Genomic DNA, 144,179 nt, shown 5'->3' on the forward strand with positions numbered 1-144,179 from the left:
ATGAATGACCTGATCTGTCGAGCCAGATAAGAGAGGGAGCAGTGGGAAAATGAATGACCTGATCTGTCGAGCCAGATAAGAGAGGGAGCAGTGGGAAAATGAATGACCTGATCTGTCGAGCCAGATAAGAGAGGGAGCAGTGGGAAAATGAATGACCTGATCTGTCGAGCCAGATAAGAGAGGGAGCAGTGGGAAAATGAATGACCTGATCTGTCGAGCCAGATAAGAGAGGGAGCAGTGGGAAAATGAATGACCTGATCTGTCGAGCCAGATAAGAGAGGGAGCAGTGGGAAAATGAATGACCTGATCTGTCGAACCAGATAAGAGAGGGAGCAGTGGGAAAATGAATGACCTGATCTGTCGAGCCAGATAAGAGAGGGAGCAGTGGGAAAATGAATGACCTGATCTGTCGACCAGATAAGAGAGGGAGCAGTGGGAAAATGAATGACCTGATCTGTCGAGCCAGATAAGAGAGGGAGCAGTGGGAAAATGAATGACCTGATCTGTCGAGCCAGATAAGAGAGGGAGCAGTGGGAAAATGAATGACCTGATCTGTCGAGCCAGATAAGAGAGGGAGCAGTGGGAAAATGAATGACCTGATCTGTCGAGCCAGATAAGAGAGGGAGCAGTGGGAAAATGAATGACCTGATCTGTCGAGCCAGATAAGAGAGGGAGCAGTGGGAAAATGAATGACCTGATCTGTCGAGCCAGATAAGAGAGGGAGCAGTGGGAAAATGAATGTCCTGATCTGTCGAGCCAGATAAGAGAGGGAGCAGTGGGAAAATGAATGTCCTGATCTGTCGAGCCAGATAAGAGAGGGAGCAGTGGGAAAACAAAAAGCTGCCAAACAAGACTTTTTTGGAGCGTCCTTTGTATGTTCAGCTTCAACAGTCTTATCACACAATCGTCAGAAACAGTCAAAAGATTTACCCTATGGTGTATTCTACAACCTGTAGTTAATATACTATATGCAAACTACAGAGCATTATTTGTAATGACATTGCAACTGGACTTTCAGGGTCGCAGTCTAATTAATCTCAACTCAAGATACACAATACATTTCTATCTTAATCCTAGCCTTGTACCCTTCTGAACCGACCCCTGCTTTTCAGGACATAGCAATTCAGAAGGTCCAATGACAGCAGTTACAGTAGACATCGGAAGTAACCAACCAGAGGCCATGGAACACCAGCTCTGTCCAATAAGAGTCTTAAAAAATTAAATGTCTCCCTGATGGGAAGAGTGGTGCCTCAGTGTCTTTGCCTCCACTGATGGGAAATCAACCCTCCCATCATTGGGTTGTTATATGATACCAGGTGATCGATGCGTCTCTCTCTTGGGTGGAAGTGGCAGCAGACAGACTTGGTTAAAAAAAAAACATTTAAAAAACAACAACATTATCACTGTAATGTGCCATTATCAATGTACCATATGTTTGTTTGTCTGGGCTTAGCTTTAGCCAATTAAGAATTACAAGCCAGGAAAGAGAGAGAGAGAATGAGCATATGTGAGAGAGAGAGAGAGAGAGAGAGAGAGAGAGAGAGAGAGAGAGAGAGAGAGAGAGAGAGAGAGAGAGAGAGAGAATGAGTTGTGTGTGTGTGTGTGTGTGTGTGTGTGTATGAGCGTGCGTGCGTGCGTGCGTGTGAGAGAAAGAGAATGAGCCGTGAGTGTGCGTGTCAGAGAGAGAGAATGAGCCGTGAGTGTGAGAGAAAGAGAAATAATGAGTTGTGTGTATGTATGAGAGAGAATGAGAGAGAGAGAATGAGCCGTGTGTGTGTGAGAGAGAGAAAGAGAGAGAATGAGTCATATGTGCGTGTGTGTGTGTGTGTGAGAGAGAGAGCGAGAGAGAGAGAGAGAGAGAGAGAGAGAGAGAGAGAGAGAGAGAGAATGAGCCGTATGGTGTGTGAGAGAGAAGGGAGAGAATGAGTCGTGTGTGTGCGTGTCTGTCTGTCTGCCTGTGTGCGTGTGTGTGTGTGTGTGTGTGTGTGTGAGACAGAGAAAAAGTGAAGAAAAGGGGGCGATAAAAAGACAATAAGTTGAGAGAGAAGAGCAGATGCTGTAGCTAAGAGGGTGAGTGTAATAGCAGAATAGTAACAGCAGAAACACACCTGTGGAATGCACCAATATGTGACCTTGGTTGGGAGGTGGAGGGGATTCTGGACCATCATTAAACCAAAGCCCTATCAACCTTGTTTTCCCATAGCAGCTTCAGTAGCTCCTCTGTTAACACACACACACACACACACACACACACACACACACACACACACACACACACACACACACACACACACACACACACACACACACACACACACACACACACACACACACACACACACACACACACACACACACACACACACACACACACACACACACAAAAACAGCTGCTTGTGGATTAACAGTCTTTTCTCTATGGAGCATCCAATGGGAGAAAGGCCTTTCCCAGGTGGGTCAGCGAAAGTCATGATGCTCCACATGACGCTTATCTAGGTTCTCTCAACACCCTCTGCTCACACAGAAACAGGATGCACGGCCCATTGAAGGGTTTGGGTCAAGGGGTAGGGACCGGCTAAATTACATTCAGGCGTGCTTGAAAAGGGCTTCCTACCCTCAGAACATAAGTGAGAGAAACTCTGGAAGAATATTCCTTCATTCCTTGTCAACATTAGTTCCACAAAGAGAGAAACAGGGAGGATGAATCAGCGCTTTAATAAGGAATTCATCTGTTGATTGAAGTTTCCTTGTGGGGTTTGTGTACAGTGAGCTTTCACCAACCAAACACAGAGAAAAACACCTAGGCTGTGTTTAATAGGCCGAAAAACAAAAAGGAGCATTTCTTATTGGACAAGTTTGGATTGTAACTCCTGGTTTTGGGCCGTTCTCTTCCATTTCGGGCCCACTGAACACAACCCTGACTTTGTCCAAACCAATCACTCTGCCAAACGTGCTCCATGTCATCAAAAGTCATCATGCATACATGGACACTGGCAAAAATGGCCACCTTCACCACACATGCTGGCGATAGAAGCTGGGTGTGAACTGTACATTTGGGATGTTTTTTGTTTGTTTTTGTTTTACCTTTCGGTCAGTGTCAATGTTACAATGTTACATGTACCACAGAATCATGCTGAAAACAGTTATCTAAAAAAAAAAACAGTTTGTTTTTCAGTTTATGGATAAACAATCACTTGTTGTGTTATGTTCATTAACCATATATCATACAAGTAATTTGGTTGTGAGAACGCACGCTTGAGTTTGTGTGAATATGTTTATCTCCAAAATGCAATATTCATTGGTGTCTGTTGGTGTGTGTCTATGTATGAGTGTATAATTATCAAACAAGTATGTATGCAATCTTTCCATAGATATTCCTTGTTGTTAAGCTCCTACAGTAGTATTGAATATGCATGGGTGCATCTACCTGTGTGTGTGTGCATATACAAGGCTGTACTTTTCATTTCGCAGGAGGATGGGTCATAGAGTATGAAAGAACTGTTCCGTTGGCAGTTGGGGAGTAACAGAGTTGTGCAGTTTCATTTGAAGAGCTGGGAGCTCTGGGATAGAACCAGGCTACAGGCCCAGGCTGGGCAGTGCTAAGCTGTGAGTTGCTTTCGAAGATACATGAGGAAAAAAGGTGATGGGAACGAGAGACGAAATATTGTAGTCTGTGCACAGCAAAGTTATAGGCTGCAAGTTTTTTGGAAAGAAAACTTGCTGTGGGCCTTTGGGGGGGGGGGGGCTACTGGGTAAGGAGCCTTCATCTGGTAGCAGGTGATTGACGAGGGGGGGGGGGGGGGGTGTCTTCTGGGGCCTTTTGGATCACTTCTGGGTGAACAAGGCTCCGATGGTGACTCCGGCGGCTCCCAGGGCTGCCAGGCCGAACACTGTCTTTAAGTACGGCCAGGAGTGAGAGATCCTCTGCTGCTCATAGATCTCCACAAAGGCGTCCTGAGAGAGAGAGAGAGAGACGGGGAGAGAGATTGGGAGAGAGAGAGGTTAGTATCACCATCATCAAAGCCACCCTTTAACATTACATCTGTTCTTTTTTTCTGGTTACTGAACATTCACCTGCTGTATATGTGTCTTTGTTACATTATCAGTTTGTCCCATCAAGCCCCGAGTGTACAAGACATTAGGAACACCTTCCTAATATTGTGTTGCAACCCATTTTGCCCTCAGAATAGCCTCAATTCATCTCCAATGCTCCCCACAGTTGTGTCAAGTTGGCTGAATGTCCTTTGGGTGGTGGATAATTCTTGATACACACGGGAAACTGTTGAGCGTGAAAAACCCAGCAGCATTGCAGTTCTTGACACAAACCGGTGCGCCCGGCAACTTCTACTATACCCCATTTAAATGCACTTAAATATTTTGTTTTGCCCATTCACCCTCTGAATGGCACACATACACAATCCATGTCTCAATTGTCTCAAGGCTTAAAAATCCTTCTTTAACCTGTCTCCTTCCCTTCATCTACACCGATTGAAGTGGATTTCACAAGTGACATCAATAAGGGATCATAGCTTTCACCTGATTCACCTGGTCAGTCTATGTCATGGAAATGTTTTGTCCACTCAGTGTATGTATAGGCACTAGGCATCAGGAAACCTAAACCCCCCTGGGCCTTGGTCCAGCAAGGTCTCAATGACAATGGCTGCATGTGGCCCAGATCTCTGTGGCTCTACTCCTGAGCCTCCTCTGTCTGTGGTACACATAGGGACAAAAGACAGGAACAGATGACCATGTCTCACAGCCAACCTCTCAGTAAGAAAGAGACTCAGTTTAATGCCCCCCCCCCCTCCCTCCCACACACACACACACACACACACACACACACACACACACACACACACACACACACACACACACACACACACACACACACACACACACACACACACATTTACACTCCTTCTTTGCATACCAGGCATAGTAAGACCAAAACATCAAATTCCACAAGACTATGAACCACATGTAAATGTATCTCAGCATTTCTTGGTTTGCAACAGGTTCTTCCCCAAATGTGTCCACTAGACCGGTTACAAGGAAATGTTCAGGTTCTTCCCCCTGCTTGTTCAGTGTAATTGTAATATGATAAGCAAGGGGAGATGAATCTCTGTTCCTGGTAATACTTAGCTTTTTATAACTAGTTGGAAAAAATGTAATCTGATGCAATATAATCCCACTGCAGCTCCTCTAGATGGAATCTTTCCAAAGTTAGTTTAAGAGGATGTAATACTGCCTCAGGTGCTGGACTGCCTCCAGTGTTTGAGGTATTTTGGTCGACATCGAAGGCTGTTTTATCACTGTAAACACTGTTACTGTGCGTGGTTGTGACCTGTGACCTGTGACCCCAGGCTGTGCAGTAAGTGCTGGGTATGTCACACTGTATTCACAAATGTGTGTGTTTCTTTTTTACAGCCAGAACTCTATGGCCAGAACCCTAGATCCTAGTGTGTGTGTGCGTGCGTGTGTGTGTGTGTGCGTGTGTGTGTGGTTGGTTGGTAGATTGTAAGGCATTTCACTGTACTTGTGCATGTGACATTCAAACTTGAAACTAGATTGAATACTAGTATGCCTTCGATTTCTTCCCCACCTCCCCACCTTCCCCACCTCCCCATACGCAGAGGAGTAGTCTGCTTAATAAGTAAAGCCACATTGTTTTTATTGCAGCGTACTTGAACCATATTACACTTGGCACAGACTCTCATCTGCAGCTCAAACCCGTCATCTGAGTTCAGCATTCCACAACGTGCTGCCTGCGAGGAGGGTAACAGACTGCAAAAAGGAAGCTTCCCCAACGTGCTGCATGGGAGAAGGTTAACCCACAACCACCGCACATCAAAACCAGTTAGAGCAGATGACGAGACGTGAAGGGGAGGAAAGAGAGAGAAGGGGGGGGTGCTCTGGTGCTGGGAAAGAGAGAGAGGGGGGGGGGGGGGGCGTGCTCTGGTGCAGGGATGTTAACCCACAGCTGCACATCAAAACCAGTCAGAGTAGACGAGACGTGAAGGGAGGAGGAGAGACAGAGAGCAAAGAAGAGCTAGCTTAAGTCAGAGCGCTGATGCAATATTCAGTACCATTTATCCAGAGGTGTAGCTCACACAAGTCGTTCTTCATAGTCCAGAATCATCCTCCAGTTAGAATGGATAGGCCAACGAAGTTGGATTTAAATCTTGGAGTAATCACAATTCCCCATACACACATACCTTCCCTCATTCTACACTAAATGGCACTGAGGAAAAAGTACATCATGGATATTTTCTCTGGCAGCCACGGGTCAATATCCTGTGTCTTGTATTTTTTTATTTACCTTTATTTTACTAGGCAAGTCAGTTAAGAACAAATTCTTATTTTCAATGACGGCCTAGGAACAGTGGGTTAACTGCCTGTTCAGGGGCAGAATGACAGATTTTGTACCTTGTCAGCTCAGGGATTTGAACTTGCAACCTTTCGGTTACTAGTCCAATGCTCTAACCACTAGGCTAACCTGCCGCCCCATGATGAGCACTGCATCATATCATGTACTTAATCCCCTCTCTTCCAGAAATATCATGTTTATAGCCATCCTTCCCACTTCCAATATTCACCCTCGGTGCTTACTGTAGTAAAGGTGATCAATCGAAAAGTGCATCATTCAAAGTGTTCAATTACGAGAACAAATTCTCTACATTTCCACCACTCAGCAAAAAAAGAGATTGATGACATCATGGGAAATTCCTTGATTGCTCAGTCTGGTCATACAGAGGCATGACAGCATCCCAATAGGAACTGCCTCTACTTGTCTCATTAGCTTATTCCTAAACGTTGTCCTATCACGGCTAATTACATGAATCGATTCCAGCTGGGGGAACAGTTGTCCAGATGAGTACAGTTGATCATGCATATCCAGTGTTAACGAAGCAACCTTGTGCATGTACTGTAAAGAGTAGATGTCACACTGGTTCCCTGTTTTCACAGTTGTTTCCACTGTCGTGCTTCCACAGTATGGGGATATACACTGGCACTGACAAGAGAGCTGTACAAAACATAGACATACGTCAGTCCAAAGATACCAACGCTGGTTTGATGTCATGGTTTATTCCATTCTCTCGACTCGTTTCCCCCTCTGGCCAGATAGAGCAGACGTGCAGTGTGTATTTCATTATGACACACAAGCAAGGGCTATTAGGTGTTTACACCTGCAACAACAGCTGCTTTGTTGATCACCTGATATACACACACTCTGTCCCCTCTCTCTCCTCCTCTCTCTCTCTCTTTCCCTTCAGGTTACTTTATGGTGATGTCCTCTCCAATGGCTTCCATTCCTCCTCATCTAATGTTTTGCTCTCACAAATACAAGAGCAGGTCCCCAAGGAATGCAATGACTTTAATTTGGAGTAAACCTTTCTTAGCAGCTATCCTGTTTGCTAGCCAGAGGGTCGGTGACAGACAGGGCCCCTTGGATTTCCAACATGTTGACAGGTTGGCTACCTCCATCCCTGTTTGCTTTACGTTTTTCCCCCCACCTCAGCAAACATTGTCACTCGGCAAGCTTCCGGCGTGTGTTTGAACAGACCGGCTCTGTTTGCCCAAGGCCAGTACTAATAGCCTCTGAACGCAGCTCTGACTTTTAGATGGAGCAGCTGAGCTAGCTAGCTGAGTCAAAGATGATCTGTTATATTGACAAGATGGACCAGTGACCGGTCTAAACAATGGAAATACATGTCCTCAAAGATGGAACACGAGAGCAGGCGAAATCAGGTGGGACCATTCTAGCCAATGAAAGGGCAGATACGCATGTGAACATTTTTGCAAAAATGCCACATGTCCACTTATTATCAGTGCATAGCCATTACAAAACTTCTATTCAATCAAATAAGCCTAATGTAGCAAATTAATAATTACATTTTATGTTGACCAAATTCAACATTCTCTCATTGACCTCCATACAAAAATTCCTCACTTCCTGGTCTTATTTTGTGGACAGATTTTTGGGCAGAGTAAACCCACTTGCTTCACCAGTGCTGTCATGGCCAAAAGGATATACTAGCCTACTTGTTTGGGCTTACGTAATGTTAATGCTAACAGCGAGGTGAATGAAAAAAGTGTCCACTATGTAAAGATGTCAGTAAATATTAGTAAAGGGTAAGTTGTGAATCTTCTGAATGTCACATCTGACCATTGCTAAATAAACAGATGTCATTCTTTGTTATGCAGACTTTGCAGAAGCTTTATATGTATTCTAAGAAGTAGTCTTACTGACATCTCTTTACAAACAAAACAATGACATTTACTCAACCTGAAAATGGTGCCAACAGGGAGGGCTGCCTCGCTTCTTGCTCTTAGGAAACTTTGCATTATTTTGTTTTTTTAATGTATTATTTCTTACATTGTTAGCCCAGAACTCGGGAAGAATTATTGGATATCAGAGAGGCAGTAACTCACCAGCACTACCAGCATCACAACCAGGAATAAAACTTTTCCGAAGCAAATTATTTTTTCACACCCCCCAGGTCAATTGAACTGATTCCAGAAGCCGACCCAAAACAATGGCGGTGAAGGAAAGGTACTCGGAGTGGTCTTCTAGTCTGATTTAGGAGACGCGCACAGCACCCACCGCTTCCGAGTATATTACTCGCTAATGTTCAGTCTCTGGATAATAAAGTTGATATGGGATATGTTCCGGGTAGCTTCTGAGAATAACATTGACGAATACACTGCAACTCCTCCCTGTAGGCCGTCTCGGCGTTGTTGGTAAACAAGCCTACCACTGTAGTGTCGTCTGCAAACTTGATGATTGAGTTGGGGGTGTGCATGGCCACACAGTCGTGGGTGAACAGGGAGTACAGGCTCAGAACGCACCCTTGTGGGACCCCAGTGTTGAGGATCAGCGGGGTGTAGATGTTGTTATCTACCCTCACCACCCGAGCCACTGCCTGTTATCATCCAGAAGGCGAGGTCAGTACAAGAACATCAAACCTGGGACCGAGAGACTGAAAAACAGCTTTATCTCAAGGCCATCAGACTGTTAAATAGCCATCACAAGCACAGATGCTGCTGCCGAGACATGAAATCACTGGCCACTTTAATAAATGGAACACTAGTCACTTTAATAAGGTCTACATATCATGCATTACCCATCTCATATGTATAAACTGTTTCCTATACTATTCTACTGTATCTTATTCTATGCTGCTCTGACATTGCTCGTCCATATATTTTTATATTTTTAATTCCATTCAGTTACTAGATTTGTGTTTTTTGGGTATATGTTGAGTAATTGTTAGATATTACTTGTTAGATGTTACTGCACTGTCAGAGCTAGAAGCACAAGTATTTTGCTACACCCACAATAACATCTGCCAAACACCTGTATGTGACCAATAATTATTTTGATTTGACCCATCAGTGTACCTATTCTTCAACAAACTGATTAGCGCAATGATAACTGACTTCCTTGGAATATCAATAGCAATACTACCTAAAAACAGCCAACCAAGCCCTTTCCCAGAGTTTTCCCTAATGGATTGGATCAGAGCCCAGGTAATGTAACAAAGCCAGCCAAATGTGACAGGCTCTCACTGTACCCACACATGGGTTATTAGGGTTTGAGGTCGTTTAATCCAGAGGGATTAGCCAAATGGATGGGATTTAGACGGGTTTGCATGAGATGCTGATGAGGGCATCCGACTGGGTAATGGAGGAATGCTTCATGTGGGGAGTTTCCCCTGCTGGTTCACTGGGGGGTTCAGCATGATGGGATGGCTCACTGTGGAGAGACGATCAAACTCATGTGCTCTCTTTCTCTCTTATCCCTGGGATCCTCTCTCTCATTTCCTCTCTCTCATTTCATTTCCTTATTCCCCGGGTCTCATTTCCTTATCCCTGGGTCTCTTTTCCTTATTTCCTTATCCCTGGGTCTCTTTCTCTCTCTCATTTCCTTATCCCTCTCATTTCCTTATCCCTGGGTCTCTTTCCTCTCTCTCATTTCCTTATCCCTGGGTCTCTATCCTCTCTCTCATTTCCTTATCCCTGGGTCTCTATCCTCTCTCTCATTTCCTTATCCCTGGGTCTCTTTCCTCTCTCTCTCTTATCCCTGGGACTCTATCTCTCTCTTATTTCCTTATCCCTGGTCTCTTTCCTCTCTCATTTCCTTATCCCTCTCTCATTTCCTTATCCCTGGGACTCTATCCTCTCTCTCATTTCTCTTTCCTCTCTCTCATTTCCTTATCCCTGGGTCTCTTTCCTCTCTCTCATTTCCTTATCCCTGGGTCTCTATCCTCTCTCTCATTTCCTTATCCCTGGGTCTCTATCCTCTCTCTCATTTCCTTATCCCTGGGTCTCTTTCCTCTCTCTCATTTCCTTATCCCTGGGTCTCTTTCCTCTCTCTCATTTCTTATTCCTCATTTCCTCTCTCATTTCCTTATCCCTGGGTCTCTTTCCTCTCTCTCATTTCCTTATCCCTGGGTCTCTTTCCTCTCTCTCATTTCCTTATCCCTGGGACTCTATCCTTATTTCCTTATCCCTCTCTCATTTCCTTATCCCTGGGTCTCATTTCCTTATTCTCTCATTTCCTTATCCCTCTCATTTCCTTATCCCTGGGTCTCTTTCCTTATTCCCGGGTTTCTCTCTCTCATTTCCTTATCCCTGGGTCTCTATCCTCTCTCTCATTTCCTTATCCCTGGGTCTCTATTTCCTCATTTCCTTATCCCTCATTTCCTTATCCCTGGGTCTCTATCCTCTCTCTCATTTCCTTATCCCTGGGTCTCTATCCTCTCTCTCATTTCCTTATCCCTGGTCTCTATCCTTCTCATTTCCTTATCCCTCTCTATCCTCTATCCATATCCCTGGGGGTCTCTATCCTCTCTCTCATTTCCTTATCCCTGTCATATCCATATCCCATCCCTCTGTCATACACATCCTCTCTGTTTGTTCTTTATCTCTGTCTCTGAGCTTGATTCAATCTGAAGTTCTGCGCTGCAGCACGGTTTAAATTTAAAGTGAATTTCCAATTGAGCCAACATACGCAGCGTTTAGTGTGAATGCAGTCTCCGCGGGAACATTGCTTTCAAATTTATTGCGTTGTAGTACAGGTCTTCAGCGCTATGGATTTAATCGAGCCCTCTGTCTCTCACTCCACCTCTCCCTACTTACATACACTAACTAGGACATATAAATATACATATACATATATTTACAGTGCATTCGGAAAGTATTCAGACCCCTTAACTTTTACCACATTTTGTTACGTTACATCCTTATTCCAAATAGGGCTATCTTCTTTATTCCACCCCTACCTTGTCACAACACAACTGATTGGCTCTAACTCATTAAGAAGGAAAGAAATTCCACAAATTAACTTTTAACAAAGAACACCTGTTAATTGAAATGCATTCCAGGTGACTAGCTCATGAAGCTGGTTGAGAGAATAGCAAGAGTGTGCAAAGCTGTCAAGGCAAATTATTTAGACTTGTTTTGGTTACCACGATTCCATATGTTTTATTTCATAGTTTTGATGTCTTCACTATTATTCTGTAATGTATAAAATAGTCAAAATAAAGAAAAACCCTTGAATGAGTAGGTGTTCTAAAACTTTTGACCGGTAGTGTATAACCAGAGAGTCTATACCAGGTAATCGTCTTTGATCAAATGACGTAGGTGCTCCAATTCCAGGTGAGGTAGTCTTCTTAATGTGGAAGGACTGAGAAAAATCCCTTGTTGTTCTTAGTGTAAAACAAAAAGAGATTGGTTATTCCCAAAGCTCCAACAAAGGACTACCTCTTGGATTCTTGTCAGGCAGGGAGTTGAGAATGAGGATAGGAACGTTGAAGGCTTTGCCCTGTTCAGGCACCTGTCACATGCTGGCAACAACATATCCCCCCTGCCCCTCATTTGTGCTGAAAAACCTCCACTGACCCCAACCTCCTCCCCTCAACCCCTCACACAGATTTTATTAAGAGGGCCTCTTTTATGGCAGGCATAAAAAAAAATAGTTTAACGGTTTTAGATTGCCAGAAGGATGTCGCAATAGAGGACAAAGGAAGCAAAACTCTCTGAAAATGGGGAGGCTTCCGATTCAGTCCTACCCACTGTGTCAGATGACAGTTGACCTGTTATTTGCGTCAAAAGCCAGACCCTTTGATTCATTGTTGTAAGTTCAAGGAAAGAATGTAAATCGTATTGCCTTGGAGCTTTTGGTTGTGGCCTCAATTGACAATGCTGGGATTGTACACATAATAACATTGACTGTGTGTGTGTGTTTCTGTTCATTTGAGTCTCTTTCAGAGAAAAACAAGGCCTTAGTTCATGTCATGGCCTCCAGGTCTTTGGCTTTGTAACGTCACATGTCAAGTGTAGTCAGTCCTGGACAATTATGAGCTCAGACAATCACCCACTCCTGAATTCAAGAATGCAATTATTTGCTGATCTACTTGCTGCCTATCCCATGATGCACTGTGTGTTTGGCTCACAGGCCTCCTATGAACCTTACCCTAACACATTCTGACATCCTTTCACACAGCCATTTAACCTGAGTCAATCCGTCCCAACTGACAACTGTACCATACAGCTAAGAAGGCTTCAGGTCTCACATAACCCCAGAGCTGAACACGAATGTCTCCATCCATCCAATCACGTGGAAGCATGACTCTGGGTAAGGTTTTTCCCCCGTCGTGTTTTCAGCCATCACAGCGGATTAATTAGCTGGCCACAGATATAAATGCACCATGGGAAAGGGAACAAGGCACGATTAACACTGCACTGCCTAAGAAGAGGAGTGTGTAGAGCTGTGGCGGTGATCGTCATGCAAACATCTGCCAGTCTCACTTTAATTGACCATTAATTGACATAAAACACATTTAGCATCTCGTGGCTTCCAGTGGCCTACAAGCCACTGATGCGGACCCTTGGAACATCTACATTCTAAAAAGGTTGAATAAATCAACGTAATAGCCTACACCATCACAATAACTCCATTATTTATTTTAGACGGGTCTAAAGAAACATGATATGAAGAAAATGTTGCCTAAAGAAACATGATATGAAGAAAATGTTGCCTAAAGAAACATGATATGAAGAAAATGCTGCCTATTTCAGAAGTACAGAATAGCATACTCTGGGTTGTCCTTATGTTAGGCCCTGATCTGGCTATGCCAAATGTCTGTGTCTTTTAGTCATCCAAATTCTAAACTTTATTGAGCGGACAACAGTAGGCCTATAACCTATTTTATTGGCACCAGCGGAGAGCATCGGCAATATCTCCGGTGAGTGCGCACTTTGCATATTCACTATTTATCATTGTTGGGTCAGTACCACTTAAAAGTGTTTTGGAGACTCTACGTTATATGCGCTCAGCCATTGAACAGCCATTTTGCAGTTATATTATCAGCCAAAATTACGACTATCCAATCATCACATAAGGTATAGTATGGTATTTTACATGTCTGTAAATGCAATGATGCATGGAATTCTTTATTGTATATTGTCAGATGCCAGTTGACCTGTTATTTGCATCAAAAGCCAGGCCCTTTGATTCGTTATTGTAAATTCAAGGAAAGATAGTAAATCGTATTGCCTTGGAGCTTTTGGTTGTGACCTCAATTGACGAAACTGGGATTGTACACAGAACAAAATTGACTGTGTGTGTTTCTGTAAATAAGAATTTGTTCTTAACTGACTTCCCTAGTTAAAAAAAATAAAAATAAAATTTTTATAAAGGTGTATTTTTATGGAGAAAATTATCTTCCACAAACTTGAAACACACGTGCCACCTAGGTATGCTACACTGGTTGTAAAGCGTATTCATGTGCTTAATTTTAGGAAATATCGTAGCACGAAACAAACTAGGCCAGTCAAAACTCTGTTTTCATACATGATTGCGCAATGACTGGGCTTATAAGAACACGTTTCACTAGGCTCTGTAGGCTCTGTAGGCTCTGTAGGCTATGTAGGCTCTGTATGCTCTGTAGGCTATGTGCTCTCCAACTATGTTCCAGGGGTCCGAGGATTATAGGCTCCGTTTGGAGTTATTTGGACACTTTAGTTGTGATCCAAACCTTATCAAAACATATAGGCCTATGGATAAGGCTACATGATGTGTGTGACTATGATTTGAAAAAGTCCAAAAAAGGCATGTGCTGTTTCTTGCCTTAGACTGCACACGCTGGACATCATTCACAAGTGGTAATAATGCATCAGTCACATGTGACAATATTGTCACCCATGAGACTATTCTCAATTCTCAATCTTGTTTTTACATATACTAAATAATATACGTGTGAAATTAGTTTTGATTGAGAATGGACCATTATCATAAACCTGTCAGTACAGGGGTATATTTGCATTGATGTCAGAGTGATTAGAGGGACAATAGAGCGCTGAGGACCAAGCCATTAGTGACTGGCAGTTAGCCACTTTCATAGGCTACTAATGACCATCAGTGGCATCAGAGTACAGTCTTGGAGAAGACTAGTTATCATGACTAAACGGTCAAGTGGAATTTGATCGCAATCATGACTCGGTAACTAGGTCATGGTGTGTTACTGTTGGAACAGATGCATGCTGGGATTTACAAACAACAACGTTTCAATGTTTTAGAACGATTCATACACATCAAACACAGAAATAACTACACCGGTGTTGTGTTATACATGTACTGTTCAGTGTATCACGTCGACTTTAAATTAAAACAACGTAGAGTGACTACCGGGGAAAATTGATATCTGACACAAAAAAACTATGCCCCTAGTGCCCCAGACCACGACACTAAAACGAAATGTGTTTATTTCTCAGAACTTTCCTTTTAGCTGTTACCCTAGCAACACTTCCTTTTCTTACAGCTCACTATCATGGACCCGCTGGGGACTAATGAGGTCTTACAAGCATTTTTTTCCCTTGAGATAACGAGATTCCAGTCATTAAGGCAATGCAGTGGAGGTGAAGACAGACCCCCTACTGTGCACAGGTTGACACACCCCTGACTTCAGGGGCCCCTGTGGCCCTTCCCAGGGTACCTTCCATCAGGGGGTCAGCATCACAGATAAAAACGGAAATGAAAAAGCACACATCCTCCCAGTTCTATCCAATCAGTGTGTAGACCAGGGTGTGCGCATGTTGTGAGCATGTGAATGTGTGTGTGGTAGAGAGAGGGAGTAGTGGTGGGGAAAGGGGATTGTGTCCGCTTTGATGTAGTAACCACAGGGCCTGAACGTTAGCTCTAGATGCACCTTCCACTGTACGCCCCCCACGGCCGGGCAAGCGTAACGCAGGAAGCAGGAAATCATTTTGTTTAGATGAAGTAGCTTGGGGCAGATGTTGTCCCTTTGTGATGTTTTTTATTTTCCATAGAGGAAACATTAACTTGTCTAGAAAATGTCTTTGCTCTTAGCGTCTTGTCGACCCAGTTTCATATATTTTATTTTGTTATGTGTTTAATACAAAAAACATATGGTGACATTCTCATGGAGCGTTAACTAACTTGCGGTAGCACATAGAAATCTGCAGCTTAGTCAAGACCTAATATCATTATTTTCTCACACTTTATACCTCTGAGAATATCCTTAATTGAATGATGAAACACAATTTCAGTGTTGTGCTTTAAGGCCTAACAATACTTTTGGCAAGAGTAAGAGGCATGAGACATGAATAATGTTGTTAAATGTACGAAGCCTGGAGAGAGATTTATATTTTGTCTGTTACTCTGTACCAGAGTCAGGAGTTTAAACTGAAAACAATTAGCTTTTTTTAGGATGTATTGGATTACGAGGTCAAGGTTCAATCCCCCCCTTCTGTGCTTCCACACTCTGCTTCTATTTCTTCTTTTATGGCATTGACCCCTGTGACCCATGGCGGGCAGCCCCACACTGACATGAGAGGATTGAGGTTTAGGAGGGTTCGAAGTGTGCAACATGGCACCAGAAACTGAACCAAGAGGAGGGTCACACTGTTGCTCTTTCAGGGGAGCCTTATGGGTAATGAGATTGGCCACCTTGGAAAGTCCTCTTTCCTGGAGGTTGGGGTTGGGGCATGTCCCCCCAGCCCATCTCCACTTTACTTGATGGGGTTTTATTTAGTCCCTTTGTCCTCTCCTCCCCTTGACCGTGTTTTGGTTTGGTATAATTCTCTAGGGGACAGTAGGGTAAGTTGAGCCATTTTTTACATTCAATATCACTCCTTCAAGGGAAATGTAGTATTCTTTCTAACAAAGATATCTACATATACACTGAGTGAAAAAAAAAAACACCTGTTCTTTCCATGACAAAACTGACCAGGTAAAAACTATGATCACTTATTGACATCACTTGTTAAATCCACTTCAATCAGTGTAGTTGAAGGGGAGGAGACAGGTTAAAGAAGGATTTTTAAGCCTTGAGTCAAAGATTGTGTATGTGTGCCATTCAGAGAGGAATGGGCTAGACAAAAAAATGTGAGTGCCTTTGAACAGGTTATGGTAGTAGTTGCCAGTTTGTGTCAAGAACTGCAATGCTGCTGCGTTTTTCACAATCAACAGTTCATCCAGCCAACTTGACACTACTGTGGGAAGCATTGGAGTCAACATGGGCAGCATCCCTGTGGAATGCCTTCGACACCTTGTAGTCCATGCCCCGATGAACTGAGTCTGTTCTGAAGGCAAAAAGGGGGGTGCAACTCAATATTAGGAAGGTATTCCTAATGATTGGTATACTTAGTGTATTTCAGAATGTTGTGTATCCCTGAAAATAATCATAATTGGCACAACTTACCGGGAATGGGGTAAGTTGAGCCACGGGACATGGTGAGTTTAGCCACCTAAAATGTCTGTACTGAATGAAATATCACCACTACCTTTTCAAAACCATGTATCTTCATTTCCCAAACACAATTCAACACAATCACAATCGCTTTTTTGTCCTTTAATCATTTGAATCATATTTTAACACAGGCTTAACACCTAACAAACACTTTGTACTGTTTTAATAGAATTTGATTTGATTTTAAATTCTTTAACATAGGTCAAGCCCTGTTGTTACCTCATATCCCAGCGATAATGCCTTGCATTATGTCTGGGAAGAAAACACTTCATTGTGCTCAACTTGCCATTGGCTCAACTATTAGCTTAACTTATGCTAGGTTTCAGACTTCATATTGAAGCTTATAGAGACCCCAACTGATGTATATAACAATCTTTAAATTATCTACTTTGGTTTAGATACAAGCATCATGAAACCTCAAACACAATAAACAAATTTGACCTGATGAAAGGATCTAACTTGCTTTCCATTTTTTCTTCCTTCACAGACTCCATGAAATGATGACCTCTACCTAAATATTTGGTCAAATTATCAATTTTGTGCATGGTTTCCTAGAAACAAGGGTGGCTCAATTTACCCCACTCTCCCCCATTGTATGTTGTTGTAATAGGGAATAAAGCTTAGATCTGCTTAGAATGGCATCTTAGGGGAGATTGACAGTGCATGATCATGCTATCACACACATCCCTAGTAACCTATGTCCTCATTTGTAAGGAAGACAAAGAGATACTGTATCTTTCTATCTCCCATCTGTCACTATGCATGTTTGTTTGTTTCTGCTAAAAACAGCCATGTTGAATGTGTTATTCCTCAACGCATGCTTTTGGGTTTGGTATAAATTAACCGTCACAATGGTCATTTGAGTGTGCTTTTTATCTTTACAATACAAAAACGTGACCCACGAAAGCCAGATGGAGATGGGTAAATTTAACACGCATTCGGTCTTTATATTACTGTAGCATTTGCTATGCTGCAGCAAGTGAAGACCTACCTGTCACAAGAAAAAAAGTTACCATGATGAGATGATATGTCTAGAATGCATTGTGAACTGCACTCCATATTGTGATGGGCAGTCTGTCCCCACCCTGAGTGTTGATTCATCATGCAGAGGGTGTAGAGAAGCCAGATTTCGCCAGATTTAATCACCTATAATTTAACAGTTCCATTTCACGCCATGTTATTCATATAAATAATTATTATAATTTACATTTTCCTCAGTTATTTTTCCCGGGAAAGGGGAGTGTTTTTGGTTGGCAAATCCCGGCCAATCTTGGTAACCGGGTTCCCGCCATTCAACCCTAGTGCATGTCCTGTTCATGGCTGAGCATAGCTATCTTCAACAGATGCACTGGACAGAAAGTGGAAATAGAGGGAGGGGGGTGAAACTACTCCCAGCCAATGGGGTCCACCGATCTGGTTTCATTCACCATTCTGCCAAAGGATCCTAGAGAGCCAATTAGGGTACAAGAAGAGTGGGGGAAACGAAATAGAATTACCCCCCGTCCCCCCTGTCCAGCTGTCTCCCCTTCCCCTTGTCTCTCTGTCCCCATATCCAATGCCAAAAAAATCCCTCCCAGGAAGAGTATAAATTGTGTCACATGCAGAAAATTATATTAGCTAATGAAAAAAAAACAAGAGTTTATTATTTAGTGACGAAATGCTTGTTCTTGAACAGAGGCAGATGAAGTGAGAATGAACACATTGAATAATAGTTAAAAGCTGTAAGAACCTTAAGTAACCTTTAGTTTGTAAAATGCTCACCATTGTTGGAACATTACTGTATGGTAATGAGTGGGCGTGGGTGTGTTCTGTGTGTACGCTAGTCAAAGTGAATGATGTATGAGGGAGGAAGCAAAGACAGAGGGGGTTGGGGGCACATCTAAAATGTATGAAACAAGGCGTTGATTAAGATCAGAGAAAGCATGTCACCGGTGTACTTTGATGAAACAAATCAACACATATTAAAAATGAACCTTTAGCGTGAACAGACATGTCCCATGCTCAACATCAACCCCGTTCTCTTTTAGACAAAGATTTTAAATATGACTAAGGACGAAGAGTGTCTCAGTTTCTAGTCTAGAGTTGCTGTGTCCATACTGTTAACTCTGAGGGGGAGGTTAGGTGAGGTCATCTCTTGGCTTAGCGCCAAGCAAGGCCGCCCAGGACATCTGAGGAAACGATGAATCTGTCACTCTGAAATCCAACCCTCTGTCACTGACAACTGTCACCGTCCTTATTAGGATGGAACACACTGACCACAACCGAGTCAGGAGGCCATTCAGTCTGTGGAGGCATTGAGTCTCCCCCTTCACCAGGACTCTTTCTTTCTCTAAAAGGTGCTGGAGGTTATTTATAATCTGATGTATTAATGGCTGAAGGAACCGTTGGCCCCTTCCACCACAGAGCCATCCCAGGTTTACAGGCTGTTCTGTATGTTTGACACCACTACACCAGAGAGCAGTGAAGACCTGCTTGGCCTTTAGCGTCTGTGGTAAGTGCAGTTAGCTGTTGTTAATGTGGCCTGATAATTAATCTGCTCTGACTGTTTAAAACATGTCAGGGGAAAGAAACTGATCTAGAGGCATGTTTCCTCATGATTGGGATGGAAAAGCCTTGCGAAACAGTCCATGGGCTTGGATACAGACTTGAGGCTGCCTTGGCTTGGTAACTTAGGCATTATATTTTTCAGAATGAACAGTTGCAGTTTACAAAATCACAGGAAGTCATAAGAAGCTGACTATGATTAGGAAGCTTTAGTATTTAGGAAACCCATTTTTTTTTAAATGTTCCTGTATATGTGTGTGTGTATGTGTTTGTTTGTGTGTGTAAAGGGCCACAGCAGTAGAGAATCTGACTCACATTTAAAACTCGCTATTCATTAGCATGAGGTGAAATCCCTACAGTGTCTACAAGTGGGACAGACTCTACCGCCCGCCCAGTACCTGCAAACCTGTGAAAAAACACGGCGTTCCAAGAAGAATCTATCGATGGGATGGCAAAAGTTGACGCACCCATTGTCTTTGTCATGGGGCGAGGTGTAAAGTGCTGACTGATGCACACTGCCAAGGTCATGTCCCAATAGGATAACCCTTTTTGGTTCCAGGTAGAACCCTTTGGTGGTGAAAAAGGTGCTACTTAAAACCTTATTGGTGAAAGGGTTCCAAATACAGGATAAATACAATAAAATTGATTTTCATAACTCAGCTGCTAACTTTCAGTTGGGTCTTTGGAAGGCGACATTCTCAACCTCACCATCCTCCTCCCGTACCGTATTCCTCAACCTGCCCTTTCTGTTCCCCTGATGATGTGGGGTACGTACCGTATCACTCAACCTGCCCTTTCTGTTCCCCTGATGATGTGGGGTACGTACCGTATCACTCAACCTGCCCTTTCTGTTCCCCTGATGATGTGGGGTACGTACCGTATCACTCAACCTGCCCTTTCTGTTCCCCTGATGATGTGGGGTCAACCTGCCCTTTCTGTTCCCCGTATCACTCAACCTGCCCTTTCTGTTCCCCTGATGATGTGGGGTCAACCTGCCCTTTCTGTTCCCCTGATGATGTATCACTCAACCTGCCCTTTCTGTTCCCCTGATGATGTGGGGTACGTACCGTATGCCTCAACCTGCCCTTTCTGTTCCCCTGATGATGTGGGGTACGTACCGTATCCCTCAACCTGCCCTTTCTGTTCCCCTGATGATGTGGGGTACCGTATCCCTCAACCTGCCCTTTCTGTTCCCTGATGATCACTCAACCTGCCCTTTCTGTTCCCCTGATGATGATGTGGGGCCCTTTCTACGCACCGTATCCCTCAACCTGCCCTTTCTGTTCCCCTGATGATGTGGGGTACGTACCGTATCACTCAACCTGCCCTTTCTGTTCCCCTGATGATGTGGGGTACGTACCGTATCACTCAACCTGCCCTTTCTGTTCCCCTGATTATATATCCCTTTCTGTTCCCCTGATGATGTGGGGTACGTACCGTATCACTCAACCTGCCCTTTCTGTTCCCCTGATGATGTGGGGTACATTATATATCCCTTCCTCAGTCCATTCTCTCTTCAACCTCTCCTTCACATTTCAACCACACACATCCAGCTTGCTGACTTTAAACAGGGGTAGGATTTTGTATCAGCTTTCAGAACAGCAAGACATGATCACAGGGGGGAATGTGTGTGTGTGTGCGTGTGGCTGGTCATACAATGGCACTGAGGTTGTTTGATGTTGGAGCCACAGAATCTAGTCCCCCCACCAGTGCCCTGTGTTCCCATGGCAGCTCAAGTTCGCTGTGAGAGCAGCAACTCGATCTCTACCCAAAAGTAGAGGCGAAAAAGAGATTAAAAGAACCTAAAACTAAACCCCAAACTATTTGGTGAGGTATAATGTACATATTGACACTGCCTTATTGCATGACAGAGACTATAGCATTACGTCACATGACATCATAGTGGTGCTCGATGAGGCATCTACAGATTGATTGTAGTGGTTGGATTGTTGAAGCACTGATATCATGTAAATCCTTCGGATTCATAGGTCAATGTCAGAGGATGTTCAAGGTTCTTCCGAAATGTTGTTAGAAGCAACAATAAATATTTTCTTCAGCAAGACTGCCTTAACTGAAGAATAACCCTGCTGCACACTTAAGTATCTTAACAAGAAAAGTGCCAACAAACACTTAGTATTAGCATCGAAATGACAAAGCGACAAAATGGGCAAAGAGAAAGCACAACATTTAATTTCACTTAACACTGTCATGTTTCGATGAATTTCAAGATATCTTTATATATATTTTCTGTTTAGTCCAAGCCTGGTTTCAGCCAACTTTTCTCTTTGTATGGCTGGCTCCATATCACGTTGAGGCCTTTCATATAGGCTCCTCTATCAGCCTTTTAAACTGGTAGAGGAGCAATTAACCAAAATGTTGGTTATTTTTCGATTAGTTACAAAACAAAAAATTGATCTACACTACCGGTCAAAAGTTTGGACACTGCTACTCATTCAAGGGATTTTCTTTATTTTTACTATTTTCTGCATTGTAGAATAATAGTGAAGACATCAAAACTATGAAATAACAAATATGGAATCCTGAGATTCTTCAAATAGCCACCCTTTACCATGATGACAGCTTTGCACACTCTTGGCATTCTCTCAACCAGCTTCACCTGGAATGCTTTCCCAACAGTCTTGATGGAGTTTCCACATATGCTGAGCACTTGTTGGCTGCTTTTCCTTCAATCTGTGGTCCGACTCATCCCATACCATCTCAGTTTGGTTGAAGTCGGGGGATTGTGGAGTCCAGGTCATCTGATGCAACACTCCATCACACTCCTTCTTGGTAAAATAGCCCTTACACAGCCTGGAGGTGTGTTGAGTCATTGTCCTGTTGAAAAACAAATGATAGTCCCACTAAGCACAAACCAGATGGGATGGCATATCGCTGCAGAATGCTGTGGTAGCCATGCTGATTAAGTGTGCCTTGAATTCTAAATAAATCACAGACAGTCTCACCAGCAAAGCACCCCTACACCATAACACCACCTCCTCCATGCTTTACGCTGAGACATATACTTTCAGAGATCATCCATTCACCCACACTGTCTCACAAAGACACCGCGGTTGGAGTCAAAATCTCCAATTTGGACTCTAGACCAAAGGATACATTTCCACCGGTCTAATGTTCATTGCTCATGTTTCTTGGCCCAAGAAGGTCTCTTCTTATTATTGGTGTCCTTAAGCAGTGGTTTCTTTGCAGCAATTCGACCATGAAGGCCTGATCCACACAGTCTCCTCTGAACAGTTGTTTTGAGATGTGTCTTTGACTTGAACTCTGTGAAGCATTTATTTGGGCTGCAATCTCTGAGGCTGGTAACTAATGAACTTATCCTCTGCAGCAGTGGTAACTCTGGGTCTTCCATTCCTGTGGTTGTCCTCAAGAGAGTCAGTTTCATTATAGCGCTTGATGGTTTTTGCGACTGCACTTGAAGAAACTTTCAATGTTCTTGAAATGTTCTGTATTGACTAACCTTCATGTCTTAAAGTGATGATGGACTGTCATTTCTCTTTGATTATTTGAGCTGTTCTTGCCATAATATTTACTTGTTTTTTTACCAGATAGGGCTATCTTCTACATACCCCCCCTCCCCCAACCGTGTCACAGCACAACTGATTGGCTCAAACACATTAAGAAAATACATTCCAGAAATGTACTTTTAAGAAGGCAGACCTGTTAATTAAAATGCATTCCAGGTGACTACCTCATGAAGCTGGTTGAGAGAATGCCAAGACTGTGCAAAGCTGTCATCAAAGCAAATGGTGGCTATTTGAAGAAACTCAAATATAAAATATATTTTGATTTGTTTAACACTTTTTTGGTTACTACATGATTACATGTGTTATTTCATAGTTTTGATATCATCACTACTGTTCTACAATGTAGAAAATAGTAAAAATAATGAAAAACTCTTGAATGAGTAGGTGTTCTAAAACTTTTGACCGGTAGTGTATGTTTGTTCAAATATTTTAATTTCATTTTTTTTTGTGAGCTTGATGCTCAATGCAGTTTTTCTAGAGAACTGTGCAATGCAGTAAGGAGTTATAGCTTCCAACTATTCAGCATATTTTAGCGCAGCAAACGTGATAATTAACTACAATGACCATAATCCATTGTGTGCCTACTTGTCCGGTCTGTGTGTTTCTTACGCCTGCTATATTAGGTTAGTGTGAGGCAGACTTGTCTAGGGGAAAAAGAGACAAAAATGTGTAATCAAGAGGGATAGAGAGAAGTTTATTCCTAAGGTATCACTACCTGAAAATACCTGATCTAAGTGATTGATCGTTGGTATTCAGCAGTCATAAAAGTATGCCTTATTTACTTTGAAGAACTACTAAAATAGTGATTTTGTCAGAACACATAGGCAGCAGTTGTATAGAGATGAGGTGATGACTTGGAATTAAATAATTTAGTCATCAAATAAAGCAAATGTAATACACACAACTGAAATATTTTAGTAAAGTAATGTGTATAAATGATGGTTAATAAGTGATAAGCAGTAATGGGCAGTCACGACCATCATGTGACTTTTATTAATTGTTATATTCTGTGTTGTTACAGCATTCCACTCACATAATGCATATTGCATTTAATGTTTACAAAAATTCTCAAAATCAAAAACCGTGATTATTTTTGAATAATCTAACCAGAACTGAACCGACCTCAAAAATCACTAATCGCTCAGTACTCCAAACCAGGACTTGATTAAATGATTAAATATCAGGATTTTTATCTCCTTGGTTTCTGTTATCCCATTATAAACAACAGTTTATTACCATCTGTTAACATGAGCATTACTGGTATTAGTAGTTTATTACAGAGAGTGAAACTAGGTAAATTGGGATAGAGAGGTGGGCCTATCAGGTATGAGGAGACATTCACCCAGAAGACTTTATTTAAGGCTTTTAAACTTTTTGTCTCATCGCTCTTCATAATTACAATTTGAGATTATCCAAGGGAACATTATCCCGAACACACACACACACACACACACACACACACACACACACACACACACACACACACACACACACACACACACACACACACACACACACACACACACACACACACAAAATGAGACTTACACATTGATTCTGTTTCCACATTAGGATAGACATAGCAGTATCCTCGCTCACTCTTTCCAGATGCTCAACGGTACCATAACCTTGATGGTTTGGGAGGAATAATCAAAGCATCCAATTCAATAATCTGCCATAAAGTAACTTCCATCCTGCTGAGAAAGAATCATCCTCTAAAGTTTTCCCTGGAAGATTATTGGTCTCACTAAAAGCCCTGACTGTCCATTCATGAAACCATACCTGATGTCTATCAACTCAATGTTCATGCATAATTTAGCAGCTTGATGCCTGTTGTAAATACATAGTCCTTTATTATGACTGGGGCATGAAATATTCATCCAACAAGGGATTAAGATGGTGTTACATGCAATACATCATATGTTTCAGGCAGAACCCACTCAAGGCTTGTCTTCCGGTAAGGCAGAATGCACACTTACTGAATTAATGATACTCCTGGACATAACAAAAATGACTCTTCTTCCAGACAGTGATCCATAATGTGGAAATTGCACATCTATGCATAGATAATGACTCTCTGATTTTGGGAGAAGAAGTAGGTGGGAGAGGGAGAATGCTTCTTTCAGATTTTGCAGGTATGATATACAAAGTGTACAAAACATTAGGAACACCTTAATATTGAGTTGCACCCCCTTGTGCGCGAAGAAGAGCCTCAATGGTCGAAAGCGTTCCACAGGGATGCTGGCCAATGTTGACTCCAATGCTTCTCACAGTTGTGTCAAATTGGCGGGATGTCCTTTGGTTGGGGGACCATTGTTCATACACACGGGAAACTGTTGAGCGTGAAAAACCCAGCAGTGTTGCAGTTCTTGACACAAACCGGCACTTCAATCTTTTGTCTTGCCCATTCACCCTCTGAATGACACACACATAATCCATGTCTCAATTGTCTCAAGGCTTAAAATGTCTTATTTAACCTGTCTCCTCCCCTTCATCTACACAGTCAATTGTGTTTTTGGTTTGTTTCTTTGCGTTGTTTGTAACTTATTTTTGTACTTATTTTGTACATAATGTTGCCGCTATTGTCTCTTGTGACCAAAAAATAACTTCTAGACATCGGGACTGCGAGTACTCACCACGGACTAGCAGAATCCTCTTTATCCTTTCACGAGTCTGATGGGCCGAAGGATATACTGCTTCCTTGGGAACAGGCCCTGATCCCCATAATCTGCGTGAAGAGGCGGTGGAGAAAGAGGGGCCGAAGGGCGGGCTGCCTTTTGAGAATTGGTAGGCGATCAAATAAACCCCCACTTCCCTCCATTCTGCTAGCAAACATGCAATATCAACATACACCTTGCTGGTTATACAATGTACCGGCAGGTAAGACAATGGGCAGCGGACTATGTATTTTTGTAAATAACAGCTGATGCACGATATCTAAGGAAATCTCGAGCTATTGCTCGCCTGGTAGAGTATCTCATGATAAGCTGTAGACCACTCTACCTACGAGAGAGTTTTAATTTCTATTCTTCGTAGTTGTTTACATACCAGCACAGTCAGAAGCTGGCACTAAGACAGCATTGAATAAGCTGTATTCTGCCATAAGCAAACAAGAAAATGCTCACCCAGAGGAGGCACTCCTAGTAGCCAGGGACTTTAATGCAGTGAAACTTACATCTGTTTTACCAATTTTCTATCAGCATGTTAAATGTGCAACCAGAGGATAAAGAACTCTGGACCACCTATACTCCACACACAGAGACGCATACAAAGCTCCCCCTCGCCCCCCATTTGGCAAATCTGACCATAATTCTATCTTCCCGATTCCTGCTTACAAGCTAAAATAAAAGCAGGAAGCACCTGTGACTAGATCAAAAATTGGTCAGATGAAACAGATGCTAAGCTAGAGGACTATTTTGCTAGCACAGACTGGAATATGTTCCGGGATTCCTCCGATGGAATTGAGGAGTACACCACATACGTCATTGGCTTCATCAATAAGTGCATTGATGACATCATCTCCACAGTGACCGTACAGGCAAAGTTTCAAACAGGCAAAGCTTCAATACAGGACTAAGATCGAATCGTACTACACCGGCTCTGACGCTCGTCAGATGTGGCAGGGCTTGCAAACCATTACAGACTACAAAGGGAAGCACAGGCGAGAGCTGCCCAGTGACAAGCCTACCAGATGAGCTAAACAACTTTTATACTCACTTCGAGGAATATAACACTGAAACATGCATGAGACAACCAGCTGTTCCAGGAAGACTGTGATCACGCTCTCCGCAGCCGATATGAGTAAGACCTTTAAACAGGTCAATATTCACAAGGACATAGGGCCAGACGTATTACCAGGATGTGTACTGCCATCATGTGCTGACCAGCTAGCAAGTGACTTTACTGACATTTTCAACCTCTCCCTGTCTGAGTCTGTAATACCAACATGTTTTAAACAGACCACCATAGTGCATGTACCCAAGAACACTAAGGTAACATGCCTAAATTACTACCGACCCGTAGCACTCAAGTCTGCAGCCATGAAGTGCTTTGAAAGGCATCAACACCATCATCCCAGAAACACTAGACCCACTCTAATTTGCATACCGCCCCAACAGATCCACAAATGATGCAATCCCTATTGCACTCCACACTGCCCTTTCCCACATGGACAAAAGGAACACCTATGTATGAATGCTATTCATTGACTACAGCTCAGCATTCAACATCATAATGCCCTCAAAATTCATCAATAATCTAAGGACCCTGGATCTAAACACCTCCCTCTGCAACTGGATCCTGGACTTTCTGACGGGCCGCCCCCAGGTGGTAAGTGTAGGTAACAACACATCCGCCACGCTGATCCTCAACACAGGGGCCCCTCAGGTGTGCGTGCTCAGTCCCCTCCTGTACTCCCTGTTCACTCATGACTGCACGACCAGGCACGACTCCAACACCATCATTAAATTTGCTGATGACACAACAGTGGCAGACCTGATCACAGAGAACAACGAGACAGCCTATAGGGAGGATGTCAGAAACCTGGCCATGTGGTGCCAGGACAAGAACCTCTCCCTCAACGTGATCAAGACAAAGGAGATCATTGTGGACTACAGTAAAAAGAGGACCGAGTAAGGTCACATTCTCATTGACGTGGCTGCAGTAGAGCAGGTTGAGAGCTTCAAGTTCCTTGGTGTGCTGGTCATTAAAAAAAGCTAGCTAGCTCATGGATGCAAACATTGTTCTTCCCCAAAAACATAGCAAAACAACATAACCTGTTTCAGTAGCTATAGTTAGCTAGCTAACTTTACAGCTAGGTGTGACATCATCTTAAATAACCCTAATTTATAACACAGTTCTTATTTGATTAATGGTGGCCGGACCCATCTATGTGAAGCTAGCCACAATAAGGATTAGCCACAACAGCGGACTTTGCGGTTAGCCTTCAAAATAAAAGTATGGCATAATTCTACTAATTGTATTCATTTGCATCACTGTCAATGACATACTTTTATTTTGAAGGCAAACCACAAATTCCACTATTGTGCCTTATCCTGTCGAGCCTCACAAGCCAGATGAAGCTAGCTGGCTGCTTATAACGTTAGCTTTGGGCAATAGGTTTAAGTAGATGGCTAGCTATTACATCACGTACCTACGTTATATAGGTATGCACGTCAGCTTTGACATCGGTTTTGCACATCGATACCGATACTGATGTTGGCATTTTTATCTAATATCGTCCGATTCCGATATGTTCACCAATAAATTGTGCATCCCTAATATAGACACGATATCACACAGGAGGTTGGCGGCACCTTTATTGGGAGAACGGGTTCGTGGTAATGGCTGGAGCGGAATCAGTGGAATGGTATCAAATACATGAAACACACTGGTTTCCAGGTTCTCCCATCAGCAGCCTCCACTGCTATCTATACCATACAGAAAACTGATCAGTATAGAAGCCTTTGCCATCCTTGATTATGACATGACTGATCCTTGATCAGAATGGTAGAGGACATCAGTAATCAGCACGTTGACATATTTGCTCAACAACAGACAAGGGCTTTTTGATCTAATGGACTATTTATTGTAATTACAGTCATTTCTAGTTAGATGTGCTTGCTAGAGCACGACAACGGTATCAATTTGACATGTCAATGACTAACCTCTCTAGCATCAACTCATTCCCCAAATTGAAACAATGCCAAACAAATGTCTTTCTATTGCAACAAATAACACCAGAAAACTGCCGAAAATAGCAATTAATCTCTTGTTCGCATTTCCCTGAAATGATGAATCAGCGATAGCCTATGTGTGGACTGCCCAGAAATGAGAGCGAGGAGAAGAGAATCTCTTACTGGAACAAAGAGGCTAGGGGGGACCGAACACAGAGGGGCATACAGTTACATACAGATACACTTCCCCATAGACAGTTAAAAGGGCAAAAAGAGACAAAAACAGCCACAGCTGGTTGACTGTACATGACACACAATCTCCAGTATGACATTTCCAGCCAGACTTCACCCACCTCCAGTTTAACAGTTTGTACTGAGGAACAGAATATCCCCATCGATAACATGTGTTATCCATTCTCAAAAGGATAAGTCTGCGGTTCAAACAATATAAAATACTACACCCCGACACTGTTTCAGTGAACAGCTGAGGGACAGGGCGTGAGAAATGTAACCACTCTCAAAATCATAAACAAAGGTATTGATGTAAGGACTTGCCATCCAGGAGATCAATATGATAGTTTGAACCATGTGTTGAGGCTATACAGCATTTGTTTACAATTACGTTGTTCACAAAATTGATTAAAATCAGTTTTATTTTTGGGGTTCTGTTGGGCTATGACAGTTGAACTAAGCTCATGAGGCATTTGTAGGTTATATTCTTCAAGAATCTATGAGTATATTGCGTTTAAAATATAAAAATAAAAGTTGTTAATTTAATTAAGTCGATATTTGTAATTTTTTCCTGGACTCTCATTATTGCTGTTAAATACACACAAGAAAACATCAGATCAGACTGGTAAATGTGCTTCTAACGAACAAATAATTAACTTCACAATAGAACTTCAAACAATGACTATTGTTCCGGAACATTCAGGCTACAGTTGTGCAACAAAGTTGAGTGACCTCTAAAGACAGGGAGATGTTACGTTAGCATTGAAGAATTAATATACCCAAAATGCAAACATACTGCAGAAACATTTAGTCTATAATAATGCTGTCTCTGCTTCGGCTACATGGTCTCTTTCACTGACAGTAGAGCTGTTTTGAATGTGCAGTCAATGCGTGACATTGGAATGCATGAGAGAGAGTCGTGATGGCGGTAAGAGGCGGTGGTGCGAAGGCGATTTTGGCTGCAGTCTCTCTGGGATTGGCACATGTACATCTCTCTCACGTACAGTGGAAAGGAAACAAGTGCTTTGCCTCCATCCTGAGAGTCACGATGTGCCCTTCCAAATCTCCCAGTAGTAGTCAACATACAGAGTTTCTGTTGGTGTTCCTTCTCATTGCTTTAAAGGTTGGTATAAACCAGTTTAACTCAACTCAACCCCCCCTGAGATCTGTTAAGACCTGTTAGGACTGAAAAGTCTCTACAACACAAAGTTCTACCACACTTTCACTGGTCTCTCTGCCATTGATCTTGATCCATCCGAATCCCAAGTCAAATATATTGAATTCAACAACTAATTGATGGGCAAAATGTCCACTTTCAAGTGAGAATATGTAATAATGGATGAAGAATCCGGATTGCTGAGTACTGTAATTCATAAATAATGCAATGTAAGGACCCTGCAGACTAAGGGCTATGCTAACCATTTAGCCTCTGAAACCAGTGAAAGCATTTGCATTACTTTAGCTCAGAATCTCGGGAGCCAACCCAGGCTTGGAAGAAACCATTTCTTAAGGAGAAGAGGGGGAACCAGTGGGCGACTGAATATTCCAAGCATTCAAAGGGGAGAAGTCATTGCACCGAGGATGCATAGTGTTGCTGTGGGTTTAACAACCTCCAACTAGCTCAGGCCGCAGGGTCATAGTCAGCAGACTGAATCTTTTAAAAAGCCCTGAGGTGTGGCATTTGGTGAGAGTTCTCACACGGAACCCAAACCGGCTGCGTGCGTGCGCCATCATGCGCTATCGTGCATAAATGTATTTTGTCCCCCTACACCAAACGCGATCACGACATGCAGGTTAAAATATCAAAACAAACTCTGAACCAATGACATTCATTTGGGGACAGGTCGAAAAGCATTAAACATGTATGGCAATTTAGCTAGTTAGCTTGCACTTACTAGCTAATTTGTCATATTTAGCTTGCTTGCTGTTGCTACCTTGAGTTGTTATTTTACCTGAAATGCACAAGGTCCTCTACTCCGACAATTAATCCAGACATAAAACGGTCAACCGAATCGTTTCTAGTCATCTCTTCTCCTTCCAGACTTTTTCATCTTTGAACGTATATGCTGATTGGCATCTACACTTTCATAGTATTACCACGACAGCCAGCAAAACAGTTTGTCTTTCAATCACCCACACGTGGGTATAACCAATGAGGAGATGGCACTTGGGTACCTGCTTCTATAAACCAGTGAGGAGATAGGAGAGGCAGGACTTGCAGCGCGATCTGCGTCAGAAATAGGAATGACTTCTATTTTAGCCCTTGGCAACGCAGACGTTCGTTGGCGCGCGCGAGCAGTGTGGGTGCAATAATTGAATAACATATATTCCTAAATTTATTTTGCAACGCGAGCGGTGTAGTCAGGGTATCAGGCTTAGCCCCAAGGGTCATGAGGCTACATGTTTCAATAGCAAGAAAGGGTGATCACACTTAACATACAACTATTCTATCTCTCACAATATTGAGATATGTAATAACAATTGTTATAAAAGTAGAAACACCACCTGGCCCCGCCCCTCTGGAAAGTCTCTTTCAAAAAGCTACGGATCATGATCACGTTCTGCACGTGTAATTTTACGCACACGTTTTGTTCTAAGTAGCTGTTGCTCACCCTCTTCTGAACCATGATGATGTAGCCTATGTCTCTGCCTCATATTTCCGAATAGCTGAAATAAAAACCCAGCAGCAATTTGAATGAACATTCAAGGCCTTTATGAAGGCTACAGTCCTTCTCTGCACTTCTCTGTCTGTTGTTGCCATATCTTAGCCACTAGTCAGAGTTGCTGAAAAAGAACACTACTACTTTGATTGCCTGTCTGCTAGAGCCGGGACGATACCAGTATCGTGATACTTGGCAATGACAGAGGTCAAACGTTTTCTGTAAGTCTTCACAAGGTTTTCACACACTGTTGCTGGTATTTTGGCCCATTCCTCCATGCCGATCTCCTCTAGAGCAGTGATGTTTTGGGGCTTTTGCTGGGCAACACAGACTTTCAACTCCCTCCAAAGAGTTTCTATGGGGTTGAGATCTGGAGACTGGCTAGGCCACTCCAGGACCTTGAAATGATTCTTACAAAGCCACTCCTTCGTTGCCCGGGTGGTGTGTTTGGGATCATTGTCATGCTGAAAGACCCAGACACGTTTCATCTTCAATGCCTTTGCTGATGGAAGGAGGTTTTCACTCAAAATCTCACGATACATGGCCCCATTCATTCTTTCCTTTACACAGATCAGTCCTGATCCCTTTGCAAAAAAACAGCCCCAAAGCATGATGTTTCCACCCCCATGCTTCACAGTAGGTATGGTGTTCTTTGGATGCAACTCAGTATTCTTTGTTCTCCAAACACGACGAGTTGAGTTTTTACCAAAAAGTTATATTTTGGTTTCATCTGACCATATGACATTCTCCCAATCTTCTTCTGGATCATCCAAATGCTCTCTAGCAAACTTCAGACGGGTCTGGACATGTACTGGCTTAAGCAGAGGGACACGTCTGGCACTGCAGGATTTGAGTCCCTGGCGGCGTAGTGTGTTACTGATGGTAGGCTTTGTTTCTTTGGTCCCAGCTCTCTGCAGGTCATTCACTAGGTCCCCCCGTGTGGTTCTGGGATTTTTGCTCACCTTTCTTGTGATCATTTTTACCCCACGGGCTGAGATCTCGCGTGGAGCCCCAGATCGAGGGAGATTATCAGTGGTATTGTATGTCTTCCATTTCCTAATAATTGCTCCCACAGTGGATTTCTTCAAACCAAGCTGCTTATCTATTGCAGATTCAGTCTACCCAGCCTGGTGCAGGTCTACAATTTTGTTTCTGGTGTGCTTTGACAGCTCTTTGGTCTTGGCCATAGTGGAGTTTGGTGTGTAACTGTTTGAGGTTGTGGACAGGTGTCTTTTATACTGATAACAAGTTTAAACAGGTGCCATTAATACAGGTAACGAGTGGAGGACAGAGGAGCCTCTTAAAGAAGAAGTTACAGGTCAGTGAGAGTCAGAAATCTTGCTTGTTTGTAGGTGATCAAATACTTATTTTCCACCATAATTTGCAAATAAATTCATAAAAAATCCTACAATGTGATATTCTGGATTTTTTGTCTCATTTTGTCTGTCATAGTTGAAGTGTACCTCTGATGAAAATGACAGGCCTCATCTTTTTAAGTGGGAGAACTTGCACAATTGGTGGCTGACTAAATACTTTTTTTACCCCACTGTATGTGTGTATATATATATATATATATATATATATATATACACATATATATATATAGAGAGAGGGAACCTGAATGTAAATACATAAGAATCCATAGTCTCCTTCATGGTCCCATGAATGATTTCAGCATTCGTGCATATTCAGCGGAGTGCACTTCAATCTAGGTAAACAGTACAAAATAACACATTGCTGTTTTGGTAGCATTCCATGCTTTACCAAGGCTGCCGACTCAATGCTGGGGCCCACATTGCAGTTGTAAGTACCGTAATTGCACTGTTGTTGTTTAGTTTTATGGTGCTTTCCCCCCCTTTTCTGAGTCCAAGTAACTATGGTAACCAACAAACAAATGTATAGACCTTGGATGAAAGGATATGGAAAAATGTGGTCTAGTCATATCTTTAGATCATAATTGCATGTTATTATAGGTCTTAAAAGGTCCTTTCTGGAATATCTAAACACCAAACATGGAATTCATGCCTATCAGATTCATTTTCTCAAAAACCATGCGGGGGCATTCCGTGTCATCTTTGTGCAGTCGCCCTGCAGATCTCAGGGGATTACTCCATCATATTAAAGAAAGGTGGGCGGAGCAATACTGCTCCTGACACGCGTGTCCTTCTTCTCTCCAGATACAAAAAAGTCTGTTCACCTGAAAACCATGAAATAATGATCAGATGTCACAAGCGTTGCCATGTTAATGGTCATACACTGTAAGCGAGGTGGCCATATCTACATGACATAGTCATTTATGTTACTATCATTCGGAATAGTTGTACATGACCTAAATTTGATTTGAACCAAAACTGCCAATGCCTGCACAATACTCAAAATTAAATGTATCGCTAAGTTTAAATCTATAAACTAAGTCACACTTAATTAATAGAACAGTGAGCTGAAATGTACAGAGGCTACCATTTCTGTGAGCCTGGGAGGTTTGTTTATTTTTAATTTTTTGACACCACACCATTAACACGTCAACTCCCTTTGGTTTGGATCTGTCTTTATCTTCACAAAAGTCATCCTCCTCTATTCTGTAGCAAGCCTCACCCCAGTTCTGAGAATGGAAGAGATTCACCACAACCGGTATTCTTAGAGTTAGGGCAAATACCAGGCCCTATGGACTGAATATGTCGCTTGGTATATATTTGGAATGCAGTGCAAGCTCTGTGCACTAATTTCTTTCTGCTATGTCTTTTTATAGTGTAGCAGAAATATGCAGAGATGCATTTCATACCATGTACCCTAAAGGCTGTGGCTTTGTTGCCCTACAAGCCAAGCAGATGTAGACATACATACAGCTAAAGTGTCGTAATCATTTCTCAAGAAATTCTCTGATAGAGGTGTTTGAGGTTGGGGGAGTATAAAGTCGTGAATCAACTGGTTCCTTCTCTCTCTCAAGCACTCGCTCGCACGCACGCATGCACGCACACACACGCACACGCACACACACACACTTACATACATACAAGTATTTAGGCTGCTGATATGCTACGGCCTCTGACATTCTTGTTGATTTATATCCATCCGCCATTCAGCTTTTTTCTATTCCCCTGGTGCCAGTTGTCCAGTAATAATTTCCTGAAATGAAATGGCATTGAGAAACTGCTTCCTAAAATGGCGTTTACATTGTTTTGTGAATGGCCTGCACTATTTAAATCAAGTGGTCAAAACATGTTTTAATTTATTCAAACACAACATATGATACACACTTAAACAACCCCTACATTAACACTTTAATCTTTCAGAATTCACTCAACCTTTGTTTATGTGCTCAATAGCAAAGACATACAAGCATGTGATTTCAACAGAACTAAGCTGGTAGAAACTTGGGAATCATTGTATCAGCAATCCTGTGGCTTGACCTTTTGAAGAGGCGTTCACACCACAGCTCAGCTGACTGAAGCTCGAAGCCGGAAATGGAAGCTCAGTGATTACCTGGAAAGGGTTTTCTGGGTATTACCAAATACACACATAGTTCCAATTAAGATAAAACTGGGCTGAACCACAAACCAAGAGAGAGAGAAAAAAAGAATGAGAAAAGAAAGCAAAAGTTTTTGACTTCCTTTTTAACTCGATTTGGTCTATACAGTTTTATAGTTGTTCCATTTGGTCTGCAAAGTGATCCCAAGGTTGAGTTAACAAAGTAACATTTTATTTCTGGTCACTAAGTCAACTACTTTTTAAATTTAATTTTACTAGACAAGTCAGTTAAGAACAAATTCTTATTTTCAATGACGGCCTAGGAACAGTGGGTTAACTGCCTGTTCAGGGGCAGAATGACAGATCTGTACCTTGTCAGCTCTTGGATTTGAACTTGCAACCTTTCGGTTACTAGTCCAACACTCTAACCACTAGGCTACCCTGCCGCCCCCTACTTAGCTAAATGGCTATTTATTGAAATGTGACAAAACAATATCAATATGATCTGTTGTAGGCCTATGTAGCTTCATAATACATGTGTTTAATCATTCAAATGAAGATGGACGTTCCATCACAATACATGTAATCAGGTTTCAGTCGCTGGTCGACCAAAGTGTTGAATAGTAAGGAGCTATTTCCAGCAGTCAAAAGCCCAAATCTCCCTCTAGTGGCCTCATGGGTGGAAGGTTATTCATATATTTTTTAATAATTTCATTATAAATAAATATTTTTTTTTTTTTAACTGCTGAAAAAACAATGTTTTTTAATGTCTTCTGTGATGTATATAAAGCATAATATTGGGATGCAAAACTCAAACTTTAATACATGTAAACTCCTAATCTGACATGGTACAGGTGTCTTCTTTTTGTAAGCCCATAACCATGTGTGTGAGGTGGATACTTTGTTTCAACGTAGATCTGATTCAGACTACCAAGAAGCACTCTGTGTGACTCTGATTTAGCCCACTGCAATAAAAGGTGTTAATACAGTACAGTACAAATCAATCTGAAAATACTGAACTTTTCCCTCATGTTAGTCTGCAATAATATAAAAAACCTAACCATGACACTATGTAATATCTACCCAAGCAGACCGGATTCCCTTCTTGCTACTTTAAAACATCTAATGATTTCAAAGCAGTCTTCGCCCTCGCATCCAAGTCTTCATGATATAGAACGCATTATCTCCACAACCTTTTGATTTTCTCACATTGAGATTTTGCTAATTAAAAAGCCACAAATGGAAGGGCCGAGCAGTTTAATACACTGTGGTTGAGTTGTTTGTGAAACTCCCATAGCCATTAATGGGAGCGGCAACAATTATGTGTTTCAGGAGAACTATGGGCCTGGCTTTGAAGTAGGTAGACTGATTCACTCCAAAATACATATTTTCACAGCGTGAGCAGCAGGTGAACAAAGCATTCTGGATCCGCCCAGACTTTGACCAATAAAGCAATGCGTGTTGCGCCAGCTCAGCTAAGATACATTATCATCACTTTTTACACCTTGGCTTTAAAGGGGGGATTTTCTCATTCAAGTAATTTGGCTCGAATAAACCAGTTTCATATTCACTATAATGGCAAACCCCACTGAGTGAAACTCAGAGTTAGCATTGTGGTATCATGTAAAGTTCACAGTGAACCCACAGTGACGAGAAGACTGCGTCATACCGATAGACCATAATGCTTAGGGGAAAAGAATACAAAAACACAAACACACGCTTCAAAACATATGTTTTCCGCTTTCCCCCTCCTTTTAAATCATATGCTCCAGAAATGGCAACCTTATCCCCTAGTGTGTTGCTATGAGTCAGCCAGTGCAAATAAGGGGAATGTCCCCTTCACCGAGCCACATAAATAGAGACATGTCTTTTCATCTTAAACAGGAGAGCATGAGTAGGAATGAATAACCACTAGTGATAGGGGAAAACATTGATACAGTTACATATCGCAAAATCATTCTAAGAATGGAAGTGTCCTTAAGTGGATGTTGATGTTATCGTGGTGCTTGAACACGTTGCAGTGCTGGGACGTCCAGTTTCATACCATGTTACCCACTAATGCATCCATCTATGGTTATGTTTCTACGCAGACATGCGCTCACACACACTGAGCAGAGATTACGATCTGGCAGGACTGAGTATATGTAGAGGTCTTGATTATGGAACAGATTGCAGCTGGTGGGGATCTGCTCCAGCACACACACACACACACACACACACACACACACACACACACACACACACACACACACAGAGACACACAAGCGCGTGGGGCAGACTATTGCGAAATGCTGTGTTTTTACCCCTTGGTTTATTTTCATTATATTTTCATTATATAGAGATTTAAGTAATAGCCAGCAATGTAGGATGAGCATATTTCTGTCCCATTTGTTATAGGTGGAAAGGGAGGGGATTACATCACTGATAATGAAAACAATTGCCTCATACATCTTCAATTAACAACAGCTATGATAATATAATCAACTTCTGTAGACATTACTTTGCAGGCATTTCAATTAGTGAAGATGATCCCAAATGCACAGAAAAAGGTATTTTCTCTCAGCAGAGTCTACTCTATTCCATAGGATCAAGGATACAAATAATCACCCAAAAAATAAACGAAGACAGACTGTTATGTTGAAAACAAAAAAATGAACTTTTGCTTTTACCACCAGGGGAAGTCCACTTCCTGCCTCCACTCACCACCATAGCCTTTTCCTCAAGCCTGGGAATACACACTCCTGCACAGGGTTACATTCTTTCATGTTGTTTCACATTCATCTGATTTTATACATCTCTGTGGTGAACAGCAACTTCCAACTGCGGAATAGACAAAAATACATGGAGGATAAGAAAGAAAGAAAGAAAGAAAGAAAGAGAGAGAAAGAAAGAAAGAGAGAAAGAGAGAAAGAAAGAGAGAAAGAAAAAAAGAAAGAAAAGAGGAAGGAAGAGAGAGAGAGAAAGAGAGAAAGAAAGAAAGAGAGAAAGAGAGAAAGAAAGAAAAGAGGAAGGAAGAGAGAGAGAGAAAGAAAAGAAAGAAAGAAAGTGCGAGAGAGAAGACAGAGAGAAAGAAAATAAAAAATGAAAGAAAGAAAGAACGAGGGAGAAGGAAAGAGAGAAAAGAACGAGAGGGAGAAGGAAAGAGAGAAAAGAACGAGAGGGAGAAGGAAAGAGATAAAAGAAAGAAAAAAGAAAGAGAAGAGCAAACGGAAGAAGAGGAACGGAAGACAGAACAAGAGATGGAAAGAGACAACTAGAAAGAACAATTATGAAAGCGAGAGAAATACTTTGTGGGGGCGGAGACCAGACCACGTGGAGGCCCAGATAGGATGGAAAGAGAGACTTTGTGGGGAGAGACCAGACCAGTGGAGGCCCAGATAGGATGGAAAGAAAACTTTGTGAAAGCGGAGAAAGACCACGTGGAGGAAGAAGGATGGAAAAGAACTTTGAGAGGGAGAAGGAAAGAGAGAAAAGAGGCCCAGAGGGAGAAGGAAAGAGACTAAAAGGGGGCGGAGACCAGAACAGATAGGATGGAAGACAGAACAAGAGATGGAAAGAGAGACTGGGGAAAGAACAGACCATGGAGGCCCAGATAGGATGGAAAAAGACTTTGTGGGGGCGGAGACCAGACCACGTGGAGGCCCAGATAGGATGGAAAGAGAGACTTTGTGGGGGCGGAGACCAGACCACGTGGAGGCCCAGATAGGATGGAAAGAGAGACTTTGTGGGATGGTGACCAGACCACGTGGAGGCCCAGATAGGATGGAAAGAGAGACTTTGTGGGGGCGGAGACCAGACCACGTGGAGGCCCAGATAGGATGGAAAGAGAGACTTTGTGGGGGCGGAGACCAGACCACGTGGAGGCCCAGATAGGATGGAAAGAGAGACTTTGTGGGGGCGGAGACCAGACCACGTGGAGGCCCAGATAGGATGGAAAGAGAGTCTTTGTGGGGGCGGAGACCAGACCACGTGGAGGCCCAGATAGGATGGAAAGAGAGACTTTGTGGGGGCGGAGACCAGACCACGTGGAGGCCCAGATAGGATGGAAAGAGAGACTTTGTGGGATGGTGACTAGACCACGTGGAGGCCCAGATAGGATGGAAAGAGAGACTTTGTGGGGGCGGAGACCAGACCACGTGGAGGCCCAGATAGGATGGAAAGAGAGACTTTGTGGGGGCGGAGACCAGACCACGTGGAGGCCCAGATAGGATGGAAAGAGAGACTTTGTGGGGGGGAGACCAGACCACGTGGAGGCCCAGATAGGATGGAAAGAGAGACTTTGTGGGGGCGGAGACCAGACCACGTGGAGGCCCAGATAGGATGGAAAGAGAGACTTTGTGGGGGCGGAGACCAGACCACGTGGAGGCCCAGATAGGATGGAAAGAGAGACTTTGTGGGGGTGGTGACCAGAACACGTGGAGGCCCAGATAGGATGGAAAGAGAGACTTTGTGGGGGCGGAGACCAGACCACGTGGAGGCCCAGATAGGATGGAAAGAGAGACTTTGTGGGGGCGGAGACCAGACCACGTGGAGGCCCAGATAGGATGGAAAGAGAGACTTTGTGGGGGCGGAGACCAGACCACTTGGAGGCCCAGATAGGATGGAAAGAGAGACTTTGTGTGGGCGGTGACCAGACCACGTGGAGGCCCAGATAGGATGGAAAGAGAGACTTTGTGGCGGAGGTGACCAGACCACATGGAGGCCCAGATAGGATGGAAAATTCCCTTAGCCATTCGAAAGAGAAAACACTTTCCAGCATTAGCTCGATAAAGGGGGATTGTTAGGGGGCTGCTGCTGGAAATGCTTCAATCTGGGACCTCATCTCATGTTTTCCCCAACCATAGGCTGTGCGTGAGTTTGGGGAAGCTCATTTTCACCATAAAAACACACCATCATCGCATGTGCAGACTTATTATACATTTTTGAATGTAACCTTTATGTAACCTTTATGTAACCTTTATTTAACAATGCAAGTCAGTTAAGAACAAATTCTTATTTACAATGACGGCCTACATCGTCCAAATCCGGGTGACGCTGGGCCAATTGTGCGACGCCCTATGGGACGCCCAATCACAGCCGGTTGTGATACAACTTATGTGAGCCTACTGTACTATTCCTAATGTTATGAGTTGATTGGATAGTCCTAATTTAAGCTAATAATGTAACTCAATCACTGTTTGCAAAAAAGACTGTTCAATGCATGGCTGAGTGCGTATAGCGTAGAGTAGACCTCGGCTATAGGCTAAAGGCCAGGGATCATCAACTACATTCAGCCACAGTCTGATTCCTTCTTGAATGGATGGTCAGGGGGCTGCAACAAAATTACAAATACTTAGTTTCTTCTCCTTTCTTTGCACAGGAAGAATTTATATACACATTTCATGTAATTCTAATACACTTTATAAACTTAGCAAAAAAACAATAGTCCTCTCACTGCCAACTGCGTTTACTTTCAGCAAACTTAAAATGTGTAAATATTTGTATGAACATAACAAGATGATGTCTGTTGAGGACCTGCGTTACAACAGGCCTACAAGTCCTCAGTCCAGCCTCTCTCTGCCTATTGTGGACAGTCTGAGCATTGATGGAGGGATTGTGTGTTCCTGGTGTAACTCGAGCAGTTGTTGTTGCCATCCTGTACCTGTCCTGCAGGCGTGATGTTCGGGTGTACCGATCCTGTGCAGGTGTTGTTACACGTGGTCTGCCACTGTGAGGACGATCAGCTGTCCGTCCTGTCTGCCTGTAGCGCTGTCTTAGGCGTCTCACAGTACGGACATTGCAATTTATTGCCCTGGCTACATCTACAGTCCTCATGCCTCCTTGCAGCATGCCTAAGGCACGTTCACGCAGATGAGCAGGGACCCTGGGCCTTAATTGCCTACCGTCTGTAAGCTGTTAGTGTCTTAACGACCATTCCACAGGTGCATGTTCATTAATTGTTTATGGTTCATTGAACAAGCATGGGAAAGTGTTCAAACCCTTTACAATGAAGATCTGTGAAGTTATTTGTTTTTTTACGAGTGATCTTTGATGGACAGGGTCCAGAAAAAGGGACGTTTCTTTTTTTCTTTAGGCAATGTGATGGAAAACAATCCACAGATTACTTTTTAAGAAGCTCATGATCGTTTGTGGCCAAATCATGCTTTCTGGTGTAGGTGCCTATTTTGAATGATTTTTTTTGTGTAAAGATAGGAGTAGACTAACGAGGCTATATAATTTTGGCAATTTAATTCAATTTACTTTAAGGGAAGCTGTATGGACTTGTCACCTATGCCCCTAACCACGATGTAAGCAGAGCTCACAACCAGACTGGTCTCTTCCACCCCCGCCACCCCCAACTTCCCCTGACACCCACGCACACCTCCCCCTGACTGACTCCACCACTCCGTCAACACCCACTCCTTCCTCCCTCTTTGTCTGGGGCTGGAAACCAAGGAAAAGTTCAATGACCTCTCTTAACTCTCTCTTATTAGTTCTGCGTGTTTTTAGGTATCAGCTGAGCTCATTCTAGCCATGTAAAGGAATGAGAGGAAAGCATTGATGTAAGGGTGAGTGAGACAATCTGTCTTTGTTTTGCTTTCTGTGCAATAAGCTTGTAGCGGAGTACCAGTCTGCTTAACTAACACTCGTTTTACTCTGTTTCATTATGACATGACAGGAGTGGCAAGGAGTGGAATGACTGGTAGTCAGGCTAATAGGCTTGGGTAGCACATAGAGAGATGAAGAAAGTGAGCGCAAGAAGAGAATCTGAGATGATCCTCACCCACTACATCATCCTCTCCTCAACCTCTTCAGCACCAAATCTCTTCTAACGTACATAAGAGGCTTCCCTGATCAACGGAACAATGGATACCCAAAACAGGGGCCATCCATTATTGAACCAAAAGACCAACACTACTCAATCAACAGTACAGACTGAATACTGACTGGGATACCACAACTCTCAAATCAGACACCAAGATGCTGTCACTGTCGAATGTTGAGCTTTTTCAGACACCTGAACAATTGCTTCAAACTCTACGAAATGTAGAACTTTGGGATTCTTGAGTATGTGAAATAACTTTTGAGGATCCCTTGATCTTCAATGCGTCAGAGAAGTTTCTCTTCTACTTGAAATGCAAGGTGAATCACAACTTTGCATTTAATTAGTCTTACCCTTCACTCTTCTCTTCTATTGTCCTCATTAGAGGCAAGATCTTCTCTATCAATACTGTATCAAGCGTTGAGAAAACATGGCCAGCATGGGCTCCACCTCCATCTGGACCTTCAAACAAAAGTTGACAGAAAGCCAGAGTTGCCAATTAGCATAGAATGATGTTATTTTCTCCCCAGTTATCGCCTCCAAACAGAACAATGAGGATCATCGGTTCAGTCCGACCCACGCCGCTCCGGTTACATGTTTCTGCTGCGAGGCCCAGTTTGTGTGAGCGTAATCCTTGAGAAAGCAGCTTTTTACAAAACACAAAGAGCAATGCTGGAGCCAGGGACCTCATCAGCAGATAAAAGTGTGGAACAAACTATTTCCCCCTATGAGGCAAACTGTCTGGTGTTATATCAGGGAGAGGTTTTTCCATCCTTGCGATGAGTGCTGTGAAAACATGACTTCACCTGAGAGTCAAATGGGACTATCATATCTTGGATGTAGGATTGGTGTATACTGTTGGTTTGAATGACTGTTGCTTGTTGAAGAGATATTTCTGTTCAAAGGCTGCATTCAAAAACACGCATTGTATTAAGATCCAATGAAAAATGTATTTCACAATATAATTCTGTCTTTTTTGTGCATAATATTTCAGCGTTTACTGACATGTACCATTTGCAACAATGAGAATGTCCATTTGAAATGTGAAAATATTGTAACACTTCATTAGTGGTGTCATATTCAAAATAATATTCAAGCTTCATCACGCATGTCTTATAGCATTATAGCGGCTTAATTACCTATTGCCAGCTTTATGGTACTTAGAACTGAGCATCTTAACCCCCAGGGTTTCTATCATGATGTTTGAGTTTGTTCTCCTTTTGCAGGGGGGAATACCAAGGGGACTTTCAATTTCTGTCAGGTGAACAAGATGGTAAACAGAACAGATATAATGCCTGATAAAATGGGGATTTTCCACCTTTGCATATATTTGCATTCACGTCAAAACAGGATAGTTGGGCCCTTTCTCTGTGTTTCAATTTGAAATACAGTTTTGAGACTCAAAACTTGTTTTTGAATCACCGCAAGAGCCAACTGGTTTTTTCAAACGGAGGCAATTAAAAAAAAAAAAAAAAAAAAAAAAACAATCAAAATCATCTCTGTCGCATTGTACCATGCTAATATTTGGTTAGCATTTGATGACCTCTCATTCACAATGCATTGTACCATGCTAATATTTGGTTAGCATTTGATGACCTCTCATTCACAATGCATTGTACCATGCTAATATTTGGTTAGCATTTGATGACCTCTCATTCACAATGCATTGTACCATGCTAATATTTGGTTAGTATTTGATGACCTCTCATTCACAATGCATTGTACCGTGCTAATATTTGGTTAGCATCTTATGACCTCTCATTCACAATGCTGTGATTGGAATTGGGGGTCCCATAGGGCGGCGCACAATTGGCCCAATGTCATCCAGGTTTGGCCGGGGTAGGCCGTCACTGTAAATAAGAATTTGTTCTTAACTGACTTGCCTCGTTAAATAAAGGTAAAACAAATTGTACCATGCTAATATTTGGTGAGCATCTGATGACCTCTCCTTCACAATGCATTGTACATCTGCTAGGAAAGGTTGACATGGACAATGTGGTCCAGCCAAGTGCATTGTTGAAAAAGCAATATGATGCCCGCAGATATCCTGCCAAAGCCACAATAGTCCGTCTGGTGTGTTTAATACAAGGAATCAGGGAGGAACCACAGGTACCGTTAACGTCTGAGGGGTCAAGGTCTCCAAACTGATGTCAGCTCTCCATTCTCAAGGTCTCTCTCTCCATCTCTGTGTGTATAGCACTGTCACTGAAGCCATAGTGCTAATGCAACCGCTATCCTGCCGTCAAATATCCAATATCCATTGCGTTGTTATCCTTTTAGTCTGGTCTTCTTCAGTGGCAGCCCTGGGGGCATCAAGTCACGGCGCTAACGCTCATTACTTAGACACCCACAATCCACACTCTCTCCCCTCACTGAACCATATAATCACCCCAAACTACCCAGCACCCCCAAACTACCCAGCACCCCCCCAACTAACCAGCTATCTATTGGAGCTCCCAAAGCGCTTTGTAAACCAACCCCAGAAAAACACATATTCCAAAGCGTAGTATGACAGATTGGACCTCCAGGGTCTGATGAGGGGGATCACAGAGCAATGTGATGAAAACAACAACCCTTGAAAGGAATACAAACAAAAACACAGACGATGGTGTATCAAGCAGAGAGGAGGGAGTGTGTTGCTATGCATCTCGTCTGTATCCAGTCTTAGGTTGTAGGGCGCCCCTCTGGGCTCCCTGAATGCTAAATCACCCATCTGCCACTGTGTTCCCCTTATGTCCGTCCCCTTGCCCCTGTGGAGCTACAGGTAACTGCCAGAATAAAGGAAACGCTTGAGTAAATGAGGGACACAAAGTATATTGAAAGCAGTGGCTTCCACACAGGTGGGGTTCCTGACTTAATTGCTTAATTAACATCCCATCATGCTTAGGGTCATGTATAAAACGCCCAGTTACCCATTATTTTGGCTACCATGGCTAGAAGAAGAGATCTCAGTGGTTTTGACAGAGAGGTTTCAAAGGAGCATAGGGGGTCAAAAGTGTGTGTGTGTGTGTGTGTGTGTGTGTGTGTGTGTGTGTGTGTGTGTGTGTGTGTGTGTGTGTGTGTGTGTGTGTGTGTGTGTGTGTGTGCGCGCATGCGTGTCTCAGTCACCAGATCTTAACCCAATTGAAACTCATGGGATATTCTGGTGCGATGCCTGAAAGTGTTTTCTACCACCATCAGCAAAACACAAAATTATGGAAATGTCTTGATGAAGAATGGTGTCGCATCCCTCCAATAGAGTTCCAGACACTTGTAGAATCTATGTCAAGGTGCATTGAAGCTGTTCTGGCTCGTGGTTGTCCAACACCCTATTAAGACACTTTATGTTGGTGTTTCCTTATTTAGGCAGCTACCTGTACAATCTCCTCTACAGAATATGTGTGTGTGTGTGTTTGAGTTTGAATAAAACAAGTCCGTTTGCATGAGAGAGGATGTGTAAGCAGCATACAAAACAAAACATTAAGAACATCTTCCTAATATTAAGTTGCACCCCCTTTTGCCCTCAGAATAGCCTCAATTTGTCGGGGCATGGACTCTACAAGGTGTCGAAAGCGTTCCACAGGGATGCTGCCCATGTTGACTCCAATGCTTCCCACAGTTGTGTCAAGTTGGCTGGATGTCCTTTGGGTGGTGGATCATTCTTGATACACATGGGAAACCGTTGAGTGTGAAAAACCCAGCAGCGTTGCAGTTCTTGACACAAACCGGTGCGCCTGGCACATACTACTATCTTTTGTCTTGCCCATTCAACCTCTGAATGGCACACATCCATGTCTCAACTGTGTCTCAAGGCTTAAAAATACTTCTTTAACCTTCTTATCTACACTGATTCAAGTGGATTTAACAAGTGACATCAATAAGGGATCAATATATATTAATAGCTTTCACCTGGATTCACCTGGTCAGTCTATGTCATGGAAAGAGCAGGTGTCCTTAATGTTTTGTACACTAGGTGTATGTGTGCACTGGTATTTTGTGTGTGTGTGTCGGCATATTATGCCCAGCTTGTGCTGTGCCGTTGTCAACAGCATCAATAGTTCTAGCCACTTGTGATTGACTGTTACTTTCCATCACTCTCACAGAGGTGTTGAACTGCCTTCATGTGTGAGATGACTGTGTGCTTCACTCTTAGAAAAAAAAGGTGCTATCTAGAACCTTAAAGGGTTCTTCGGCTGTCCTTATAGAATAACCTTTTTCTAAGAGTGTATGCCAGTGAAATGAATAGACTATCAAAACAAACAGAAACACTTCCACACAAAATGTCTCCACCACACAGTCTGTGGTTAAAACGCAGACATTTGCCTCCACCGATCCATCCTACACGTTGAAGTTAATGCTATGTCACCCAATGACAAAACATTATAGGTCCCATTTAAAACACCATGGATACATTTTTAATTCCACCTTGCCCTGGTCTTTATTGTACCATGGAACCATGTCTAGTCAACTCTATGCTTCATTTTCCCAGAATGCACTCGCTCGAGGAAAATCCCAAGAAGTGAACCCGAAACACACCACATGAGTTAAATCTTCAGATTGAAGGCGTGCCCCTCCATAAAAATGCTGATACTTTAATATGTCGACCTAACCACTGTAGTTTGGCTCGCTGTTGGTATTCACTGTATACTTTTCAGCTCAAGTGGAATGGCATTCAAACAAGAAATATATGTTTTTTAAATTTAACCTTCATTTAAGTAGGCAAGTAAGTTAAGGACAAATTCTTATTTACAATGACGGCCTACCCCAGCCAAACCCTCCACTAACCCGTACGACGTTGGGCCAATTGTAGGCCGCCCTATGGGACTCCCAATCACAGCCGGTTGTGATACAGCCCAGGATCAAACCATGGTCTTTAGTGACACTTCGAGCACAGAGATGCAGTGCCTTCGAACGCTGCGCCACTCGGGAGCAACTCCTGGGGACCAGCATACAGCATTTTATTACATACTCTTGGGCCTGAATCATAACTTGAAATGTGTACACACATCTTCCATTGAAATCACTGCATGAGTTAAATGCGCACATTTCCAGTAAGTATTCAGGCCCTCTGTGCATTATGACAGTCCATGAAAAACATTAAAGCTATCGCTACATTCATAATGCATTAGTACAATTAGGCCTAGGGTAGAGCCAGCTCACTAGAAGCCAATAGCATCAGGGACGGTGAAGTTTATCCAGACAGATTTTGCTTCTGAAGCTAAGCTGGGCAGAACAACCAGAAAGCAGCTAGTGGGAGGAATTCATTTCTCAATGATTCCAAGAGTGTTCTCTGCCAAACAAACACAAGGATGAGTGTGAGGTGTCCGCTTGACAGCGAAGTACAAATGTGTATGAGTGTATGTGTGAGTACATACAGTTGAAGTCGGAAGTTTACATACACCTTAGCAAAATACATTTAAACTCAGTTTTTCACAAATCCTGACATTTAATCCTAGTAAAAATGCCCTGTCTCAGGTCAGTTAGGAACACCACTTTATTTTAAGAATGTGAAATGTCAGAATAATAGTAGAGAGAATGATTTATTTCAGCTTTTATTTCATTCATCACATTCCCAGTAGGTCAGAAGTTTACACACACTCAATTAGTATTTGGTAGCATTGCCTTTACGTATTTTTATTTGGATCAAACGTTTCGTGTAGCCTTCCACAATAAGATGGGTGAATTTTGGCCCATTCCTCCTGACAGAGCTAATATAACTGAATCAAGTTTGTAGGCCTCTTTGCTCGCACACACTTTTTCAGTTCTGCCCACACATTTTCTATAGGATTGAGGTCAGGGCTTTGTGATGGCCACTCCAATAACTTGACTTTGTTGTCCTTAAGCCATTTTGCCACAACTTTGGAAGTATGCTTGGGGTCATTGTCCATTTGGAAGACCAATTTGCGACCAAGCTTTAACTTCCTGACTGATGTCTTGAGATGTTGCTTCAATATATCCACATCCTTTTCCTCCCTCGTGATGCCATCTATTTTGTGAAGTGCACCAGTCCCTCCTGCAGTAAAGCATCCCCACAACATGATGCTGCCAACCCGTGATTCACGTTTGGGATGGTGTTCTTCGGCTTGCAAGCCTCCCCGTTTTTCCTCCAAACGTAACGATGGTTATTATGGCCAAACAGTTCTATTTTTTATTTTTCTACATCAGACCAGAGGACATTTCTCCCAAAAGTACGATCTTTGTCCCCATGTGCTGTTGCAAACCATAGTCTGGCCTTTTTATGGCAGTTTTGGAGTAGTGGCTTCTTCCTTGCTGAGCGACCTTTTAGGTTATGTCAATAAAGGACTCGTTTTACTGTGAATATATATACTTTTGTACCTGTTTCCTCCAGAATCTTCACACGGTCCTTTGCTGTTGTTCTGGGATTGATTTGCACTTTTCGCACCAAATTACATTCATCTCTAGGAGACAGAACGTGTCTCCTTCCTGAGCGGTATGACGGCTGCATGGTCCCATGGTGTTTATACTTGCGTACTATTGTTTGTACAGATGAACATGGTACCTTCAGGAATTTAGAAATTGCTCCCAAGGATGAACCAGACTTGTGGAGTTCTACAAAAAAAAAATCTGAGGTCTTGGCTGATTTATTTTGATTTTCCCATGATGCCAAGCAAAGAGGTACTGAGTTTGAAGGTTGGCCTTGAAATACATCCACAGGTACACCTCCAATTATGGCTTTCTTCTTGCCACTCTTCCATAAAGGCCAGATTTGTGCAATATACGACTGATTGTTGTCCTATGGACAGAGTCTCCCACCTCAGCTGTAGATCTCTGCAGTTCATCCAGAGTGATCATGGGCCTCTTGGCTGCATCTCTGATCAGTCTTCTCCTTGTATGAGCTGAAAGTTTAGAGGGATGGCCAGGTCTTGGTAGATTTGCAGTGGTCTGATACTCCTTCCATTTCAATATTATCGCTTGCACAGTGCTCCTTAGGATGTGTAAAGCTTGGGAAATCTTTTTGTATCCAAATCCGGCTTTAAACTTCTTCACAACAGTATCTCGGACCTGCCTGGTGTGTTCCTTGTTTTTCATGATGCTCTCTGCGCTTTTAACGGACCTCTGAGACTATCACAGTGCAGGTGCATTTATACGGAGACTTGATTACACACAGGTGGATTGTATTTATCATCATTAGTCATTTAGGTCAACATTGGATCATTCAGAGATCCTCACTGAACTTCTGGAGAGAGTTTGCTGCACTGAAAGTAAAGGGGATGAATAATTTTGCACGCCCAATTTTTCAGTTTTTGATTTGTTAAAAAAGTTTGAAATATCCAATAAATGTCGTTCCACTTCATGATTGTGTCCCACTTGTTGATTCTTCACAAAAGAATACAGTTTTATATCTTTATGTTTGAAGCCTGAAATGTGGCAAAAGGTCGCAAAGTTCAAGGGGGCCGAATACTTTCGCAAGGCAGTGTACATGCTCCATCATATGTGTGTGTGTGTGTGTGTGTTTATGTTTGCAAGCCTGTGAGAAAGTTTGTCTTCTCTCAACTACATCCCAATACATTGGAATGTGGCAGTTCCCTTGCTTTCATCTCCCTTCATCACTCTGGTATACCCCCTTCTCCCCATCCCCATCCCCGCCCCTCCCTGGCACTTCAAACCCCATCAGCTTCCATCAAAAGCCGTGGGGGGAGCCCAAGTCAGCCTCTGAGAGAAATCCAATCTGCTGCCACCACCTCCACTGCCATCAGCATCACCACCAGCACCACTGCTGCCAGCACCACCACCTGCACTATTTGCCAACTTAAAAGGAGATTAGATGCTTATCAATCATGATGCTGCCCAGGAATCAGAAGGTAGATCCTGCCTTCCTCCTCTCTCTCTAGAAAGCCTTTGTCTGACTGAATACTGACTGTAATACCTCTACTCTCAAAGATGCCCGCTGCAGAATAAATATGGCATGGACAATGTTTTGCTTCACGCTCTTCCAGTACATGACCAAAAGTATGTGGACACCTGATCGTTGAACATCTCACTCCAAAATCATGGGCATTAATATGGAATTGGTCCATCCTTTGCTGCTGTCACAGTCGGTGTCCCAATTCTTCCCAAAGTTGTTTGATGGGGTTGAGGTCAGGGCTCTGTTCAGGCCAGTCAAGTTCTTCCACACCAATCTCAGCAAAAAATGTCTGTATGGACCTCACTTTGTGCACTGGGGCATTGTCATGCTGAAACAGGAAATGGCCTCCCCCAAACTGTTGCCACAAAGTTGGAAGCACAGAAACGTCTAGAATATCATTGTATACTGTAGCGTTATGTTTTCCCTTCAATGGAACTAAGGTGCCTAGCCGGAACCATGAAAAACAGCCACAGACTATTATTCCTCATCCACCAAACTTTACAGTTGATGCTATGCATTGGGGCAGGTAGGCATTGGCATTGCGCATGGTGATCTTATGCTCATGTACAGCTGCTCGGCCATGGAAACCCATTTCATGAAGCTCCCGACGAACAGTTATTGTGCTGACGTTCCTTCCAGAGGCAGTTTGGAACTCGGTAGTGAATGTTACAACCGAGGACAGACAATATTTACACGCTACGCGCTTTAGCACTCGGCGGCCCCGTTCTGTGAGCTTGTGTGGCTGAGCTGTTGTTGCTCCTAGAAATTTCAGATTTGCAATAACAGCACTTACACTACAGTTGATGGGGGAAGCACTAGCAGGGCAGAAATTTGACGAACTGACTTGTTGGAAAGGTGGCATCCTATGACGGTGCCACGTTGAATGCCACTGAGCTCTTCAGTAAGGCCATTCTACTGCCAAAATTTGTCTATGGAGGCCGTGTGTTCGATTTTATATACCTGCCAGCAACATGTGTGTTTGAAATTGCTGAATCCACTAATTTGAAGGGGTGTCCATATACTTTTGTATATTTACAGTAGTGTATTTGACAGAGGCATTGAATGAGAATGGTATTTTTTAGTAGCCAAAATTAATCTTGATCATCATTTTTATTTGATCATACCAGCATCTTTATGAAGTCACTTGTCTCTTGGTGATGATGTCATTGCTTAAAAAAATATACCAAACAGGACGGGGGAAACACTAATTGAAGCTGCCGACACTAGTAATGTCTATTTTTAGACGGCCTACTGTAGCCTTTCTGAAGCCTCAGCTGTGGCATGGATGGTGAAAATGTGTTGCCCAAGGCGGGGGTAACCTAGAGGCTATAGGAGGAAGACATAGTGGCGCCCAATACAGCCTCTTCCTATTACATTCTACTTGTGACCAAGGCTTGACCCCATTACGACACAGTTTCCAAATTGTTGGGATAATACCCATGGTGGTACGCGAATGCAGCCGGGGCCAACTAACGACCCTGGCGAGCGCCTCTCACTAATCCAGCAGACGGCACCGACCATGGCTTCAGCATGATCCAGGAAATCCCTCTATAATCCCGTGACACAATGAAGATTGAGGGTAGGGTGAGGTTGGGTTGGCATGTCCTCAGTCTTACGAGTGGACACTACTTATAGACCAGAGGTGTCAAACAAATTTCCCTGTGGGCCGAATTCGGTCTTCACCAAGGTCCGTAGGGCTGCAGTTAAAATGTATACTTTTTCCTCACTGTCAAAATTTGCTTTCGAAATGTTCGATGCTCAGCAAGCTGGACAGAGTGAAGAGACTATAAATGTAGGTTAATTATAATTTCTACCCAGTTTCGAATTTGATTTTAGTAACGTCAATGTCGATTGAGATCACCCCCCAAAACATTAAATTCTTAAAACCCTGCGGGCCTTGAGTTTCACATGTGTGATAGAGCTTGGTGGTAGCCGAGGTTGAGTAACAAAGTTTTAAGCCAGGATTTAAAATAGTGTATTTTCACTTCCGATTCCTATGGAAGATACAATTGATTCCATTAAGTCAAAGTATTCAACATTTCCCCTAAAGCTCTACAACATTACCACATCAGCAGAGCATTACCAGATGCTTCCTCATTAGCCTATATTTACAGACAGACAATAAGAGCAAAGCAGGAGGCCTTCTGTACATTGCATGTTAATACATTCATGAATGTGACCTGCGTGATGTGTACACTGCACTGCTGGGGTTTCGATGTTCAGCAACTACCGACTCACGTGCCCCCCCCAAAAAATTCCCAGCATGCTTGCTATAAACCCTCCGCATGACGTCTTGTGATGACACGTATCTGTGAGGAGTGGACACATCCTCGCTCCAGCTGCGTCCTCATGCAAGAACATGACCGTGTGGCAGAGAGTAGGACATGGCCCTCTTGTTGTGAGGGTGGCCCGTTTAGGGTTGGATGTTAGCATCACTATGAATTATTAATTTACAGGAAAGTGTTGAGGGAAGTAAAAAGGGAGGAGAGAAACAGACAGACAGACAGACAGACAGAGTGCAAGAGAGCAGTGATGCAATATTTACAAGACCGAAGCCTGCAAGTGATCTTGTACTTCCACCAGCTTTCATGGAAACCTTAGTATCATTCATTTAAATCAATTACTGATCACATGAAGCTAATAGACTCATCATGATGCATCCATGTGCCGAAGAGCAGGTCAGTGGAGGGTAGATGAGTAAAAACTCCAAGGCTGTGTTTCAAATGCACCTGTTGATTTGTGGAGATTTTACTGGAATGAGACAAAACCTAAATGTGAGCTTTACATGGCTCAAACTCAAAGCACCACTTTCTTTTATCTCCCTCCCCTCCCCCCCCAAAAAAAATAAAACACCATTGAAGCACCGAGGAATATCTCAGCCCTGTTGACTGACCAGAGGCATTACCCAGTCAAGAGAGACTTGATCAAGGGGAAAAAGAATTGTAATCATTGCTAGTTAATGAGCGACTTCAATTTTCAAAAGACAGTATGTTTAATGTTAACAGGAAAAGACTGCCTCCTTCGCCGGCATGATGAATAATTCATTGCACATCGGAGGGAACCTAAAATACATAATTACTGGTTGACTTATCTAAGCTTTGATTCTGCCATATCTGACATCAGTGCTGCTTAAACTTTGCCGTATCTTTTTAATAACGGCTTATTAGCATTCAACAGGGGCAGTGAGCAATGGCTCCTGGGTAGAATATTGTTTTTTTGGAGTATTGCCCTCTGCGTTTTACAGAGGGTACAACAGTGTAAAGCGCAGACACAAAATCACGTCAAAACCACAATGAGGAAACAGACCTATTATTGTCCAAAATCATTTCAGTTGTGAATGGGAGCCGAGTTTCTGGTCTTCTGGCTATCTCTAGTCCAGAGGGAGAGGCTTACTGTGGACATATGAAAGAGGGGGATTCATGTTTTGAGGACTGTACTGAGCTCCAGTTGGACCGCCTGTAGGAAATGTCATTTTTTGTGTGCATGCTTTTTTTGGGATCACAGGCCCTGCGGTGGCGGGTGCAAACGGTACACCAGATGGCGAGCGACAGAGCCAGAACCCAACCCGGCGGTACCAGAGAGGGGGAACACTTGGCTTCAGCCCCTCTACACTGTTTTAAGGGCACCCACAATCTGTTTCCTTTAGACAACATAAGCCAAGGGAATAAAGGACTTGGAATGGGTGCTTGTGCTCCACCACACTTTTGACAAGACCCCCACTGTGACAAATTGGTCTGTAATGACATGTTCATGAAAACAGTAGTTAGTTAGATTTATAAGGAGAGTTTCTTGTTTCCTGCAGAGCTGGTGCAGAGCAAAGTTGAGTAATCCTATTATATTTTCCATAATTGCAATATACAGGTGCATTCCATTTTCAGGAACTAGCACACCTCCTTGTGTTTAAAAATATCCAAAAACAAGATAACATTGACATGGATAATAAATCAAATGAGTGCTTCTGCCCAGAGAGAAACAGAGACAAAGGAAGCACACAATACTGTAGCCTATAGCACAAAATGTAAACAAGCACAAAAAAACAACAAATGTGGTGGATAACCAGTATTTACATGAACAAGTATGAGAGACTTTTATATTGGTTGTATATTGAGGAAATAAACAAATCACAGAATCGAGACTGAGGCAATTGCAGTACAGTAGAGAGAGAGAGAGACTGTTTAAAAGCAACACATCTAAGGGAACAAGGCAATCTGTACCCTGCTCCCAGACTAATTCCATTACAGCAAGCCACACAAACCTGCCCACACACCCTCCCACATGTAAGAACCGTGGTGCAGAATGCACACCAAACACAGTGTTTATATTCGTCTGAACATCTGAGTGTCTTTTTCCCATTTCTATTTTCAATGTGTGGACCTGTTCAACTCTGTGTGTGTGTGTATTCAGTATTCAATGTTAAATCCCTGTTTTTATGCAAGTCTGTGTACTTTTCATGTGTGTATGTCCTTTTGTGTAAATACCAGTCAGTTGAGTCTTTGTACTTGTTTGTTTATATGTATGTGTGTGTGTACCGTCTGTGTCTGTCCCGCTCTGAGCGGGAGACATGGATTTACAGTTAAATGCTCCTATGTGCCAACTGTCAGCGTTGACAACTTTTGTGTGGGTGGTTGAATGAACTGTGTTTTGACGGGAAGCGGGGTGGATTGCATGGTACTGGCATGGGTTTTTTTGTCAAACAAAAACGGATTTCCCTTTGTGCAGGGGACAGACGACTCCACAGCTACAGGAGGAAGAAAACATGTACTTGACAGGGTGCTTTGTCCCTATCTCCGTGCAAGATGGAGACAGTTGTTGAATACCTTAGTGCTGCCGAAATACATAACACTCTACGAAATGAAACTGCCATCTTCGGTTAACCCTAAAAACGCCAATAGGGGTCATTTTTGTATTAATTAATGACTGCAAAGAGACACTGTCTGTTAAGCATTAACACTTTCTTTTATTAACCTTTTGTAACACAAGTCAATTGTTTAAATTACCCTAAAGTAAACATATTTTTAGACAAATTCACACATTTTAGTCAAATTTGATCGATATGCGCAATATATTGGCACCGGTGCCATCAGACTTAAATGTAAATGTAAATGATATTGGCACCGGTGCCATCAGACTTTGAGCTCGAACTCCGGAACGCTATGGGATATCAACTCAGTTCCAATTGCATCTGAAATATGACACTCAACTTTGTATAAAGACATTGACTGGAAGCTAAATATGTATTTACAATTTGTATTTTTCAGTTATAGTGGCTGCCATGCCCTCCCCCCAATGGCCAAATCTGGGGTGGCTCCATATCTATATTTTTTCAGGGTACATACATCTCTACCTCTGTGCCAAATTTGGTCCTTTATCACAAAGTTTACTATTGAGTCCACGTTTTCAGTTTAGTATACAACTAGTATACTAAAGAGAGATTATTTTTCATTTAAAAATAGGTTTCAAAATGATGACATTATTTAACCCTTGTGGTCAAAATGTACCGTTTTTCTTCAGGCTACATTCCAAACAATAGTTGATGATGGGCAAAGGGTTTGACGTTGATGTCCCATATAGCATGGGTTAAACCGGAGCAAAGCCTTCTAGTTTGGTCCCCAATGGCAAGGTGGATGATGGTTTGTCATTCATCTAATGAGTCTGGAAATGTGTAGAGTTTGAAAAAACAAATGTTTTCGTAAACATTTTCTGAATCATAACACAGTCCCAGCAACTGTAATTATGGCTTTGTACAGTATGTTGACAACCCTTGTGAGGTATGTTGTTGTACATATCCTCTCTCTTAATCTCTCACCTTTAGTCTCTTTCCCATTCACTACATTTTCAATTTTGGTATGAACCTAACACATGCTGGACACCTTTTGTCATACATGCTTAGAAAAAAGGGTTCCAAAAGGGTTCTTCGGCTTTCCCCATAGGAGAACCCATTTTGGTTCCAGGTAGAACCATTTTGGTTCCAGATAGAATCCTTTTGAGTCCCATGTAGAATCCTCTGTGGAAAGAGTTCTACATGGAACCCAAACAAAAAGGTTTCTACCTGGAACCAAAAAGGGTTCTCATATGGGGAAAGCCCAAGAACCCTTTTGGAACCCTTTTTCCCGAAGACTTTACCAGCTGACACAACCAGGCAGATAACCAACTGAGGAAGAAAACCAACCAATTGTAAGCTGGTGTGGAGCCACAGCAGATGGACAAAAGTCTTGTAACACCCATACGACTAGCCCATTACTTTAAAATGGGATATAAATCAATTCTGACCAGATTACAGATATCCACAGTCCTCACAAAAGGCAAATCTGCTTTGGCCAACAAAGGATCCCTGAGCCAGTCTGGAGCTGTGACAGGGGCCCAACCTGCTGTATACTGCAGTATACAGACCTCTATTGGACTTGGAATCGGATCTGGGTTCAAATACTATTTGAAATCATTGCAAATACTTTAGCTGGATTTGATTCAGCTTGCCTGGCAAAATGGAACTAATACAATAGTCCCAAAAGTGTAAGCACCACCCATCTTGCACTTCAGGCAGGCTATAACAAATGCTGAAATAGTATTTGAACCCAGATCTGCTTGGCCTTTTACATCAATAGTAATTTGGGGTGTGTGCAGATCATTGTGTATTTGTATGTGTTAGGGGCTTACCCAGACACAAAACTTTCTTAAACAAAATGTGACCACATTTACATTTAGCAGAAAAGAGCGGCTCTGCAGAATGACCGATTAATAAAAACACAAAGAACTTGGTGGCAACAATAAGGTTTTTAGGGTATTTTCTGACTCAAAGCTAAAAAGTGAAATGTTCTGTTAATCTCTAGATGTGTGTTCAAGGTTACTCTGGTATTTCCCCTACGGTTTTAACTTTCTACTGAGACCTCCTACTGTAGCGCACAGTTCCTCCCTCTCTGTGATCTTGAAAAGTAGGTACTCTGAATTCTTTTAGAAATGCTTTCTTTAAAATAAATATCAGAGCTTCTTTGTGATTAATTCTGTCAGATGTTTGTGATTTGTGCTTTTCATCTATTTTTTTCTCTCATCTCCATAACGATGTCATGCAGAGATACAATTCCCCAAAATATCAGAAAGGTGTCTGTTCCTTGTATTCCATTAAAATCCTGGTATCATCTATAGGTTAATGGGTCCCGTACATTGCAGCCTGCATCGTAAGCCGGACACACAGCGACGGATGACCCACAGATCTCCTCCATCCGTCTACACTTCCCTTTCTCATCCTTTCCTCGTCTCCCTCTACCTCTGCAATCAGCTTTGCTCTCTTCTCCTTTCAAACTGCTCCTGGTTCTCTTCTCTTCATCCCACACACCTTTCTTACCACTACCGTCCCTCTGTTCTCTCCTCTCTTCTCTCTCCTCTGCCCTGATAGCCTGAGGGGTGAGGGTAGATACGCCAACTGCACAATATGCAGTGGGTTTGTTTGAAGCCATTATTTCATAGGAAACATCAGAAAGAGAAAAGCTCCTGCTTGGTCTTTCTTGTCTTTATCTCTGGGGATTTTCACATACTGCTCTGTGTCGAGTTCGCTTATATAAACAATATCAGTTGAAAGCTCTTGGTAAGAGGCACATATACAGGGAAATGAATACCTGAGTGACGTTCCACTGATTGAAGCACTTTTCTTTTTCTTTCCCTTTCAACGCCCCTTCCTCTACTACCACCACAGTAATACCAAGCAGGTCAAACATGCCTCATTGAGCTCCACTTGACAGTAAACATAGCCAATCAGCATCCTTCATCGAGACTGCCAAGAGCCACAGGTATGCACTGCGTGGGTTGAGCACCTGAATGACTCTAGCCTACTCACACAAACTAAAGAGCAAAATGATGAAAGGTTGGTAACTTATTGATACAGAGAATGTAACCCAGAGTGATTAAATGAGAATACAAAATACATTTGCTATTGAATTTGCAGAGACATTTGTGCCCTGCGAACACAGTCATTTGTTATCACTCATTATATTTGATTGAGCTCAAATGCTCTGTCCAGACAAATGAATGGACATTATTTCAAATGTTTTTAATAGCAACAGGCTAACCGCAATCATCTCAACCTGAGCCAAAAGGGATGAGCTGCGGAGTACATTAACTAGCAGCTCAATCCCCTAAATTCATGTAATTCCTCCCTCCTCCACATGATAGGCAGTTAGGAACATGTACAGTGACTATGATAACCAACAACTATAATTTGTAGCATGACAAAAACACATTAAATTAGTTAGAGATTAGCAGTAAGCAGACAATGAAAACCTTGTTAGGCAAGCTGCAATCCAGCAATTGCAAACAACACACTTCACCTGTCCTCATTTGCATACCCTAAAAAAGTGCACACCCTAAAAAAGTGTAAAAATCAAGTTGGTGATACTGAAATTTCCAGTTTGCTGATTTTAACCATTGGACCATTTGGGGTAAACTACAGTATGATGTGGTATAGTGATCATCTTCATGCCAGGCATGTCCTACCTTGACACAATCCTAACTACAGAGTATGAAAGAGTGAGTGACTTTAAATCTGAGAAGGCTTTTGTTCGTTTAAAAAAAAGAATATTTCGACATGAAAGAGCAACGTCGGCTCCCTACACCCTCACGTCAACAAAGAACAAAGCTTGAATCCAAGACCTAAAGAATGTCAAAGTCTTCCAATTAATTGGAGGCAACTATATGCAGCTCTTATTGTGATTAAAAGTTTTCCTGACACACAAAGCAGAAATGGAAAATCTTCCCAGCATAGAAGAAGTTGGTCAAAAAGAGACAGTAATGGGCCCCCAGAGCATACTCTGGCTATTCTGTAATAACAGAGAAAGGCAATCGAAGTTCATAATTGTGGCCCATACTAGGCCTTACTTACAGTATAAAACATATGTTGTTATTATAACTAGAACTCTGGACTATTTTTTGTAAAGGGGGTCATAGAAATGAACAAACTGGATCGCAAGCCACCCACAAGGCAAAGCATGCCCCCTTTACCGTGGTGTCAAGTGACCTTTTACTGCCTGTAAACATTCCCATCCGTTTCCCACCTTATTTACTAAGGATGCCATCAGCACTGACTTGTTTGGGCTGGAATCCCCCAGACAAAAAGGCTCTCAAAACAAAAACAAAAATAGCATTCAAAGTCAAACTCTTCTTGGGGTAATAAACAATAAATGCAGGTTAGCGTTTTTCATCATGAATCTTGTTCTGGAGGCAGCTCTGCAGGGTGGTCACGAGCTGACACATTTTAAACCTAACTTTCACCCTAACCACACTGCTAACCTTAATGCCTAACCCTAGCCTTAAAGTAAGACCAAAATGCATTTTTTTCATAAATAAAATATATTTTACCAATTCTGACTTTGCATTTGCCCTATCTAATCGCTCAGTTCTGCCTCCAGGCCAAGACTCATGGGACTAAACGTCAACATGCAGAATAAACAACAAAATAAGTCACCACAAACAGTTACCTGTAGACGAAATACAAAAGATATGTAGTCAATTCTTCAGAAACTCAAAATAACAGAAATGTAATTGGGCTAATACAAGACAAAGGGTCTTGATCACAGGCTGGTAAACTAGGGTTGTGCCAGCAGGGGATCTGAAATAACAGTAGTACTGAAAAGGCACAGGGTAGCACAGCTGAATCATGTATTCTCCACAGACGGCGGAATTATCCGAGGATTAATGAATCACATGGATTCAAAAGAAAGGATAATAAGTACAGCTTAACCAGAAGGGGGAAAGGGCAATTCTTCTTGACAAATAAGCTAAGCCATCTGACCAATTTAGAGGGTGCATCTGACTGACATGGCCATTCTTTGGTTGTAACGCATCGTTTCAAGATTTCTTTGTGCCAGGAGGACCATGATCAGCTCAAAATGTGATAGTGAACAACCTCTCTCCATTACCTGACCTGTACATCGATGGCGAGAACGGAGCAAACGGAATGGCATCAAACACCTGGAAACCAATGTGTTTGATGTATTTGATACCATTCCACTGAATCTTCTCCAGCCATTACCACAAGCCCGTTCTGCCCAGTTAAGGTGCCACCAACCTCCTGTGCTGTACATACAGTGAAACAGACAAGATGTAAGGAACACCCCCAAGACAGTACGTTCCTCGTCCTCGCAATTGGATAACAAGATTTAAAGGTCCAGTGTAGTCAAACATGTAATTTGCCTGGGTTTTCTATATACCAAAACAAATTGTATGTGATGTGCGCCGAATACAACAGGTTACTGTGAAATGCTTAATTACAAGCCTTTGACCAACAATGCAGTTCAACAATTAGAGTTAAGAAAACATTTATTTAATAAACTAAAGTAAAAAATAAAAAGTATATTACCACACTATGAGGTTGGGATACTACTGTGAAATTACGAAAATTATGTTAATCAGTAGAGGCTGCTGAGGGGAGGACGGCTCATAATAATGGCTGGAACGGAGCAACTGGAATGGCATCAAACATAGAAACCGTGCATTTGATACCATTCCACTTATTCTTATCCAGCCATTACATTGAGCCCGTCCTCCCCAATTAAGGTGCCACCAACCTCCTGTGATGTTAATGCCTTTTTAGTATAAGAGCTGTTTGAAAAGACCACCTGAAATTTGAACCTGTTGTGGTGGGAAGGAGTTTTGGCCTGCCCGGTGATATCACCAGGTGGTAAATAAGTTCATAGACCAATAAGAAAGAGAGTTCCAAACCTCTCTGCCAATAACAGCTAGTTTTCAGATTCCCCATCCCCACTCAGACAGTTCGAGCAAAAATATTGCTTGAGAAATTGCTCTTTGTTTTAAGAAGCTATTTTTGTTTATTTTTGACCATTTTACTTTGAAGGTACTTAATTGTTACCCAGAAATGATTTGATATTGAGATAAAAACAACTGCATTGGACCTTTAAAGCTTCAACGGTGACCGTGCAAGAGCATAGAAAAACTCAGTTGTCTCATTTACTGTCACATCCATACATACACTAGTGGAATGATGCAAGCTTGTCTTCGCATGACAACAAGCTGTACCTGTACGTTATGTGCAGAATCTGATGTAACTGACACCACACAGGCAAAATCTAGGAATAGACGGCCAGTGGCCAGATGCCCATTTGGACAAATCTCCTTCATCTCCAATGTACTGATTTACCAACCAGACTGACACAAGACTCACCCAACATATTTGAACAGGTGTCAAATACAGAAAATGAAATTTAACAACCAGCTCTCTCAGCAATACAATATACAGTATATTGTATACAGGCATTAGTAATAACTATAATAAATCTACTTATAAAATCTGGTCTTGCTGGAACAATGCTAATGATAATGAATAGCTGACGTAAACTCACCCCATTCCGTATAAATGTACGCAACCGTGACATTCAAACGAGGCTACAAAGAAAAGAATGGGACTGTAGCGACTGTGTTGACTTCAAAATCAAATCAAATTTATTTGTCACATACACATTGTTAGCAGATGTTAATGCCAGTGTAGCGAAATGCTTGTGCTTCTAGTTCTGACAATGCAGTAATAACCAACGACCATTGTTTAAAGTGGCTAGTGATATATTTTACATCAATTCCCATTATTAAAGTGGCTGGAGTTGAGTCAGTGTGTTGGCAGCAGCCACTCAATGTTCGTGGTGGCTGTTTAACTTCTTGAAACTCCCCATCCCGGATCCGGGATCGTGACTAAAGCCTCAGGCTCATTAGCATAACGCAACATTAACGATTTCTGAAAATCGCAAATAAAATTAAAATAATGCGTCTGCTCTCAAGCTTAGCCTTTTCTTAACAACACTGTCATCTCAGATTTTCAAAATATGCTTTTGAACCATAGAAATTGACTAATTTGTGTAAGAGTATGCAAAGCTAGCATAGCATTTTGTGTAGCATGTAGCACGCAACATTTTCACAAAAACCAGATAACCAAATAAATAAAATCATTTACCTTTGAAGAGCTTCTGATGTTTTCAATGAGGAGACTCTCAGTCACATACCAAATGCACAGTGTTTCCTGAAAGCGTCTGTGTGTAGGAGAAATCGTTCCGTTTTCTACATTGCGTCTGGCTACCGAAACGAACCGAAAATTCAGTCACCTACAACGTAAAACTTTTTCCGGATTAACTACATAATATCGACCGAAACATGGCAAACGTTGTTTGGAATCAGTCCTCAAGGTGTTTTTTCACATATCTCTTCATTGACATGCAGTTCGTGGAAGCTTGCTTTACTCTCTGTATCGTATGGAAAAATACTGGCAGGTGACTTTTGCGCACCAATTTCGGCGCAGGACACCGGGCGGACACATGGTAAATGTGGTCTGTTATGGTCAATCTTCCAATGATCTGCCTACAAATACATCACAATGCTGCAGACACCTTGGGGAAACGACAGAAAGGGTTGACTCATTCCTCTTGCGTTCACAGCCATATAAGGAGACCATGGAAAACAGAGCCTCAAAAATCCTTGTCATTTCCTGGATGCCATCTCATCTTGGTTTTGCCTGAAGCTCACGTTATAGGGCACGCACAGAGAAGATCTTTGTATTTCTGGACACGTCAGAGTGTTTTCTTTCGAACGGTAGCAATTATATGCATAGTCGAGCATCTTTTTGTGACAAAATATCTTGTTTAAAACGGGAACGTTTTTCATCCAAAAATGAAATAGCGCCCCCAGAGCATCAACAGGTTAACAGTCTGATGGCCTTGAGATAGAAGCTGTTTTTCAGTCTCTCTGTCCCTGCTTTGATGCACCTGTACTGACCTCGCCTTCTGGATGATAGCGGGGTGAACAGGCAGTGGCTCGGGTGGTTGTTGTCCTTGATGATCTTTATGGCCTTCCTGTGACATCGGGTGGTGTAGGTGTCCTGGAGGGCAGGTAGTTTGCCCCCCGGTGATGCATTGTGCAGACCTCACTACCCTCTGGAGAGCCTTACGGTTGTGGGCGGAGCAGTTGCGGTACCAGGCGGGGATACAGCCCGACAGGATGCTCTCGATTGTGCATCTGTAGAAGTTTGTGACTGCTTTTGGTGACAAGCCGAATTTCTTCAGCCTTCTGAGGTTGAAGAGGCGCTGCTGTGCCTTCTTCACAATGCTGTCTGTGTGGGTGGACCAATTCAGTTTGTCTGATGTGTACGCCGAGGAATTTAAAACTTACTACCCTCTCCACTACTGTCCCATCGATGTGGATAGGGGGGTGCTCCCTCTGCTGTTTCCTGAAATCCACAATTATCTCCTTAGTTTTGTTGACGTTGAGTGTCATGTTATTTTCCTGACACCACACTCCGAGGGCCCTCACCTCCTCCCTGTAGGCCGTCTCGTCATTGTTTGTAATCAAACCTACCACTGTTGTGTCGTCCGCAAACTTGATGATCGAGTTGGAGGCGTGCATGGCCACGCAGTCATGGGTGAACAGGGAGTACAGGAGAGGGCTCAGAACGCTCCCTTGTGGGGCCCCAGTGTTGAGGATCAGCAGGGTGGATCACCACCTGGGGGCGGCATGTCAGGAAGTCCAGTACCCAGTTGCACAGGGCGGGGTCGAGACCCAAGGTCTCGAACTTGATGACGAATTTGGAGAGTACTATAGTGTTAAATGCTGAGCTGTTGTTGATGAACAGCATTCTCACATAGGTATTCCTCTTGTCCAGATGGGTTAGGGCAGTGTGCAGTGTGGTTGAGATTGCATCGTCTGTGGACCTATTTGGGCGGTAAGCAAATTGGAGTGGGTCTAGGGTGTCAGGTAGGGTGGAGGAGATATGGTCCTTGACTAGTCTCTCAAAGCACTTCATGATGATGGAAGTTAATGCGAGTGTAGCGAAATGCTTGTGCTTCTAGATCCGACAATGCAGTAATAACCAACGAGTAATCTAGTCGTTTAGCTCCGTTTCCTTAGCTTTCTTGGGAACAGGAACAATGGTGGCCCTCTTGAAGCATGTGGGAACAGCAGACTGGGATAAGGATTGATTGAATATGTCCCTAAACACACCAGCCAGCTGGTCTGCGCACGCTCTGAGGGCGCGGCTGGGGATGCCGTCTGGGCCTGCAGCCTTGCAAGGGTTAACACGTTTAAATGTTTTACTCACGTCGGCTGCAGTGAAGGAGAGTCCGCATGTTTTGGTTGCGGGCCGTGTTAGTGGCACTGTATTGTCCTCAAAGCGGGCAAAAAAGTTATTTAGTCTGCATGGGAGCAAGACATCCTGGTCCGTGACGGGGCTGGTTTTCTTTTTGTAATCCGTGATTGACTGGAGACCCTGCCACATACCTCTTGTGTCTGAGCCGTTGAATTGCGATTCTACTTTGTCTCTATACTGACGCTTAGCTTGTTTGATTGCCTTGCGGAGGGAATAGCTACACTGTTTGTATTCGGTCATGTTTCCGGTCACCTTGCCCTGGTTAAAAGCAGTGGTTCGCACTTTCAGTTTCATGCGAATGCTGCCATCAAACCGCGGTTTCTGGTTTGGAAATGTTTTAATCGTTGCTATGGGAATGACATCTTCAATGCACTTTCTAATGAACTCACTCACCGAATCAGCGTATTCGTCAATGTTGTTGTTGGACGCAGTGCGGAACATACCCCAGTCCACGTGATGGAAGCAGTCTTGGAGCGTGGAATCAGATTGGTCAGACCAGCGTTGAACAGACCTGAGCGCGGGAGCTTCTTGTTTTAGCTTCTGTCTGTAGGCAGGGAGCAACAAAATGGAGTCGTGGTCAGCTTTTCCGAAAGGAGGGTGGGGGAGGGCCTTATATGCGTCGCGGAAGTTAGAATAGCAATGATCCAAGGTTTTACCAGCCCTGGTTGCGCAATCGATATGCTGATACAATTTAAGTAGTCTTATTTTCAGATTAGCCTTGTTAAAATCTCCAACTACAATGAATGCAACCTCAGGATATGTGGTTTCCAGTTTACATAGAGTCAAATAAAGTTCGATTAGAGCCATTGATGTGTCTGCTTGGGGGGGAATATATACGGCTGTGATTATAATTGAAGAGAATTCCCTTGGTAGATAATGCAGTTGACATTTGATTGTGAGGAATTCTAAATCAGGTGAACAGAAGGACTTGAGTTCCTGTATGTTGTTGTGACCACACCACGTCTCGTTAATCATAAAGCATACACCCCCGTCCCTCTTCTTACCAGAAAGATGTTTGTTTCTGTCGGCGCGATGCTTGAAGAAACCAGCTGGCTGCACCGATTCCTGGGGGTGTGAACTACGTTTCTATTCAAGCGTTGATCGACATGGTAAGGGCTCTATAGTGTTGGAGAAAAGTTTTAAAAAACTGACCCTCCGTTACATCGTGACGTGTCATGCCATAACGTACAGCACGCATAAAGCAACTATTTCCGTCTTACAATCTCTCTCCACCAGTTGTAGCACTTCTCTCATCGTTTAAAAACAAGACATGGACAGTGACGCGGGTAAGTCATATTTTGCTTTGTCACTGCAAGCGATCACGACTCTCAAAAAAAACTCTTTACTTCTGAAAATCACTTTAGCACCGTCCTAAAAACCTGATTCAAATTCGTTACAAACCTTCAAATAGGAATGTAATGACACATTATATAAACTCTTTATAGTGTTTTATTTACATTTTAGAGGCGATAAGGTGATAAGTTGGACAGATCAAGTGAAAAAATGCAATTTTCCCACACAACATCTCTCCTTCTTACTATCACGCATTAGTTTCGCTTCCCCACCCGCCATTTTTAAAAAGACCCGACGGGGCTCATTGTTTTCTTGAATCATGCAGAAACGGGCAGCGTTTAGGTCATGTCATTTATTTTGTTGGAAAGGGGAGAAAGTGTGCTTTACAATGGTATTGACATTACAGTTGATCTGGAAGTATTACGTTTTTGGGGCGCTAAAATAAGGTCAATTGGACCAAGGCGATGTACAAAAGTGAGTGAGTTTACGTTACTGGAAAGAGTAATTCATGGATAAAATTAAGAGAGTGTAAATGCTATTTTAACTGGAACTTGTCTTCCTCTGTGAACATAGTCTTAATACAAATGCAAAATGGTTATTTTGATGACAAAATTAAATAAATTAATCATTGATTGGCTCGAGATGGGAGTGCTGGAACCTTCTGAATAATACAAAAATTACCTCAGTGTTGATTGCTTCCTAATTTTCCTCTGATGGAACATGTACACGCACGCACGCATGCACACACACACACACACACACACACACACACACACACACACACACACACACACACACACAGGGAAACAGTTATTGTTTTGCGGAGCAAAGACATCTTCAATAACGCCAAGAAACTGCCAAAATAACACGCAACTTTATAATGAAAATGTGATTTCCCTAGCAGCCCTGGTGATGGTGGTTGTATTGTGTGGCCCCTGCTATTTATTCTGCTCCAGTTGTTGCTCTGTCCAGACAGCTACCACCTCCACTCTCCTTTTCCAGCAGTCTATGCATACAGTATCTGCCTGTGTGTTGGGAACCACACATGCCACATTAATCATGACGACGGGTCAAATAAAGAGGACATGAAAGATATTGCCTCATCAATATCATGACATTTAAATAAACTTAGTTCTCAATCAAATGTAAACATGCTGACCAAACTAAATGTACACATACATGTTATTCAATAAATTAATTGAAACAATCGCGCGCCAACAGGCGACTGCATAGCCAGACGCTAAAATAGAGTTGTATTTTAGACGCACTGCAAGTCCCACCTCTCCCATCTACTCATTGGTTTAAACCAGCATATACACACATGGGTGATTGAAAGATGAACTGAGGTCCCCACTCCAGTCCAGTTGGTGGCAGTTATGCACCTTAAAGTTGGTTGCCAACCCCCATATAAAATCCATAGAATAAGAATGTACAAGGCAATATTAATCAAAGAAAAACAAATAAAACAACGAACTCGGTTTGCACTTTTATACGTGGAATAATTGTCTGAGTAGAAAACACACATTTTGTGTGACTCAAAATTGGTCAACATTCTACAAAGATCCAGGGAAAAAAAGGACCATATGCATTTCAGGTAAAATAACAACCCGAAACAAATTAGCTAGCAACAGCAAGCTAGCTAAATGTTAGCTAAATGTACATGGATGTTTCATATGTATTTTGACCTCTCCCTTAATTAATATTCTGGTTCATAGTTGGTCTTGGTATTTTAATCTGCGTGTCATGAATGCGTCTGGTGAGGATAGATAAAATCAGCATGATGGCGCACGGGGACGCAGCCATGGAACTGATTTGGTCATCATGTCCCTGTACCATTGCTTCTCTATTTGAGCAGTTCACCTGCTCATCCGTGATTATGCAAATTATCAATCAAAGACAAAGAGGGTGAATTAACTACCAAATGAGGACTGCATTCGTGATTATGGTAACCTAGACAGATTCTACTACACCAAGATGGGACTGTATGAAAGCATGGTGTGCCTGTTCTAATTTCAGCCATAAATGATTCAATGCTCGAGCGACACAGTAACACAGACGGACAGGATGTAAAGAACTAAGAGGAGACACTGAAACAGGGGAGGCTTTTTTTTCTCCATTTGATGTGGAAGCTAAATAGGGAAACGCTCTGTTCATTCATTCAAACTGGAATGGTGGAAACACGCCAAGTTTCTCTTTGAAGACATCATGCTGTGTAGTAGTTCAACTCAAAGCACACATGTTCGGGGAGAGAAATTATGTCAGCCGTTTCCAAACATCTGGCAAACAAATTACAGAGTAAAATGCAGTCAAGCTCATTCAGTGTGTGATTGAACTTCAGTCAGACTAGGTGTAGGGTTTCCCTTGACTGACTGAAATATCGGCCAGGAGAATAGGGACAGCAAAAACAGACAATTATCAATCCATGTAGGCCTATACTGTCCCCATCGTGATAACAGGGTTGGCTGACATTGGAACCCAAATGTTAGACAATGGTAGTAGTCTGACTTGTTGACACAGAGGTAATGGTAGGGTCAGGTGCATGCTCCCCTGAAGGAATTGATCCACTGTAAGTTTATGTGCTTACTACTGATGCATTTGCAACTGATGCATATATGCCTATAGGTGTAATAGGTGGATAGACGCTGAGCAAATGCGGAATGATTTATTAACAAACATACCCAGCCACCATTCTCCTGGATCCAGTTCTGTAGGGGTCCGTTCAAGTACTCCGTCATCCAACGAGCGATGTTGTCTACCTGGGACGTCATCTCCCGGTTGACGCTCTCCACGCACATTGTCCCTCCAAACTCAAAGAAAGCCACAATCCGACCCCAGTTTACCCCGTCGCTGAAGAGCTCATCTATTACAGCGGTAAACCTTCTCTGTGCCGTGCTGGGTGTAAAATGCAACTGCCCCGACATCTCTGCAAAGTCCCGCTGATACATTCTTTCAATCTCGCCACCCGCCTCGCGCAGGACCCTGTGGAGCCTGGCATGTGGGTCAGGTTGCGGACTCCTGTTTTGGTAAGGAGAGTCGGTGTCCTCGCCCGCGGCAGTGGGCTGGGACCTCCGTGCAAAAACTTCGGGGGAGTTGGGTGTAGAGGGGTCCCCAAAGCCATTATTTGGAGAATCGTTTTCTCCTTGAAATTTCCATACAAATCCCATGTTCAACAGTTTGTGATGGATGTATTTTTCGACAATAAAACGACTGTTATAAGGATTCTCGTTTGCCATCATGGTTTTGTAATATCCAAAAAGCAGTTTACGCAAAATACATTTCCAATAGTTGGTTGAGACAGCCTAAAAGATATCCCCTAAAATGAGATATGGTGTCAGACGATCAAATGTATCGCTAACATTGGCCAACAGTGCATGATCTGCATAGCAACGCTTGTTCCAGCCGTGGTAGAAAATAATACAAAGTAATCAAATCGTATTTCCAAATGACACAGCCTATTCCAATAAGAGCATGTGTAAACACTGTTTTCTTTTAAAAACATGCGCATTCAAATATTTAATCGGGTCAAAGAAATGGTGCTATTCTAACATACATTTGTAGTTCCAGCAGCCAGTCAACTTTACAGTAGAGAATGTAGTAGAATGATCTGCAATGTCTGGTTCTTGCATATGGTACGCCCCTTTTCAGAAATCCATTGGAACAGTAATGCGTTTTGGATATGCGTTGAGCTGATCCTCACTTGGAACACGTTCGTATGACTGTCTCAATCGGTTGCTTCAATCAACACTGTGTAGCTAGGCCTATTTGTCCCGAAAAAAAATAAGTCTTTGATTCAGTTACATTATTGCGTTTTGGGGTTGAATCCTCAGACATTAACTACAAAGTCCCAGAAAGACGGAAGAGAAATGGTTTGCAAGGCAGCTCTCGAAATAGCCTACTCTTATTTCACAGAGAAATGCACAAAAACTCAAACAGAAGCACCAGACAGAAGGTCCAAGATTTATACGGATAGAAAAGCGCAGGTTACTTGTGTATTGTATTCAGACGATTTCAGCGACGCTCCTCTCATGCAGTGAGTTACAGTAGCCCTCAGCTTTCCCCTCGTCCACTCCCTCGTAGGCGAGCCACTCACTCCCACTCAGGGAGGTACTTCCTTCTAGCTACGTCACTCTCATTCAAGCTTTTCTTGTATTATGTTAATTAGGTGAAGGCATATGGCCATAGGATGATATGATGGTCATCTGTTTATGTTGCACAATTTAACACATTACATATGTGATAACAGAGTAGCTTGCCCATAAAGTGAAATAACTAAGGACAGTAGGCCTACATACTACATTATTACCATGTAGTTACATGATAAACCTATGATAAGACATTATAAACATCAACATGTTTACAACAAATAGACATCAAAATGTATGGTCACAAAGTTAAAGTAAGGGTGTACTGCCCTTACTCTCATATGGTAGATGTATTATCAATATGATGGTTACAATGAACACATATTTCCAGAACAAAATCAGAACTGATACTATAAAATCCCCTACCGTACCTCCAGTTCACTGACCCATATCAAACGACAGACCCTCACTACTGTCCTCTCCTGACCTCTTGGTTTGGGCTATAGCTCCTCACATGAAGAGAATCCTTCAAACATATTTTTTCCTGTCTTACACCACACATGTTCATCATTTTTCTACACTGTTGAGATGGATGTGTGTGTCTGTGTGCGCACATACACACACATGCTAGTAGTGGATGGTGACTTAGAAAGTCTAAAAGAAACCTAACAGAAAGAGCCATGTTGCAGAATACTAAATAACATGACACAACAAAGCTATTGTGTGCTCCCGAGCGGCCCAGCGGTCTAAGGCACTACATCTCAGTGCGAGAGGCATCACTACAGACACCCTGGTTGTATCACAACTGGCCGTGATTGGGAGTCCCATAGGGCGGCGCACAATACGCCCAGTGTTGTCCGGGTTTGGCCGGTGTAGGCCGTCATTGGAAATAAGCATTTGTTCTTAACTGACTTGCCTAGTTAAATAAAGGTTAAATAAAAAATTTAAAAATAATCTAAAATCGACTGAATGAGAACCCCTGTCTCACTTGAGAACATGAATGCAATTACATGAAGCATTGGGGTGTGCCATTGCAATAGTGATGTATTCCTCTTCTTGAAACAATGTCCCCAAGCCTTCTCTGCACTGGCAGTTACTTTAATAGGCAACTGGCATAGTGGAAAGGAATGCACTGAATGTGTCCAGAGAGACAAGTGACAACATTTGGGGTCCTATGGAATTGAGGCAAGCATGGCTGCTGCTACTACATACCATGTGGTTTGTAGTCATTGTTTTGTTAACTTGTCATGCTTTACAATATATTTACATTTCAGTCAATCTTATCCAGAGCAACTGGAGATAAGTGCCTTGCTCAAGGGCACATTAATAGTTTTTTCAACTTGTCGGCTTGGGGATTCAAACAAGCAACCTTTTGATTTCTGGCTCAATGCTATTAACCACTATGTTACCTGCGTTGTTCCCTGTGTTTCCTGTAGTCAGGTAAGGGAATGTGATGTAGAAGTATTCAGTGAAAGAAGATACTCTAAGCAGGTTTGGATATGTTAGATTTGTCGTACTGACACTTGTATGTGAATCTCTGATCAGTTATTATGAAACGTTGATCAATCAAGTTGCCCCTAAAATTACATGATTATGGATTATAGACCCTTAAACATTTCCTTTTCACTCATGATTTCATTATATCACTTCAGATACAATCATATCGTGGCAACATGGAATGCACCTTTTAATTCAAATGCTTATGATTTTTCATTTTAGTCTGTTTTTCACCATAGTGCATTTCTGAAATTCTGGTTTTATTAATTAAATTAATGTGACTTATTCTTATAGGAGACCAAGAGAACAAGCCATGCAGTTAGTAAGTACAGAAGTCATATAAAGTTTGAACTCATTAAGTGTCAGTGGGTGCAAATTAGTAGCCAATGGTACATTGGAGAGCCATTTCATAACATTGATGAGTGGACAATTGTCTCTTCTAAACATAATTTTGAAAACACACTTTATTTGTCACACGTCCGCTGAAATCGGTCCCTCTCCTTGTTTGGGCGGCGTTCAGCGGTCAACGTCACTGGCCTTCTTGCCATCGCCAATCCACTTTCCATTTTCCATTTGTTTTGTCTTTGTCATACACACCTGGTTTCAATTCCCCAATTACTCGTTCATTATTTAAACCCCTGTTCCCCCATGTTTGTTTGGGTGTAATTGTTTGTATGTCATACGGTCTGTTATGTGGGCTCGCTTTATTGTAGTGTATTTGTCTATTTTGAGTAAATTACGTTTATTTACTCATATCTGCTGTCCTGCGCCTCACTCCTTTACACAAGCTACACACAAACCTCATTACACTATTATCTTCACAAGTGTCATCAAGTGTCAATAGTTGTACCTTCAAGTTCATAAAAAAACTAGCTACCATTATATATTTTTTTCTTCAAATAATCACTTATAAATTCTAATCACAGTTTCAACCACTTATCTTTTTTAAATTAAGCTACAGCTATCTACTGTATCTTACTGCTCAGAATTTATAGCAGCACTCCACTCTACATGTCCCTAACTGATAATCCAATGTAAATGTATATCATTACCTTTAAAATTATGAGGGATGAGATTTAGGTTTAGGTTTAAATCCTAGATCTGCACTTCAAAAACATTGTAACTGGAGTGCTCTGCCTGCCTTACTATATTGTTGTAAACTATGTACAGTTTGCCATCTGGTGGACAAAACATTCAACACACATCTGAACTGAAATGTAGCTGCAAGCAACAACAAAGGCTCTTAGTGACATAATTTGAATATGAATGACAAAATCACTGGGAGTTTTACATATATTACATTTCTAATAACTTATTATTGCCCCATGAGGTATCAGCCCAAAATATGCTAACAGTTTAGGTTCACAACAGACAGGAGGATACCTAGTCAGTTGTACAACTGAATGCATTCAACTGAAATGTGTCTTCCGCATTTAACCCAACCGCTCTGAATCAGAGAGGTGTGGAGGGCAGCCTTAATCGTTGTCCACAATTTCTGCAACGGGGAACAGTTGGTTTACTCCCTTGCTCAGGGGCAGAACGACAGATTTTTTACCTTATCAACTCTGAGATTCAATCTAGAAACCTTTCGGTTACTGGCCCAACGCTAATACCCGCCAAGGTACCTGCCACCCCACAATTGCATCCTGTTTCCATGTTTTTGAAAATATCAGCATGTTTCAGAATAAACCTAACTTGCAGTGCCCTTAAGCCCCACAGTCAGTATCAATTGGATGGATAACAAGAAGTTGAGTAGTTTGGGTTTAGTTAGGTTTGGGGTGGGAACATGTACTTTTGTTTTTACAAAATTGGCATTTTCAAAATTCTTAGCTTTTTACAAACACAGTATAGACTTGAGTTGCTATATGTCAAATGATGTGGCTGGGCTGAGCTTTTGAATTTAAGTGCTTATGATAGCGCCACCTATGGGCCACTCAGTTCAGGGTTTACCCCTAAAATTACTCTATTGGTCTTCTGCTTGTATGTATATTTGTATAACTTTTTGACAATCTGGGCTTGAGATATTGGCCCCATGCAAGGAGACTGTAACCCAAACCATAAGGTTACCAGCCACTATGTGTCTAGGAGCCTGAATTCTACAGCTCAGATTCATTGTTGCTTGTTTAAATACAGAATTGTGAGAAAGAAAATCTATATTAGTTAAATATACAACAGTAATATATTGTAATGTATGTTTAGTAACAAAACCAGAATCAAAATGTAAATTTACCACTATGTCTTGGGTGACTAGTCTCAGAGTCTATGGTCCACATTTAGGAGAACTTGGGTGTTTTATATGAAATAATGTTTAAAGAAAGGACTAGACAGTAAGATTAATTCATGTACACCTTTATTTAAACTTGGTCATATTTTCTAACTATGTGCTGCAGGAATTTTAAATCTTACTTGAAGATGTTATATATATGGTGGCAGGTAGCCTAGTGATTAGAGCGTTGGGCCAGTGACCAAAAGGTTGCGAGATCGAATCCCCAAACTGACAAGGTAAAAATCTGTCATTCTGCCCCCTAGGCCGTCATTGTAAATAAGAATTTGTTCTTAACTGACTTGCCTAGTTAAATAAATGTTGGTATTCTCAACCAAGTTCATTATTGTATTGGTGTCAGTATCTTTACAGATCCACTACAGACAAAAAACCCAGGATAGAGGGGCTGAGTGAATGTGGTCTGGACTCTGTGGAGGAGGGTCATTGTGTCAGAGGCACTGCAGAAAGACAGAGTTCCTGCCCTGTGGTCCAGGTACACTCCTACTCTGCTGGAGCAGGGGGCAGATATGTCCATCTGTTTACTATTGTGATAGAAGGAGCAGACAAAGACACTACACATCAAACACTTGGCCTGATTACTGATGATAAACCACTCATCAAAACCTGTCCTGCTTGTCCCTTTATATGAGACAGCGATGTTAACCCCCCCACCCACTCCACTCTACCTCCCAGTAGCAGGATCCAGACAGACCCTCTCTACACAACACCTGGTAGTCGGTGGTAAATCTGTCTGGATGGTCATGATAGGACTGGACCTTGTTAATACATGTCACCTTTCTGTTACCCTCAGACAGATACAGATTTGTATGTGCTGTGGTGGGGTCCAATGTGAGCTGACAGGAATCTAAAGAAAAATAATAAACAACTGGTGAAATATATGTGTGCATCCAGGTGTGTGGGTGTGTCTGTGTACATGCATATGCACAGTGTGTCCTTTACTCACATTCTAAGAACTCCTCTCTGGTCTTGGGTTCAGGCCTTGTCTCCTGACAGGTGATGTCATTCCTACGTGATGCTTGTCCTCCAACTGACAGTCCAGACTGAGTCCTCCCAAATGACAAGGATAATGGGGCTCAGAAGGTGTAACAATGTGGACTTTTGTCACTATGGAGACACATGAAATCAAATATCACAATACTGATCATGACATAAACATAGCAGAAAGTCAAAGGGGTCAGTGATTGAAAGAGGTTTAGGTCATTTGTTTAAGTAATTAGTTATATCAATCACCAGATGGACTCCGACTTTATTTATTTGGACAGTAAAGCTATGTATAAATTTGTCTCTATACTCCAGCTGTAACGTCTGCTTCCAACTCACACTCTCAAACACGTAGATCCCCTGAACGCAGCTCACTTTCCAGCCCACTTTCCAGCTCACACTTTCAAACACATAGATCCCATGAACACAGCTCACTCTCCAGATCCCAATCACCTGAATTCTGATCACCTGTTCACACACCTGTATGTCATTATCACACCTATTTGGTTCAGTTCTTTGCAACTTATCATTGTGAGGTATTGTTTGTTTTGTGACACACGTCTATTTGAAGCGCTCAGTTTCACATACAGTTAATCCTCCTGTGTATGATAGTTTTTGCCTGCCTCACTAACAATGCCTTTTACCTATTCCCTGCCTGTACTTTAGCCTATCGGATTTCTTCTTATCAACCTATTGCCTCCCGGATGACATTACCAGCCTTTTCCCTGCCTGTACTGTTGCCTTTTTTGGACTTCCTGTGTATGACCTTCTGTCTGCCATTGGACCCAGCTAACTGCCTCCTAATGTGGTCCTTTACAATAACCACCTGCTGCGCCATGCGCTTGAAACCAGCTCTCTGTCTCCCATCATGTTCATTACACCAGCAGTTTGGATTTGAGATCAAATGTTTGGCTTACTGGCACAGTATATAATGTCACCTTTCATTTGAGGGCATTTTCATAAATATCTGTTTTACATAAAGTGCTTTCATTTCTAAATGGCATCTAGTCCCCCCAATTGAATACATATATTTTTGGGACAAATTCACTTATAGTGTATTCAAGTATTCAAAAGTTTTGTATTTGGTCCCATATTTTTAGTAGGCAATGAGTACAAACTTCCATTTCCACCTGAATGACATGTCCAAAGTAAACTGCCTGTTGCTGAGACCCTGAAGCCAGGATATGCATATAATTGGTACCATTGGAAAGTAAACACTTTGACGTATGTAGAAATGTTAAAATAATGTAGGAGAATATAACACAATATATATGGTAGGAGAAAATCCAAAGGAAAACCATCTGAAATCTTTTTTTTTTTTAGATAGACCATCCTCTTAGAAAGGCAAGTAAAACATAATTTTGAAAATGAGCAATTCCTATGTCTTCCACTGGGTGGCAGCAGTCTATGTTCAAGGTTTTAGGCGTGTAACTTAAAAAACTAATAAGAAATTCAGTTTTAGTACAGGGACCCAGTCTTGGAAATTCGAGTTTGCAAGGCGCACCTGCTAAAATCAGTTTCCTATTGAACATACTTCTTTCCCATCAGAAATATTATAGTTTTATTACATTTTAGGGTATCTGAGGAGTGAGTAGAAATTTATTTTGACTTGCTGAAACAACGTTTACAGGTAGATTTTCGGATTCCGTTCTCTGCCTGTTAAATGAGTGGATTACTCAAATTGATGGCGCCAACTAAACTGACTTTTTGGGATATAAAGAAGGATTTTATCTAACAAAACGACACATGTTGTAGCTGGGCCCCTTTGGATGCCAAATTAATCAGAGGAACATTTTCAAAAAGTAAGTGAATATTTAATTGTTATTTGTGTATGTTTGAAACCTGTGCCAGTGGAAAAATATTTTGATGTGGGGCGCCGTCATTAAACAATCGCATGGCATGTTTTCGCTGTAATGGCTACTGGAAATCAGACAGTGCAGTTAGATTAACAAGAATTTAAGCTTTCAAACGATATAAGACACTTATATGTACCTAAATGTTTAATATCCATAATATTTATGATTATTTATTTGAATTGCACTCACTCCAGTTTCACCGGAAGCGGGACTCCTATCCCTAAGAGTAAAGCTTGTGACTGCAAGTGTTTTGGATGCATTTGCAATTTATTTTCATTGTATTTCAGATTATGTTTTGCCAAATAGGAACCGAATGGACATTAATGTATCGTTCTATTTTGGAGTCACTTGTTTCTGAACACTTCTAAATGAATGTGCATTTTTTTGGGGTGCATGATATTTGTTCCTCTGTAACCTTCTCACTCATCATTATTCACTATTCTTTCATGATTATCCATAATCATGGTAGCATCCACATGAATGTTGAAGTTAAAACAGAAACATCAAGTATTCTTATTTACAATAAGTGACTCCAAAATGAAGCATTCACCATACATTTATTTTGGGCGTAACATAATCTGAAACACAACCAAAACAAACTGCTAATGCAGCCAACAAGTTTGTCGAGTCGCACGCTTGATGTAGTCATTGTGTGCTCGGAATATGGGGCCAAATACTGAAGTTTTGCCGAAGGGAGAGTGGGGGAGGGCATTGTGTTCATCACGAATTTGTCAAAATACTTGTGAAAAAAATCTTAATCAAATGGGTGACTAGAAACATAACGCGCCTTCATTTCTGAAACATTTATGTTTAAAAATGCCCTAAAATTTCTGAGCTGTCACGTCATAAAACATTTGATCTCAAACCCAAAATGCTCGATTATAGAGAGATATTTACACATTTTAGCTTCACTGTCCAAAAAGTGTATGTTACCAACCGTTTACAGAGATTTTGACAATTTCCCCAGAGCAGATCTTTTCAAACTTGACTTTTCGGCCCAGAGACTGATTTCTTAACATCCTCAAATGAGATGTGCTGGTTGACAATGATGCAGTGTAAGGCCTCAGATCCAGGAGAGACACAGAGAGACTGGAAACTCTACAGTAACAGATCAGAAAACATGGAAAATAGTATTGTTGAGAAAGAAACACATTTCACTTTCATCAGAAACACCTGATGCTGTGGACAAAGATCCAGTGATGTCACCTGGAGGAATGTGATGTTGTCATCTGTGTGTGAGAGTTGCTCCAGCTCAGCTTCTCTCGTCCTCAGCTCAGACATCTCCTGCTCCAGTTGCTTCAGGAGTCTTTCAGCTCGACTCACTTCAGCCTTCTCCTGAGCTCTGATCTGCTCCTTCACCTCAGAGTACCTTCTCTCAATGGAGCGGATCAGCTCAGTAAAGATCTTCTCACTGTCATCCACTGCTGCTTGTGCAGAGTTCTGTTAAGACAAACAGAAAGAGAGAAACAATCAACAGGTGATGGTGAAAATGGTGCCATCTGGTTTGCCTAATATAAGTTATTTGAAATGATTTATACTTTTACTTTTGATACTTAAGTATATTTAAAATCAAATACTTTTAGACTCACTAAAATTATATTTTTCTGGGTGACTGTCATTTTTATTTGAGTCATTTTCAATTAAGGTATCTTTACTTTTACTCAAGTATGAGAAGTGGGTAATTTTTCCACCATTGATAAATGGTCAACACTCACCTTGAGTGTCTCACCTCCTGTATCTCTTTCTCTCTCCTCTGGATTCTCTGTTTGGATTTCTGCTGTTCCTCCCCCAGCTGGCTCTGCAGTTAAACACATGTCAATCCATGGCTCCTTTGTTCAAGTTCAAGTCAGCAAACATAGTGTTTCTGTTTAGAACAGGCCTTTGGGTGAAAGTCTGTCTGCACTGGGGACAGCTGATCAGGACACCCTTCTGATCATCCTGATCCCAGCAGTCTTTAATACAGCCCATACAGTAACTGTGTACACAGGGAAGAGTCACTGGATCCTTCAGTAGATCCAGACATATTGAACAACTGAATGAATTGCATGGCTGCTGCCATTTTGGTGCACACACTTTGGTGCAGACTGTAGTTTCTCTAGAATGGTTTGTGCTTCTGAGTCGGTACATTTCCTGGTTTTGTGTGTGTACTCCGTATTTATACAGGGTGTGGCGTTGGATAGAGACCAGAAAATAGTGGTTGTGACTGGACAGAGGTTGTTGAGGAAGTATACTCCTCAATAGACAATTCACTAGACACAAACCACACCTCCAAGTACATAGTTATTACAACATTTATTGAGGAACACTGAAGGATGATTCAGGAGAACAAATTCAGTAGGCGGTATGGTGGAAGATCAGGGGGAGTCACTGTAGTATGGGAACTGGGCTTCCATTTCACTTGGTACTGCATCAATGGTAATCCATGGTCATAGACTGACAGTGTGTTCAAGGGGATCGCTGTGAGCAAGGTGCTGTGAGAACATCATGTGTAGTTATTCAGCCAATCCTATCAAGCAGCTTATCAAGTTTAAACCTTTCAAGTTTAACTGTCTGCTGGTTATTCTTTAAAAGTAACTTCTTCACCATTTTAGATAAGCATGCTCCGTTCAAAAAATGCAGAACTAAGAACAGATATAGCCCTTGGTTCACTCCAGACCTGACTGCCCTCGACCAGCACAAAAACATCCTGTGGCAGACTGCAATAGCATTGAATAGTCCCCGCGATATGCAACTGTTCAGGGAAGTCATGAACCAATACACTCAGTCAGGCAGGAAAGCTAAGGCCAGTTTCTTCAGGCAGAAATTTGCATCCTGTAGCTCCAACTCCAAAAAGTTCTGGGACAATGTGAAGTCCATGGAGAACAAGAGCACCTCCTCCCAGCTGCCCACTGCACTGAGGCTAGGTAACACGGTCACCACCGATAAATCCATGATTATCGAAAACTTCAACAAGCATTTCTCAACGGCTGGCCAAGCCTTCCGCCTGGCTACTCCAACCTCGGCCAACAGATCCGCCCCCCCACCTCCCCCCCCGCAGCTACTCGCCCAAGCCTCTCCAGGTTCTCCTTTACCCAAATCCAGATAGCAGATGTTCTGAAAGAGCTGCAAAACCTGAACCCGTACAAATCAGCTGGGCTTGACAATCTGGACCCTCTATTTCTGAAACTATCCGCCGCCATTGTCGCAACCCCTATTACCAGCCTGTTCAACCTCTCTTTCATATCGTCTGAGATTCCCAAGGATTGGAAAGCTGACGCAGTCATCCCCCTCTTCAAAGGGTGAGACACCCTGGACCCAAACTGTTACAGACCTATATCCATCCTGCCCTGCCTATCTAAGCTCTTCAAAAGCCAAGTCAACAAACAGGTCACTGACCATCTCGAATCACACCGTACCTTCTCCGCCGTGCAATCGGGTTTCCGAGCCGGTCACGGGTGCACCTCAGCCACGCTCAAGGTACTAAACGATATCATAAAGGCCATCGATAAAAGACAGTACTGTGCAGCCGTCTTCATCGACCTTGCCAAGGCTTTCCACTCTGTCAATCACCATATTCTTATCGGCAGACTCAGTAGCCTTGGTTTCTCTGATGACTGCCTTTCCTGGTTCACCAACTACTTTGCAGACAGAGTGCAGTGTGTCAAATCGGAGGGCATGCTGTCCGGTCCTCTGGCAGCCTCTATGGGGGTGCCACAGGGTTCAATTCTCGGGCCGACTCTTTTCTCTGTATATATCAATGATGTTGCTCTTGCTGCGGGCGATTCCCTGATCCACCTCTATGCAGACGACACCATTCTATATACTTCCGGCCCATCCTTGGACACTGTGCCATCTAACCTCCAAACAAGCTTCAATGCCATACAACACTCCTTCCGTGGCCTCCAACTGCTCTTAAACACTAGTAAAACCATAATGTATGCTTTTCAACCGTTCGCTGCCTGCACCTGCATGCCTGACTAGTATCACCACCCTAGATGGTTCCAACCTTGAATATGTGGACATCTATAAGTACCTAGGTGTTTGGCTTGACTGTAAACTCTCCTTCCAGACTCATATCAAACATCTCCAATCGAACATCAAATCCAGAATCGGCTTCCTATTCCGCAATAAAGCCTCCTTCACTCATGCCGCCAAACTTACCCTAGTAAAACTGACTATCCTACCGATCCTCGACTTCGGCGACGTCATCTACAAAATAGCTTCCAACACTCTACTCAGCAAACTGGATGCAGTTTATCACAGTGCCATCCGTTTTGTCACTAAAGCACCTTATACCACCCACCACTGCGACTTGTATGCTCTAGACGGCTGGCCCTCGCTCCATATTTGTCGCCAGACCCACTGGTCCCAGGTCATCTACAAGTCCATGCTAGGTAAAGCCCCGCCTTATCTCAGTTCACTGGTCATGGTGGCAACACCCACCCGTAGCACGCGCTCCAGCAGGTGTATCTCACTGATCATCCCTAAAGCCAACACCTCATTTGGCCGCCTTCCGTTCCAGTTTTCTGCTGCCTGTGACTGGAATGAATTGCAGAAATCGCTGAAGTTGGAGACTTTTATCTCACTCACCAACTTCAAACATCTGCTATCTGAGCAGCTAACCGATCGCTGCAGCTGTACATTGTCTTATCGGTAAATAGCCCACCCAATTATACCTACCTCATCTCCATACTGTTTTTATTTATTTACTTTTCTGCTCTTTTGCACATCAATATCTCTACCTGTACCTGTACATGACCATCTGATCATTTATCACTCCAGTGTTAATCTGCAAAATTTTAATTATTTGCCTACCTCCTCATGCCTTTTGCACACAATGTATATAGACCCTTTTTTTCTGTGTTATTGACTTGTTTATTGTTTACTCAATGTGTAACTCTGTGTTGTCTGTTCACACTGCTATGCTTTATCTTGGCCAGGTCGCAGTTGCAAATGCGAACTTGTTCTCAACTAGCCTGCATGGTTAAATAAAGGTGAAATAAAAAATTAAAAATAAATTAAAAAGCAGGTTAGTTAGAAGATAGAGGGTGGAGAAAGGAGGGAGGCTCCCAAACACTGGAGACATGGTAAAACCCTATTCTCCATACTGTACTTCACAAGACATTTTTTTGTTGAATTATTATTGTTGACACAACACTGTGGCAACATTATAACATGGGAAAGTTTTGAAAAGCCTATTGACTTGGTCACATACAACCAGGGCCGGTTCTAGGCATAAGCTGTTATGCACTTGAGTGAGGACCCAAAAGCGGTTTAACCAAAAACAGAGTTCTTTAATGAGCACACAGGAAAGACATAGATCCTCTTCAGATGTAGATTATGGGAAAAATAGACAAAAGAGAGGGCAACAAATGAAACATAAAGTCCCTCTGATAATTAAAAGAGAGTCCCCTTCTTAGCAGCAGAGGAGAATATGGGTAAAGCAAACAGGCTGCATCCTCTCATTATCGTAGAGGAAAACCTGATCTCACGTAGCATCAGATGAACTGGACACAGTGCAAACGAAAGACAGTTAGCTGAGTACAGGATGCACCTGCCAGGCAGATTCCGACAGGACAAGGATGAAAAGCGAGATTTATAAAGCTTGTTTCTAAATGAGAAACTCAAAGAGAATCTGACACCGAAAGAAGCAGGAACAGAGAGAGAAATAGAGACCTAATCAGAGGGAAAAAGGGAACAGGTGGGGAAAGGGTGAACGAGGTAGTTAGAGGAGATGAGGAACAGCTGGAGAAGGAGAGAAAGAGAAGGTAACCCAATAAGACCAGCAGAGAGAGACAGAGTGAAGAGAAAGAACAGGAACAAGACATAATAAGACATGACATAAGCAACATAATTTACCTTAATTTCAAAAGGGAATGTCATATTGAGACTAGAGTCTCTTTTGCAAATGAGCCCTGCACAATACAAAAAACCCCAAATCAATTAACATAAATATACACACTATACGCATTAAATACACATTAAGATGCAAAACACATTGAATTAAAACAAACACATCCTTCATTATAAAAATCCTCTGTTAACTGTCTAATTGCCCTTTGGGACACCAAAGCTACCAATCGTAATGTATTTTGGAGATTATTTCAAATTTACGGTGCAAGGAAGTTAAAAGCTGATTTACCTAAATCTGTAGTTACTAAATAAATCTCCAGAGTTAACCAACCCTGTGAACGGGTTGGATAACTTGTCATTTTAAAACTTAACAGTAAAGGTAGGTAAATTGGAAGCTTATGGAGCAGAGTTTTGTAAACAAAAAGAGTGTAATGATGCGATATACATGACTTTAAAGAGGACCAGCCAACCTTTTGATACAGGAGGCAGTGGTGAGTATTAAAATTGTCACCTGTGACAAAGTGAAGGGTGCTCTGGAAGACATTATCCAGGCAGCTGCAATTTATGACCTCATATCAGTCTTATTCTAAACGTCGCAAAATTCTTAGATATCTGCACATCGCTAGTCTAAATGATGACTCAAATTGTCTTAATTATTTATTTACTAACAAACTAAATAATCACACAGAAATACATAAACACACACACGTACCGGTACACGTTGAATTGATTACTAACATAATGCAATGAAAATTCCCTAGTGGACTAACCCAATATGACAACTTGTTACCCAATGGAAGGGAGGGGTAAGATACACATATATTTACTCTTGTATGCCTTTGTCATCTCTCTGTTGAAAACACGCATCCGTCTATGGCGAGTAGTTGATGTAAGTCTCTGGTCGTGTAAGTCTCTGGTTGTGTAAGTCTCTGGTTGTTCACCAGAGGTCACAATGTCCTCAGTAGTAGTAATAGGCTTCTTTGTCTCTGAGTGTTCGTTAGACTGGTTACATCAGAGGTACACACGCAGTGGTCTTGGTTGAGTTTACTAGACTGAGGTACTTAATCAGCTGCAGACTAAATGTTCCAATGTAGTCTTTAACTTCTTTACTCGAGAGTTACCGTTTTCTGGTCTGATAGTTTTAAACCCATTCAACATATTCAGCTCGCGCTGCCCGTATACTGGTCTTGTAGTTTTAAACCATTTCAACGTGTAGCCACCGCTCCAAGCTTTCTAGTCTGATATGTTAATTCTTCAGCAGGTCCATTTAAGCACTCGCCTTGGAGGCAGGTCCATCATGTTGCCACAATGTCTGTGCTCACGTGGGCGGGGTCACGGACTCGGCAAGAGTTTACATGAAAAACAACTATCCTCTAGAAGGCTAAAATCCCATTTCATCTTCACACACATTTTCATTTTTTATCATATAAGTTTTACAACATTTAGATGTAAATCTGATAACAGGACATATACATTTGTAGTGTTACAGTTATTTAGTTATACCGTCCTTAATGATATCACAAAACCATAACCTTTTGACAGGATTTATTGTTTGGATCCTCCACCAACCATTTCCCACATTGTTTATGTTAGGAATATTGTTTCAGTATCCACTTTTGCATGTTGGAGTTTTGGTGGCAGATTATCTCTCTAAACACATCAGTTTCCTTTGTTCAAAACTGCAAGTCCAGAGAGAGTTTATGCTGGGTCATTAAAGTCATAAGACCGGCCCACTTACACCCCTTCCTCTCTGGGAGGGGGGGGGGCTCTCTTTGATCCTCACCCAGGAGGGAAAGTCATGACACTGTACAAAATTGGACTGTAGCCTTGTAACATCCAGGTCAGCAGTTGGGGCAATTGCGTCCATAATAGTATATTCTGCATATAGAAGAAATGTACAACTTTTGACAGATTGACCAACAGCATTTATATAAATAGTGAAAAGAACAGGTTGTGGAATCGACCCCTGCAGAGCATCTTTATGTTTTTCAAGGAATTCGGACAATCACTATGGCCTGAGTTCTATCATTTAGATAATCATAAAACCAAGAGCAGGTGTCAGAGCCCAGGCCAATCGAGGACAACTTGTTCAATAAAATAGCAAAATCAACAGATAAAAAAGAGCAAAATTGCTTATTTACCAAGGATTCGAGAATCGTATCTTCTTTCATTTTATGTAGCCTTTATTCAACCAGGTAAGACACATTGCGGTTAAAAACCTATTTTGCGAGGGCGACCTGGCAAGAAAGCAAAACAGGGAAATAACAGTGTGTACAATACATAAAATATTGCAAAAAAATACAAGTTATGGATACAATTGAATATTATAAACAATTGCAGCTATCACAAACAGTGTTGTCGATCAGATTCTTAAAAATAGGCAAGGACACTAAGTCCCTAACTTTAATATCTTTTGAAGCATGTTCCAAGATGAAGGGGCATTATGGGAAAATATTGTTTCCCATCTCAGTTCTAGCCTTAGGAACAGACAAGGACAGCAGCTACTGTGAATGAAGATGGTATTTAGTGACTAATCTGGTCAGTAAGGAACAGAGATGCAAAGGGAGTTGTCCCATGAATGCTTTGTGCACAAAAGTGTACCAGTGCTTCAGCCTCCTGGTGGAGCGAGAGGTCCATTGCACCATAATATACAAATCACAGTGATGGGTGAGTGATCTAGCGTTTATAATAGATCTTAAAGCACCATGATACACTGTTTCCAGAGTTTTCAAGGTACTTGCTGAGGCCTGCATATAGGCAATATCACCATAATCCAGCACAGATTTTTTTTAAAGGTGCTTTGAACAAGATCCTTTCTGACTAACATTGATAAGCAAGATTTATTCCAAAAATAGAAACCCAATTTCAACTTCAGTTTCTTGGTCAAATTATCAATGTGCTGTTTAAAATGTAGATTTTCATCTAACCAAATCCCAGGATACTTATAGTAGGTGACCCTTTTTATAGTTAAAATCTGCAAGTGACTCCATCTGTTTACTTTAAGAGAAGAGAAAACCATAAATGTAGTATTGCTTGCATTAGGCACACATTTCAATTCAAAAAGCTGCCTTCGAATAACATCAAAAGCCAACTGTAAGTCTTGAAAAGCCTTCTCAATATTAGATGCGTCAGAATAAATAATTGTGTCAACGGCAAACAGATGGAGATTTGCAGAGTCATCATGATCAACACAAAGGAGATGATTGTGGACTACAGGAAAAGGAGGATCGAGCACGCCCCTATTCTCATTGACGGGGCTGTAGTGGAGCAGGTTGAGAGCTTCAAGTTCCTTGGCGTTCACATCACCAACAAAACAACATGGTCCAAGCACACCAAGACAGTCGTGAAGAGGGCACAACAAAACGTATTCCCCCTCAGGAGACTGAAAAGATTTGGCATGGGTCCTCAGATCCTCAAAAGGTTTTACAGCTGCACCATCGAGAGCATCCTGACGTGTTGCACCACCGCCTGGTATGGCAACTGCTCGGTCTCCGAACACAAGGCACTACAGAGGGTAGTGCGTACAGCCCAGTACATCACTGGGGCCAAGCTTCCTGCCATCTAGGGGCTCTATACCAAGCGATGTCAGAGGAAGGCCCTAAAAATCGTCAAAGTCTCCAGCCACTCTAGTCATAGACTGTTCTCTCTGCTACCGCATGGCAAGCGGCATCGGAGCACCAAGTCTAGGTCCAAGAGGTTCCTAAATAGCTTCTACCCCCAAGCCATAAGACTCCTGAACAGCTAATCAAATGGCTACCCAGACTACTTGCATAATTAACACATCATTGGGAGGACAATGACCTGTCAGTGGAAATAACCTACTATACTATACAGTGATGATCTAGTAGCCATTTGTAGCCACAGTTAACTAAACTATATCTAGCCTGTACAGTCCAATTACTGCTCCAATATAACCATTCAACTGTATCATGGTCTTTATTTTACAAACTGTATCTGCCTGTTGACATGATGTTGACCTGTGGGTAAGGTTTATGACCACCCCCATAAATACCTTTCTCCCTTCCCTCTCTCTCTTGACTCTACTGAAGGACTCTTAAATAGTCTTTGTTAAACATAGAGAGTCTGGGAACATCAAACGGAGGGGGGGGGGGGGTAATCCAACCAGTGGAAAATATGCGTTGGTACTTAATAAATATGATGTCAGTTCGGTTGTCATCTGAGACATTATGACTGATGACAGGACAACATAAACTGTATCTGGGAAAGTCTACATATTCTAGTTATCAGATACACATGGAATTGTTGTGAAATTTAAATGTGTAAATATGAAACTATTTGTGAAAAGATTAAATGTAATTTTAGCTTCCAAATGAGAGAATTGGGTTTTCATAAGGTTAGAGCTCTGCTCAATCAGTGGCCCGCCCCTGTGAAGAGACATTGGTCATAAACTATGAAACACACCCTTCTCTCCCTCCAATCTATAAGCCTTTGACGAAAATGTCCGATATCAGAAGGATTCAGATAATAACTACAGAACGAAGCCAACCTCAGCGTGAGCTTTTCTTGTCAATGGTATTAACTTTTAACTCTTATTCACTACAGAAGTGATGCGTCCTAGCCGTTGAGTTAGCATCGGCCACTGTAAACGTGGGCTAGGAAAGACGGACGACGTATCCAGTCTGTCACACAATGACGATACTACAACGTTTCCAATTTACCAACAGAGATATTTTTCCGAGGACAGGAAGATCTCTGTTGGCCAACACGGCCAGCATCTATGACCAACCTACCGAAGCGCAGCTCAGAGTAAATAGTTATTGCATTTTCCTTTTCCAAATGACCGGTAATTTAGAATGCATAAGATTCTGTATTTACGATAGCATAGCTTCTCCCTTTGTTCCTCAGTCTTCCCGCTCTTTCACTCAAATCCAACCCCCTTTCCTTTGTGTAACCAGCTGTCATGTCGGCTCTGTCCACCAGGGACGTTTTCTGTATGACATAATTTGCATTGTGTGTATATGTAATTCTGTGTGATTAGTTAGGTATTTAGTAAATAAATAATTAAACCCAATTTTGTATTGCTGATTCAACTTGTTAGCCAGGGTTCGTGAAGATTTTACAACTTTCAGATTAGACTGAAATAAGGTGACGATTAATATTGACTGCTATTGATGTAAAAATATTACTAGGTATTTAAGAGTTTATTTGGAAGATAACAGCTCTATAAACACTCTTTCTTGGTGCCCCGACTTTCTAGTTAATTACATTTACATGATTAGCTCAATCAGGTAATATTAATTACAGAGAAAGTATTTTATAGAATAGCATGTCATATCACTTAATCTGGCATAGCCAAAGACACGACACTGTGTTCCTGTCTGGTAGAGGGCTCATGATGACTGTGGAAGACTTTTAGTATATGGAATCCTTAATGACAGAATGCACAAGGACAAGACTGTCAGGATCATTCATGCATACATTTATTTAACTTGGTAATATTTCCTAACCACTTGTTTGAGTGGTTACAATGTAACAATATGGATGTATATTTCTGTTTCAGTATTTTTATCTTAGCAAAGCTTAAAAATCATTCAAAAGGGGTTTGAACCCACATTTAAACCAGAGAAGTGACTGGTGTTAGTAGAATCATTAAAAACCCTAGCTTTGCTGGCCAATGCTGAGTGATAGTGCAATTGCTCCAACATGCCTGTGTCGTGAAGTTGTATTAGTTCATGTGACGACTGTTGTTCATCGAATGATTAAAAGTTTCTAATTGAGTGATTAACTGAATCAAGCAATTATTAACTCATTAACCTGGGGCACCATGGGAAAACTAGTTTTTATTGAGTTTCTATTTCCCAAATTAACTCAAAGAATATCAGAATATCGATTTTTCAACAGCCGCTAATTAACCAGTTACCTATACAATCTCGTTCTGAACATCGTATAGTCCGTGAATCTGCACGGACCCGGGTCTCGCCAATGCGTTTGTACCACACCAATCTTAGTTGAATATTTATTTACTAGAAAGCTAAAATGATGATACACATAGACAAAACACATTATAGGCTATAGATTAGAACTTAGTATAACGGGCCAACACACTATAGCGCGTTACCCAAAATGGGATTTCAAAGAGAGAGAGAGAAAAAAGAAAGTACACGAGAGAAATATGCATTTGGGTGAATTTGTCAGCTATGCTATTCTAACCCTAGCCTTGCCCCAAACTGCTGCTCTTATGGGTCAGAATATAATGATGTAATTACGTGGGGAAGACCTCAGAGGATTCTCTGCGTGGACCGTTCAGGGGACAGTTCAGGCTGCTCGATGACACACTTCTCCTGCGCAACTTTCTGTTCGTCCTCACGATGTCAGTGTCCTTTTGGCTTAGGAGTCTGTTCCCTCCCCTTGCTCTGGAAGGGGTCTTCTGAGGACAGACAGCTCTGTAGCTCACAGCTCACAGCATAGGAATGAAACCGTTTAGATACCACGATTCGCTGGGATTGGATACTAGGGGGTCCGGCTTGAATTCACCTGCTTAGACACAGCTACTCATCCGTAGCTTGAGTAGAAAAAGATGTCTTTGTCTTCAAACTTGTGTTGCGTTCTGGGTTTGTAGACCTTGGCTGCAGCTTGGGCACGTAGTCTTGTCTGTAAATTCTTTAGTCACAGGTTTTATACCCTTGGGTCAGAAGTGGGCGTAACTGCCTTTAGGGCAATTCTCTGGGCGTACCACGTTAATTAAGAGCAAGGTCTAGGTTTTTCTCAAATCCAATTTTAGACAACTAACTTCACATTTCATCTTTACCAAAACATTCCCTTTGATTTGGACATTTTCCACACAACATACAATGTATAAACATCAAACATATAATAGGAAAACTGTTGATGTTTCAATGTTTTCGTAATAACGTCATCTATTAACCTTTAATAACAAAACAAAAATGACATACATTTTCATATTACATCTATCGTCAAGACCACCATTGTGGCTGATGGAAACCATTGCTCCAAAGTCCCTTTATTTCATGTTTAATGTTCTGAGGCTTGTTCTCCATAGTAACAGGACAAAGGAATTTGTCTGTGGCCTGAGATTTACCAGGGGCGTGAGGGGTCATAAAACCCCCATATCTTCAGACCCCTAGATCTCTCCTCCTCTGTTGGGGTTGAGAGATAATCTGTAGGGTTGTGGTCTCTTGCAACCTGACCTGATCAGTACAGTCATGACACCTGTATCCGTATGAACGTGAATCACTGTGTTGGTGTCAGTATCTTCACAGATCCATGAAAGACTCCGAACCCAGGATAAAAAGGCTGAGTGAATGGGGTCTGGACTCTGTGGAGGAGGATCATTGGGTCAAAGACACTGTAGAAAGACAGAGTTCCTGCCCTGTTGTCCAGGTACACTCGTACTATGGTGAAGCAGGGGACAGATATGCCAGTCTGTTCACTATTGTCATAGAAGAAGCAGCTAGAGACACCACACCTCAAACACCAGGCCTGATTAATGTGTCTAAACCACTCCTCAGGTCCTCTCCTGTTGATCAATTTATATGAGACAGCTATATCAATCCACCCAGTCCACTCTACCTCCTAGTAGCAGACTCCGGACAGATCCTCTATACACAACACCTGGTAGTTGGTGGTAAATCTGTCTGGATGGTCAGGATAGGACTGGAACTTATTACTCCATGTCACATTTCCCCTCATACAGACACAGGTACAGTGGGGCAAACCATTATTTAGTCAGCCACCAATTGTGCAAGTTCTCCCACTTAAAAAGATGAGTGAGGCCTGTTATTTTCATCATAGGTACACGTCAACTATATACTATATTCAGGGAAGCTAGAAACCATTATACATAGGCAGTTAGAAAAGCCAAGGCTAGCTTTTTCAAGCAGAAATTTGCTTACTGCAACACTAACTCAAAAGTTCTGGGACCCTGTAAAGTCCATTGAGAATAAGAACACCTCCTCCCAGCTGCCCACTGCACTGAAGATAGGAAACACTGTCACCACTGATAAATCCACTATAATTGAGAATTTCAATAAGCGTTTTTCTACGGCTGGCCATGCTTTCCACCTGGCTACCTCTACCCCGGTCAACAGCACTGCACCCCCCCCCAGCAACGCGCCCAAGCCTTCCCCATTTCTCCTTCTCCCAAATCCAGTCAGCTGATGTTCTGAAAGAGCTGCAAAATCTGGACCCCTACAAATCAGCCAGGCTAGACAATCTGGACCCTTTCTTTCTAAAAATGTTCTGCCGAAATTGTTGCCACCCCTATTACTAGCCTGTTCAACCTCTCTTTCGTGTTGTCTGAGATTCCCAAAGATTGGAAAGCAGCTGCGGTCATCCCCCTCTTCAAAGGGGGGGAAACTCTTGACCCAAACTGCTACAGACCTATATCTATCCTACCCTGCCTTTCTAAGGTCTTCGAAAGCCAAGTCAACAAACAGATTACCAACCATTTCGAATCCCACCATACCCTCTCTGCTATGCAATCTGGTTTCAGAGCTGGTCATGGATGCACCTCAGCCACACTCAAGGTCCTAAATGATATCTTAACCGTAATCAATAAGAAACATTACTGTGTAGCTGTATTCATTGATCTGGCCAAGGCTTTCGACTCTGTCAATCACCACATCCTCGTCAGCAGACTCGACAGCCTTGGTTTCTCAAATGATTGCCTCGCCTGGTTCACCAACTACTAGAGTTCAGTGTGTCAAATCGGAGGGTCTGTTGTCCGGACCTCTGGCAGTCTCTATGGGGGTGCCACAGTGTTCAATTCTTGGACCGACTGTCTTCTCTATATACATCAATGATGTCGCTCTTGCTGCTGGTGAGTCTCTGATCCACCTCTACGCAGACGACACCATTCTGTATACTTCTGGCCCTTCTTTGGACACTGTGTTAACAACCCTCTAGGCAAGCTTCAAAGCCATATAACTCTCCTTCCGTCGCCTCCAATTGCTCTTAAATACAAGTAAAACTAAATGCATGCTCTTCAACCGATCGCTACCCGCACCTGCCCGCCTGTCCAACAACACTACTCTGGACGGCTCTGACTTAGAATACGTGGACAACTACAAATACCTAGATGTCTGGTTAGACTGTAAATTCTCCTTCCAGACCCACATCAAACATCACCTACACAAAGTTAAATCTAGAATTGGCTTCCTATTTCGCAACAAAGCATCTTTCACTCATGCAGCCAAACATACCCTTGTAAAACTGACAATCCCACCAATCCTCGACTTCGGCGATGTCATTTACAAAATAGCCTCCAATACCCTACTCAACAAATTGGATGCAGTCTATCACAGTGCCATCAGTTTTGTAACCAAAGCCCCATATACTACCCACCATTGCGACCTGCACGCTCTTGTTGGCTGGCCCTCGCTTCATACTTGTCGCCAAACCCACTGGCTCCATGTCATCTACAAGACCCTGCTAGGTAAAGTCCCCCCTTTTCTCAGCTCGCTGGTCACCATAGCATCACCCACCTGTAGCACACGCTCCAGCAGGTATATCTCTCTGGTGACCCTCAGAACCAATTCTTTCTTTGGCCGCCTCTCCTTCCAGTTCTCTGCTGCCAATGACTGGAACGAACTACAAAAATCTCTGAAACTGGAAACACTTATCTCCCTCACTAGCTTTAAGCACCAGCTGTCAGAGCAGCTCACAGATTACTGCACCTGTACATAGCCCACCTATAATGTAGCCCAAATAACTACCTCTTTCCTACTGTATTTATTTTATTTATTTATTTTGCTCCTCTGCACCCCATTATTTTTATTTATACTTTGCACATTCTTCCACTGCAAATCACATTGTATATAGCCTTGTTTCTACTGTATTATTGACTGTATGTTTGTTTTACCTCATGTGTAACTCTGTGTCGTTGTATGTGTCGAACTGCTTTGCTTTGCTGTAAATGAGAACTTGTTCTCAACTTGCCTACCTGGTTAAATAAAGGTGAAATAAACTAAATAAATAAATAAAAACTATATATGTCATGTCTTGTTATGTCTGTTTCTGTCCTTTCTCTTCACTCTGTCTCTCTCTGCTGGTCTTTTTAGGTTACCTTCTCTGTCTCTCATTCTTCAGCTGTTCTACATCTCCCCTAACTAGCTCATTCACTCTTTCCCACCTGTTCTCTCTTCCCCCTCTGATTAGGTCTCTATTTCTCTCTCTGTTCCTGCTACTTTCAGTGTCTGATTCTTGTTTGTGTTTTTGATGCCAGAAGCAAGCTGTCGTCTCGTTTGCTTCCACCTTGTCCTATCCTGTCGGAGTCTGCCTGGCAGGTGCATCCTGCATTATACTAACGTTCTTTTTGTTCCATTGACAACGTTGGAAGAGGATTTATGCCATTCCTGTTTTTTCATTAAAGAACTCTGTTTTCTGTTAAAACCGCTTTTGGGTCTTCACTCAAGTACATAACAGAAGAATCAGACCAAGAATGGACCCAGCGGCTCCGGACCCTTTTCACTCCGCCGTCGAGATCCAGGGAGCGATGCTAGGCAGACACGAGGAGGAATTGTCTGCTGCTCGACATGCCGTTGAGACCCTGGCCGTCCAAGTCTCCGACCTCACAAGACGGGTTCACCAACTCCACCTCGACCCACCGCCCACTTCCAGGGTTTCCGAGTCTCCGGAGCCCAGGATCAACAACCCGCCGTGTTACTCTGGGGAGCCCACTGAGTGCCGCTCATTCCTCACTCAGTGTGACGTGGTGTTCTCTCTCCAGCCCAACACTTACTCCAGGAGCGCAGCCCGCATCGCCTACGTCATTTCTCTCCTTACCGGACGGGCGCGTGAGTGGGGCACGGCAATCTGGGAGGCGAGGGCTGAGTGTATTAACCAGTATCAGGACTTTAAGGAGGAGATGATACGGGTTTTTGACCGTTCTGTTTTTGGGGAGGAGGCTTCCAGGGCCCTGTCTTCCCTATGTCAGGGGAATCGATCCATAACGGATTATTCTATTGAGTTTCGCACTCTCGCTGCCTCTAGTGACTGGAACGAGCCGGCTTTGCTCGCTCGTTTTCTGGAGGGTCTCCTCGTCGAGGTTAAGGATGAGATCCTCTCCCGGGAGGTTCCTTCCAGTCTGGACTCCTTAATAGCTCTCGCTATTCGCAAAGCGACGGTTTGATCTTCGTCGCCGAGCACGTGGAAAGGAGTTCGCGTTCTCCGTTGCTCCCCTCTCCACATCACTGCCACCTGCCGCATCACTGCCACCCTCCTCCGCCGGCTCGGATGCTGAGCCTATGCAGCTGGGGGTATCCGCATCTCGGCCAAGGAGAAGGAACGGAGAATCACCAATCGCCTCTGTCTCTACTGCGGCTCCGCTGGTCATTTTGTCACCTCATGTCCAGTAAAAGCCAGAGCTCATCAGTAAGAGGAGGGCTACTGGTGAGCGCAACTACTCAGGCCTCTCCTTCCTTTCCGGTCCATCTCCGCTGGCCCGGTTCATCTGCTTCCTGCAGTGCCTTGATAGACTCTGGGGCGGAGGGCTGTTTTATGGACGAGACCTGGGCTCGGGAACATGACATTCCTCTCAGACAGTTAGGGGAGCCCACGGCCTTGTTCGCTTTAGATGGTAGTTCTCTCCCCAAGATTCAGCGTGAGACGCTGCCTTTAACCCTCACTGTCTCTGGTAATCATAGCGAAACCATTTCTTTTTTAATTTTTCGTTCACCTTTTACACCTGTTGTTTTGGGTCATCCCTGGCTAGTGCGCCATAACCCTTCTATTAATTGGTCTAGTAATACTATCCTATCCTGGAATGTTTCTTGTCATGTGTCCTGTTTAATGTCTGCTATCCCTCCTGTTTCCTCTGTCCCTTCTTCACAGGAGGAGCCTGGCGATTTGACAGGGTGCCGGAGGAGTATCACGATCTGCGCACGGTGTTCAGTCGTTCAAGGCCAGGCCACTTCTCTCCCTCCACACCGGTCGTATGACTGTAGTATTGATCTCCTTCCGGGAACTACTCCCCCGGGGTAGATTATACTCTCTGTCGGCTCCCGAACGTAAGGCTCTCGAGGATTATTTGTCTGTTTCGCTCGACGCCGGTACCATAGTCTCCTCCTCCTCTCCCGCCGGAGCGGGGTTTTTTTTTGTTCAGAAGAAGGACGGGTCCCTGCGCCCATGCGTGGATTATCGAGGCTGAATGACATAACAGTTAAGAATCGTTATCCGCTTCCTCTTATGTCTTCAGCCTTCGAGATCCTGCAGGGAGCCAGGTTTTTCACCAAATTGGACCTTCGTAACGCCTACCATCTCGTGCGCATCAGGGAGGGGGACGAGTGGAAGACGGCGTTTAACACTCCGTTAGGGCACTTTGAATACCGGGTTCTTCCTTTCGGCCTCGTTAACGCTCCAGCTGTCTTTCAGGCACTAGTTAACGACGTCCTGAGAGACATGCTGAACATTTTTGTTTTCGTTTACATGGACGATATCCTGATTTTTCACCGTCTCTCTCGATTCATGTTCAGCACGTGCGACGCGTCCTCCAGCGCCTTTTGGAGAACTGTCTTTATGTGAAGGCTGAGAAGTGCACTTTTCATGCCGCCTCTGTCCCTTTTCTCGGTTCCGTTATTTCCGCTGAGGGCATTAAGATGGATCCCGCTAAGGTCCAGGCTGTCATTGATTGGCCCGTTCTAAGTCACGCGTCGAGCTGCAGCGCTTTCTGGGCTTCGCTAATTTCTATCGTCGTTTCATCCGTAATTTCGGTCAGGTGGCAGCTCCCCTCACAGCCCTTACTTCTGTTAAGACGTGCTTTAAGTGGTCCGTTTCCGCCCAGGGAGCTTTTGATCTTCTTAAGAATCGTTTTACATCCGCACCTATTCTTGTTACACCTGACATCTCTAGTCAGTTTGTGGTTGAGGTTGACGCGTCAGAGGTGGGCGTGGGAGCCATTCTTTCTCAGCGCTCTCTCTCTGACGGCAAGGTCCATCCTTGCGCGTTTTCTCTCATCGCTTATCGCCGTCAGAACGTAACTATGATGTTGGTAATCGCGAACTGCTCGCCATCCGCTTAGCCCTAGGCGAATGGCGACAGTGGTTGGAGGGGGCGACCGTTCCTTTTGTCGTTTGGACTGACCATAGGAACCTTGAGTACATCCATTCAGCCAAACGACTTAATGCGCGTCAGGCTCGTTGGGCTCTGTTTTTCGCTCGTTTCGAGTTTGTTATTTCTTATCGTCCGGGCTCAAAAAACACCAAGTCTGATGCTTTATCTCGTCTCTTCAGTTCTTCTGAGGTCTCCACCGACCCCGAGGGGATTCTCCCTGGGGGCGTGTTGTCGGGTTGACTGTCTGGGGAATTGAGAGGCAGGTAAAGCAAGCACTCGCTCACACTCCGTCGCCGCGAGCTTGTCCTAGGAACCTTCTGTTCGTTCCCGTTCCTACTCGTCCGGCCGTTCTTCAGTGGGCCCACTCTGCCAAGTTAGCCGGCCACCCCGGCGTTCGGGGTACGCTCGCTTCCATTCGCCAGCGTTTCTGGTGGCCCACTCGGGAACGTGACGCGTCGATTTGTCGCCGCTTGTTCGGTCTGCGCGCAGACTAAATCTGGGAACTCTCCTCCTGCCGGCCGTCTCAGACCGCTTCCCATTCCCTCTCGACCGTGGTCTCACATCGCTTTAGATTTTATCACCGGACTGCCTTCATCAGCGGGAAGACAGTTATTCTTACGGTTGTCGATAGATTCTCTAAGGCGGCTCATTTCATTCCTCTCGCTAAGCTCCCTTCTGCTAAGGAGACGGCTCAGATCATTATCGAGAATGTTTTCCGAATTCATGGCCTTCCGTCTGACGTCGTTTCCGACAGAGGCCCGCAGTTCACGTCTCAATTTTGGAGGGAGTTTTGCCGTTTGATTGGGGCTTCCGTCAGTCTCTCGTCCGGCTTTCATCCCCAGTCTAACGGTCAACCGAACGGGCCAATCAGACTGTTGGTCGCATTTACGCAGTCTTTCTTTTCGTAACCCTGCGTCTTGGTCAGAACAGCTCCCTGGGCAGAACGCTTCCTTCGTCTGCTACCGGTCTATCTCCTTTTCAGAGTAGCCTCGGGTACCAGCCTCCCCTGTTCTCATCTCAGCTCGCCGAGTCCTGCGTCCCCTCCGCTCAGGCTTTTGTCCAGCGTTGCGAGCGCACCTGGAAGGGGGTCAGGTCGGCACTTTGCCGTAATAGGGCGCAGACTGTGAGGGCCGCTAATAAGCGTAGGACCAAGAGTCCTAGATATTGTTGCGGTCAGAGAGTATGGCTCTCCACTCAGAACCTTCCCCTTAAGACAGCTTCTCGCAAGTTGGCCCTGCGGTTCATTGGTCCGTTCCGTATTTCTCAGGTCATTAATCCCGTCGCAGTGCGACTTCTTCTCCGCAGCTATCTTCGTCGCGTTCACCCGGTCTTCCATGTCTCCTGTGTTAAGCCCGTTCTTAGCGCCCCGCTCGTCCCTCCCCCCCATCCTTGTCGAGGGCGCACCTATCTACAGGGTTCGTAAGATTTTGGACATGCGCCCTCGGGGCCGTGGTCATCAGTACCTAGTGGATTTACGGTCCTGAGGAGAGGAGTTGGGTTCCCTCTCGGGACGTGCTGGACCGTTCGCTGATCGATGAACCAGGTTTCCTCCTCGAGTGCACCAGGAGGCGCTCGGTGAGTGGGGGGGTACTGTCATGTCTTGTTATGTCTGTTCCTGTCCTTTCTCTTCACTCTGTCTCTCTCTGCTGGTCTTTTAGGTTACCTTCTCTGTCTCTCATTCTTCAGCTGTTCTACATCTCCCCTAACTAGCTCATTCACTCTTTCCCACCTGTTCTCTCTTCCCCCTCTGATTAGGTCTCTATTTCTCTCTCTGTTCCTGCTACTTTCAGTGTCTGATTCTTGTTTGTGTTTTTGATGCCAGAAGCAAGCTGTCGTCTCGTTTGCTTCCACCTTGTCCTATCCTGTCGGAGTCTGCCTAAAGGTGCATCCTGCATTATACTAACGTTCTTTTTGTTCCATTGACAACGTTGGAAGAGGATTTATGCCATTCCTGTTTTTTCATTAAAGAACTCTGTTTTCTGTTAAAACCGCTTTTGGGTCTTCACTCAAGTACATAACAATATACATAAAATGCTTTCATTTCTAAAAGAGGTATGTATGAATATATCCCAAAATAAATGGTGAAAATCTGAACTGTCACCTCATAAAACATTGCATCTCAAAGTCAAAACGCTGGAGTATAGAGCCAAATGGGCACATTTGAGCTTCATGGTCCAAATAGTGTATGTTACCAACCTTTAACAGAGATTTTGGCAATTTCCCCAGAGCAGATCTTTTCAACTCACTTTTCAGCCCAGAGACTGATTTCTTAACATCCTCAAATGAGATGTGCTGGTTGACAGTGAGGCAGGGTAAGTCCTCAGATCCAGGAGAGACACAGAGAGACTAGAAACTCTACAGTAACAGATCAGAAAACAGGGAAAATATTATTGTTGAGGAAGAAAAACATTTAACTTTCATCAGACACACCTGATGCTGTGGACAAAGATTCAGTGATGCCACCTGGAGGAATGTGATGTTGTCACCTGTGTGTGAGAGCTGCTCCAGCTCAGCTTCTCTCCTCCTCAGCTCAGACATCTCCTGTTCCAGTTGCTTCAGGAGTAGTTCAGCTCGACTCACTTCAGCCTTCTCCTGGGCTCTGATCTGCTCCTTCACCTCAGAGTACCTTCTCTCAATGGAGCGGATCAGCTCAGTAAAGATCTTCTTCCACTGCTGCTTGTGCTGAGTACTGTTGAAACAATCAGAGAGAGAGGAGGGATTCCAATTCAATATCAGAATATATCCTGTTACTCAAAGTGGGGCTCGGTGTGATCGAAACATGGCCCAGCAGTGGACTCCTCACTGGTTCCAGTTTTACTGAAGTTTAGTTTAGGAAGAGTAAGTCAATTTAGAAAGGACTATCTGCTAAGTGAATACATATAAATGGTCAACACTCACCTTGAGTGTCTCACCTCCTGTATCTCTTTCTCTCTCCTCTGGATTCTCTGTTTGGATTTCTGCTGTTCCTCCCCCAGCTGGCTCTGCAGTTAAACACATGTCAATCCATGGCTCATTTGTACAAGTGATTCTGTCTTAATGAAAACAGATATAACTTTATGATAAAATCTCTCCTGCATGGCAGAAAAGTGCATTAGACTGCTAACCCAAAGCCTAGACAAACCTCTCTGGGCTAGGGTCCCTTTTTCAGAATTCCCACCTGTCTGACATGCCCAAAGTAAACTGCCTGATACACAGGTCCAGAAGCTAGGATATGCGTATAATTGGTAGCATTGGATAGAAACACGTTGATGTTTCTAAAACTGTTAAAATAATGTCCGTGAGTATAACAGAATTGATATGGCAGGCGAAAATCCGAAGACAATCCAACCGAAAGAAAAAGTAATCGGCATCTCCCAGGCACATCCAATGCAAAGCTATTGACAACTATCCCATTGACTATATGCAGAAATCCTTTCTTATTGTTCTAGTTAGGATCTCACAACACAGTTAGCTACTACTATTAATCCATAAGCAGGGATCCAAACTGGTGAGGGCCCAAAAAGGGGACACTTTTTTTGTACTGAAAAATCCCTGCGGGGGGGGATAAACATGTATAAAATAATATCAGCTTTAAAATGCAAATTTCTAGTCATTTAGGCTGGATCTGTTCTTGAAATGCAGGTTTTAACTAATTAAACAACAAAGAATATGATCTGTAGACTAAAGAATGAATTTGGACTATTAAAAGGGCCAGGATGAATCCAGCTAGATTACAGGCAACTAACATGTAATTATATCAAGAAGACTTTATAATAGACCAAATGATTAGGGTGAGGCACATTGAACGCCGTTTGGGTCTTTGCGTGTCAAAAAAGATACACGTCATATAACACTATTTGAAGCGTTAAATCAACTTTTAATTTAACACGTCAAATGATACAATTCTATTATAGAATGTTGTGTGTTCAGAATTTGCACGTGCAAGCCAAGCGCCACTACTATCGGTAGCACTGTCAAAGCTGTACAACAAAAGTTCCAAACAAGCACACACCGGCCACGAACGATGTGTTTACAATACCGTGTTGGTGAAAATAGACCAAATTATTAGGATGATGCACATGGGCTACTAACAGCTTACTACACACCATACACTTAGTATTACTTTCTTAGCTACAGTATACATATCTCCCTTGCATATTACATCATTTATGTAGCAGCATACAAGACATTGTTGGACCCCACTTTGTGAAGGTGCTGCAGCGGTCATTTGTGGGCAAATTTTGTCATCAAACTTTGTAATCTCGTAGTCTCGTATTCTTTGGATTTATGGTGGGAACTCAAAAAAAAGAAAACACACAGTCACTCCATTGAATAGCAGGCTAACGTTAGTGGTTTCTTTGCAACACTTTCAATTATCCACTGATTCCTTCCAAATAACTAATTGTTGAATTTGCGATTTGCAATTTGTTGTGTAATCTTTATGTCCAATGGCCGATGAGCACCGATACGTTTTATCTATAATAACTCTATAATAACTCTTCATTATTTATCTTCATATGACAATAATTAAAAAAGGATTTGGAAGTAGATTGTCAACTTGATTCATGGTGATGACTGCTAGCTAAGACTTTGAAAGTAAGATTTTGACATGATTAGTCCAATCAAAGCTACTGTAGATATAACGTGATTTGACGTCATTTTATCTGTGGCCAATGACCTTGAGCCTTCTTAGAAGGGCACTTGTAATATAATTATATGGCAGGACCCAAAGGGCTGAAATTTGGGATGTCTACCTTTACTAAGCACTTAAACTTGGAAATGACGTACTGTCCCCATGAGTGACATAACATTGAGCCAATCACGGCACTGCGCTCCATATTTTCTGCTGGCTCGCCCCACTACCACAGAAAGCATTGAGCTAGGCTGAAACACCTGCATTTTGGAGCTGCCTTACTCAAAAAAAAAAGAGACCATGTGTGTATGCAGCTTTATTAACTGAATGATATATATATATAAATATATATATATATATATTTACATTGTTTGCAAACTGATATGTGACACGCATTAATGCCAAACTAACATGCAAAACAGTGAAGCCCAAAAAAATATAAAATATTTAAATAATTTGTTATTTTTTTGCCTAGGATGTGGGGCTCAAAACAGGTGGGTTCCCACTGGTCATGTCTGGAGGAAACCTAGTGTTGTGACTTAACGTTAACATTAATCTGAATACTATTATTTATCTAATTAACTAACTATGTTTAATTGTTACCCAATTAAATGAATCATGTAACAGTTAACTCATTAGGATCTGGGGCACCACGAGAGTGGTTCTTTAAAGAGTTACCATCTGCTGAATTAAACTAGGTCTTTACCTATCACATCTATAAACAATCAACTTATTAATCACAACCTCATATCATATCATCATTCTGAACAGTCATAGCCTCCTTGCATCTGGAAAAACCAGAGCCGTACTTATGATTTAGTACTACACAAATTGGTTTCATTAAGTATTTACTAGCTAGTTAAATGGGAACACAGGATAAATATACACACTTTACACTGGTTATTGACTGGAGATTTAATATGCTGAAAACAGATCCCTAGCGACAAGAACATGGTTGCTTGTTAAAGAAGAGATGGAGAGGGAGAGAGAGATGGACAGAGACACTTAACATTGGTACATTCAGAAACTACTCTCACCTACAAATGCCTGGGTTCGCCGGGGATCTCTCTGTGAACAGGGCAGCCTTGGAAAAGGGGGTTGGGCCTTTTAACAGCACGCTTATAAGGCTTTGATTGTCCAAAATGGTCACGGAGGTGAGTTTATCGTCTCCACCTTGTGTTGAGATTCAAAGTTCAAACCACTTTATGGTGCAGCTGCAGCTTCACATTTTTCTGGTCTCGTGTTTTTTCTTAGCCCATCATTAATAAATTTTGCTCGAAAGGGGTAGTTCATGCAGACTGACATGCTCTCTGACCTTACCTCAGTGGTGTCTGCTCATTGTGCAAAGTTAGGTAAAACAATGATCTCTTATAGCTTCTCAAATCACATCCCTCTCTTCGCAAAAACAAAATAATACATGCACAACGCACAGTATGGAAACTTCATATACTATGTAGTGGGTATACTTTCCAAGTTAAAGTATTTCCATTAACATTTTTAATGACATCACAAAATAACACACAAAATTCTATTTGTGTTCTATAGATCGCCTCTGACCATTCCCCACATTCCACGTTAGAAATATTGTTCCAGTATGTGCTTTTGAACATGCTAGAGTTTCAGCAAAACTAAGAACATTCCTTTGGTGACTCTTGAGAGCACAGGCCTGAATCTTCTCCCTTGAATTACAACAAGGTGGGAGTTGTTAACCCCAAGCTGTTCTTTCCTTTCCCCTCTAGGTGGAGAGGGGTCTGATTGAAGTTATTCATTGCAAACCTTATCTGACCTATTTGGATTCTTGTGGACAGTCATGACACTGGCACCATCCCTACGGGAAGCATGGTGGTGGCAGAATCATGCTGTGGGGATGTTTTTCAGCGGCAGGGACTGTGAGACTAGTCAAGATCCAGGGAAAGTTGAACAGAGCAAAATACAGAGAGATCCTTGATGAAAATCTGCTCAGGACTTCAGACTGTAGCGAAGGTTCACCTTCCAACAGGACAACTACCCTAAGCACATGGCCAATACAACGCAGGAGTGGCTTCGGGATACGTCTCTGAATGTCCTTGAGTGGCTCAGCCAGAGTCCGGATTTGAACCCAATCAAACTGTATGGGAATAATAATGTATTTCATTTTGTAAAGTGTTTTCTTGCATCAAACAACGCAACAAAATGTTCAGTCACCTCCTTGTCAGAGGGACAAGTGGATAAACAGGTTAATGCAAAGGCCTGTATGTTCTTTTCAAAAGTCTCATGGAATGTAGACCTACATTGAACACCACACTTTGGCTGCTACTGTAGGCTGAATGATAGAACCGCTATTTAAATGTTAAAATTTTATGGGATGCATTTTCTCCATTGTTTTCAATGGTAGGTCACTCTGGTAGGCCTATATTACGATCAAATAGCTACAGTAGCTTACTTGGCCACTGTTAAAACAGTCAATTAAAGCGTGTACAGACTCAGTGTTCACAGTATCTTTCATACAAATCTTAACCTTGTGACCTATTCCATACATCTGTTGTGTGTTATGTAGACTGAAGGAGGATGTACTTTGCTATAAAATGCTGTGGCTCAAACCAGCTGGTTGAGTTCTCAGGGGTCAACTCCAGGGGTTGATTACTGACCATCTCCATTACTGCAGTTATTAAATAATAAAGGTTTGAATGTTTTTAAGAAATCTAAAAGTCTCTCCTTTTGATTACAATAATTCCACCACAGTAGTCTAGCTGGTCAGAAAGTGTCACGGCTGGATTAATGGTGAATATCACAGGCATGTATTTTCACAGCTTTGAACAAACTTAGAAGCACAGTGGCCAAAAGATGGGAACAAGCCATTGTGGACTTTTAATGTGAAGGGAAGGTTTGTAAATATTTCTGAAGAGATGCACTACTGTACGTGAACACAGCAGCTGATCAGGAGAGAAGCACAGCAGAGCAAACAATCTCATCGTAGCAAGTTGTCTATTGGTGTTCACATAAGGACAGTGTCTATATTTTTTAAAATCTTCCTCCTTGAAAACACACAGCCACAATCCAGACTGTGTCTGTTCCTATTAGTCCATCAGGTCAGCCATCCAACTGGCAAACTGTGACAGCAGTGGAACGCAGCTCAGCACAGGGCCATTCATCATGTTCACTGGAGCGGTCCGTGCCACATTTAAGATTCACAGGCATTTGCCTGACTTGGTTCACTGGCAGCAGGGTTGATTGAAATTCCAGTGTTGGCCTGTATATAGTAGGCATATATAACATTAAACCAGTCTGTATATAGTAGGCATATATAACATTAAACCAGCCTGTATATAGTAGGCATATATAACATTAAACCAGTCTGTATACAGTAGGCATATATAACATTAAGCCAGCCTGTATATAGTAGGCATATATAACATTAAACCAGCCTGTATATAGTAGGCATATATAACATTAAACCAGTCTGTATATAGTAGGCATATATAACATTAAACCAGTCTGTACATAGTCGGCATATATAACATTAAACCAGCCTGTATATAGTAGGCATATATAACATTAACCAGTCTGTATATAGTAGGCATATATAACATTAAACCAGTCTGTATACAGTAGGCATCAGGGACATCACTAGAGATTCATGGATATGGGGGCTAAGCTATCCAAATAAAGAAATTCAAGTCCACCCTGTTCCCATCCATCCAACACCAGCAAAAGGCATAAAAATGGCTGTACTTCGTAGCCCAAATACTTTTGGGATTTTATTTTGAGAGACAGAGGCAGACAGACAGAGAGCGAGAGGAGAGAGAAGACATGCAGGTCATATTATACCATTAGAAAAAAATCTTTATTTAAGTTTCACCCATTCTGTTAATTGTTGCTCAACATTAACCCAATAATTCAGACACATGGAACATCTTACACAGTATCATCCACAATGGGGACTAAAACTAAATTCAACTAATGAGCTAAATAAAATGTAAAACACTGAACAATAATTAGGAATCAAATCAGATTTTTTTTAAAGATACCAAACAAATATTACAACCTATATTATAAAACTGCTCCTACTGCTTCTTCCTTTTGATGCTTATTTTGTGGGTGGATGCATCAAAGTGTACCTCCTATTGTTAAAGGTGGCAAAGCGGTCAATGACACTATTGTGGCTTAGTGGCCCAAGCACTTCATCCTCAATGGACATGGACACCCTCAAGACTTGCAAGCCTTTTCTGACCCATTGTCTTACGCAAACAGGAGTGCAGCCGGCGCAGTGCACTAAAGGCCTTTTCACAGGAGCAGCTGCTCACAGGGATTGTGAGGGCAACCTGAATGATTTCCTTCAGAGAAGGAAACATATCATCATCCAGGAGGTTATGCACAGCAAGCATATCTTTGGAAGATGTCCAGCCACTCTTTTCCGGACAAGAAATTTTCTTGCCACCAACATCTCTTCTGTTTTAACATCAATACTGTAGTGTTTGGCAAACTCAGTTAAGCATGATGTATCTAGGAAGATTTTTGAGTTGCGACTGCATGCCTATATGCCTTTGAGCAGACCTGCATCTAAAGTCGAGAATCGCTGGTCAAGCTCACAAACCATCATGTCCAAGCAGGGGAGCAACAACCCTGTTCTCATTGTTTGGGAACATGACAATTCTGTGTCTCAACCCAAGGAGGTCTCCACCAGAAAATCTCCCATTTCCTTTGTTTGTGCTTTCTTGCTGCATCTGCCTCTGGAATATTGTGAATTTTGTGAGTGATTTGGTTCTGTCATAAAGTTCTGTGGCAAATGCGTCTGTGCATTTGCACTGTATCACATACAGCTTGTTTGCCGAAACACGCTTCTGCCAGGTCTACAGCCTCTTTCTGGAGGAACTTGTGTGGTCCCTCAGTTACAGAAAGAAGGGACTGAAACATCAGTAGCAAATACACGATGGAGAACTGATGAAGCTTTGCTCTCAGACCAACAGCCATGGGGGATCCAATGGCAGATAGACAATCAAAAATAGCAGTTAAGGTGCCCACGACTGCATTAATGGACCGCAACTGGCATGCGGCCCATTAATGGAGTATTGATGGAGTATTGTACCTTTGCAGGAAAGGGTTAAACTCCTTCAAAAGCTCCATACATTCAAGAAAGTTCCCTCTATTTGTGCTTTCACTAGATTCATCATTGGCACTGAAAGAGAGTCCCTGTCTTCCTAACATTGAGGTGACCGCAACACTTCTCCTCAGATACTCTCTTCTCGCTGCAATATCACTAGCATGGCCAGATGTTAAAATCTGAGCAATGTTCCTATGATTGCTAGTTGCCTGGTAGCTTTGCCATGCAACAACACTGTCTCTGTGTGTTTGTGCCATCTCATGTTTACCGAAGACAAACAAATATTTTTTGTCACATTTTTGCAGCCATTACTGACAAAGAATCAAATTTAATGGTTTTGCCAAAAACTCTACATGCAAAGCAGAAGGCTGTGATCAACACTATGTCACCTTTTCTACACATGACCTACTGATAATTGTTTTGCAATGGCCTACTGAATGAAAGCAATTGAGTATGAAAAAATATGCTCATGATGTTATGTCATCTGTCTCACTTATAGCCTGGCACAGATAGCAAAACTACATTAAATACAAAGTTAATGCCACATAACTTACGTTGAATTTAAAAGACACCGTTAACGTTAGCTAGCTCACAACGTCCGTTACACTGTAACTTACAGGCAGCCTCACATAAAAAGTTATTGGTTAACAAAGCTTTGATTATGACCAAAGTCTATAGTAGTGAATACTCTCTCTCTCTCTCTCTCTCTCTCTCTCTCTCTCTCTCTCTCTCTCTCTCTCTCTCTCTCTCTCTCTCTGTTCTAACTTACCACAAATTCACATCATAGCCTATCTGCATGAATCTGTCCTGTCTGAGCCTTTTCCTAACCGTTTACTGTTAGTTAGCAGACTCAAGCCACAGAAGAATCTAACGTTAACCAAAATGTGAGCTACAAGTAGGACTGACAGTCACTAGCGTGTGCAGCAGCCTCTGCAGCAGCAGCCTCCCCCAGGTCCTAGTGTCCGCCCGGTAAGAAGTTTAAGATGCGATGGAACAGTTGACGGAAAAAAAAGAAAATCAGAGAGAAAATATGTTGACTGATATATTGATTTATTTAGGGGGGGGCTAATGAATATTTTAGGGGGATAAAGTACCCCTAAAATAGGCCTTGCGACGTCCCTGGTAGGCATACAGTGGGGTAAAAAAGTATTTAGTCAACCACCAATTGTGCAAGTTCTCCCACTTAAAAAGATGAGAGAGGCCTGTAATTTTCATCATAGATACACTTCAACTATGACAGACAAAATGAGAAAAACAATTCAGAAAATTAGATTGTAGGATTTTTAATGAATTTACTTTTTAAGTGGGAGAACTTGCACAATTGGTGGCTGACTAAAGACTTTTTTGCCTCACTGTATATAACATTAAACCGTGGCGTGAGAAAGAGGAAAGAGAGAGAACAAGGTGAGTTGGATTTAAGGATGTGTGTATGGAGTGCAATCATGTGCATGAGAGAGTGTGTGTGCGTGAGTGTGTGTCTGTGTGTGTGTGTGTGTTTGTGATATAGATTGTGAAAGACAAATTGATAGTCTATGTACAGTACTTGTTTATTTAGATGAGATACTTTCCTTTCCTTATTCGCTCTTCATGGATCTTACAGAAGGGTACCTAGGTATTTTACATATGTGGTCAAAGAAAAGCATTTTATGTCCAGTAGTGGATGAAATGATGATGATGTCATGGCCTAACAGAGAGCTTGGTGGCTAGAGGACAACAGAGGACAACAGACTCCCTTAAACCATGACATCTTCTGTTCCTGGTGAGCAATTCAATTCATTCTGGCCCACACTCGCCATCTTGAGGCTTATTCATGCACATGTCTGTCACAATAATCTATTCAGTAGGAGAAAGAGGAGAGATTAAGAATGTGATTGGATTTCAGAAGAAAAATCTAGACCTCAATGTCATGATTGAATTTATTCAAGTGTTTTCATATTTGATAATGATCCCCAGACAAGTGAGGACACAAACCATCTATGTTGTTTACTGCAAGTCCAATGATTTTTGGATTTTGTAACAGTTTGTTAGTTTGTACGGTACAGTGTATTGATGAATTTAATGTGTATCCCAGATCTACCACTAGATGACACTAAAGTATTTATAGTTGTCCGTTTTACCCCTCAGTACTTTGATGGAGCATATCATGGTTTGAGCGTTGTGCCGATACCCAAGATGAAAAATATGTCGATGTGCCCTTGAGCAAGGCACTTAACCCTGATTTGCTCAATTTTGTCATGATTCATGGCCCTCTCACTTAATTCACACCGGAATGAAATGTTTACTTTTTGAAAGTCGTTTGCACTCTTGATTAATTGTACTCATTTGCCAACGTCATTACGCATCTATGTACTCCAACAAAACCATTGAATCACTTTAAAAAGGACCAACTAGACTCTATTCCAGATAATTTTTCATCCCAACTATCAAACTTTTTTTGTCGCCCACTTTGGGAAGTGCATAAGCAGACAGGACAACTGACAGAAAGTTGTCATTTGTTATTGAGTGTTGTCATCGTTATACATTGCACAACCATTGCATATTTGACCAAGACATAATGGCAGTTGAGACATTCTGTCAGTTCTATTGGTTTTGTTTCACCCAGGGCGGCAGAACAGCCAGGCCCGGCCCTGAATCTCCTGTAGTTGTAGTCTTTTCAGATTTCCAGCTATTTGTAGATTGGAAAGCCATTTCATAACACAAAAATAATAGCATGAATTAGCATAAATGCTAACAGTTTAGGTTAACAACAGAATTGCATCTTGTTTCCATGTTTTTGAAAATATAATGTTTTGAGTATAAACCTTCCTTGTAGTGTCCTTAAGCCCCACAATCAGTATCAATTTGATAAATCAAAGAGAAGTTGAGTAGTTTGGGTTTAGTTGGGATTGGGGTGGGAGAATCTTTTTTTTTTTTTACAAAATTGACATTTTGCCATCTTTTGACGAAATTCATAATTTTTTTAACAAACAAAGCATAGTCTTGCGTTGCTCGAATACAAACGGGACAGCTTATTGTAGCGTCACCTATGGGCCATTCAGTTCTGGGTTTGTCTCGGAGTCTATGGTCCACATTTAGGAGAACTAGGGTGTTTTATATGAAATATAAATGTCAATCCATGGTTCATTTGTGCAAGTGATTCTATCTAAGTTAAAACATATCAAACTTTATGATAGAGTCAGAGACAGAGTCTACACATTATGGAGGAAAAGGTATGTGTGTGTCTGTGTGCATCTGTATGAATATGACTGATCGGGTTCGATCCCGGGTCTCCTGCATGCCAGAAAAGTGCATTAGCCTGCAAACCTAAAGCCTAGGCAATAACTGAAGGAGCCAATGCAACTCTTCAGGTCTCAGTAAATGTTACATCACGGGAGTGTGTATATTAGCACAGCTAGATGATTGGGTGTTGGCTAACTTCCAAGCTATGTTGTACAGTAGTCACTAATATTCAGCAATGAATGTTATTTTGAAGTAAGCAGCAATTACAGATTGTCCTTACCTGTCTCTCAGTCTTTTCTGATTCAGCTGAGACTGTATCGTGACTTTTATGTTCACACACCACACACAGCAAACAGATAAACTGCTGATCAGTATGGCAGTACATCTCCAGTAGTTTGTCATGACGAGAACAGATCTTCTCCTCTAGTTGTGTGGAGGCTTTGACCAGGTTGTGCTTCTTAAAGGCAGGAGATTCATAGTGAGGCTGGAGGTGAGTCTCACAGTAAGAGACCAGACATACCAGACAGGACTTAACAGCTTTGAGTTTTCTCTCAGTGCAGACATCACACGCCACATCTCCAGGTCCAGCATAATAGTGAGCAGGAGTAGCAACTTGGAGTCCTGTCTTTTTCTGATTCTCCACCAATTCAGCAAACATAATGTTTCTGTTCAGAACAGGCCATTGGGTGAATGTCCACACTGGGGACAGCTGATCAGGACACCCTTCTGATCATCCTGATCCCAGCAGTCTTTAATACAGCCCATACAGTAACTGTGTCCACAGGGAATAGTGACTGGATCCTTCAGTAGATCCAGACATATTGAACAACTGAATGAATCCATGGCTGTTGCCATTTTGGTGCAGAATGTAGTTGTTTCTCACTGTCTTTTCTCTAGAATTGTTTGTGCTACTGAGTCGGTACATTTCCTGGTTGTGTGTGTTTTGCAGGATGAGGGTTGTGATTGGACAGAGGTGCTTGTAAAAGTTCAATTTATGGTATGTTTTCCATGCACACATGCACTGGAGTCTTGGACAACAACAAAAAATGTGGCAATGAACACAGGCGTACAGTATTATATAGAGCCCTTATTGCATGAACTTCCTTCCATCACATATTGCTCAAATAAACAGCAAACCTGGTTTCAAAAAACAGATAAAGCAACAGCTCGCAGCACAATGCCTCTCCTCTATTTGACCTAGATAGTTTGTGTCTATGCATTGATATGCAGGCTACGTGCGCCTTTTTAAAAATTGTATGTATTTCTGTCCTTGAGCGTGAACATTTCTAGCCATTTTTGAAAAGTGAGTAAGGTAATGAGCTTTTTATGTCTTAAAGGGGCCGTGTTGTATTTTGAGATGGGCTCAAATTAGCTAACCAATAGGTAGAGGGTAGCATAATTTGTCTGATTCTCTGTAATAATGGTATGGGATTAATAATGCATTTTATTTTGTAATTTTTTTTGCATCAAACAACACAATACCATGTTCAGGCACCTCCTTGTCTGAAGGACAAGTGGATGAACAGGTTGATGTTCATCCAGGTTCATGTTCTTTACAAAGTCTCATGGAATGTAGGCCTACATTGAGTGGGTACATGTGGATACATTTCCTGTTTGTGTGTGTATTGCAGGAAGAGCATTGTGGTTGGACAGAGGTGCTTGTAGAAGTTCCATTTATGGCATGTGTGCCATGCACTGGATACATCCAAGTCATAGACTGTCCTCTCTGCTACCGCACAGCAAGCGGTACCAATGCACCAAGTCTGAAACCAAAAGGACTCTTAACAGCTTCCACCCCCAAACCATACCACAGCTAAATAGTTAGTCTATGTAGCTATTGGTTAACTATTTAACTATCTGCATTGACCCTTTTGTGACTCATCACTTACGCCGAAGCTATCCTGTTGCCTAGTCACTTTATTCCTAGTTACATGTACACTACCGTTCAAAAGTTTGGGGTCACTTAGAAATGTTCTTGTTATTGAAAGAAAAGCACATTTTTTGTCCATTAAAATAACATAAAATTGATCAGAAATACATTGTACACATTGTTCATGTTGCAAATGACTATTGTAGCCGGAAACAGCAGATTTGTTTTGAAGATATTCCACGGCCAATTTTTCAGTTTTTGATTTGTTAAAAATGTTTGAAATATCCAATAAATGTCGTTCCGCTTCATGATTGTGTCCCACTTGTTGTTGATTCTTCACAAAAAAATACAGTTTTCTATCTTTATGTTTGAAGCCTGAAATGTGGCAAAAGGTCCCAAAGTTCAAGGGGGCCGAATAATTTCGCAAGGCACTGTATCTACCTCAATTACCCAGTACCCCTGCACATCAACTCAGTACTGGTACCCCGTGTATATAGCCAAGTCATTGGTACTCATTGTGTATTTACTATTCCTTTAATTATTACGTGTTATTACTTTTCTATTATTTCTCTATTGTCTTTCACTCTGCATTGTTGGGAAGCATTTCACTGTCAGTCTAAACCTGTTGTACGACTAAAATTGTATTTTATTTGATTCGATACAACACTCCCCAATGGACACATACCACACCTCCATGTACATAGCACAGGATGTATGAACAGTGGGAGACTCTGGAGTATGTTAACCGGAGTCCTGAGAACATAATGAGTATGCAAAAGGCCAAGATTAGTAGAGTGCCTTACTCAGCTCATTGTGTCAAGTGTGCTGTTACATTTAAAGTGCAACTGAATGCAATAAACAACTTCTCTGAAAACGGCCAATGCGTCATCGATATTTGTCCAAAACATTTATTCTAGTGTCAAAAAGTGTACTAGGATAATTTTGTTAATAAAGTCAATCTTTTCCAAAAGTGTTTGTCATTCTTAACTTGTGGGTTGGGTTTTGATTTTGACAATGCTTACTTGCCCACTAACACAGAATATATACACAGCTGCTGTGATGGGGCGCTATCCAATCCTACCGCAGAACACAGACAGTGAGACAGACCTGCCCATCAGCACAGTGGATCTGACTGCTTACATAAGACAACATATAGCATATTTTTTATGTGTGAAATACTGCACCAAACATCTTAGCTAGATGTTAATTTGCTAAACTAAAACCTTCCCTGCAAAAATGTCCAAATTAATTACAGATTTTTTTTTGTTATTTTTTGTTAGATTAATTCTGACAATTTTGAGGAAGTTTTGTTCCTATGGTGTCGCATGAGGGACAAACATCACTACATCACCTACATCGAACCACAACCCCAAGACGGAAATATTGCTTTTCATAATGAGCAACAGAGATACAGATTAGATTAGAAGATAGAGGTTGGAGAAGGGAGGGAGGCTTCTATTTTGCATTTATTTGTTGAATTACGATCGTTGCCAACACAAGTCTTTGGCAACAATTTAACGTACAAATATTGTGTGGGAAAGTTATTTAAATCCTATTGACTTGGGCACATAACCACATATCGAATGACGTCCAGATATGTCTGAAAACATTCAAACTCTTCTCTTACAAACCAATTGCCATGAATCAGATAGTGATGCACCCCTCTCCATAGGGGATCACATTTTGCTACACTGGGAAATGCACATACAGTAACTGCCTATTCCCTTTATTTAAACTGGTAAGAAAGTACCTGCAAATCCCAGGCTGGAGAGGTGGAGAATATGACAGGAATGTATTTTCACAGCTTTGAATGAACGTGGTACATTTAGGAACACAGTGGTCAATTGGCAGAGATTTGCAACTGATGCAAAGGTTTGATAGGTCGATAGAGGCTGACGAAATGTAGAATGATTTATTTACAGACATACCCCACCACCATTCTCCTGGATCAAGTTCTGCAATGAGCGATGTTGTCCACCTGGGACATCATCTCCCAGTTGACGCTCTCCAAGCACATTGTCCCTCCAAACTCAAAGAAAGCCACAATCTGACCCCAACATCTATTACAGCAGTAAACCTTCTCTGTGCCGTGCTGGGCATATAATGCAACTGCCCCGACATCTCTGCAAAGTCCCGCTGATACATTCTTTCAGTTTCGTCCCCCGCCTCGCGCAGGACCCTGTGGAGCCTGGCATGTGGGTCAGGTTGCGGAATCCTGCGTGAGAAAGGAGAGTGGGTGTCCTCGCCCACGGTGGTGTGTTGGGACCTCCGTGCAAATACTTTGGGTATGCAAATACTTTGGGTATGTTGGGTGTAGAGGGGTCCTTAAAGCCATTATTTGGAGAAATGTTGTCTGCTTGAAATTCCCATCGATAACAAAGTGACTGTCACAAGGATTCTCGTTTGACATCATGGGGGTAAAATATCCAACAAGCTTTTTACGCATTGATCACCTAGCCCCCACCTAGCCCCTTCACTTCAGATACAATCATATCGTCCCAACATGGAATGCACCGTTCAATTAAAATTATTATTATTATTCATTTTAGTCTGTTTTTCACCATGGTGCATTTCTGAAATGCTGGTTTGATTAGTTTAATGTCACGCCTACTGCTCTCCCTCTCTGGCACTCGAGGGTGCCAGACTGCCTTCATTGCACACACCTGTCACCATCATTATGTGCACCTGCGCTTCATCACTGGTCACCATCACGCACAGCAGGGCATCATTGGACTCACCTGGACAACTTTAATTTGTTTATTGCCCCTCCTATGTCTGTCTTGTTTCTTTGATCCGTGTCAGCATACATGTCGTTGTGTGTTCCTGTCCAGATGCTGTCCTGTCCTCTTCCATGTCTGTGGTTAATTAAATGTTCACTCCCTGTACCTGCTTCTCATCTCCAGCGTTGTACCTCACATTTAATTAATGTGACTTATTCACATAGGAGACCAAGCCATGCGGTTAGTAAGTTCAGAAGGATGTTGTATAAAGATTTAACTCATTAAGTGTCAGTGGGTGCTTGCAAATCAGTAGACATCTTTTCAGTTTTTCAGCCATCTGTAAATTGGAGAGCCATTTCATAACATTGACGAGTGGACAATTGTCTCTTCTAAACATCCATTTGAAAACACACTCTATTATCTTCACAGGTGTCAATAATAATATCTTCAAGTTCATAAAAAGAATAGCTACCATTATATATATTTTTCCAAGAATCACTTATAAGTCCTAATCAGGTTTTTTAATTTAATTTAATTAAGCAAGTCAGTTAAGAACACATTCTTATTTACAATGACGGCCTACCAAAAGGCAAAAGGCCTCCTGCGGGGGCTGGGATTAGCATCTAACAGTGGGTTTTGCAACTGGTATTACAGAGATGACCAGTTTACAGAAGAGTATAGAGTGCAGTGATGTGTCCTATAAGGAGCATTGGTGGCAAACCTTATGGCCGAATGGTAAAAAACATCTAGACGCTCGAGAGCCCCCTTACCTGCCGATCTATAAATTACGCCTCCGTAATCTAGCATGGGTAGGATGATCATCTGAATCAGGGTTCATTTGGCAGCTGGGCTTGAAAGAGGAGCAATTACGATAGAGGAAACCAAGTCTAGATGTAACTTTAGCTTGCAGTTTTGATATGTGCTGAGAGAAGGACAGTGTACCATCTAGCCATACTCCCAAATACTTGTATGAGTTTAAACCACTAATCTTTTTTAAATTAGGCTACAGTATCTGCTGTATCTTACTGTCCTCAAATTATAGTAGCACTATACTCTGCATGTTGTATGCATGTCCCTAACTGATAATCCAATGTAAATGTATATCATTACAATTACATTACATTTAAATGATGAGGGATGAGATTAGGTTTAAATCCGTGATCGACACAAAAACATTGTAACTGGAGTGCTCTGCCTGCCTTACTATATTGTTGTAAACTATGTATATTTTGCCATCTGGTGGACTAAACGTTCAACACAAATCTGAACTGAAATATATGTGCAAGCAGCAACAATGGCTTCTAACTTAGAAATCGAATATTTAATATTGGACCCATGAGGCATTGGCCCGAAAATATTAGCATAAATTAAAATAACTGTTAACAGAATTGCATCCTAATCCATGTTTTTGAAAATATCAACATGTTTCAGAGTAAACCTTCCTTCAGCTCCACAATCAGTATCAATTTGATGGATAACAGAGAAGTTAAGTAGTTTGGGTTTAGTTGGGTTTGAAATGGGAATATTTACTTTGGTCTTTACAAAATGTACATTTTCTCTGTCATCTTTTGACGAAATTCTTAGCTTTTCACAAACACAGTTGAGACTTTCGTTGCTATATGTCAAATGGGGTAGTGGGGCTGAGCTTTTGAATGTATGTGCCATTTGTCACACCCTGATCTGTCCTACCTGTCCTTGTGCTTGTCTCCACCCCCCTCCAGGTGTTGCCCATCTTCCCCATTATCCCCCGAGTACTTATACCTGTGTTTTCTACTTGAAGAAACAAGGAGTTGCTTTGCAAGTTCATTTTCTTCACCAAATCTACCAGTGGTTTCCCTTGCTCCTGTCTTTGCTATTGTCCCTGTTTTCTAGTTTCCATATTTTTACCTTTCCTGCCTGCCCTGACCCTGAGCCCTCCTGCCGTCCTGTACCTTTGCCTCTACTCTGGATTACCCACCTCTGCTTGACCTGACCCTGAGCCCTCCTGCCGTCCTGTACCTTTGCCTCTACTCTGGATTACCCACCTCTGCTTGACCTGACCCTGAGCCCTCCTGCCGTCCTGTACCTTTGCCTCTACTCTGGATTACCCACCTCTGCTTGACCTGACCCTGAGCCCTCCTGCCGTCCTGTACCTTTGCCTCTACTCTGGATTACCCACCTCTGCTTGACCTGACCCTGAGCCCTCCTGCCGTCCTGTACCTTTGCCTCTACTCTGGATTACCCACCTCTGCTTGACCTGACCCTGAGCCCGCCTGCCGTCCTGTACCTTTGCCTCTACTCTGGATTACCCACCTCTGCTTGACCTGACCCTGAGCCCTCCTGCCGTCCTGTACCTTTGCCTCTACTCTGGATTACCCACCTCTGCTTGACCTGACCCTGAGCCCGCCTGCTGTTCCGGTGCCTTATACCATCTCTGAATTATTGACCTCTGCCTGCCTTGACCCGTCTTTTGCCTGCCCCCGTTTAAAGTATAAACTTTAACAACGGTATCAACAAGACAGGTCCTACAGGCTCTAGTGTCTACCTTCTTAACAACGGTATCAACAAGACAGGTCCTACTGGCTCTAGTTTCTACCTTCTTAACGACGGTATCAACAAGACAGGTCCTACTGGCTCTAGTTTCTACCTTCTTAACAACGGTATCAACAAGACAGGTCCTACAGGCTCTAGTTTCTACCTTCTTAATTTCTTCAACACTGTCTGCACCTGGGTCATACATTAAAACATGATAGTATTTACTCGCCATGCTTGACCCAGCAGACATGGACCAGACTTGGACCAGCTCCGCAATGCCATCTCCTCCCAAGGAGCCACCATTGGTAAGCACGAGGAGTTGCTTCGTGGTCTGATGGAAGGGTTCCAGGACGTGGCCTAACGTCACAAACTAGCATTGGAAACATTGCGGGAGCAAATCCGTGGGCTGTGTACTAGGCAGCCTACCACGACGGTAACCTCCCAGCCCCTCAGTAACCAGGCTGGTAGCAGAGTTGTCACCCCGGTTTCCTGGGAACACCACTTACCTCCCCTGGAGTGCTTTGAGTCGGGCACCTGTCGGGGGTATCTCGCTCAGTGTTCCCTCATCATGGAGCTGCAGCCATCCTTCTTCCCCTCGGACCGCTCTAAGACAGCGTACCTCATCACGCTGATGTCCGGGAGGGCCCTCGCCTGGGCTGTGGCTGTTTGGGAACAATAATCAGCCGTATGCTTCAGTCTGGTGAGGTGAATAAAGTTTGAGGCTCCGGTGTCAGGGAGAGAGGCTGCCCGGAAGGTACTCCAGCTTCGACAGGACTCCCTCAGTGTGGCAGACTATGCGGTGGAGTTCCGCACACTAGCAGCGTAGGGTGCCTGGAACCTGGAAGCGCTGTTCAACACGCTCTTGCGATGATTATCAGAGGAAGTAAAGGACGCGCTTGCAGCCCAGGAACTACCGACAGATCTCGAATCACTCATTGCCTTAACCATCCGGATCAATGGACGTCTATGGGAATGTAGGAGGAGAAGATGTCCCAATCGCTCACTCAACGATCCCACCCTGCATCTGATGAACTCCGGAAGTCCCCGAGAGGATTCGAGCTTACCCAAGTTCCTCCAAGAGCCTCCGAAGACTGTCGATTTACCTCTTCCCGAGCCGATGCAGCTCGGTAGGGCTAGGCGGTCTACAGCCAAACGCGACTTAACACCCAGAGTTGTCTGTATTGCGGTGCTGCCAGTCGTTATGTGTCTACCTGTTCCTTCAGGAGACCTAGCTCATTTGTAGGAAGAGTACTCTGGTGGGTCTTAAGGACAATTTTGCTTCTCCCCTTACTCGCCCCCCTCTCCATGCCACCCTGCTGTGGGGGGACCAGGCCAAGTCTCTCCAGATACTCATCAACTCGGAGCCGATGTGAGTATTATGGACATTACCCTGGCGTCCGAGCTGGGCATCCCCACTCAACCTCTCTCCATTCCCATGAATGTTAGAGTGCTGGACGGGCGCTCTATAGGCCGGGTCACCCACCATACCACCCCCATCAACCTACGAGTGTCAGGGAACCACAGCGAGATGATCCAATTCCTGTTAATTGAGTCTACACAGGTTCCCGTGGTATTGGGATTCTCTTGGCTCCAGCGATACAATCCCTCGATTGACTCGTCTACTGGTGCCATTGTGGGCTCGAAACCGTTCTGCCACACTCATTGTCTGTAGTCAGCTTTGCCTGCCCCGGGAAGTCTTCCTGGGGGCTTTGAAATTGCCCTGGACCTCTCCGCTAGCCCCACGGCTACACCCACTGGAGCCTCCCACCCCTCTGCCTAGAAGGCCAGCATCCTGGAGTCACCTCTTCACTGCTGCCGTTGAGACTGGTGTTTTGTTGGTACTATTTAATGAATCTGCCAGTTGACTTGTGAGGCGTCTGTTTCTCAAACTAGACACTCTAATATACTTGTCCTTTTGCTCAGTTGTGCACTGGGGCTTCCCACTCCTCTTTCAATTCTGGTTAGAGCCAGTTTGCGCTGTTCTGTGAAGGGATCATGTTAAATCTTACTTGAACATGTCATGTATAGCCTGTCTGTATTCTTATCAAAGTGAATCACTGTGTCGGTGTCAGTATGACTACATCAAGCTAGTAACTCTACAAACTTGTTGGATGCATTTGCAGTTTATTTTGGTTGTGTTTCAGATTATGTTTTTCCCAATAGGAAGTAAATGGACAATAATGTATCATTCCATTTTGGAGTCACTTGTTTCTGAACACTTCTAAATGAATGTGCATTTTTTTGGGGTACATGATATTTGTTCCTCTGTAACCTTCTCACTCATCATTATTCACTATTCTTTCATGATTATCCATAATCATGGTAGCATCCACATGAATGTTGAAGTGAAAACAGAAACATCAAGTAGTCTTTACAATAAGTGACTCCAAAATGACGCAATAAATTATTCACCATTCATTTATTTTGGGCGTAACATAATCTGAAACACAACCAAAACAAAATGCAAATGTATCCAAAACGTTTGTAGGCACAAGATTGATGTAGTCATTGCGTCCTTGGAATATGGGACCAAAAGCTAAACTTGTGAATTTGTCCAAATACTTATGAAAAAACGTTATTCAAATGGGGGACAACATACATCAAGTCCTTTAATTTCTAATTACATTTACATTTAAGTCATTTAGCAGATGCTCTTATCCAGAGCGACTTACAAATTGGTGAATTCACCTTCTGACATCCAGTGGAACAGCCACTTTACAATAGTGCATCTAAATCATTAAGGGGGGGGGGGGTGGTGAGAAGGATTACTTATCCTATCCTAGGTATTCCTTATGTATAAAAAATATCCTCAAATAATATGTGACATTCTGAACTGTCGCCTAATTAAATATTTCATCTCAACCCCAAAATGCTCAAGTATAGAGCCAAATGTACAAATTGTAGCTCCACTGTCCAAATAGTTTATGTTACCAACCTTTTACAGAGATGTTGAATATTTCCCCAGAGCAGATGTTTTCAACTGGTCTTTTCAGTCCAGAGACTGCTTTCTGAACATGACAGTGATGCAGGGTAAGGCTTCAGTTCCAGGAGAGACAAAAAAGACTGGAAACTCTACAGAGACAGATCAGACAAGATTATTGTTGAGAAAAACTAAAATCTCACATTGAACAGTACACCTGATGCTGTGGACAAAGAACCAGTGATGTCACCTGGAGGTATTGGATGTTGTCCTCTGTGTGTGAGAGTTGCTCCAGCTCAATTTCTCTCCTCCTGAGCTCATACATCTCCTGCTTCAGTTGCTTCAGGAGTCCTTCATCTCGACTCACTTCAACCTTCTCCTGGACTCTGATCTGCTCCTTCACCTCAGAGTACCTTCTCTCAACGGAGCGGAGCAGCTCAGTAAAGATCTTCTCACTGTCCTCCACTGCGTCTTGTGCAGAGTTCTGTTAAGACAAACAGAAAGGAACATGGCCCAGCATGTCCCAAAACATCCAGTTTTACCTCAGTTTAGTTTAGGAAGAGTAAGTCAATTTAGAAAGGTCTATCTGCTAAGTGAATACATATAAATGGTCAACACTCACCTTGAGTGTCTCACCTCCTGTATCTCTTTCTCTCTCCTCTGGATTCTCTGTTTGGATTTCTGCTGTTCCTCCCCAGCTGGCTCTGCAGATAAGCAAATGTCTTTCCATGGTTCCTTTGTACAAGTGATTGTCTTAGTGAAAACATATCAAACCTTATGATAGGTCACCGTTTATGCATAATGGGGGAAAAGGAATGCAGGTGTCTGTGTGCGTCTATATGCATGTAACAGATCGGGTTCGATCCGGGGTATCCTACATGCCAGAAACGTGCATTAGCCTGCTAACCCAAAGCCTAGGTATTACCTGAATGAGCCAATGCAACTCTTTTTGTCTCAGTAAATGTTACATCACATGAGTGTGTATATTAGCATAGCTAGATGATTGGGTGTTGGCTGACTTCCAAGCTATGTTGTACAGTAATCACTAATATTCAGTAATGAATGGTATTTTCGAAGTGAGCAGCGATTACAGATTGTCCTTACCTGTCTCTCAGTAAGAGGCCAGACACACCAGACAGGACTTAACAGCTTTGAGTTTTCTCTCAGTGCAGACATCACACACCACATCTCCAGGTCCAGCATAATAGTGAGCAGGAGGAGCAGCTTGGAGTCCTGTCTTCTTCAGACTCTCCACCAATTCTGCAAGCATGGTGCTTTTCTTCAGAACAGGCCTCGGGATGAAGGTCTGTCTGTACTGGGGACAGCTGATCAGGTCACCCCTTCTGATCATCCTGATCCCAGCAGTCTTTAATACAGCCCATACAGTAACTGTGTCCACAGGGAATAGTGACTGGATCCTTCAGTAGATCCAGACATATCGAACAACTGATTGATTCCATGGCTGTTGCCATTTAGCTGCACACACCTTGGTGCAGACTGAAAATCACTTTTGTTTCTCTAAAAAATGTTGTGCTTCTGATTGTGTGTGTATTGCAGGAAGAGGTTTGTGGTTGGACAGAGGTGCTTGTAGAAGTTCCATTTATGGTATGTACGAGTCTTTTAGACAAAACATGTTTTTTTCGAAGACTAGAGCCACCCAAGTTATAGACTGTTCTCTTCATAGAAAATGACTCAAGTAAAAGTGAAAGTCACCCAGTAAAATTCTAATTGAGTAAAAGCCTAAAAGTATTTGGTTTTAAATATACTTAAGTATCAAAGTAACAGTATAAATTATTTCAAATTCCTTATAATAAGGAAAGCAGATGGGACTTGTTTTGAACATTTACGGATAGTCATGGGCGCACTCCAACATTTACAAACAATACACTTGTGTATAGTGAGTCCACCAGATTAGATGCAGTACGGATGACCATGTGTTCTCTTGATAAGTGCGTGAATTTGACAATTTTCCTGTCCTGCTAAACATTCAAAATGTAACAAGTTCTTTTGGGTGTCAGGGAAAATGTATGAGTTGAAAGTACATTATATTCTTTAGGAATGTCATGAAGTAAACATTGTCAAAAATATTACTAGTAAAGTAAAACACAGATACCACCCACAAAATAAATAGTACTTTCAAGTATTTTGACTTAATTACTCTACTCCACTGACTTCAATTATCTTGTGTCCCTGCACATCGACTCAGTACTGGTACATTGTGTATATAGCCAAGTTACTGTTACTCATTGTGTATTTATTATTACGTGTTATTGCTTTTCTATAAATGTTCTAATTTCTTTATCTCTGCATTATTGGGAAGGGCCCAATTCCTGACACTTAATCATAGTAAAAATTCCTTGTCTTAGGTCAGTTAGGATCACCACTTTATTTTAAGAATGTGAAATGTCAGAATAATAGTAGAGAGAATTATTTATTTCAGCTTTTATTTCTTTCATCACATCACAGAAGTTTATGTACACTCAATTAGTATTTGGTAGCATTGCCTTTAAATGATTTAACTTGTGCCAAATGTCTCGGGTAGCCTTCCACAAGCTTCCCTCAATAAGTTGGGTGAATTTTGGCCCATTCCTCCTGACAGGGTTGGTGTAATGAGTCAGGTTTGTAGACCTCCTCGCACACGCTTTTTCAGATCTGCCCACAAATGTTCTATAGGATTGAGGTCAGGGCTTTGTGATGGCCACTCCAATAACTTGACTTTATTTTCCTTAAGCCATTTTGCCTCAACTTTGGAAGTATGCTTGGGGTCATTGTTCATTTGGAGTACCCATGTGCGACTGACTGACTGATGTCTTGAGATGTTGCTTAAATATATCCACATAATTTTCCTATCTCATGACGTCATCTATTTTGTGAAGTGCATCAGTCTCTCCTGCAGAAAAGCACACCCACAACATGATGCTGCCCCCTGTGCTTCATGGTTGGGATGGTGTTCTTCGGCTTGCAAGCCTCCCCTTTTTCCTCCAAACATAATGGTGGTCATTATGGCCAAACAGTTCTATTTTTGTTTCATCAGACCAGAGGATAAAAAAGTACGATCTTTGTCCCCATGTGCAGTTTCAAACCGTAGTCTGGCTTTTTTAATGGTGGTTTTGGAGCAGTGGCTTCTTCCTTGCTGAGCGGCCTTTCAGGTTATGTCGATATAGGACTTGTTTTACTGTGGATATAGTTATTTTTACCACTTTCCTCCAGGATCTTCACAAGGTCCTTTGCTGTTGTTCTGGGATTGATTTGCACTTTTCGCACCAAAGTACGTTCATCTCTAGGAGACAGAACGCGTCTCCTTCCTGAGCGGTATGATGGCTGTGCTGGTCCCATAGTGTTTATACTTGCATACTATTGTTTGTACAGATTAACATGGTTCCTTTAGGCATTTGGAAATCGCTCCCAAGGATGAACTAGACTTGTGGAGGTCTACAATTTTCTTTCTCAGGTCTTGGCTGATTTATTTTGATTTTCCCATGATGTCAAGCAAAGAGGCACTGAGTTTGAAGGTAGGCCTTGAAATACATCCACAGTTACACTTCCAATTGACTCAAATTATGTCAGTTAGCCTATCAGAAGCTTCTAAAGCCATGACATCATCTTCTGGAATTTTAAAGGCTGTTTAAAGGCACAGTCAACTTAGTGTATGTAAACTTCTGACCCACTGGAATTGTAACACAGTGAATTGTAAGTTAAATAATCTGTCTGTAAACGATTGTTGGAAAAATGCCTTGTGTCATGCACAAAGTAGATGTCCTAACCAACTTGCCAAAACTATAGTTTGTTAACAAGAAATTTGTGGAGTGGTTTAATGAGTTTTAATGACTCCAACCTAAGTGTATGTAAACTTCCGATTTCAACTGTAAGCATTTCACTGTTTGATTTGATTCTGTCCAACATATTTTTTTACTTGAGAAATACTGCACCAAACACCTTAACAATATGTGTCACGCTTTGTATTAGTATTAGTATACGTCTTAGTATTTTGTGTTTTAGATAATTAGTTTGGTCAGGCCAGGGTGTGACATGGGTTTATGTTATTGTGTTGTCGTATTGGGGTTTTTGTAGGCATTGGGATTGTGGTTGATTAGGGGTGTGTTTAGTTTAGGTTTGGCTGCCTGAGGCGGTTCTCAATCAGAGTCAGGTGATTCTTGTTGTCTCTGATGGGGAACCGTATTTAAGTAGCCTGGGTTTCACTGTGTATTTCGTGGGTGATTGTTCCTGTCTCTGTGTAGTTTCACCAGATAGGCTGTACTTAGGATTCACGTTCCGTTTTGTTGTTTTGTATTTTGTCTCAGTATTTTCATGTATTCGTCATTTGTTTCATTAAACAACATGAGTAACCAACACGCTGCATTTCGGTCCGACTCTCTTGCAACAAACGAAGAACGCCGTCACAATATGTAAAATTGCTCAACTAAAACCTCTGCAAAAACATAAAAATGAATTTATCTTAGATTCATTCTGACAATTTTAAGGAATTAATAATAGCTTTGTTCATATGCCGTCTCATGGGGGACAAAACTTAAACAACTCCAACATTGAATCACACCCCCAAGACTGAAATCCCATTTTTCTTAAATCTGCAATTTGCAAATTTTTCAGCAACCTGATCAAAGTTACATAGGAATGTAAGATATAGATCTGTTATTCTCATTGAAAGCAAGTTTAAGAACCAGTAGATATCTATTCTACAGCATATGCTTTCCCGTCTTTTATTTTCAGTTTTGTACACCAGCTTCGAACAGCTGAAAATACAATATTTTTGGTTATGGAAAAGATGTTTCACATAGGTTTATATGGTACAATGATTATCTACTCTATACTTGCTTGTTTTGTCACATAACAGGGAAACTATTAGAATTATAGCAACCAGAAAATGGTGGAGCGATTTCTGCCAAGTGCATCTTTAATGAGCAACAGAGAAACAGATGAGGAATCAATGCGTTCAGTCACTCTTTAGTTTAGAAGATAGATGGTAGAGAGTGGAGGGAGGTTTGTATATACTGTAGAACACACAGGTAATTATTTGTTGAATTATGATTGTTACCAACACAAGACTTTGACAACATTATAACGAACAAATATTGGGTGGGAAAGTTTTGAAAAGCCTATTGACTTGGGCACATAACCACATATCTGATGAGGTGCAGATATGTCTGCAAACATTCAGGTTGTTCTCTTACAAACCAATGGCCATGAATCAGCAGTTCCTCAGTGATGCACTCCTCTCCATAGGGGATTACGTTTTGCTGCAGTGGGAAATGCACTTAACTGCCTATTCCCTCTATTTCAGCTGTTGTGTGTAACTGCAGAATATTTTTTGGGTACTGAAAAACATTTGATAAACAACGTTAATCCTCCAATCTTCATACGTCGAGGGCCTCCTTGACTACAGGTCAAAAGAGGTAAGTAGAATGGGTAAGTATACCAATATGAACCTACTGTACTGTATATTGGCATACAAACACAGATACTTACAGTATTAGCTAGCATGAGGAAAACAAAGGCTACATAGTTACATTTCAATGGGGTTAGAAAACAGCTAGGCTTAACCCAATACTATTTTGTCTTATATAAACTTCCTCTCACTATCTACTGCGTTTATTTTCAGCAAACTTAACGTTTAAATATTTGTATGAACATAACAAGATTCAACAACTGAGACATAAACTGAACAAGTTCCACAGGCATTTCAATTTATTTTACCTTTATTTAACTAGGCAAGTCAGTTAAGAACAAATTCTTATTTTCAATGACTGCCTAGGAAGAGTGGGTTAACTGCATGTTCAGGGGCGGAACAACAGATTTGGGGTTTGAACTTGCAACCTTCCGGTTACTAGTCCATCGCTCTAACCACTAGGCTACCCTGCCGCCTGCATGTGACTAACAGAAATGGAATAATGTGTCCCTGAACAAAGGGGGGTTCAAAATCAAAAGTAACAGGCAGTATCTGGTGTGGCCACTAACTGCATTAAGTACCGCAGTGCATCTCCTCCTCATGGACTGCACCAGATTTGCCAGTTCTTGCTGTAAGATGTTACCCCACTCTTTCATCAAAGGCAAGTTCACAGACATTTCTGGGGGGAATGGCCCTAGCCCTCATCCTCCGATCCAACAGGTCCCAGACGTGCTCAATGGGATTGAGATCAAGGTTCTTCTCAAGGTTCTTCAGAGCATCAAGGTTCTTCAGAACACTGACATCCTGTCTTGCAGGAAATTACGCACAGAATGAGCAGTATGGCTGGTGGCATTGTCATGCTGGAGGGTCATGTTAGGATGAGCCTGCAGGAAGGGTACCACATGAGGGAGGAGGATGTCTTCCCTGTAACGCACAGCGTTGAGATTGCCTGCAATGACAACAAGCTCAGTCCGATGATGCTGTGACACACTGCCCCCGACCATGATGGACCCTCCAACTCCAAATCGATCACGCTCCAGAGTACAGGCCTTTGTGTAACGCTCATTCCTTCGAAAATAAACGCGAATCCGCCCATCACCCCTGGTGAGACTAAATCGCGACTCGTCAGTGAAGAGCACTTATTGCCTGTCCTGTCTGGTCCAGCGACGGTGGGTTTGTGCCCATAGGCAATGTTGTTGCCAGTGATGTCTGGTGAGGACCTGCCTACAACAGGCCTACAAGCCTTCAGTCCAGCCTCTCTCAGCCTATTGCGGACAGTCTGAGCACTGATGGAGGGATTGTGCGTTCCTGGTGTAACTTGGGCAGTTGTTGTTGCCATCCTGTACCTGTCCCGCAGGTGTGATGTTTGGATGTACCGATCCTGTGCAGGTGTTGTTACACGTGGTCTGCCACTGCGAGGACGATCAGCTGTCCGTCCTGTCTCTCTGTAGCGCTGTATTAGGCGTCTCACAGTACGGACATGGCAATGAATTGCCCAGGCCACATCTGCAGTCCTCATGCCTCCTTGCAGCATGCCTAAGGTACGTTCACGCAGATGAGCAGGGACCCTGGGCTTCTTTCTTTTGGTGTTTTTCAGAGTCAGTAGAACGACCCCTTTAGTGTCCTAAGTTTTCATAACTGTGACCTTAATTGCCTACCGTCTGTAAGCTGTTAGTGTCTTAACGACCGTTCCACAGGTGCATGTTCATTAATTGTTTATGGTTCATTGAACAAGCATGGGAAACAGTGTGTAAACCCTTTACAATGAAGATCTGTGAAGTTGTTTGGATTTTTACAAATGATCTTTGAAAGACAGGGTCCTGAAAAGGGACGTTTCTTTTTTTGCCGAGGTTACATGGCTGAACAATATGAAAGTACTTATATTCATGAAACATAAAGGAAAGTTAAACGTATAGATGGTGCCGTCATAAGGGCTATGAAAGACCTGATGATGGATGGAAGATCACCATGATTACATTCCTGATTGTCAAAACAGTAGCTAGCTAACAACAACCAATTTCTTCTGGTGTTGTCTGGCTGTAGTGCTGTGGCTACTTATTTACTACCAACATCAAGTAGTAAAAATCTCCACCTGATTACTAATGGAAACACTACTGTTTTCCTGCTGAGCACTACACAACTCTACTTGTGTGTCTTGAGTACGGCATAAACTACATATTCACTACACAGTCCCTACAAGTCTCTACATAGTCACTACTGCACCAATAGGCTTTGTGTAGTAATTAAGTATTACTTTTTCATGAGGGTAGTACAGCTGGTAAGAAAGTGTAAAGGCTGGAGCAGTGTTGAATTTCACAGATGTATTTTCAGAGCTTTGAACAAACTTAGAAGCACAGTGGCCAAAAGATGGGAACAAGCCATTATGTGTAGACTTTATGTGAAGGGAAGGGTTGTACATATTTCTAAAGAGACGCACTACTGTATGTGAACACAGCAGCTGATCACGAGAGAAGCACAGCAGAGCAAACAATCTCATCGTAGAAAGTTGTCTACTGGTGTTCGCATCAGGACAGTGTCCATCTTTTTTTATCTTCCTCCTTGAAAACATAGAAAGATCCTCTTAATACCTGATTGATACACTTAAAAAAATCTGATTGATGCTCACCAGCATTGACAGGAGGCAGTAAGTAGTGCCTGGTGTAATCAATTCTGTGTTTACCCTCCATTCAGTACCCCTGAAGAGATGAACATGTGAGTAGAATATTTTATAACTCCTAACCAACAGTTGTGCTGTGCTGTAGTGTAGCTAACAGCCACAATCCAGACTTTGTCTGTTCCTATTAGTCCATCAGGTCAGCCATCCAACTGGCAAACTGTGACAGCAGTGGAACGCAGCTCAGCACAGGGCCATTCATCATGTTCACTGGAGCTGTCCGTGCCACATTTAAGATTCACAGGCATTTGCCTGACTTGGTTCACTGGCAGCAGGGTTGATTGAAATTCCAGTGTTGGCCTGTATATAGTAGGCATATATAACATTAAACCAGTCTGTATATAGTAGGCATATATAACATTAAACCAGCCTGTATATAGTAGGCATATATAACATTAAACCAGTCTGTATATAGTAGGCATATATGACATTAAACCAGCCTGTATATAGTAGGCATATATAACATTAAACCAGTCTGTATATAGTAGGCATATATAACATTAAACCAGTCTGTATATAGTAGGCATATATAACATTATACCAGTCTGTATATAGTAGGCATATATAACATTAAACCAGCCTGTATATAGTAGGCATATATAACATTAAACCAGTCTGTATATATTAGGCATAATGACATTAAACCAGTCTGTATATAGTAGGCATATATAACATTAAACCAGCCTGTATATAGTAGGCATATATAACATTATACCAGTCTGTATATAGTAGGCATATATAACATTAAACCAGTCGGTATATAGTAGGCATATATAACATTAAACCAGTCGGTATATAGTAGGCATATATAACATTAAACCAGTCTGTATATAGTAGGCATATATAACATTAAACCAGTCTGTATATAGTAGGCATATATAACATTAAACCAGTCGGTATATAGTAGGCATATATAACATTAAACCAGTCTGTATATAGTAGGCATATATAACATTAAACCCGTCTGTATATAGTAGGCATATATAACATTATACCAGTCTGTATATAGTAGGCATATATAACATTATACCAGTCTGTATATAGTAGGCATATATAACATTAAACCAGCCTGTATATAGTAGGCATATATAACATTAAACCAGTCTGTATATATTAGGCATATATGACATTAAACCAGTCTGTATATAGTAGGCATATATAACATTAAACCAGCCTGTATATAGTAGGCATATATAACATTATACCAGTCTGTATATAGTAGGCATATATAACATTAAACCAGTCGGTATATAGTAGGCATATATAACATTAAACCAGTCGGTATATAGTAGGCATATATAACATTAAACCAGCCTGTATATAGTAGGCATATATAACATTAAACCAGTCTGTATATATTAGGCATATATGACATTAAACCAGTCTGTATATAGTAGGCATATATAACATTAAACCAGCCTGTATATAGTAGGCATATATAACATTATACCAGTCTGTATATAGTAGGCATATATAACATTAAACCAGTCGGTATATAGTAGGCATATATAACATTAAACCAGTCGGTATATAGTAGGCATATATAACATTAAACCAGTCTGTATATAGTAGGCATATATAACATTAAACCAGTCTGTATATAGTAGGCATATATAACATTAAACCAGTCTCACGACGCCAGTATATAGTAGGCATATATAACATTAAACCAGTCTGTATATAGTAGGCATATATAACATTAAACCAGTCTGTATATAGTAGGCATATATAACATTATACCAGTCTGTATATAGTAGGCATATATAACATTATACCAGTCTGTATATAGTAGGCATATATAACATTAAACCAGTCTGTATATAGTAGGCATATATAACATTAAACCAGTCTGTATATAGTAGGCATATATAACATTAAACCAGCCTGTATATAGTAGGCATATATAACATTATACCAGTCTGTATATAGTAGGCATATATAACATTATACCAGTCTGTATATAGTAGGCATATATAACATTAAACCAGCCTGTATATAGTAGGCATATATAACATTAAACCAGTCTGTATATAGTAGGCATATATAACATTAAACCAGCCTGTATATAGTAGGCATATATAACATTAAACCAGTCTGTATATATTAGGCATATATGACATTAAACCAGTCTGTATATAGTAGGCATATATAACATTAAACCAGCCTGTATATAGTAGGCATATATAACATTATACCAGTCTGTATATAGTAGGCATATATAACATTAAACCAGTCGGTATATAGTAGGCATATATAACATTAAACCAGTCGGTATATAGTAGGCATATATAACATTAAACCAGTCTGTATATAGTAGGCATATATAACATTAAACCAGTCTGTATATAGTAGGCATATATAACATTAAACCAGTCGGTATATAGTAGGCATATATAACATTAAACCAGTCTGTATATAGTAGGCATATATAACATTAAACCAGTCTGTATATAGTAGGCATATATAACATTATACCAGTCTGTATATAGTAGGCATATATAACATTATACCAGTCTGTATATAGTAGGCATATATAACATTAAACCAGTCTGTATATAGTAGGCATATATAACATTATACCAGTCTGTATATAGTAGGCATATATAACATTAAATTGGCCTGTATATAGTAGGCATATATAACATTAAACCAGTCTGTATATAGTAGGCATATATAACATTATACCAGCCTGTATATAGTAGGCATATATAACATTAAACCAGTCTGTATATAGTAGGCATATATAACATTAAACCAGTCTGTATATAGTAGGCATATATAACATTAAACCAGTCTGTATATAGTAGGCATATATAACATTATACCAGTCTGTATATAGTAGGCATATATAACATTATACCAGTCTGTATATAGTAGGCATATATAACATTAAACCAGTCTGTATATAGTAGGCATATATAACATTAAACCAGTCTGTATATAGTAGACATATATAACATTAAACCAGCCTGTATATAGTAGGCATATATAACATTAAACCAGTCTGTATATAGTAGGCATATATAACATTAAACCAGTCTGTATATAGTAGACATATATAACATTAAACCAGCCTGTATATAGTAGACATATATAACATTAAACCAGTCTGTATATAGTAGGCATATATAACATTAAACCAGTCTGTATATAGTAGGCATATATAACATTATACCAGTCTGTATATAGTAGGCATATATAACATTATACCAGTCTGTATATAGTAGGCATATATAACATTAAACCAGTCTGTATGTAGTAGGCATATATAACATTATACCAGTCTGTATATAGTAGGCATATATAACATTATACCAGTCTGTATATAGTAGGCATATATAACATTATACCAGTCTGTATATAGTAGGCATATATAACATTAAACCAGTCTGTATGTAGTAGGCATATATAACATTATACCAGTCTGTATATAGTAGGCATATATAACATTATACCAGTCTGTATATAGTAGGCATATATAACATTAAACCAGCCTAGAAGGCAGTGACGCCTAGAAGGCAGGTGACATAGACCTCAGGAGCTGGTGAGCTGAACAAGCAGCAGTTCCTGGGGAATCCATGACAGTACCCCCGACGCACTGTACCAGCAGTGGGACGACACCGGGACGAGGTGCGGGTCGGTCCATGCGCCGACGTTGAAAATCTCTGGTCAGCGAAGCGACCAGGATTGCCATCGCAGGAAACCAGAACTGCTCCTCTGGGCCGTACCCCTCCCAGTCGATGAGGTACTGGAGATGCCTCGAATACAAGACTTCACTGACCAAGTATGCCGGACCTCCCTCGATGTCCAGAGGAGGAGACGGGGCGTCACTGGGTCCAGCCTCAGCGTGAGGAGAGACGCATGAAAAGTTGGGTTAATGATGTAATCAGCAGGGAGTTGCAAATGTTATGTTACCTCATTAACCCTCCTCAGGAATTTAAATGGCCCCACAAACCACGGGCTCAGCTTCCGGCAGGGCAGGCGGAGGGGCAGGTCCCAGATGTAGAGCCAGACCCAGTCACCTGGAGAGAATACAGACACCTCACTGCGGTGGCTGTCGGCATGTTCCATGTGCCGACGCACGGCCCGCTGGAGACAAGTGTGCGCAGCGTTCCAGATCTCCTCAGCGCGCTGAAACCACTCATCCACCGCAGGGGCCTCGGTCTGGCTCGGATGCCAAGGTGCCAGGGCTGGCTGATACCCCAACACCCACTAGAAAGGAATGAGGCTAGCGGAGGAGTGGCGAAGGAAATTCTGTGCATACCAGGTTCATTGTGGAACCGGCAACGGAAGGAGCTTTCCATAAGGGAAGTGTCTGGGTATCTTAGACTGGGCACCGATGGAGAGACCCTGATGTCCCTTGCCAAGGTGAGCCACCAGTACTTATCAATCAGGCAGATGATCGTATGGCCTATCCCAGGATTACCCGACACTGGCGCCATGTGCGCCCAGGTACGGAGGCGGTCCGCACACCCGTTGGTATGTAGGCGCGGTTCTCTGGGCATTGTGCAGAGTTCCGTACGGTTCCGTACGTGTTCACGTCCCACACCACTGGCGCAATGATACGGAACGGAGGGATGATGGGGGTCTCCTCTCCCTGCTTCTCCATTGCGTCATAGAGGCGAGACAGGGCATCCACATTCACATTTATCGAGCTTGGCCTATAGGAAAGCTGAATTGGAACCTGGGGAAGAATAGAGCGTGCCTGGCTTGTCTTGGGTTTAAGCCCTGATGTACTCCAGGTTGCGGTGGTTCGTCCAAACCAGGAAAGGATGTTTGGACCCCTCAAACCAGTGTCTCTACGCCTTCAGAGCCTTCTTGACCGCCAAGAGTTCCCGGTCCCCTACGTTGTAGTTCCTCTGGGCGGAGCTCAGCTGCTTGGATTAGAAGGCGCAGGGACAGCACTTCCCTGACTCCTACTTCAGGAGGCATCCACCTCGACGATGAAGGGGAGTGAGGGGTCGGGATGTGCCAGCACAGGAGCAGTGGTGAAGAGTACCTTCAGCATCTCGGACGCCCTCTCCACCTCTGCCGTCCAATGATGTCCCTGGGGACCTCCTCTCAGCAGGGAGGTAAGAGGCGCGACCATCATGATGAAGCCCCAGATGAACCTCCGGAAATGGTTGGTGAATCCCAGGAATTGCTGGATAGCTTTCACGGGGTTGGGGATGAGCCATGACCTGACTGCTCTGATGCGTTGTTCTCTCCACTCTCTCCGTGGATATGAGGTAGCCCAAAAAGGACACGGACCACTGGAAATACATTTTTTTCTTGTTTAACATATGATGATGCCCCAACAGCCTTCCCAGAACAGACCTGACCAATGAGACATGCTGGGCGCGGTCAGCAAGATAGACCAAAATGTAGTCTATATAAACCACAACGCCCTGTCCCAGCATGCGCCGAAACAATAAAGGCCTGGAAGCCGGAAGGAGCGTTAGACAGGCCAAAGGGCATTAGGAGATACTCATAATGTCCCGTGGTCGTGGAACAGCCTGTATTCCATTTGTCGACAGCAGTAATGTGCACCAGACCATTTTCTGGATTTTTTTTCTCATTTTGTCTGTCATAGTTGAAGTGTGCCTATGATGAAAATTACAGGCCTCTCTCATCTTTTTAAGTGGGAGAACTTGCACAATTGGTGGCTGACTAAATACTTTTTTGCCCCACTGTATAACATGAAACCAGTCTGTATATAGTAGGCATATAAAACTTTAAACCAGTCTGTACATAATTCCAGTACTATGCATAATTATGTGGTTGTCATAACCTAACAGAGTTGATGAGCTTGGTGGCTAGAGGACAACTGACTCCCTTAAACCAGGACATGCATTTTTATTCTGTTCCTGGTGAGCAATTCTGGTCAAACCTTGCAGTCTTAAGGCTCATTCATGCACATGTCTGTCACAATCATCTATTCAGTAGGTGAAAGAGGAGAGGGTAATAATGTGATTGGATTTAGGAAGAAAAATCTAGACCTCAATGTCATGATTGAATTTATTCAAGTGTTTTCATATTTGATAATGATCCCCAGACAAGTGAGGACACAAACCATCTATGTTCACTGCAAGTCCAATGATTGTTCTCTGCCATAACTATCACTTCCATCCAAATAAAGTACAGTATGTATAACAAAGTATAAAATCCAGTATAACAACATTATATACATGAAGATTTCACACAAATTTTAGGATCCATGGCCCCTGAATTTTGTAACAGTTTGTTAATTGGTACAGTACAGTATGTTGATTAATTTAATCTGTGCCTCCCAGATCTACCAGTAGATGGCACTAAAGCATTTCTAGTGTCTGTTTTACCCTTCAGTACTTTGATGGAGCATATCATGGTTAGAGTGTTAGACCAGTACCCGAGGTAAAAAATCTGTCTATGTGCCCTTGAGCAAGGCACTTAACCCTAATTTGCTCAAGGGGTGCCGTACTACTATGGCGGACCCTGAAAAAACAACACAATTCACTACAACTATCCTGTGTTTGTAACTATCTAACATTTTTTATAAAAAATATATATTCTGCAGCACTGGGATCATCAACGCCCAGTGGTTGTCCATAACTCATCAGTGGTAATGCCTCTCTCACAGTTATGGGTGTCAGTCCCTTGATGTTGATCACTAACATAACATTCTAAACGTAATATAAAACAGATTTCAGATTTCCTCTCCTCCTAGAATGTGCTTATATAGAAACAATGATGGAAAAAGCAAATCTCATACGTGAACCTGAGCATATTGCCATGATATTTTAATATGGACGTTGTTATGTGGGTTATGTGACCGTGATATATTAACATTCAATAAAGCAAAGCACATTTGTCTTCATTGAAGCAAACATTCATAATCGAGAATTGACTTTTTCTCGGTGAGGCATGCTATGATCAGTTATGTATGAATAAATGATTACATAATGGTTAATTGATTCTGAATTAGTAATGGAATGTAAAGTAAACAATGTGGTCATTTTGTCATGATTCATGGCTGTCTCACTAGAACGCCAGAATGTAATGTTTTCCTTTTGAAACGCATTTCCACTCCTGATTAATTGTACTAATTTGCCAACGTCATTACGCATCTATATACTGCAACAAAATCATTGAATCACTTAAAAAAGGACCAACTAGACTATTTTTCAGATAATTTTTCATCCCAACTATCAAACTTTTTTTGCCGCCCACTTTGAGAAGTAAAAAAACAGACAGGACGGCAGACAGAAAAGTTGTCATTTGTTATTGTGTTGTCATCCTTCTTCATTACACAACCATTGCATATTTGACCAAGACAAAATGGCAGTTGAGACATTCTGTCAGTTCTATCTGAGCAGCAAGTAGGTGTCTTTCATTCTTGTTGTTATTATTTCACAGTTCGTCATACCATCAATTAGCCATTGGAAAACATTGGAAAACAAACACGAAAGTCAATACATTTGTGGAATCAGGTGCATGGGAAGATTACTTCCATGCTTGTGGAGCACCGTACACATGCTCACACACACGCGCGCTCTCACACACACACACACGCTATCTCACACACACACACACACACACACACGCACGCACGCACGCACGCACACACACACACACACACACACACACACACACACACACACACACACACACACTTTCTGAACAGCGCAGGTGTTCCATTATTGAACTGATTGATATAGTAATGGTAGTTTCCACAGTCCTCTACTGCATGGCCTTCACTCACAGTACAGTAGAGATGAGGCCATTTTTGATGAACATTCACATAGAGGTAAGGTTACATCCTAACGTATATCTCCTCTCTCTCTCTCTCTGAAGACCTCACAAACCATTTTGCTGGCCTATCCATTTCCATCAGATCTAGCAAGCCTATGAAGGAGAGAAGATATGGGAAGGAAACCAGCTGTAAAGTTTCATTGGCTTTGGAATATTTAGCAAAAGCAAAGAGTAGTTAAGATTCTCTCAATTCCTATAATCAATCGACCTAAGCGTTTGAGTCGGTATGCACGCTTATTGGGCAGGTAACAAATGGGCCTGCTATATATTAATTTATGGCCATGTAGAGGTGAGGTAATGCATCAATAAAATGGAAGACAAAATCATTAGGTGTTTTAGTACCTATCTTGTTTCTATGATGTCCAGATTCTAATGCAAGGTAAGCCCTGATACTACCACAGAAATGAGTTAATTCCCATGCCAGATATAGAGTATTTATAATTGGATCTAATTTCTGTGGTTTACAAAGCCTCAGGCAAAAGTGATGTGGTAGCCCTTTCCTGCTGTCTATTGACCAAAGCGCCCTCTAGTGGCCTCATGGGTGGAATGTTATTAAATCATATTTTTAATAATTTCAGAATTAGTACACTTTTTTGTTGTTGTTGCTGAATGTGTTTCTATGTCAAATGGTTTTGTTATATTTCAGTCATCTGTGATGTATATAAAGTGTAATATTGGGATGTAAACTCAAAATACATGTCAACACTAAATCTGACATTATACAGCTGTTTTCTTTTTTTAAGTCCATATCTATGTGTGTATACTGTTGTTTCATTGATATTAGATTTGTTTAAGACTACCAAGAAACACTCTGTGTGACCCTGACTTAGCCCACTGCAGTAAAACTGAAGGGGAAGTATTGAGTAGCTTGGATGAAAGTTGCCCAGAGGTGCCCTGAATAAATGGCCTCCTCCTCAGTCCCAGTTGCTAATATATGCATATTATTATTAGTATTGGATAGAAAACACTCTGAAGTTTCTAAAACTGTTTGAATGTTGTCTGATAGTATAACATAACTCATATGGCAGGCAAAAAACTGAGAATAACTCCAAACAGGAAGTGGGAAATCTGAGGTTAGTCGATTTTCAACCCAGCCCCTAATTGAATACACAGTGGGATATGGATGCAGTTGCACTACCTAGGGCTTCCACTAGATGTCAACCGTCTTTAGAAACTTGAATGAAGCTTCTACTGTGTTGTGGAGCCGGATGGGAGCTCTTTGAATCAGTGGTCTGGCAGAGAGCCAGGTCCTGGTCATGCACATTTCACATGATAGCGACCTGCGTTCCATGCCTTCTCTACAGGCATAGGAATTCTCAGGTTGGAACTTTATTGAAGATTTATGATAACAACATCCTAAAGATTGATTCTATACTTAGTTTGACAAGTTTCTTCGACCTGTAATATAACTTTTTGAAGTTTTCGTCCGACGTTCGGATGGACCTGCACGAGCGTTTGGATTTGTGTACTAAACGCTCTAACAAAAGTATCTACTTGGACATAAATAATGGACATTATCGAACAAATCAAGCATTTATTGTGGAACTAGGATTCCTGGGAGTGGATTCTGATGAAAATCGTCAAAGGTAAGGGAATAATTATAATGTGATTTCTGATTTCTGCTGACTCCAACATGGCGCCGTCACAGATTATTGCATGGTTTGCCTTTTCCTGTTAAGTTTTTTTTAAATCTGACACAGCGGTTGCATTAAGGAGAGGTACAGTGCCTTGCGAAAGTATTCGGCCCCCTTGAACTTTGCGACCTTTTGCCACATTTCAGGCTTCAAACATAAAGATATAAAACTGTATTTTTTTTGTGAAGAATCAACAACAAGTGGGACACAATTATGAAGAGGAATGACATTCATTGGATATTTCAAACTTTTTTAACAAATTAAAAACTGAAAAATTGGGCGTGCAAAATTATTCAGCCCCTTTACTTTCAGTGCAGCAAACTCTCTCCAGAAGTTCAGTGAGGATCTCTGAATGATCCAATGTTGACCTAAATGACTAATGATGATAAATACAATCCACCTGCGTGTAATCAAGTCTCCGTATAAATGCACCTGCACTGTGATAGTCTCAGAGGTCCGTTAAAAGCGCAGAGAGCATCATGAAGAACAAGGAACACACCAGGCAGGTCCGAGATACTGTTGTGAAGAAGTTTAAAGCCGGATTTGGATACAAAAAGATTTCCCAAGCTTTAAACATCCCAAGGAGCACTGTGCAAGCGATAATATTGAAATGGAAGGAGTATCAGACCACTGCAAATCTACCAAGACCTGGCCGCCCCTCTAAACTTTCAGCTCATACAAGGAGAAGACTGATCAGAGATGCAGCCAAGAGGCCCATGATCACTCTGGATGAACTGCAGAGATCTACAGCTGAGGTGGGAGACTCTGTCCATAGGACAACAATCAGTCATATATTGCACAAATCTGGCCTTTATGGAAGAGTGGCAAGAAGAAAGCCATTTCTTAAAGATATCCATAAAAAGTGTCGTTTAAAGTTTGCCACAAGCCACCTGGGAGACACACCAAACATGTGGAAGAAGGTGCTCTGGTCAGATGAAACCAAAATTGAACTTTTTGGCAACAATGCAAAACGTTATGTTTGGCGTAAAAGCAACACAGCTCATCACCCTGACCACACCATCCCCACTGTCAAAGATGGTGGTTGCAGCATCCTGGTTTGGGCCTGCTTTTCTTCAGCAGGGACAGGGAAGATGGTTAAAATTGATGGGAAGATGGATGGAGCCAAATACAGGACCATTTTGGAAGAAAACCTGATGGAGTCTGCAAAAGACCTGAGACTGGGACGGAGATTTGTCTTCCAACAAGACAATGATCCAAAATATAAAGAAAAATCTACAATGGAATGGTTCAAAAATAAACATATCCAGGTGTTAGAATGGCCAAGTCAAAGTCCAGACCTGAATCCAATCGAGAATCTGTGGAAAGAACTGAAAACTGCTGTTCACAAATGCTCTCCATCCAACCTCACTCACTGAGCTGTTTTCGAAAAAAAATTCAGTCTCTCGATGTTTTGCAAGGAGCTGAATGGCAAAAGGTGGCAAAAAATTAACTTAAGAATAATTTTCTCAATTTTTCAGTTTTTGATGTTTGAAATATCCAAAGTTCACTTCATGATTGTGTCCCACTTGTTGTTGATTCTTCACAGAAAAATACAGTTTTATATCTTTATGTTTGAAGCCTGAAATGTGGCAAAAGGTCGCAAAGTTCAAGGGGGCCGAATACTTTCGCAAGGCACCGTATATCGATATTTCCATGTCTAACAATTGTATTTATCGACATTTATAATGAATATTTCTGTAAAATGATGTGGCTCTCTGCAATATCATCGGATGTTTTTGGTTAGTGAACGTAACGCGCCAATGTATACTGAGATTTTTTTAATATAAATATGAACTTTATCAAACAAAACATACATGTATTGTGTAACATGAAGTCATATGAGTGTCATCTGATTGTAATGGCATTCCTCCTCCTCTTCTGAGGAGGAGTAGCGAGAAGGATCGGAGGACCAATGCGCAGCGTGGTATGTGTCCATAACATTTATTTTAAGACATAAACTGAACACTATGAAATACAAAACAATAAACGTGAACATGAAAGAAACCGAAACAGTACCGTGTGGCAACAAACACTCACACGGAAACAAACACCCACAACTCATAAGTGAAACCCAGGCTACCTAAGTATGATTTTCAATCAGAGACAACTAATGACACCTGCCTCTGATTGAGAACCATACTAGGCTGAACTCAAAACCCCAACATAGAAAAACACACATAGACTGCCCACCCCAACTCACGCCCTGACCATACTGAATAAAGACAAAAAAAGGAAATAAAGGTCAGAACGTGACACTGATGAAGATCATCAAAGATTAGTGATGAATTTGATCTCTATTTGTGCTTTTTGTGATTCTTCTCTTTGGCTGGAAAAATGGCTGGGTTTTTCTGTGAGTTGGTGGTCACCTAACATAATCTTTTGTGGTGCTTTCGATGTAAAGTCTATTTGAAATCGGACACTGTGGTGGGATTAACCACAAGATTACCTTTTAAAACGGTATAAGATACATGTATGTTTGAGGAATTTTAATTATGAGATTTCTGTTGTTTGAATTTGGAGCCCTGCACTTTCACTGGCTGTTGTCATATCATCCCGTTAACGGGATTGCAGCCTTAAGAAGTTTAACCCAACTTATCTAGTGTTACATGTAAATATGATTCAAAAAATATTAATAATTTTTATTTCACCTTTATTTAACCAGGTAGGCTAGTTGAGAACAAGTTCTCATTTGCAACTGCGACCTGGCCATGATACATTTAATGCATGTGATTCTATGCAAGGACTAATGTCTATTGACAATTGATGAATATTGATAAGACGAATGAAAAAGCTTTCTTTCGTGAATAATCGGATAAACTTTTCTTAGCATAGAAGTGAATTGGTTTTATGACATTTTTCCCCGTGCCTCTCCATTAAAAGGGGGTATTACGCTGAGATAAAATGTCTGAATAATTATTTAGCTATATAATAAGAAACATTGCGTACACGTATAGGGTATCTATCAGACAAGGTAGACGACCAGTCGATGAGTCATCACACTCTGAAAGGGCAAATTTATTGAAAGGCCCAGTATGGTCCAAAATGTGATATTCCTGTGTTTTATACATGTGAAAATTATGATAATGCCCGATTAGTGTAAGAGCTGTCTGAAAAGACAACCTGAAATTTCAGTCTGTTATGGTGGAATAGTTTTGACCTGCCTGGTGACATCATCAGGCAGTAAATCAGTTAATAGACTAATAAGAAAGTGAGATCCAAACCTCTAACAGCTAGTTTTTAGTCCCCCCCCTCCCCCACTCAGACCACTCCCAGACAGTCCTAGCAAAATTCTTGCTTGAGAAATTGCTCTATGCTAAGAAGCTATTTTTGTACATTTTTGACCATTTTGATCAAAAAACAATCTCAGTAAGGTATTACGTTGTTACCCAGAAATGATTTGATGTTGAGATAAAAACGGCTGTATTGGACCTTTAACATGAGTTACACCCTTCAAAGACACCTCTCTTACTGCAATCCTCCCAGCCTCTGGCTGTGGGAAGTTAATAGACGATACCCACTGAGACTGCAGATTAACGAGAAAGAAATTTGATGCAATCATTATAAAACATGTATTAGTAAAAAAAAAAAATTAGAGCCAACCCTTAATTGTGTCTCTCACACCGCCATTCACGGAGTGGATGCCTTAAAAAGTTATAGTTATATGTACACATTGATTATTGAAGAATATACTTTAGGAATGCCTCATGAGCTTAGTTCAACTGTTATATCCCATCAGAACCCAAAATATAAGCTTGTTTACAAACAAAGTAAATGTATAACCTCAAACACTATGAGTGTGATATGATGGATAGTCCGTCCTTGCATCCATACCTCTGTCTGTGAATTTGAGAGTGGCTACATTTCTCCAGTCCCATCTCCCTGCTTTTTAGCAAAACAGTGGTGGGGAAACCGCTTTGTTATTGTTTCAACTGCTGATTGCTGCTTTATATGTGAAGGAACTGCAATTATAAATCATAAAAGTGCCTGAGACTTGACCTACATAGGAAAACCCTTTTATTCTGATTGATAGGTCCCCTCTCCCTCCACATCCCAGGCCTATTGCCCTGTTCTCTCCACTATTGGGGGCACCACATAGGCTTTGGACATTTTTTTAGGCACAGTAATAATCTGTATTCCTTGGAATAGTGGGGGAATTAACACGGATTATAAGGCCTTGTTGATCCAGGACTGTGGGAGAGAAATCTAATAAGTGTCACACAAAAGATAGAAAGATTTGATAGATGTTATCCTTGGGGGATAAGGATGACAAAAAACTGCCTTTGCTTAAGAAGTTGAACTTTTTAGAGACGAATTACACAATGTGCAAAGGAATTACAAATGTAATATGTGTTATTGCGTTCAAGGTTGGGCGAATGTCTGGATATTCTCGCTGTAGCAAAGTCGGTGTACTTTGCAGAGCCTGCCAAATGACAAACCCACTCCTTCGCAGGGTGTGAACGACAGAAAAATGTAAGCTGAAGCCACAGCGTTGGCTGAGGGGAATAATCTTGAATCTCTTCAAACGAGTCTGGCTATCATTCAGTATTAAGTCCAACTTAACAGCCTGTCACATTCACTGGAACTCATTGCTCTGATAGGCTGTGACAGCATCAAAGGGAAAAGTCTGAGGCGACAGGGAAAGCCATTGAACGCGACACATCCACATGGATAGAAGGGGGATACAGGGTTAGAGCAGGGCAGAGTCCCATGGCAGAGCTCAGAACCCTGTCACCTCTAGGCAGCTGTGTCTCTACATTGACAGGAGGCAGAAGCTAACCCTCCAGTCTGGAAGTGCTGGGACATACAGTAGAACAGGAGTAATAAGCCTGTCATAATGCCAACTGGAGCATGGCACACAGCAGTTGTTGACATCCTTGAATAATATTCTGTGTCATAAATGATACTCCATGCAGATGTCCACTCAACTGGGAGTCTGGTGTGGGAGACGAGTACAGTACACGAACGAGACCCAACTCCAATCTTCCCTTCACATCTTCTTCACACACACTGCAGCTCCATGCCTTTTGCAAATTGATTGACACAGTATCCGCACACTTCTCATCCTACAATAGAGATATGCATAGTGTGATGATATTAAACCATGCTTGAATTCAAATGCAAGTGACTTACTTGCAGTTAGACATGCAGTTATTAAATGTGTTGTTTTACAGGGTCAGCCATAGTAGTACAGTGGCCCTGGAACAGTTAAATGTGTTGTTTTACAGGGTCAGCTATAGTAGTACAGTGGCCCTGGAACAGTTAAATGTGTTGTTTTACAGGGTCAGTCATAGTAGTACAGTGGCCCTGGAACAGTTAAATGTGTTGTTTTACAGGGTCAGCCATAGTAGTACAGTGGCCCTGGAACAGTTAAATGTGTTGTTTTACAGGGTCAGCCATAGTAGTACAGTGGCCCTGGAACAGTTAAATGTGTTGTTTTACAGGGTCAGCCATAGTAGTACAGTGGCCCTGGAACAGTTAAATGTGTTGTTTTACAGGGTCAGCCATAGTAGTACAGTGGCCCTGGAACAGTTAAATGTGTTGTTTTACAGGGTCAGCCATAGTAGTACAGTGGCCCTGGAACAGTTAAATGTGTTGTTTTACAGGGTCAGCCATAGTAGTACAGTGGCCCTGGAACAGTTAAATGTGTTGTTTTACAGGGTCAGCCATAGTAGTACAGTGGCCCTGGAACAGTTAAATGTGTTGTTTTACAGGGTCAGTCATAGTAGTACAGTGGCCCTGGAACAGTTAAATGTGTTGTTTTACAGGGTCAGCCATAGTAGTACAGTGGCCCTGGAACAGTTAAATGTGTTGTTTTACAGGGTCAGCCATAGTAGTACAGTGGCCCTGGAACAGTTAAATGTGTTGTTTTACAGGGTCAGCCATAGTAGTACAGTGGCCCTGGAACAGTTAAATGTGTTGTTTTACAGGGTCAGCCATAGTAGTACAGTGGCCCTGGAACAGTTAAATGTGTTGTTTTACAGGGTCAGCCATAGTAGTACAGTGGCCCTGGAACAGTTAAATGTGTTGTTTTACAGGGTCAGCCATAGTAGTACAGTGGCCCTGGAACAGTTAAATGTGTTGTTTTACAGGGTCAGCCATAGTAGTACAGTGGCCCTGGAACAGTTAAATGTGTTGTTTTACAGGGTCAGCCATAGTAGTACAGTGGCCCTGGAACAGTTAAATGTGTTGTTTTACAGGGTCAGCCATAGTAGTACAGTGGCCCTGGAACAGTTAAATGTGTTGTTTTACAGGGTCAGCCATAGTAGTACAGTGGCCCTGGAACAGTTAAATGTGTTGTTTTACAGGGTCAGCCATAGTAGTACAGTGGCCCTGGAACAGTTAAATGTGTTGTTTTACAGGGTCAGCCATAGTAGTACAGTGGCCCTGGAACAGTTAAATGTGTTGTTTTACAGGGTCAGTCATAGTAGTACAGTGGCCCTGGAACAGTTAAATGTGTTGTTTTACAGGGTCAGCCATAGTAGTACAGTGGCCCTGGAACAGTTAAATGTGTTGTTTTACAGGGTCAGCCATAGTAGTACAGTGGCCCTGGAACAGTTAAATGTGTTGTTTTACAGGGTCAGCCATAGTAGTACAGTGGCCCTGGAACAGTTAAATGTGTTGTTTTACAGGGTCAGCCATAGTAGTACAGTGGCCCTGGAACAGTTAAATGTGTTGTTTTACAGGGTCAGCCATATTAGTACAGTGGCCCTGGAACAGTTAAATGTGTTGTTTTACAGGGTCAGCCATAGTAGTACAGTGGCCCTGGAACAGTTAAATGTGTTGTTTTACAGGGTCAGCCATAGTAGTACAGTGGCCCTGGAACAGTTAAATGTGTTGTTTTACAGGGTCAGCCATAGTAGTACAGTGGCCCTGGAACAGTTAAATGTGTTGTTTTACAGGGTCAGCCATAGTAGTACAGTGGCCCTGGAACAGTTACATGTGTTGTTTTACAGGGTCAGCCATAGTAGTACAGTGGCCCTGGAACAGTTAAATGTGTTGTTTTACAGGGTCAGCCATAGTAGTACAGTGGCCCTGGAACAGTTAAATGTGTTGTTTTACAGGGTCAGCCATAGTAGTACAGTGGCCCTGGAACAGTTAAATGTGTTGTTTTACAGGGTCAGCCATAGTAGTACAGTGGCCCTGGAACAGTTAAATGTGTTGTTTTACAGGGTCAGCCATAGTAGTACAGTGGCCCTGGAACAGTTAAATGTGTTGTTTTACAGGGTCAGCCATAGTAGTACAGTGGCCCTGGAACAGTTAAATGTGTTGTTTTACAGGGTCAGCCATAGTAGTACAGTGGCCCTGGAACAGTTAAATGTGTTGTTTTACAGGGTCAGCCATAGTAGTACAGTGGCCCTGGAACAGTTAAATGTGTTGTTTTACAGGGTCAGCCATAGTAGTACAGTGGCCCTGGAACAGTTAAATGTGTTGTTTTACAGGGTCAGCCATAGTAGTACAGTGGCCCTGGAACAGTTAAATGTGTTGTTTTACAGGGTCAGCCATAGTAGTACAGTGGCCCTGGAACAGTTACATGTGTTGTTTTACAGGGTCAGCCATAGTAGTACAGTGGCCCTGGAACAGTTAAATGTGTTGTTTTACAGGGTCAGCCATAGTAGTACAGTGGCCCTGGAACAGTTAAATGTGTTGCTTTACAGGGTCAGCCATAGTAGTACAGTGGCCCTGGAGTGAATTAGGGTTACAGTGCATTCGGAAAGTATTCAGACTCCATGACTTTTTCCACATTTGGTTACATTACAGCCTTATTCTAAAATCGATTAAACAGTTTTTTCCCTCATCAATCTACACACAATAGCCCATAATGACAAAGCAAAAACAGGTTTTTAAACATTTTTTCAAATGTAGAAAATATAAAAACCTTAAATATCACATTTACATAAGTATTCAGACCCCTTACACGGTACTTTGTTGATGCAACTTTGGCAGCAATTACAGCCTTGAGTCTTCTTGGGCATGACGTTACAAGCTTGGCCCCCCTGTATTTGGGTAGTTTCTCCCATTCTTCTCTGCAGATCCTCTCAAGCTCTGCCAAGTTGTATGGGGAGCGTCGCCGCACAGCTATTCTCAGGTCTCTCCAGAGATTTTCAATTGAGTTCAAGTCTCAGTTAAGGACATTCAGAGACTTGTCCAGAAGCCACTCCTGTGTTGTCTTGGCTGTGTGCTTAGTAGTTGTCCTGTTGGAAGGTGAACTTTCAGCCCAGTCTGAGGTCCTGAGCACTCTGGAGCAGGTTTTCATCCAGGAACTCTCTGTACTTTGCTCTGTTCATCTTTCCATCAATCCTGACTAGTCTCCCAGTCACTACCTGTCATGCCTGCTCCAGTTCTTCTCCCCGGCGTTTGAGGGCTCCAGACACCCGAGCATTGCGACAATTCCGACAATGCAGTAATAACCAACAAGTAATCTAACTAACAATTCCTAAACTACTGTCTTATACACATCATAAGGATATATGAATGAGTGATGGTACAGAGCAGCATACAAGATACAGTAGATGCCTTTGAGTATAGTATATACATATGAGATGAGTATGTAAACAAAGTGGCATAGTTCAGCTAGTGATACATGTATTACATAAGGACCTGGATAGAGTACAATCATGCATCTGAGATCATTAATGTAGGGTAAGTAACATTATATATCTGGCTAGTGGTATATTTTACATCAATTTCCATCAATTCCCATTATTAAAGTGGCTGGAGTTGAGTCAGTGTCAGTGTGTTGGCAGCAGCCACTCAATGTTAGTGGTGGCTTTTTAACAGTCTGATGGCCTTGAGATAGAAGCTGTTTTTCAGTCTCTCGGTCCCAGCTTTGATGCACCTGTACTGACCTCGCCTTCTGGATGATAGCGGGGTGAACAGGCAGTGGCTCGGGTGGTTGATGTCCTTGATGATCTTTATGGCCTTCCTGTAACATCGGGTGGTGTAGGTGTCCTGGAGGGCAGGTAGTTTGCCCCCGGTGATGCGTTGTGCAGACCTTCATGTCTTGTTCTTACAGTCTGTTCATCTGTGAGTGCTTTTGGTGAAATGTTTGAGCCTCCTGAGGTTGAAGAGGCACTGCTGCGCCTTCATCCCGATGCTGTCTGTGTCCTTGCACTACCACTGAAAAACATCCTCACTACTGTTCCAGGATGATGCTGCCACCACCAAGTCCACAATCATCTCCTTAGTTCTGTTGACGTTGAGTGTGAGGTTATTTTCCTGACACCACACTCCGAG

The 144,179-nt window shown here is 42.2% G+C and overlaps 1 protein-coding gene and 3 pseudogenes across 2 annotated transcripts; all 4 read right to left on the reverse strand.

Annotated features, from left to right (window-relative positions):
- Nucleotides 1-1,508: 1,508 nt before the first annotated feature.
- Nucleotides 1,509-69,035, reverse strand: LOC135522875 (apoptosis regulator Bcl-2-like). 2 transcript variants are annotated; one of them, XM_064949527.1, is made up of 2 exons: nucleotides 67,646-69,035; nucleotides 1,509-3,954 (listed from the first exon to the last, which is right to left on the reverse strand). In XM_064949527.1, exons 1-2 carry the CDS (start codon nucleotides 68,201-68,203, stop codon nucleotides 3,826-3,828), a joined length of 687 nt encoding a protein of 228 aa, XP_064805599.1. In that variant the 5' UTR covers nucleotides 68,204-69,035; the 3' UTR covers nucleotides 1,509-3,825. The 2 variants fall into 2 exon arrangements, with proteins under 2 accessions (XP_064805599.1, XP_064805600.1); XM_064949528.1 differs by lacking the exon at nucleotides 1,509-3,954 and adding an exon at nucleotides 64,052-64,218.
- A 3,943-nt stretch (nucleotides 69,036-72,978) lies between these two features.
- On the reverse strand, nucleotides 72,979-74,649 carry LOC135521674 (stonustoxin subunit beta-like; annotated as a pseudogene).
- On the reverse strand, nucleotides 73,809-108,294 carry LOC135523208 (E3 ubiquitin/ISG15 ligase TRIM25-like; annotated as a pseudogene).
- On the reverse strand, nucleotides 88,712-90,564 carry LOC135523209 (neoverrucotoxin subunit alpha-like; annotated as a pseudogene).
- Nucleotides 108,295-144,179: the final 35,885 nt, after the last annotated feature.

This window comes from Oncorhynchus masou, chromosome 30 (genome assembly GCF_036934945.1).
Source record: "Oncorhynchus masou masou isolate Uvic2021 chromosome 30, UVic_Omas_1.1, whole genome shotgun sequence".
NCBI lineage: Eukaryota > Metazoa > Chordata > Actinopteri > Salmoniformes > Salmonidae > Oncorhynchus > Oncorhynchus masou.

Bases quoted from the DNA above. Each gene is read 5' to 3' on its own strand.
- LOC135522875 (XM_064949527.1), bottom strand. From the start codon at position 68,203: ATGATGGCAAACGAGAATCCTTATAACAGTCGTTTTATTGTCGAAAAA. The intron at 3,955-67,645 runs GTATGTTTGTTA...TCTCTCTCTCAG, and splicing joins TCCAGGAGAATGGTGGCTGG to GACGCCTTTGTGGAGATCTA.